The sequence below is a fragment of the Bos grunniens genome, chromosome 7 (genome assembly GCF_055505025.1).
Source record: "Bos grunniens cultivar Pamir isolate PY7600 chromosome 7, Bosgru_T2T1.0, whole genome shotgun sequence".
In the NCBI taxonomy this organism is placed as follows: Eukaryota; Metazoa; Chordata; class Mammalia; order Artiodactyla; family Bovidae; genus Bos; species Bos grunniens.
In genome coordinates, this window is record NC_141171.1 from 69,843,221 (window position 1) to 69,987,399 (window position 144,179).

Below are 144,179 nucleotides of genomic sequence, written 5' to 3' on the forward strand. Positions count from 1 at the left end.
CTAAAGTGAAGGATTTAAACAAGTTATAGGTGAAAGTTTTTATTTGTAGATTTTGTTTTTAAGCTTATACTTATGGAATATATGTTATATAAACAAGTACTGTATTAAGTGTTTTACATGCATTACTTTAATTACTACAACTACTATAATCTACTGTCATATAGATAATAATCTCATTTTGCATAAGAGGAGTCAGTGGCTCAGGGAGGTAAAGAGACCTGCCTAAAATCGCTTAGCAAAGGCTAGAACGGGGATTCAAATTAGCCATTTAGAGTCCAGAGGCCCTGCTTATCCCTTGTCTGCTATGCTCTCTCAACAACAGTATCATCCCATGTTGGTAAGCTTTGAGATATGCAGAAGGCATATATTTTTGTCTTTAATATTACTAAAAAGAGATAAACTTGGATTATCTTCAGAAATAGGAATTTATTGAGAAGTTTAGTGACCCTCATTGAGCAAGGATTCTGATACTTTTAATACTTGGATGTACAACAGGCCTCATGGAAAATTGACAGCTAGCTCAGGCTACATCATAGATGAGTCACACTTTTCAAGAGAGAATATCTAAATGAGCCAATTTGTCACCACCCAGCACGAGGCTTCTTTTGGATGAGGGCTCATGTCAAGCCAATTGGAGATGAATTTTTATTTATATTCAGTCCATAACATATATCCTTATTCAGGTCCAGAGGATCAGAATTGGTTTCTGTATTGACGTCTATACAGGCATCAGAGCAACTTCATGATGACAGTTGCAAAGTCAGTGTCTTGAAAGCCATGCTAACACATGTGTGTCAGGGAGGTCAGGTGGGGACCATGGCGACTGTAGGAAGAGGTAACTGCTGCTCAGCTGCAGCTGACTCTCTCCATGTAGAAACAAAGGATCAGATGATCTTCAAGAGATGAAAAATTCCGAAATATCCTGATTTTTAAATACTGACAACTATTTAAAAACAAAACACTATTTGGGTCAAAGAAAGCAAGCCAGTTTGCTAATGCTGACTTTAGTATGCCTCTTTAGTATTGAAAGATACCTGTTTTTTCCAGAAGTGGCTTCTCCAAAAGTCTTCTAAGTGAAAATTTGAAGAATGACTTAGAGATCAAGTTCGCTTGCCCTTGGTGATTAGATCTGATTCTTCCAAAGCTTTCTCATTTTTATAGGCCACAGTTCTCCTGTATTCTTCATCCCAGCTGAATTCCTGAATATCCTCCTGTGTCTGTGGAATTTGGGGGAGTCAGGAACCCATGACCCAGCAGTGTGCTTTAGGAGCACCACGTCTGGAATGAATAGCCCTTCATTTCCTTTAACAGATCAATCATCAGGGGAAGCTGATTGCTCCACTATCCATAGCATGCTTTGATTCATTTACACTTAAGTGATGAAAGTGGTCTTTTTTTTCTCTTTCTTTAAATGGATACTAACCCGGGAGGGGCTTAGGGAGTTGTAAAGGGGAGTGCTGACTCCTTGGACACGCTCTCGGTTGCATTCTTAAATGGCCCACTCAATTAAGGGTAATATTTCATTGACTTGTGTGTATGATGGCTCCCTAGCCAGCAGTGTTTTCTAAATGGTCCTGAGGCAAGACTTTGGGCTTTGAAAACAGCTCTTCATCACCTTTATGTCTGGGGCTGCATTGGCACAGCCTGGATTGAAGCAGTTTTTTCCATCAGAGGGAGCAGCCACAGTTTCTGGCTGGAATGTCTTGACTTGGCTGATTTCACTTGTCAAAAGAATGGGTGGTCTGACACTTTCTGGGGCTGGGTCATGCAGCTTTGTTATCTGCATGTTGAATCTGACTGTTCAGATACCTGTCTGGATTTTCTTAATAGCAAAAAAAAAAAAAAAAAAAGATTGGATTATAAAAGAATTAGCCTTTTTATATTTCTTCTTGGCCCTGCACAGATAGTATAGATGTGTTCAGATAATCACTGTTATTCCTACAGAAGTCTCCATGCTCCAAATTGGCCTGAGGTTCATGTGCAAAGCATGTTGTTGCTTTGTTTGATATTTACATGAATAGCACAACTTTCAATAAGAAAGTTTCCCACAATAGGAGGTGTGTGTGTGTGCCTGTGTGTGTGTGTCTGTGTGTGTGCATGTTTGCATGCTTTAGTATTTAAGTATAGCAGATGATGGTGGAAATTTTCCTAGTGACTGGGATAATACACACTACAGGTGACCTTTTCCAATTATAAAACTGGCTTCATCTGAATCTATATGAAGTAATTGGTTGAGCTCAGTGGCAAAATGTTCTCAGTAGATAAAGCTCAAACATTCTTACATGGCTACACCTTTGTTCCTTGAGTATAATTTGCGGCAAATGCAAAGTTTGGAAAGCAGCTGCCCATTTTAAGGAATGTGGAAGACTATATGATAGCCTTGTGAGGTTAAGCAACTACAACAATAAAAGCTAAAGCAAACGGACTGTATTATGTGTAGGTACATTTCTGATCATGTTGATATACTTTATACACCTAGACTCATTTAATCCTCACAACAACCTACAAAGGTGGTTATTATAATTATTCCTACTTTATCGATGAGAAAAACTGAAGCGTGGAAAGGTAAGTGACTTGCCTAAGGCCACACAAATAGAGGTAGCAAAGTTTGAACTTGATAATAGGCAACTTGATTCTAGAGTCTGTGTCTCTACCATGCCTACCCTGAAGTCATAAGTTTCTCATTCTAGGGTTGAATCCCTGAGTTTTACACAGTACTTGGCACCTAGGAGATGAGTTAGGGCTTCCCCGGTGGCTCAGACAGTAAAGTGTCTGCCTGCAATGTGGGGGACCTGGGTTCGTTTCCTGAGTCAGGAATGCTAATGGTTGGATAAAAGCCATTTAAAAGATATGAATTTCCATACAAATGTCAATTTTTATTGTTACTGTTGATGCTACTATTATTATTAAAATTAACAGCTACTATACATTGGGTTCTTTCTATGTGCCAGGCACCAAGCTAGTACTTTGCAAGTAATATTATTTTTTAAATATTTATTTATCTGGCTGCATTGAGTTTTAGTTGCAGCATGTGGGCTCTCTAGTTGTGGCACTCAGGCTTAGTTAGTTGTCCTGTGACATGTGGGATCTTAGGTTCTCCTATCAGGGATAGAACCCATGTCCCCTGCATAGGAAGGTGGATTCTTAACCACTGGACCACCAGGGAAGTCCCTCAAGCATGATTTAATTTCTTCTCATAGCACTTTAACTGAGGCACTGAGTACGTAATTATATACACTTAGAAGTTCAGCTAGAAAACAGTAGTGCCAGAACTTGAAGAGGTCTGCTCTTACTCCAGAGCTCATTGCCTTGACTATCAAAGCAATAAAATGTCATTGCTCTGAAAGCTTCTATTTCTTTATTCTTGAGATTTTTTTTTCAGGCTAAAAAATACTATGATAATAATACACAAAAAACAGTATTTGGGATACACTCAACTGACAAATTGGAGAAGGAAATGGCACCCCACTCCAGTACTCCTGCCTGGAAAATCCCATGGATGGAGGAGCCTGGTAGGCTGCAGTCCATAGGGTCACTGAGGGTCGGACTCGACTGAGCAACTTCACTTTCACTTTTCACTTTCATGCATTGGAGAAGGAAATGGCAACCCACTCCAGTGTACTTGCCTGGTGAATCCCAGGGACGGGGGAGCCTGGTGGGCTGTTGTCTGTGGGGTAGCACAGAGTCGGACACGACTGAAGTGACTTAGCAGCAGCAGCAGCAACTGACAAATAATTTTTAGACAATTAAAAAATAGTAAATGGCATAGGTCAATGTTTTCTAACACTTTAGCTTTGGTACATCAATCATCTTCATGATTTTTTTCCATATCTAAATTTTCATGTGAACTTTTGTTAATACAAAACTAATATATATTTATTATATTTCATAGTCATGATATTTTGAGAGTTTCTTAATATGAATATTTTTAGGATACCAAACAGTTTCATTGATACTAAATAGAAAATGCTTTCTATGTAGGCTATAGTAATGCTTACTATTTGTAATGTTTTCTCTTTAGAGAATATCTGTGTGCTACCCCCTGAAGTCATCTTTCACATTTCCTTTAGCAGTTACCACTCCGTGGAAACACAGAGGATATAAATATGCCTAAGTATTTGCTCCACCTACAATCAAGCCAACCTCAGGCTAATCTAGGAAGCAGGTAATAGTTTGGGTGCAGGGAAAGGGATCACACATGCTCCTAATGGTTGCCACCCCATTGCCCCTTAAGGAACTCTTGATATCTTTTTCATCCTTTCTTTTATTTTACCTTATTTACTTATTTAAATTAATTTTTATTGGAGTATAGCTGTTTTGCAATGTTGTGTTAGTTTCTACTGTAGAACAAAGTCAATCAGCTATATGTATACATATACCCCCTCTCTTTTGTATTTCCTTCCCATTTAGGTCACCACAGAGCACTGAGTAAGCAGGATCCATGACACAGGGTGTGGTCCTGTTAACAACAAAGTTCAGAGGAGGCAAAATTCACTGGACTGGGGAGTGGAGTTCTTACAGGGGCTTTCTCGGGAAGGAGGAGAGGTGAAGTTGGGAGGAGAGGTCAAGTGGGCACATCCAAGTGCCTGTGGGAGCCCAGCCCCCTGCTCCCTTGATTTCCAATTTACACCTCGCTCCTTCAGGGACTGCAGCTCCAACCAAGGTCACAAACCAGATCTGAATTCAGGTTTTAAGGTCAGAGGGGTCATATTTCAGGTCATCTTCCTTCCCTGTTTCCCTGCAGCTGAACTTTTCCACTTTCTCTCTTTTTTTAAGTCTACAGTCACACCATCTGTTTTCAATTTTGTGAAGAGTAGTGAAAAAAATCTAATCCAGTTTTTCCAAACACTTAATTTTTTAAGGAAAAACAGTCTCTTTTTTCATTTTAATACTTCAGTGCTTAACAAGTGGTATTTACTTACCAACAAAATCTATGCAATTTCCCACCAAGATAATGCATGTTTTCTCTCTTCCATTCTCACACTTACTGTCTTTCTTGTGCTAGCTATTAAAGACTGAGAGGCATTAAAGATGTAAGCCAAAGCAGGTAATTTCCTGAAGAGAAGAAATGTACCTTAAATGATTTCTCTTTGTTAGATCTTTTTATTCTCCTTTCGTTTGGCTCTTTACAGAAAACAAAAAAAGGAGAAAAAATGGGTGACAAATGTCTTTTGGCTCCAAAGAGGTGACAAGAAACCTCTGAAAGCAGAAATTTTTTTAAAAATTAATTTCTTTGAACCAGAGTTGGGGCTGGCCTTTTAGCACTGTTGCACATTAATGCTGCTTCCCCTCCCACTGGGAAGTTAAGGCCCGAGTGGCAGTCATTATTGCCAATAGCACAGCTACCCAGTGGATTCCTGGAAGGGCTCACTTCAAAGATTCAGCCAGGTCCTCTCCAGGGGCCTCCAGTTCCCATCATCCCAGGGATGAAATATTTAGTATCATCTTTCTGCACCTGAGGCTGCCATGGATTAAATTCTTGCTGCCTCCATTACTGGGGCAGCCAAGAACTCAGGCTGTAGTGATTGGATGTGAAGTGCTTAATGGCTGCACTTGGCTGAGAAAGGGAGGGGGAAAGAACAGGCCAGAACCACAATCACCAGTGGTGATCATAGCCTAGAGAACAGACTTTCCAGAGATGCTGTTGCTCAAGAAGAATCTACTTGGATTCCTCCCTAATACCACCAATAGACAGTATATTTTGAAATCACATTCCACATATATGTGTGTGTGCTAAGTCGCTTCAGTTGTGTCCGACTGCAATCCTATGGACCACAGCCTATCAGGCTCCTCTGTCCATGGGATTCTTCAGGCAAAAATACTAGAGTGGGTTTCCAGGCCCTCCTCTAGGGGATCTTCCTGCCACAGGGATGGAAGCCATGTCTTCTGTGTCTCCTACATTGTAGGCAGATAGATTCTTTACCACTGAGCCACTGGAAAAGCCTATATATATATATGATCACCTATAGTCACTCATATAATACAAACAAATCCCTATAAATGGTGCTGCATGTCTTAACCTGGACAAATTCACATTGGTTCTCCCTTTCCTGTCTGTTCCATAAATGTGTAGATTTCCCCAAAATGTTTTCTTCAGTTCTTTAATTTTCACTCTCTACATACCCATCACCTATGAGCTATGAGGATGAGTTCTGAATCAAGTTGTTGGGTGTGATTATCTTCTGGACACAGTATAAGCTGCTTAATAAATGATTATTGAATGAATTAATGTCTATTATTTCAACATCTCTTCCTGAATAATAGCAGTAGCAGGCGGAATAATGGCTTCCTGAAATATGTCCATGTCCCAGTCCCTGGAACCTATCAATGTTACCTTGTTGCTGCTGTTGTTCAGTCACTAAGTCATGTCTGACTCTTTGTGACCCCATGAACTATCTTCCGGAGTTTGCTCAAACTCATGTCCATTGAGTTGATGATGCCATCCAACCATCTCATCTTTTGTCACCCTCTTCTCCTCTTGCTGTCAATCTTTCACTCATCAGGGTCTCTTCCACTGAGTTGGCTTTTTGCATCACGTGGCCAAAGTATTTGAGTTTCAGCTTCAGCACCAGTGCTTCCAATGAATATTCAGGCTTGATTTCCTTTAGGTTTGACTGGTTTGGTCTCCTGGGTCTTCAAAGGACTCTCAAAGGTCTTTAGGTTTGACTGGTTTGGTCTCCTGGGTCTCCAAAGGACTCTCAAAGGTCTTCTCCAGCACTACAGATTGAAAGCATCAGTTCTTTGGTGCTCAGTCTTCTTTACAGTCCAACTCTCACATTTGTTCATGACTACTGGAAAAACCATAGCTTTGAGTATACACACCTTTGTCTAAAAAGTGATGTCTCTGTTTTTTAATACACTGTCTAGGTTTGTCATAGCTATTCTTCCAAGAAGAAAGCGTCTTTTAATTTCATGGCTGCAGTGATTTTTGAGCCCAAGAAAATGAAATCTGATACTCTTTTCACATTTCCCCCATTTATTTGCCATGAAGTTAGGACCGGATGCCATGATCTTCATTTTCGAATGTTGAGTTTTAAGCCAGCTTTTTCACTCCTCTTTCACCTTCATCAAGAGGCTCTTTAGTTCCTCTTCATTTTCTGCCATTAAAGTGATATCATTTGCATATCTGAAGTTGTTGATGTTTTTGCCAGCAATCTTGATTCCGGCTTGTGCTTCATCCTGCCTGGTAATTCACATAATATACTCTGCATATAAATTAAATAAGCAAGATGACAATAAATAGTCTTGACATATCCCTTTCCTAATTTTGAACCAGTCTGTGGTTCCATGTCCAGTTCTAATTGTTATTTCTTGTCCTGCATACAGGTTTCTCAAGAGGCAGGTAATTGGTCTGGTATTCCCATCTCATTAAGAATATTTCATGTGCTTTGCTCATGTGATTTAGTTAAGGCTCTTGAGATGGAAAAATTCTCCTGGATTATTCCATTTGGAATGATGTGATTACAGCAGTGGTTAGAATAGGGACACAGGAGGACAGAGAAGACCTATGTGTTGATGGAAGCAGAGATATGGCCAGGAGCCAGGAAATGCCAGCAGATTCTGAAATCTAGAAGAGGCAAGGAGTGGATTCTCCCCTGAACCCTCCAAAAGGAACCAGCCCTGTAAACACCTTGATTTTTGTTCTCTTGAGGCTCATCTTAGAGTTCTGATCTAAAAAGTTAAACTTGTGTTGTTTAAAGCCACTAAATTCATGGCAGTTTGTTACAGCAGCAATAGGAGACTAATACAATGTCTCATGGCAAATCTATCTTAACATACCTGGAAATAAAGTAACTTCTTCCCCAAATCCCACCTTCGAACCTCAGCTACTCTCTTTTGAATTTATTTTTTTTATTGAAGTATAATTGCTTTACAGAATTTGTTGTCTCTCTTGCTCTAAGTAAGCAGAGTCCTCTTTGCTTTCTCTCCATTTCTTACAGTAGCAGTGAAGACTGGCAAGTTGTTCTATACCTGCAAAGTTTCTCAAATCCATTGCTTTTACTTGTGGCCATGGCAATATCCCCCCATAGATAGAACACTGCATGGAGTATAGTTGAGGGTTAGTTGTTCAGCTGTGTCTGACTCTTTGCAACCCCATGGACTATAGCCTACCAGGCTCCTCTGTCCATGGGATTCTCCAAGCAAGAACACTAGAGTAAGTAGCCATTCCCCTATCCAGGGGGTCTTCCTGACCCGGGTCTCCTGTATTGCAGGCAGATTCTTTACCCTCTGAGTCACCAGGAAAGTCCCCTGGAGTACAGTAGCTTCTCACTAAATGTTTGTTGAATGATAGTTATGACTTTTCTTTCCTGAGTCCTTTAAAATGTTCTTTCCATTGTATATAATTTCCATTATGAAATCTCTGCGAGTAGGGGCACTGTCTTTTACCAGCACTTCACATATGTTTGGAATATGTCACCTAGTCTTGGTAAACTAATAAATGGACTTGCTCCCTGTGACCACCCTGTTATTGAAAGAAATGTTAAGTGGTGGTGAAGACCAGCAGTTTGGGAGTTATAGGGAATAAAGTTTATGTCCATGCTCTGTAATTATTTAGTTGTACAATTCTTTCAAGCAAGATACTAACCTTTCCAAACTACATTTTCCTTAACTGTGTGATGGGGCTAACGAGAGTGCTTTACCTTTTGAGTTGTTCTCAGGGATGCACTGGGCTCTGGCTCATGGTAATAAATGGTTAGTAAGCATGCACTCCTATCATCATTTCACTGTAGACAAGGGAGCACCCTCATTACATCTTTTTGTTAACCAGCGGCTGAAGTGCAAACTGCATATGCATGTGTGAGGATACAGGGGCACGGGCAGAAGAGGAGGGCAAAGCCTGGGGATAGGGAAGGCAGCGAGGCAGGCTTTTTGCATTCAACAATGGAGTGCAATTTGGAAACACTTGCCTTGTGTAGCCCTCAGCTGCCTGTGAAATTCATCTGAATCTTGTTCCGTTGGCCTATGGGGTATTTTCAAATACAAATTAGGTTGGCCAGAATTCCTTTTCTGCACCAACTCTCCTGGGTGCAACTTAGAGGTTATTAAGATGCCTAATAAAAGGAGAGAGCACATTTAATAACATTACCATCAGCTCGACGGAGCTGAGCTATGTGGGCCCACGGTGCCCCAGAGCCCACAGCCTCCTGCCACTGGTGCACTTGCTTAGAAGAGGGCCCATAATTATCCACATTTAAAAAGCACCATTAAATCCATTGAGGCAGTCATGTCCCATTTGCAGGGCCTTTCTGCCCACATTACTCTGGAGACCCATGGCCTAGCTTCTTAGGGTGAGGGGAGAGGAGGAGAGGGAATAGATGGAAATTCCTGGGCTAAAGTGATGGCTGGTTAAATTCACAAAATGGCAGATCTTCTCGGTGCCATTTTCATCCCTATAGGAGCTTTTCATCCCTTTGTTTTAGGTGTTTATTTAGCAAACGTTTATCGAGCACTGTGCCTCCACTTCTCACGCAGGATTCTATTTAATCCTCACAATGACTCATTCAGTGGATCAGTGGTTCGAAGTGGGCAGTGATTTTGCACCCCGGGAGACATTTGGTGATGTCTGGAGACATTCGTGGTTGTCACAGCCCGAGTGAGGGGTGCTCCTGGCATCTGATCAGTAAAGACTTGAGATGCTGCTCCTGCAGTGCACAAAGCAGACCCTCCCAACAGAGAATTGTCTGGCCTGCATGTCTGCAGTGTTGCAGCTGGGACATTCTATCATAGGTGCTGCTCCTTCCCTCATTTACCAATGAGGAAACTGAGACTCAGTGGTCATGTGATTGTCCGGCGTCACACAGTTGGTAAGTAGTGGAGCTGCCAGGGCCTGAGTGCTCACCACTGTGCTAGACGGCCTCCTAACATCCCCCTTTGTGCCCATCCTTTGCCTCTGAGCTCCTCTCCTGCCCCTGCACCCGACCACCTACCTGTCCTCACCACAGCCAATTGTCCTTACACTTATTGGGAGTAACATGATGTTTGCTTTGCTGTAAGCTGTCTCCTTAAAGAATATTCATTTGCACACATAAAAAATTGCTGCACATTTTGAATGAATCAGGAGCCTATGCGAGAGTAGAATCTATATTTAGCTTTAAGATACAGGAAATATGAACATAGTACTCTTTCCCAAGTCCTTAATATCTGTGGGTGGTTTCAGAGATGTTTCATACCAAATAAAGAATGTCTAGTGGTTTTATAAGCAGTGATCTATAGAATATTTGGCCTGGAGAAGAGAAGGTGCAGTGCACTGGAAATGATATTAATCTGGATCCAGGCGGTCTCTGGGCCTTTGAACAGCCATTCCCTCTGTTAACACTCTTCTTTCCTCTCTTTTCTTATCACATTTCTCCTCTTCCTTTAGGTTTCACATTAGAAATTGTCACTTAGGAAGCTTTCCCCAGATCTTGGTTAGGTATCCCTGCTTCCTGTGCACTCTAAATCTTTTGTTTTTTTAAACATTTTAATTTATCTAAAATTTTTTATTAATTTACTTTTGACTGTACTAGGTCTTTGTTGCTGTGTGCAAGCTGTCTTTACTTGCGGCAAGTTGGGGCTACTCTCTAGCTGCAGTGGGCAGGCTTCTCAATGTGGTGGCTTCTCTTGTGGAGCATGGGCTCTAGGGCATGTAGGTTTCAGTAGTTGCCACACGGGGACTCAGTAGTTGTGGCTCATGGGCTTCGTTGCCTTGTGGCATATGGAATTTCCCCAGACCAGGGATGGGATCTGGGACCCCTGCATTGGCCGGCAGATTCTTAACCACTAGACCACCAGGAAAGTCCTAAATCTTTTAGATCAGCTTTGTGCAAAAGGAATATAATGAACCATGTATGTATTTTCAAGTTTTCTAATAGCCATGTTAAAAAATTAGAGACAGATGATATTAATTTTAACATTTTTTCTTATTTAGCCACAAATATTAATATTGATATTTCAGCACATAGTCAATACAAAATTATTAATAAGATAGTCTACAGTTTTGGGAGCTGTCCTTGAAATCTTGTGTGCATTTTACACTCACAGAAGCTCAACTCAGTTTAGATGCTGAATTTTCACCAGTTAAGGTGAAATATAGTCCTGCCAGGTCCTCCGTGGTGGCTCAGATGGTAAAGAATCAGCCTGCAATGCAGGAGACCTGGATCGATCCCTGAGTTGGAAAAATCCCCTGGAGGAGGGCATGGCAACCCACTCCAGTATTCTTGTTTGGAGAATCTCCATGGACAGAGGAGCCTGGTGGGCTACAGTCCATGGGGTCCCGAAGAGTCGGACATGACTGAGCAACTAAGCACAGCACAGCGTAGTCTCGCCAAAACAACAGAGGTACAATTAATAGAAAAATATTTTACACTGCTTTAATTTTTTAATTTAGATTTATTAAAATTAAATTAAAAATTCAGTTTGTCAGTTTCAGAAGCCACACATTCCATAGCACAGGGTACGTGTTCAATATCCACATGTTCTAGATTATTACAAGTTGAAACTGCCTGTTGATTTCTTTTTTCCTCCCACTAGAGCATAACGACTTTGAGATCAAGGATTAGACCTTGGTCACCATATGCCAGTGCCTGGCATGCATTTTGGCCCACAGCAGGTTCTCAATAAACACCTGCTGAATGGCTTGAGATAATAGTTCTAATCCTGTATCACCTTTGTAATCTAGGTTCTTCTCTAAGAAAATGAGAGTTTCGGGCATTTTTGAAAGTCTGTCCCCCTGGATGGTTAATAAATGTTATATGATCAAAGAGATTTGTGGCCAAACGAGTGTGAGAGACATAGGGTTCAGTGAAGAAGCAGGTTTCTTTCCCACAAGACTTTTCAGAGCCTTGAAGGTTTCAGTGCACAATGGCTTGCCAGGAGAACTGAAAGTTTTACTTTTAATAAATTAAAAACTTTAAGATGTCCTATTTCCCCAACATATCTGACTATAAACCTTTTTCTTCTCAGACCGTTTGCAGGATTTGTGCTCCCTGGAACACAATCCAGGAATGGTTGGATTACTGTAAGGCTCTTTAGGGTTAGTCTCTGTTTAGAGACGTGGTCTCAAGAATGTATGACAATGCACACCAATTTCTTTTCAGTTTTACTGAAATTATCCTTCGACAAAAATGAGGTGGTAGAGGAACAATCCACTCTGCTCAAAATCAATGCCTTACCTTACTTAAGAACAGACTGTTTTCAGATTGGAAAATAGTTCTTCAAATAATTGCTCGTTTTCAGAGGAGCCATGGAAATAGTCTCCATTTATTCCATCCTCACGTCCTACCTAAAAAGGTGCACAAAGCAAATCTGTGAATTGCCCCTTTCTGAATGGTCAACACGGTGCTTAAAATGGAAAAGCAAAACCTGGTTCATGTTAGGGATGAATGATTAGATTGAACTATATGAATTTACCACTTTTCAAACACTTCTGATTTACAAATATGACAATTTTGTATGGTTCAACCAACTAGTTACAATAAATCACTCTACTCTTATACTTGTCCATAGGAATCTAAGGTTCCTAAGGAACTATCTTTCTGGAGAAAAAGTTTGAAAATATATAACACAGCTTTTATTTTTAAAATTAAAAGAAAATTTAGATGTGAATGTATTTTATTTAAACCCTTTCAAGGGTAAATGTTGAGAGTTGTGTGTAAGGTAACATATCAAGCCATGTACATATCATAGATTCAGAGGCAGTCTGAGAAAATAAATCTTCACATATTCATTATTGAGTTACTGTGGAGTCCTGTTTTCTTCATGCTATGAAAAGTCTAAGTTGTTCATCTCTTCACCATAGGTCTGATATCCATACTCCAGAGCTTTTTCAAGTTCTCAGTATCACACTGCCATGTTCCTCTGTTCAAACTTATACCTAGTTTCTTACAGGTTCTTGTTTGGTATATTTAGCCTGCTGGCTTCATCACTGCTAACAATGTTGCTGTAATCATGTCAGTTAAGAATCGTTCAGTCTTTGACTTGTTCAACTGGCCACAGTCTTCTCATTGTGCAGTTTCGTTCTCAACATGCCAAGTGCCAGAACCTGAATCTTAGACCAAACAAGTCATGAGCAAGCCCAGCAAGAGCAAAAAGAACGGGAGTTTTGGTGTCCAATAGACTTGTTTTTGGGAGAAGGCAATGGCACCCCACTCCAGTACTCTTGCCTGGAGAATCCTATGGACAGAGGAGCCTGGTAGGCTGCAGCCCATGGGGTTGCTAAGAGTCGGACCTGACTGGGCAACTTCACTTTCACTTTTCACTTTTCACTTTTATGCACTGGAGAAGGAAATGGCAACCGACTCCAGTGTTCTTGCCTGGAGAATCCCAGGGACGGCGGAGCCTGCTGGGCTGCCGTCTATGGGGTCGCACAGAGTCGGACATGACTGAAGCGATTTAGCAGCAGCAGCAGCAGCAGCACTTGATCAGTGGCAGATCTTACATTCTGTTTCTTAGCCCCTTGTTTACCAGGTTATTACAAAGGATATTATAAAGGGTACAGATCAATAGCCAGATGAAGAGTTACATGGGGCAGAGTCCAGAGAGGTCCTTAGAGGAAGAGTTTCTGTCCCAGCGGAACTGGGGTGCATCCCTCTCAGCGTCTGAATACATTTCCCAACCTGAAAACTCCAATAGCAAAGTCTTAAATGTGTGTATCTTTGACCTTGCAAATCCATATCTAGGAATTTATCCTAAGACATTAAAAGATAAGCACACAGAATTATATCACAGAGTTGTTTGTCTCAGTGTTGTTGATAATAGCAAAAATTGGAAGCCATTTAAATTTCCAATTGTTTGATTTTAGTATATCTATATAAGTAAAGTATTTAGAAGGCATTAAATGATGATGGGTATCTGTATTCATTGGTATAGAATGACATATTTTTAAGAAAAAAAGTTATTTCTATGTTAGCATGTATAATATAATCTCCTTAAAGTAAATATTTATTTATGAGTGTACATGTGTATATAGAAATACATCTAAAAGTATATCCATCAGCATTTTAAATAGAAATTCTTTCTGATGATAAGTATAAAAAACATTAGCTTCCTCATGGGTTAATACTCAAATTGCCTTCATATATAATGCCTTGACATATAATAGAGATTTCCTGTTGTAGGAATTTCAAGACTTTTGACCCATGGGTGGAAGATGGTTATGAATTTGTTGCTTATTTGTTTTAGCTTCTGTAGAGTTTTAACTCATGCTTTCTGTGAGTTCAACTTATGGAAGAAAACTCTGAGTTGACTTTATAATCTGGGAAGGAGCTCTATGTTATTCTAATATATAATGATACTTTATGTGAATGATAATATTTTACCTTTGTTGCCTTTGAGCATGTTGCCACACATTATATCACTTGCGTGTACTGAGTGCTTGCTATGTGGTGATGCATATATTGATATTTTTACATGCTGTCTCCAAGGTAGGGTTGCTTTCCTCCATTTTACTGATGGGAAGTATTTTCCCACTACTAGTGAGGACACACCTAGGTTGGGGTTCTTTCCATTGCACCATGTTATTATCTTGCATTTTTATCCTAAATCACCCTCTACATCTGATTCCTCCAATATACTATAGGAGCCCTCTCTCTACCTGACACATCAAACTTTTCAACCAGGTGTGGAGAATACTGTGAACATAGCAGTGCAATGAAATAGTTCAGTATCAGTTCAGTGGCTCAGTCATGTCCGACTCTGCAATCCCAGGGACTGCAGCACGTCAGGCCTCCCTGTCTATCACCAACTCCCGGAGTTTACTCAAACTCATGTCCATTGAGTCGATGATGCCATCCAACCATCTCATCCTCTGTTGTCCCCTTCTCCTCCCACCTTGAAATAGTTATGGGCCAAGAAATGGAGGCAGAGGTGACATGCTTTGTCTAAGGCCGCATAGCTGATAAAAGATAGAATAGTTATTTTTCTATCTTCCCATTCAGCAGAGGGCATATAAGGGTTGTTCTCGGTAAAGAACAAAAGATGTGGCAGGGGGCTCAGGGAAGAGTGGTGTTTCCCCTGGTGTTACATGCAGTAGGTAAGTGGAATGAAACAGCAACTAATCCAATCCAGCCCCAAACCACAAATGTCAACAGATATTCTATGGCAGGGAAGGTGCCAACGAACATGTCACATGCTCTTTTGAAAATAAATGAAGCCACATAGGGACTCTAAAGTAAAAAAAATAAGAACTGGGCTGTTTATGGATCTCCTCTGGCTTTAGTTTATGGTGTTTCAAATATCACGGCAGGAAGAGGCACCATAGGAAGAGCCTTCCAATATGACAGAGGTCACTGGGCTCTGCTGTCATCTAATTGCATCGCACTGGGCCAACCATTCAGGGCTTCACCTGCTGCATCATAACCAGTGGGGTAATCAACTCCTGTTCATGAATCTGTTAGGAAGATGATTTCAGGGTTGAAATCTTGCTTTTGTTTCTCTAAGCTCAAGTTCAAGTGAAAATAAATGCAGTGGTCAGTTCCCCAAAGGGTTAGACACCCGCTTCCCTTCGGAATCCATGCAGGAGTTGCCTCATGGGATCAGAACAGTCAGGTTTCTTGGAAATCATCTAGTGATCTTAGTTCAGTGACATCAATTATTTTTCTGTCAGTGGTAGATCCCTTTTCACAGAGGAAATTTAATGAAGAATCTGAATATATAAAACATAATAGAAGAGCTGCCTTAGTTGAAACAAGACGGCCACCTTCGTCATCTTTTCTTTCACTCAAAAGCTGTCACTGTGGGTCCTTCCCAGAACTGAGGATACTGGCGAGTATAATTTGAAAATGAGCTCTTAAATATTGATAGGCACCATGGCTGGTGGCCAAGTACATGTCTGCCCCACCCCAAAATGATGAAATCAGAATCTAAATTTTCAAAAAGATCCCCAGATGATTCGTACAGTTCCTAATTTTTAAGAACCATTGGCTTTTTTGAGTGCTTTCATTTTGCAGGTGAGGAAACTGACACCTGCGAGTAGGGAAATCACTTGTCCATGGTCACAAAGCTGATGATGAGACCAAGCCCTGGGCTCCTGGCCCCAGGGGTACATTTAGATTGGCTTCTTAGTTGCAAGCAACAAACACACTGGCTAATGTAAGCCAAAGTCATTGGAAGGCTAGATCATGGTTCATAAAATGGAAGAGAAAGCACAAGACCCAGGTGTGTGGGCAGCTCCACTGGAGTAGACGGTAGGAACTAACAGTCTCTTCAGGGCACCACTACCAGGAAGAGCTGGCTTCACCATTTCTCCCCCTTGTGGCACTTTATCAGTAGTTGAAATCTGAGGAAGATAGTCTGATTGGCTCAGCTTAGACAAGGAGGCCTCTGGCTGGGGACCACAGAGAACCTTGACCAAAAGTCTCAGGAAGACCTCACTCCGTGGGTGTAGCAGAGATGATGCTTCCAGTAGAAAGTGGAAATGTCGTTAGGAGGCAAACATGAACATATGCTCATACCCTCAGCCACCTTTCCCACCACATTGTGCTGTCTGCCTGTTAGGGTCAATGCTTCACAGAAAACAATCCAGTTTAAATGAAGGGGTTAAGATAAATTCTGTGGCTTAACTATCAGCCAAATGACATTTTAACAACCTTTTTAGCATATCCTGGCTGGGCTGAGACCTTCCCTGCAAAATGCCTTAATCCTTGGTCTCTAAATAGAGAGTTATTTTCAATTTCTCCAGTTCCTAATGTTTTAAATGGAACTACTGTTCCCCTTAGAGCACCCAGTGGCTGGCTGGAGACCTTTATTGATATATATATAAATTACCTCAATCCCCTCTGCTGCCTACAGATCCAATCATATTGAACTAATGCGCATATAAATAAAAACCTGGAAGTGTGGTTTATGGCAATAAGTAGTGCAGCTGAAGTTTATACCATTCTGCAAAGACACCTTGATACATTGCTGATAATCTTCATAATATGTTTAAGGAAGCAGTGTGTCAGCTCAGGCCAGAGCACCCTGGGAACCAAATGGGAAATCTGATTCCCCAGCTTCTGACTGACCAAGAGAAGAATCTGTCCTGCCAGGAGGAGACCCAGCCCAGGCTGTCAAGGGCCAGTGGCCGGAAATCTTTTCCTGAAGTCACCAGGCAGTAGAGATGGGTTGATGTACAAAATGTGCAGGGCTTGGAGTAGGAGATCTCCTGCCTTTTTTTATTTTTATTTTTGGCAGTCTGGGCTTTGTGGTTAATTCTGATGGAAGATGGGTTCCTGAGTAGCTGAGGAATAGGCTAGGCTAAGAACATTCTTCAGAGCAGTCTTTTACCCTGCCAGAATGTTCCAAGGGACACCTGGGGTGATGCACTCATTTCTAGAGGAAAGTGTTAGGGTGATGTGCCCTCCTTTACCTGCCTTCTGTCTACTCTGTACACTGCAGTGGGAGCAGCATTTCTTGAGGTAAATCTGATTTTGGCTGCTCTGCATACTTTGCCTTCAAGGAATTAACTCAGCCTGTGAGCCTTTTGGGGTTTGAGCCATGGCCATCGATCAGCTCCATCAAGTTCTGCACTCTCTAGATTGGTTGCTCTGGCCCCTCTGTTCTTTTCTTTCTGTTTGAACATTGTTGTCGTGCCATATATCATGGAATCAACTCTTGCCCACATCTTTTGTTTTGCTTAGAAAGTTACCCCACCTCTTTTCCATTCCTCCTCATTGGCTCCTGATCCTGAAGGGAACTTCCTACCATTTCTGAATCCCACCGACTCATGTTCACAGTCTCCTTATTCACACACATTCCATGGATCCTTTCATGAGAAGTCATTTTTCCCCTGTCTCTCTTAGTGAACTTACCACTTTCAACTTAGTATCATATCAAGTTATTTGTGTATACTAATTCCTATTCTGGTCCAGGTATGCCTGGAACTGGTTCAGCTTTGGATTTCCCAGGTTCTTACAGTGCTTGCCTATAACAGGTGATCAGTAAGTGTTTTAACGAATGAGTGTATAAATGTGTGGTTCACTCTTGATGAAAGTGCAAGAGGAGAGTGAAAAAGTTGGCTTAAAGCTCAACATTCAGAAAACGAAGATCATGGCATCTGGTCCCATCACTTCATGGGACATAGATGGGGAAACAGTGGAAACAGTGTCAGACTTTATTTTTGGGGGCTCCAAAATCACTGCAGAGGATGATTGCAGCTATGAAATTAAAAGATGCTTACTTCTTGGAAGGAAAGTTATTACCAACCTATACAGCATATTAAAAAGCAGAGACATTAATTTACCAACAAAGGTCTGTCTAGTCAAGGCTATGGTTTTTCCAGTGGTCATGTATGGATGTGAGAGTTGGACTGTGAAGAAAGCTGAGCGCTGAAGAATTGATGCTTTTGAACTGTGGTGTTGGAAAAGACTCTCGAGAGTCCCTTGGACTGCAAGGAGATCCAACCAGTCCATCCTAAAATAGATCAGTCCTGGGTGTTCATTGGAAGGAATGATGCTAAAGCTGAAACTCCAATATTTTGGCCACCTCATGCGAAGAGTTGATTCATTGGAAAAGACCCTGATGCTGGGAAAGATTGAAGGCAGGAGGAGAAGGGAACGACAGAGGATGAGATGGCTGGATGACATCACTGACTCGATGGACTGAGTCTCAGTGAACTCCGTGAGTTGGTGATGGACAGGGAGGCCTGGCGTGCTGCGATTCATGGAGTCACAAAGAGTCAGACACGACTGAGTGACTGAACTGAGCTGGCCATAGCAGGAGGTCCCAGCCCCGGACAAGGACTCAAAGGGGAGACTTTGAGCAGTGGATATGAAAAGCTTGAAGATGCTTGGGTGCCTGGGAACCTGGGAAAGAGTATGGGGATGAAGTGTGGGGATGGGGAGCAAAGGTAATTAAGGGAGGGTAGGGAGAGGAAGTGATCCTTTTTTGCCCAGGTCTAGCCCTGAACTTGAGCCCAAAGAGGAAACAAACAGAGGTATAATAAAGAAAACACGTCATTCTTGCTCTGTGTAACAGAAAGTGGCTGTGTGTACCCTGAGACTGGGCACACTAATCCCTTTGGGGTTTGGGTAGAAAATGTTAAAATTTGTATTTGTGTAGGCTTCTCAGTTTAAAATGTTCTATTTTTGATGTGTTTTAATATGTATTAATACATTAGCATTGTGATATATGCCTGCAATTTGAAAATAAATACCTTCATATATAAGTAGATATCTATGCTTAATTGGATGACACAATTTTTAACTAATGGAGTGTGCAATAAAAGAAGTTTACAGACTTCTGCTTCACTCCCTGTACTAATCCAGATTCTGCCAATAATCTCCCAACCTTGAGCTGATACTAGCAACTTCATCCATTATTCAGGAAAAGCATAAGGAAGCCTCTTTGGTTTAGCTCCTTGTATGCTGTCTTAAGATCCTAGCTAAAGTTCAGTGTGATGTTATAATAAAGTACATTGGCCTTGGGATTGCTCAGCCTAAGTTTCTAATTTTGGCTCATACCAGCAGTGTGGTCTTAGTCAGCTTTTTGGGTCTCAGTTTCCTCATTTGTAAAATGATTAACATTAGTACCTACTCCAAAAATGAAATCATTTTTGTAAAACCCTTAGTAAAATCCCAGGCACATAATTGATGCTTGTACATTCCAGCTACAAAAGGACCTAATCTAAGAATATCAATCAGCTGGAGACCACTTCTCCATCCCATGCCCATAGCAGACATCACTAATTGAGCACAGCCTTGTTCCTTCAGGACTTAGACTAGACCTCAGGATTAGGTCACCTGATAATTTCTGCCCCCCTCCTGTGGGCAGTTAGTCTCTGAAAAGCATTTGCTGTGAGAAGCTGCTAATGTACAGAAACAACCTTGTGGACTTCCCAGCAGCAGGAGCGATCTTGAGGAAGAGCTTTTCTTATTTAGGATCCCAGTGGGATGTTATCAAGCAGGTCTTTGAAAAGTTTTCTCTAGGGATTTTTGGGGCTATGGCAACAACAATGAGGATAATGCCTCACATTTTGATTCGTGCTTTATAGTTTTCAAAGCACTTTCATGCACATTTTCTAACTTCATCTTCATAGAAACCCTGCCTGGCAAAGCAGAGAAGGCATTAGAATCAGAAAAATAGCAATCTTTTTTTAAAATGAAAAGGACCCTAGAGACTTTGTCCAACCTTCTCATTTTATAGACTAAGACTAAGGAAGGAAATACCACCATTTAAAAAAAAAAGTGTAGGTAGAGAGTCCTAAAACTCCATAATGTTTTGAGTCCAGGATGGAAAAGGAGCATTTGTTGGCAATGATTTTGAAATGTTAGGTTCCTTAAGATTTAATAATACCACGATACATATTATTTGCTTTACAGAACTTTGTAGCAATACTGGGCCTTCCTGTATGAGGCTCAGGTCTTCTTCTACCTCTAGATCCAAGGAGACTCCACCCCATCATCTTGGGTGTTTTTGTTAGTCTTCCTTTGTGAGGAAGGGGACCAATATATGGCTGATCTTGCAGGAAAGTCTAATTTGGGTCAACTCTATGATATGAGAGGGTCACGTGGAAATAATGAGAATGTGGTTCCTTGGTGTTTGGGGAGACTAGACTAGCAGCATGAATTTTTTTTCCTAGGGGCTAATGTGAATTAATTACTTTTTTTATTCTTTTTTGAATTGAATGCTTACTCTTTCCTAGGTACTCTAAGGAAGTACAGAATTTAAAGACTGTCAGGAAACAACAATTGGGAGAAAAGATGAAATGTCTTCAGATGAGGTAATTCAGGGATAATTTGTAGCTCTGACCAGGGTTAAAACGGGTCACAATTACAACATTAGCAGTTTAGTGAAGGGGAGTTCACTATGGGCTATAGTATGGAAGTATAGACAGGCAATGCCAAAGAATGCTCAAACTACCGCACAATTGCACTCATCTCACACGCTAGTAAAGTAATGCTCAAAATTCTCCAAGCCAGGCTTCAGCAATATGTGAACCGTGAATTTCCTGATGTTCAAGTTGGTTTTAGAAAAGGCAGAGGAACCAGAGATCAAATTGCCAACGTCCGCTGGATCATGGAAAAAGCAAGAGAGTTCCAGAAAAACATCTATTTCTGCTTTATTGACTATGCCAAAGCCTTTGACTGTGTGGATCACAATAAACTGTGGAAAATTCTGAAAGAGATGGGAATACCAGACCACCTGATCTGCCTCTTGAGAAATCTGTATGCAGGTCAGGAAGCAACAGTTAGAACTGGACATGGAACAACAGACTGGTTCCAAATAGGAAAAGGAGTACGTCAAGGCTGTATATTGTCACCCTGTTTATTTAACTTATATGCAGAGTACATCATGAGAAACGCTGGACTGGAAGAAACACAAGCTGGAATCAAGATTGCCGGGAGAAATATCAATAACCTCAGATATGCAGATGACACCACTCTTATGGCAGAAAGTGAAAAGGAACTCAAAAGCCTCTTGATGAAAGTGCAAGTGGAGAGTGAAAAAGTTGGCTTAAAGCTCAACATTCAGAAAATGAAGATCATGGCATCTGGTCCCATCACTTCATGGGAAATAGATGGGGAAACAGTGGAAACAGTGTCTTTATTTTTCTGGGCTCCAAAATCACTGCAGATGTTGACTGCAGCCATGAAATTAAAAGACGCTTACTCCTTGGAAGGAAAGTTATGACCAACCTAGATAGCATGTTCAAAAGCAGAGACATTACTTTGCCAACAAAGGTTTGTTTAGTCAAGGCTATGGTTTTTCCAGTGGTCATGTATGGATGTGAGAGTTGGACTGTGAAGAAGGCTGAGTGCTGAAGAATTGATGCTTTTGACCTGTGGTGTTGGAGAAGACTCTTGAGAGTCCCTTGGACTGCAAGGAGATCCAACCAGTCCATTCTGAAGGAGATCAGCCCTGGGATTTCTTTGGAAGGAATGATGCTAAAGCTGAAACTCCAGTACTTTGGCCACCTCATGCAAAGAGTTGACTCATTGGAAAAGACTCTGATGCTGGGAGGGATTGGGGGCAGAAGGAGAAGGGGATGACAGAGGATGAGATGGCTGGATGGCATCACTGACTCAATGGACATGAGTCTGAGTGAACTCCGAGAGTTGGTGATGGATAGGGAGGCCTGGCATGCTGCGATTCATGGGGTCACAAAGAGTCAGACAAGACTGAGCGACTGATCTGATCTGATCTGATGGAAGTATAGAACTTGAACTTGAAGAAAAACAATATCTATATTATTTAACAGATCCTATAATAGAACTTATTACATGACAAGCACTCTTCTTAGTAATTTATAAATATTGATTCATTTCATTATCATGACAGCTTATATAGAGTAGATTATTTTATAGCTGAGGAAATCAAGGTAGGCAGAGCTAAAGTAACTTGCCAAAAGTAGAGGTGGAATTTGAATCCAGGATCTTAGTCACTATGCTTCCACCAATGCCATGTGAGTGAGCCTTCTTGGAAGTATATCCTCCAGCGTTGATTAGGCCTGCAGGTGACTGTTGTGGTTGTTCAGCTGCTAAGTCATGTCTGATTCTTTGAGACTCCATGAACTAGTAAGCTAGACTTCCCTGTCCTTCACTATCTCCTGGAGCTTGCTGAAACTCATGTCCATTGAGTCGGTAATGCCATCTAACCATCTGGTCCTTTGTCGCTTCCTTATCGTCCTGTCCTCAATCTTTCCCAGCATCAGGGTCTTTTCCAATGAGTCAGTACTTTGAATCAGTTGTCCAAAGTATTGAAGCTTCAACTTCAGCACCAGTCCTTCTAATGAACATTCAGGGTTGATTTCCTTCAGGATTGACTGGTTTGATATCCTTGCTATCCAAAGAACTTTCATGAGTCTTTTCCAGCAACAGAATTTGAAAACAGGACTGTAGCCCTGGCTGACAACTTGACTGTAATCTCAGTTTAATTGCTAAGCTTCTCCTGGCTACCTGACCCACATAAACTGGAAGATAATACTCAGTTGTTGTTTTAAGCATCCACGTTTCAGAGTAACTTGCTATATAGCAATAAATAACCAATATACCCCTCAGTGTGTGCTGGGGAGTACAGACTTTATCTTAGCCTTATGCCTAATACAGAGTACCTGATTGATAATTTTGAAGTTGCTCAGTCACGTCTGACTCTTTGCAACCCCATGGACTATACAGTCCATGGAATTCTCCAGACCAGAAACTGGAGAGGGTAGCCTTTCCCTTCTCCATGGGATCTTCCCAACTCAGGGATCGAACTCAGGTCTCCTGCATTGCAGGCAGATTCTTTACCGGCTGAGCCACAAGGGAAGCCCAAGGGAACCACGAGGGACGATTGATAACTGGATCTTACAGTGAATTATGGACTCTCCAGGTGGCTCAGTGGTAACAAATCTGCCTGCCAATGCAGGAAATGAAACAGATACAAGTTCAGTCTCTGGGTGGGGAAGATCCCCTGGAATAGGAAATGGCAACCCACTCCAGTATTCTTGCCTGGAAAATTTCATGAACTAGAGGAACCTGGCGTGCTGCAGTCCATGGGGTTGCAAAGAGTTGGACACAACTGAGCGACTGAGCGTGCAAAGTGAATCACAGATGATAGGGAACCACTGGAGATTTTGGAGTAGGTGAACAACATGATGACAATCTTTTAGAAAAATTAGATGGGAAAGATGAATTAGGGGTGGAGGACATTTGTGTTAGGGAAGCAATTCAGGCTGTTGAAATAGTTAATGCATGTCATGGTTTGGGCCAGGCTTAGGTTTAGGGCAAAGAGGAGGAACAAAGCAAATATAAGTTTCCTGAGAACTGGTCCCTTACTTGTCTTTATCACTAGTGTCTGAGAGCCTTACACAGTGCCTGACACATAATAGGCACTCAGTAACATTTATTGAAGGAGTATTGAATACATGAGTTTGTAGGTAAGTGAATACGAAAGATAGAAATGGGGTGCCCCAGAAACTTTGTTTCCACTTTTCTTTAAAAAGGAAAACTCTCCAAAGATTCTATAGGTAATGTCTGGAGTAGATCTCAGTGACCTCAAACTCCATTTTCTATTTCTGTGATCCTGATTGGGGCCAGCCTGTTTTCAAAGCCCATTCCCATTCTGAGGTTGATTTTAAAACGTTCCTTTTCTTTTCATATCATTCATGCCACAAACATTTATTGGGCATCTATAATATGCTTGGCATCATGATGGGCCCCGGGGGGAGAGGATGAGTGAAAGCTGGTCCTGCGGTGCTTCAGTCTTTCTTTCTCTGCTTTCATCTCTAGTCATCTCAGAAGTTTATTTTTGAAATAAAGATTCATTTTCTTAGTGGAATTCTTAAGTGGGGAGTGATGAGATGAATTCGGGCTTTTAGGAACTGCTTTTAGAACTTGTGGATGACTTCTACTGTTTGCTGCTCACCCTTGCTGATATGCCCTATTAATATTCAAAAGCTGTCACTTTATTTTATCTTTGTTCTTTCGTAGACTAGACTGCTGGCTGGGAGAACCTGGTTTGTCTGGTTTAGTCTTGTCACACTGTGGAGCAGGACAAAAAGAAACATGGCCCAAGGTTGTTAGTTTAAAACAGGAAGTTTCTGCATATTTCTCTTGGTATCACACTCTATTTAATTGACTTCTGTCCCTTTGCCTTGTAAATAAATTTCAACAATGTTAGGAGCAATCCCAGGCTATTGACATTTGCTAGAGGACACACAGTCTGGGATATAAGGCTAAGGAAAAGGCCTAGAGATGGCACTTGTATGTTAAGGGCATTGTCCTTTTAAACAGCAGTGGCTGTCAGCAAGCTGTGTTGAAAGGATTTTGATGCGCACTTGGACATATTATGGGAGTGATGACTGCCCAGGGGCTTGGAATGGGCAGCTATGTGTGGAGCAATTGCTAGAAGGCTTAGATGTTCAGGGTAAGAAACCAGATGAGCAGAAGTGAAGAAAATATATATTTCCTTGACTAATCTTTTCTCCACCTCTTCCGCATCTTCTCTTTCATCATTGCCTTCTTGCTCCCCTCTCTACTTGCCTGCTGCTTCTCCCCATGCTCTATTGTTTTTCGTTTCCTTTCTCCTCTGCCTCCATATACCTCTCTTTCAGGTGATTTAAAGGGTGCCTCTGCACACGCACCCTGGCTGCACACATGTGACATAACCAAGGCTCTTTCAGCTTGTCTGGATACAGTTCAGAACCCCCTAGAGGTTAGGGTGATGGAGGTCAATGGCTTTACAAAGCCCCAGACTCTACCGTACCTCTGATCCTTCTGGCCCTCTTGATATGCTGGCAGAGGCACTAAAGAGGCCGTAAGATCTGCAAGGTCACAGCTCAATGCATGGCCAAGAAGGAGCTCTCACCCTGAGGAGGATGCACGTACCCGTGGCCCCCTGCTTCTCCTCTCCACACTGCACAGACAGACGTGACTCCCAGAGCACTCTCTCTGATTCTTCTCATCAGAATTAAATTCACTTAACATTTTAAAAGAAAAAAAAAAAAAATCTGAGAATATTCACACAGTTGAGTCTAAAGGACTCAAAGAACTGGGGTTCATTTACATTTGCTCTCCATTTAAGTCAGTGCGGGCACTCTCAAAGCTGCTTTCTCTAGCAGACTCAACTATTACCATAATGCTTCCCTTTTCTCCCTGATCCCCATTTCATAATCACATTTTATTCTTAAATATTTAGTTTTCTTTTATTCAATCTTTTAGGTTACTATATTGATACAGAAGTGGGGTGGGGGGAGACAGTCTTTTTCTCATCCCAGTTAATATTCATCTGGCTGCCTAAAATTTTTTTTCCTGTTTTTTTCTTTTCTTTTCTTTCTTTTTTCTTTTTGTCATTTACTACCATTTTGGCTGGCGGGTATAGAGTTTGTTTTTTTTTTTTTTTAACCTCTAAGCACACCAAATGTCTTTAGACTTGCATGTTAGACAGGAGACTGATAGCATAATGATGATGGAATGTTAAATGCTATCTATGTAAATCAGCTCCATCAATGGGTACAAGATTCAGCTACTTTAGGCCTCTTTTTTTTTTAACATACATTTTCATTTTTTTAAAGGAGAATAATATTGGATTGTTATTAACCTACTTTAGAAGAATCTTTGCATTACTAGACACATTACTATTTTGCATAAAGCCACATTAGATTTTGGTATGATGTACAACATTATTTCTCCTAAATGCTGCTTTTAACGTCCAAGTAGTTTCTTTTGTATTTTTGGCAGAAGATTGGTTTCTGATAGCCAGATACCAAAGAAATAAGGATCTTTACATGCTCTCTTCAGGCAGAGGAAAGGAAATTATATTTTCTCCACTTATTTGAAGTGTGGATAGATTCTAAGAGTGATTATGCTTTGTGGTGATTGGTGAAACCTCCAGTTCATCTTGGAGTTCTAGAACAAAGCTGTGAGAGCGAGGCTTGTAAATAGGTTTGGATTTAATAAAGGGCATCAGAGTGGTTACCACTCTTGGTTGCAAGTGTTAGGATCAATTCAAACCTGGTTGTAAACTCATGTACACAAGGGTGCCAGGGGCCTCAAGGGTAGCCTGGAAGGAGGACTCCAAGCAAAGCCACTGGGTTTCTGTCTTCTCTCCTTTGTCTCTTATTTCTCCTTCACCTCTTCCCATCTCTCTTCCAATCTGCCTTTCCCTATATCTTTCTCTCTCATCCCAGTTTTTATTTCCCTCTCTCCTTCGTTTCTCTCCCTCCTCCACCCCTCTTCCCAACTTTCTCTTTCCCCCAGCATTCTATTATCTCATCTCTCTCCCCCATTTTCCCTCTCCCATCTCTCTCCATCTTTCTCTCACCCCCTTTCTACCCACGTTTGTACCATGTTGTCTCCAATTTTTGTCTTTCTTCTTTCTCCCCCCATCTTTCTCTGTTCTTCCATCTCTCTTCCCTCATTATCCTCCCCAACTTCTCTCCCATCTTTCTTTTGTCTCTTGTCAACTCATTCCCCTCTGTGCCATCTTTCTCTCTCCTACATATCCATCCCATTTACGGCCTCTTCATACAGACTGTGTCATGGCTTCCTCCACATAGTGGGGGATGTGGCATAGGCAGCTCCGGCTTTACCTAGTCCCAGCTTGGTGACGCCAGAGGAAAAAGAATGCTTTAGACTCCAGTTTTATGTAAATATCAGAGAAAGTTGTCATTGACCTAGTTTGGGTTACATGCCCACTTCTTGGGATTAATTCATTTATGCCAACAAAATGAAAAAGCTGCCTCACCTACTTGGATTGAATGCTTATCCCTGTGGCCAGTGGTGATGGGATGGGGGCGAGGTATTAAGCTTGGCACCTTCATCACAATTGGTAAGAGTAAGAAAGAAGTTTTCCATTAGGAGAACAGGAGGGTTATTAACAGAAGATACAGGAAATAGACTGTGGGTGAGCAGAAAGAGCAGATGTCTACTACAGCCACCAAGATGGGCATGGAAAGCAAAGAACAGTCCTCCCATTCACTGTGTTATTCTGACCAGACAGTATACTTCGGAAGCGGGTAGGAGGAGTATATTCCTTACTAGTGGATGTAGCTGGTCTTTTCTCTTTTGATCTTAGGGATCCTTCTCCTGCTGCTGCTGCTGCTGCTGCTAAGTCGCTTCAGTCATGTCCGACTCTGTGCAACCCCATAGACGGCAGCCCACCAGGCTCCCCCGTCCCTGGGATTTTCCAGGCAAGAGTGCTGGAGTGGGGTGCCATTGCCTTCTCCTAAGGATCCTTCTAGTTGGTTGAAAAAGACCTATTTTTAAATCCCTTCAGTGACCTGTCCTCCTTGCCACTAATATCTTCCACATCTCAGCTTGTTGTGAAGGGATGGCCCAGGTGAGCCAAAACAGCTATGCATCTGCCACTCAGGCTCTTTCCCTAGGCTGCTTCTCATTCTAACTGTACCAACTCCACCCAGTTCCTTAGGGTTTCTTAACTCCCTTCAGCAGACGTCAGCTACATACTCTGGACTCATGATTCAGCTTGAACTGGGTAGGTACATTTTTTTTTTTTTTAAAGCAAAAAAGAGGGATACCAATCAAAAGAAAAAAGAAATAATAAGAGTTTGGGGACATTCAGTATTGCAATGGGAAATTGGGGAACTGGGCTGTGGAGGGGCATATTCTCCCTCAGTGCATTTTGAATTGATTTTCAGAGATAGAGATGGGCTCTACAATAAGGGCTGAGTATTACCAAACAAGGACTCCCTGCCCTATGAACAGAGAAGCCCATACTATGGCAGTGGCTTTCAAGAAAAGAAAGAGCTTTACTGTGAGGTTGACAGGCAAAAAAGGCATGAGGCAAAGCTCTCAAATTTGTCTCCCTGATCCAGGGTTAAGGTGAAATTTAAAGGGCTAGAGGAATTTCAAATGTGGAAGCTGATTGGCTAGTCTTAGAATTAGTCCTTATAGGCTACTAGTCCTGCTGGAAGCCAAGTTTTCCTAATTGAAAATTTTCTTGCTTGGTAAAGAGCTCCAGTGGCAACATTTTCACTCTTTTGAGTTTTGTAGACTGAAGATTCTTGATTCCAGGGTCATCTTGGGGATGTGGGTTCCTGTTTTGCACATGTCTAGTGCTTTGTCTCTGTAAAGTAACTTAAGATCTGATTAATCAACAACCTGTGCAGCAAAACCCTTTTCAGCTGGTGCTGTTTCACTTAATTGACAAGCTATTTAAGGAGGCAAAACCGGTTCAAACTGGTGCACTTTCAAGAAAGAACAGAGAAGGGATGCAGAGCTGCTGCTGACTCTCCACTTTGCTTTTTTTGTCCTACATTGGAGGTGAATGTCCTTTACTAGGTACAGACAAGCCAGGATTTGGGAGCTGGGGGTGGGGGGTGGGGAAAATGATAAACACAAGTTTAATTGGGTTGGAAAGCATTTGTGTGGATTAATTTGCTTCAAAATGCCTTAAGAGAGCCAACCCTGAAGATGAGTTGAAACTATCTTAATTTCTTCCTAATAAATAGAGCCAGGGGTGTAGACAGATACATGTCAACAGAGAAACCAACCTTCATGGGTCCTTCTCAAGAGACTTACGGGAAAGTTGTGGGGCAGAAGGAGAAACGGGGCTCAGAGGTGGTGCTGAGAGCTCCATTTCCTCCTCCAGGCTGTTATAGTAGTTTCTGGCCGAGCCTGTGGCTCTTGCTGCCTATTTTGGATTTGGCCGAGACTCCTCCGGGCAGGCTTTGTGCTGCCTCTGCCTGTTTGTGTAAGAATGTGACACATGGACCCAGCAGTCAGCCAGGTGCCAACCATGTAATCCGACACCATATGTTCCCAAGTCAGGAGCGTATAGAGCAGATTTTTTTTTTTATACTTTTGCAAGTAGGTTAATTACATTCGTCTATATTTTAAGGTTTAAGGGTCACAGATTCGAAATTATTCCTGACATACTTAGGTGGCCATTTATGACCAAAATTACTAAATGTGAACTGTTGCATCTTGAAGATGGTGCAAAGAGCATATTCTCAGAATGAGACCACAGCTCAAAAAAAATGCTCTCTTAGTAAGACTGTTCTTCATTGGCAGTACTTATAAAAACTGATTTAAAGTGTTGTTTTGAGGCAAAATCAGTGTTGCTCATCTTTTAGGCATCCTTCTTTGCCCAGATGTTTGTTTGTGATATTTAACCAGTTTTCCAGGGGATATTGGTGGATGGAACCAGCTGTGTCTTTTTCTCGGCTGCTCTTTGTTCTTAAAGTTTAAAAATGATGCTAAGGCTGAAACTCCAGTACTTTGGCCACCTCATGCAAAGAGTTGACTCATTGGAAAAGACTGATGCTGGGAGGGATTGGGGGCAGAGGGAGAAGGGGACGACAGAGGATGAGATGGCTGGATGGCATCACTGACTCGATGGACGTGAGTCTCAGTGAACTCCGGGAGTTGGTGATGGATAGGGAGGCCTGGCGTGCTGCGATTCATGAGGTCGCAAAGAGTCGGACACGACTGAGTGACTGATCTGATCTGATAAAAGCTAAATTTTGAAAATGAAGTTTATATAATTCAGGTTATTTTACCAATACCAGTCAATCCAACCAGTCCATCCTGGAGGAAATCAGTCCTGAATATTCATTGGAAGGACTGATGCTGAAGCTGAAACTCCAATAATTTGGCTACCTGATGCGAAGAACTGACTCATTTGAAAAGACCCTGATGCTGGGAAAGATTGAAGGCAGGAGGAGAAGGGGACCACAGAGGATGAGACGGTTGGATGGCATCATTGACTCAATGGAGTTTCAGTAAACTCTGGGAGTTGGCAACGGACAGGGAGGCCTGGTGTGCTGCAGTCCATGGGGTCGCAAAGAGTCGAACACGACTGAGCAACTGGACTGAACTGAACCAATACACACTAATGACATAGCTAATATTTGTTGAGAGTTCTATCAGTGCCAAAAAGTTGCTGAGATATTTGCATGCAACGTCTTAATCTTTGAACAACTTATGTAGCAGGGACTCTCTTATTCTTAATGTTAACAATGGGATATGGCTGTTATCTTGCATTGGCCCCTCTGGGTGTGTACCTTACTCTTTCACTCTGTTCTGAGCCTAGGAGGCTGACAGATACCAGTCACATCCACCACTCCTTCCCCTGCCCTCTGGCTTACTTTTGGATTTGGCCAGTCAAGATCCCTGATGAGACAATTAAAGGGATGACTAAGTCTAAAAGAGTTTTAGAAACCCAGTCTCTGAGTACACTACTAAGCATATCTGCTCCTCGAATTTTTGTCTATGAAATAGAGATGAATCTACCTTTTTCTTGGGTGGTGGTGAGGAGGATTAAATTAGATGACTCACATAAAAAATACCTAGCTAGATTTCTCCATTCTAAAGGTCTGTTTTCTGTTGCATTTTGTAACGTAGTAGTCTGTGAAAGTGATGGTTTACAATCACAGTTTGTTCTCTAACATGGCAGGGGCAGGAGGCAGAGTGCCATATCCTGCCCAGACACCCTGGACCCACCTGGGAGTGGCCTACATGCAGTGCGTTGACTGCCACGGCTACTTCTGTCTGCCTGAGTCAGTGTGCTTTGTCCTCAAGCAATCAGAAATGCCAGTGTTTCTTCTGGCTCCTGGACTGATTCTTTTAATATTCACATTCTTACAAATTTCACAAAAATTTGAATTTTGTCAAATGCTTTCCCAGTGTACATGGTTTGTATGATCTCCTTTGATTTATTAGCACAGTGAATTATATTAATAAATCTCCATAGATTGAGCACTCCCTGCATGGCTGGAACATTATTCTAATTGGCTAATTGATTGTTTGCTAATATTATATTTATTTTTGCTTCCATGTTTATAAGTGAAATTGGTCTGTAGTTTTTTTGGCTTTCCTTGTAGCTCAGTCGGTAAAGAATCTGCCTGCAGTGCAGGAGACCTGGGTTCAATCCCTGGGTTGGGAAGATCCCCTGGAGAAAGAAATGGCAACCCACTCCAGTATCCTTGCCTGGAAAATCTCATGGACAGAGGAGCCTGGTGGGCTGCAGTCCGTGGGGTCGCAAAGGGTCGGGCATGACTGAGCAACTAACACTTATTTACTTACCAGATTCAGGTATCAGTGTTACACTTACAAAGGGAATTGGGAAGGTTTCCTTCTTTTTCTACTCTCTGGAACAGGTTGGGTAGCCCTGGGATTGTATCTTCTTTGAAGGTCTGGTTTCTGCATGAAATCCTTTAGGCCTGACACTTTGTTTGCTGTTTCGTAGTAGGTCTTTGATAACTTACTTTTTGTCTCGTAGGAAACTGGTGTGTTCAAACTTTGGTCTACTGGAATCAGTTTGGTGAGTGGTATTAAAATTATTCATTATTTAGGTTTTCAAATTTATTACACAGAATTATACCAAGTATTTTCTAATGGTGTATTTCAGTTTTCTGTTTACCTTTTCTTATTTTGGATGTTTGTGTTTTCTCCTCCTTTTTTTTTTTTTTTTAAATTAAATAAGCTAGTGGTTTGTCTGTTGATTTCTTCAAAGACCAGATTTTATTTGTTTATTGGTTTTACTTTTTCCTCTTTTCTAAAGCATTAGATTTTACTATTTACTTCTTTCCTTCTGGGAGTATATTTTTTATTTTAGGAAGAACAATTTCAAGTTACAATAGCTTTATGATACATAAGACAAATCATTCCTCGTTCATATTTTTCCCCAGATTTTTCTGGGATGTTTTCATTTGTTTGTGAATAGTCTCCCAGAGGTGACTTTTATAATTATTGGTCAAATTTCACTGGAATTACATTGATTATTTTTAGATTTTTGGAGGAGAATGGGTATTTCTATAATACTGAATCTTCTTATCCAGGAACAAGTTATGTCTCTTCATTATTTATTTGTACCTCTCAGTAATTTTATTTTTTATATATATTACACTCAATTTTTGTTAAATTTATTTAAAGTTTTAGCCTTAATTGTTTTTTACTTGTGTGAATGGAATTTTTTCCTTCTATAATCTGTAAGTTGTAAGAATAGTATTGATTTTTGTGTGTTTGTAACTGCCCATTTCATGAATGCTTGTTTCTACTTTTTTGTTCTTCCGTGTTTCCCAAGTGTATAATCATATCATATGCAAATAATTGCAAGTTCATTTTCTAATAGTTGTATCACTTATTGTTTTTTTATATGCACTAATTGGTACTTTCAGAACAGTGTTAAATAACAAATGTAAAAGAAAAACCTCAAGTCATATTGTTGACTTTAGTGAGGATGCTTCTAGTGTTTCAATAGTTAGCATAATTCTTAATTTTGAGGGAGGATACATATGTCCTTTTTCAAGAAGTAAATTTTTTTTAAAGCAAGAGATATATTTGAATATTATTAAAAACTTTTGACAGTTTTCTTGGTAATCATATTTTTCTCCTTTGACCTATTTATTTGATGAATTTCATTAATGGATTTTCTAAGATTGAAATACTTTTGAATTCCTGGAATGAATCAATTTGCATAATGTACTGCTGGATTCTCATTGTTAAGATTTTTAGGGTTTTTCATGCTACTATTTTTAAAGTTAGGTTGGTTTGCATGCTTCATCTTTTATCAAAAATTTAGTTCTTAATGGTTTCCAAGTAGTCTATCATGTGGCTATACCACAAATTAATGCCATTTTCACTTTCATGCATTGGAGAAGGAAATGGAAACCCACTCCAGTGTTCTTGCCTGGAGAATCCCAGGGACGGGGGAGCCGGGTGGGCTGCCGTCCCTGGGGTCGCACAGAGTCGGACACGACTGAAGCGACTTAGCAGCAGCATTGTTCCCTTATAGAGCCATTGATTTGTCATTTCCATTTTTCAACATTGTAAGTAACAATGAATATGCTTGTCCACCCCTTTTCCTTGTTTCTTAGCTTATTTACCACTTCTTAAGAGAGCCCCTTCCTGACCCTCTGACTACACTAAATCCTCTAATTACATGGAACTGTCTTATCTTCCCAGTGCTTTGTTAGGTCTGTAATTTACATTGACTATGTGTAGTTAATGTCATCTTCTTCTCTACTATTTGGTAAGTGGCATGAAGTCATGGACCATGTCTGATATTACACATCACTGCATCCTTCCAGGAGCTCAGTGCCTGACCTATAGTATGAGTTCAGTAAGTACTTTCTGAATAATGATTATCATCTATGTACATATATTTTCTTCTAAGGAGGGTAGGCCTGTTACATAAAAAGAAATTTTAAATTTTATTTTCTGTGTACATTGAGATAGTAAATTAATTGATTGGAACTGGAGGTGAACTACATTATTTTCATAAGAAAGGAGAGAGGAATTTGGGATGGTGGAGAAGGAGCAGGTGAACAGAAAGGTTGGAGTCTGAGACACAGACCCTAAAGCTAGTGGTAAAGGGACTAAGGAGCTTCAGAGAAAGGATTTTTAGTTACAGTAGAATCCTATTCAACTCAAGTGCTAAGTCTTGATAGATTCTTAGGAAAATCATTTTTGTGAAGCTAAGACAGTTATTCAACAAAGATGTCAATGTCATCTGAGTTTCACCAAGAAGGTAAATTAAGTTTAAAAAGGGCAACGGTAAAGTCCTGCATGTAGATTAAAAAATATATCTGTTGCCTGAAGTAGTAGAGGTTTGGAGGGGACCTGACTTTGATAGCTTTCTCTTTAAAAATGTGGGCAATTACCTGAGTACAACGTGTGACAATTTGTGTGATCAGTATTAAAACAGTGAATGCAGGAATTAATAGGAGAACAACATCCTATCCAAGGTAGACCATAGTTCTACTTCACCCTATTGGTCAGGTTACATTTAAAGTATTCATTTCAGTTTTTTTTTAACCTGAACCATTGGCAAACTTGATAGCACCCAGCATGCTACCTAGTAGGGAAGAGTTTGGAAGGCCATGGCCTAAGAATCATGTTTGAGGGGAAGAGAAACCGTTTAGTCTCAAAAAGAGGAAAAGTTCAGGCCACTTGATAACTGTCCTCAAATCTGTTGAAGGACTGATGTGTTGAAAAGGGTTAGATCCTGTTCTATGGGCTGCAGAAGACAGTATTTGGAACAACAGCGTATATTATGGGGCCTAAGATAGACTCAGTACAAAAACTTTAGGATTAAATTAGAATGTGCTGCTGTTGGAAGTGGGAGCTTTCTGGCGTTGAGTATTCTAGCAGAGGCTGTGTGACCATCTATAGAGGAGACTTCTGCTTTGAATGGGTCAGACTACATGACTTCTTCAGTCTTCTCCTATGGAGAATCTATGAAAAAGACTGGCTGCCTCATTGCTTTCACTCTTCATTGTTACTAGTTTAGTATCTGCTTTACTCTTCAGGCTGAAAGCTCTGTGAGGATGAGGACCGTGTCTATTTTGTTCACACTGAAGTAGGAGGGGCTGGCATAGAGCTTTGTGGTCAGTAATTACTTGGTGAAGTGAAATGAATGGTTGTCACCCACGATAAACAATGTCGATGGAGCAGTTTAGCCATTAGAATAGAGGAAATTAATTAAGGGGACTGGGTTCAGTTGATGTCTCTACTTTGGCCCCATCCTTAATATGTCAAGTCTTGAGCCAATAGGAGACCTGGTCTTATTGCCAACTTTATCTTTTAGAGGTAGACTTCCATTTCTCCACTCATGAAATAATAGGGAAAAACCGTATGGCAGAGTGTGTAAGAGCACAGTTCCTGGAGTCAGACTCCCTTGTATTACTTTCACAGGGTTACTGTGAGAATTGAATTTGTGTGTTTGTATGTATGTGTATTGGAGAAGGCAATGGCACCCCACTCCAGTACTCTTGCCTGGAAAATCCCATGGACAGAGGAGCCTGGTGGGCTGCAGTCTATGGGGTTGCTAAGAGTCGGACACGACTGAGCGACTTCACTTTCATGCATTGGAGAAGGAAATGGCAACCCACTCCAGTGTTCTTGCCTGGAGAATCCCAGGGACAGCGGAGCCTGGTAGGCTGCCATCTGTGGGGTCACACAGAGTCGGACACGACTGAAGCGACTTAGCAGCAGCATGTATGTGTATGTGAGCTACTATTATAAATTGGTATAAATTCTTTTTTAAAACTTAAGCATTTGGAAAAGACAGGACACATGGTAGGGCTTTGAATAATGTGCATAATGATGAATTCTCTCTATATATACAGAAGCTTACGAAGAAGCCTTCTAAAAGTTGTACATACACTAGAGAGATAGAAGGCTGAATTTGAATCCCAGTTTTGCCATAAGCCATTCTCCTCTCTGGAATATCAGTAACATGGAGCTGAAAATACCAGTATTGACTACCTTGAGAGTGAAGTGAGCTCAACTATGTGGTAGAATTTTGATAACTGTAGATTAAAATGCATAACTTGAGTTCTATTACTGCTTATGTCTTTATCACTACCACTGGTCTCCCTACCACACACTGTAGTGGGGCCCTGGCTCAGCTGCTACTTTGCAGGATTCTTCTCTTCTACCAGCTTTAGCTCCTTTCCTTCTCATCATCCCTTCCTGGGAGGAGGAAGGGAGGGAGTACTTCCTCTTTGCTTTTAGAGCTATCAGGATCTCAGGTTTAAGGGCTTAGATTAGAAAGAAAAATGGCTGTTTTGATTTCCACCCTGTTCTTCTATGCCATTTCTTTCTTGGTCCCTCTCAAAATTTTCCCAGCTCTCCTGTGGCATAAAGTGAGTCAGAATAGCAAATGAAACATGCAGAAGACATAAATTCCAGGCATAAAATATATATCAAATATACATCTATCAATTGGCTTTATGCTATCTGAGCTGCCCCCAGGGTGTCAGTGGATCAGGTGAATGGATTTCTGCCACTGTGGGTAATTCCGTAAGGTAATAGGGCCGGCCTTAATGCAGTGGAGAGGCAATATTCTCCCAGTTATAGATCAAGGTTTAAAGGGGGATTTGTATATTTTGATTTTGTGAGTCAATGAAGTTGAGTCCCTAAGGCACTCTCGGAACTCAGGCTTTCTGAGGCTGTGGAGAGGAACTGACTAAAAGCCAGGAATGCAGCTTGAAGGGGATGAAGCCACCCTTGGCTCCAAAGGACTGGTCCAGAAAGGTTCAGTCTTAGGATGTCTGAGGAAGCTCAAGAGTAAAGATAATTATTGTATAAATATTGCTTTATTTTTTTCATTTACTTGATCAAGTTAACTATTATACCAAATAGTGAATTTGTCTAATCAAATGGAGAAAAAATTCAAGCTATTTGATTGACTGACAACACCCAACCAGAAAGGTTCATCAGTTAGCTTTAATTGTGATGTTACACCTCTATGATGATGCACTAAGAGGGAAGACTTGGAGAAACACAAGGAACACTTATTAAGATGACATTTTATTTTACAGGTACTGTGCTTAGCATTTCCATGCACTGACTAATGCTTTCTGCACCCCTATGATTTTGGAACTATGGTTATCATTTACATTTTATGGTTGAGGAAATCAAGACATTGAGAAGTTAAGTAACTTGCTCAAGGACCACCTAGTTGGTGGATCAGGGATCTGAATCCATTCTTAACCACTACAAATACTGCCCCAAAGAGAGAAGCTCTTTCCAATTTGGGGAATGGTTTTCTAGGCTCCTGGAAGTCTGAGAACTTAGATTCAGAAAAATTTGATCAGAAATGAGAATATTAGAAATGTGCCTGGGAGTAAGTTAATATTCCTGATATACACCAGTGTGCTTAAGAATGGTTTCTACAGCTCCACACAACTAGTGGGAGGTAGGGAGAAACCTACTCCAACCTTTCTTTAGATGAAATCTGTTAGCAAATTCCACATTTGGACCTGAGCCCTAGCAGAGTTGTTAGAGATCTGATGACTTGGCTGAGATTTAAAAGATTTTCCAAACACAGGGGTCTCAAGAAAGATGCAGACTTTGATTACTGAAGTACAGCTGTGCTAAACATTTCCGATTATTGGGGAGTCCCAAGTCTAGTACATGTCATGCATATGGTAGTAAGCAGGATACTGAAGATTAATATCTATTAGCCGACCTCTTCTTCCCAACAGAACTCAGTTCTATTCCTGCAGTCACCCTGCCCCATGTGGCCAATTAAACACAGCTGATCCCAATTCCAGATCCCAAGGGTGGGCCTGATTAGGTTTAGCAATCCAATTTTTCTATCCTGGGATTGGTTCAACAGTGGGCATATGATCTGATACTGGCCAATTAGAATTGAGAGGATGTCGGGGGAGGAAGAGAAGTTAGGTATCTGCGTCAGTTTTCTTCTATTTTAAGGGAAATTCTCAGAGATTATCTTTTTCTTTCCTTTAGAAGTAGCTATGTTTGTGTTGTGATAACTATGCATGTCTCACAGTGTTTTATAACTTTCTCAAAGACCCAACTAAAATCAGCTTAAAGAATACATGTTTATTTTATAACCATTCACATAAGAGTTTCAGAGGTAGGATGGTTACAGGGTTGGTTAATCCCAGGGGTGCAAGATTCCTTGCACCATTCTCTACTGTGTGTTGGTAGCTTTCTTTGTGCTGACAAGATGATAGTAGCAGCTCTAGGAATCCTCACACGGGAGAGGCAAGAGTGTCCAGAGGCAGGAAAGGTGGCAAGTTCCTGACTTGTGTGGGAAACATTCCTAGAAGGGCCAAAGCTGACTTCCTCTTATGTTGCCAAGAATTGTTGCACGTACATTCTTCAAACAGTTGTGGGTAGATGAAAGAAATGACCATAATTGGCTTAGATAATTAACATCTACACTTCAGTTCAGTTCAGTCACTCAGTCGTGTCCAGCTCTTTGAGAACCCATGAATCGCAGCATGCCAGGCCTCCCTGTCCATCACCAACTCCTGGAGTTCACCCAGACTCACATCCATCGAGTCAGTGATGCCATCCAGCCATCTCATCCTCTGTCGTTCCCTTCTCCTCCTGCCCCCAATCCCTCCCAGCATCAGGGTCTTTTCCAGTGAGTCAACTCTTTGCATGAGGTGGCCAAAGTACTGGAGTTTCAGCTTCAGCATCATTCCTTCCAAAGAAATCCCAGGGCTGATCTCCTTCAAAATGGACTGGTTGGATCTCCTTGCAGTCCAAGGGACTCTCAAGAGTCTTCTCCAACACCACAGTGCAAAAGCATCAATTCTTCGGCACTTAGCCTTCTTCACAGTCCAACTCTCACATCCATACATGACCACAGGAAAAACGATAGCCTTGACTAGACGGACCTTTGTTGGCAAAGTAATATCTCTGCTTTTCAATATGCTATTTAGGTTGGTCATAAGGAAGATGAAATATACTATTTGATACTTGAATAAAACTGGGCTTCTCTTGGAGAGAGAAGTGGGAGAGAGTATGACTGTTGGATAGATAACCAGTAGGGTTGGCCATACCCTACAACAACTGTAGTTGTCAGACTACCAGTTTGAGTGAAGCCAGCATCAAAGATGACAAGGTAGACAGATGCAAGTATCTGGGTCCTTAATGACATAATGAGCCGCTGAATCAAACCAAATAAGAAACCTGCACAGCTTCCTGTGGACTTCTATTATGTGCCATAAGTTCCCTTCTTATTAAAGCTGTTTGAGTTTTCTATAATTTGCAACTGAGATTACTAAAGACAGATACAAGGTGCTTAATGTACACTTGGTGAATAAATCAATGAACAGATGAATGGATTTGAGGTTTATGTACTAAGGATGAAAGTCTCTTACTGTATCATATGAGGATGAGCAATTTTTGAAAAGCAGGCAGGGGTAAGTCAGATTTTGATATACTGAAAATACATAGTAAGTTCTTCTGAAAAGACATATTTATCTTATAAAATAGTTCCTTTTAAAAAACATTAGAGCATATCTGTGGTTATTACTGTTAACAGAAAATTACTGAAAACAACTGGCTCTCTTCTGGATGAGTACAAAGTGGGGAGATAAAGTAGGTATACTATGGAAGTATTTAATAAACCATTTATCAAATATTTCTGGGGTGCTTATGATATGCCAGGCATTGTGGTTGGTCTCAGGGATACAAAAGTGAGCAAGAACAATGTGATCTTACTTTCAAAAATTTGGAGTATTTCTTCTATATTTCAGGGATCTAGACTAAAATATCCCCAATAGATCCTAAACTAGTAGAGAAGCATTACTGTTAATTTGGTTTACTAAAAATTAGGCTAATTGAATATGTAATATTTGGTGGTTGTACAGCACTCCTGTAAAGTATATACATGTATATAATAAAATAAATATTAATAAATACCTGCCATTGATAACTTACTCTGTGCTATGCATGGTTGGTTCTAAATGTCATGTACTTCTCATAATGATCATGTGAAGTAGATACTATCAGCAATCTCATTTTCTAGATGAGAAACCTGAAGCAGAGAACAGTTAAATATTTTATTAAGGTTGCACACCTAGCAAGTTGCTCAGTTTGGTTTTCTACCCTGCGAAACTTTTTCCAGAACTTATTCTCATAACCACTCCTATATGGGCATTGTATTTTATTCCCAATTGTATAGATTAGAATCTGAGTTTCAGACAGTGAAAATGACTCACCCTGTCTATAGTAGAAGGGAATCTGTGCTGGTCTCAAAGAGGTTTTTTGAGTATTAAATGAAACAATATGTAAAAAGTACATAAACCAAGGGCCTGGTGTATAGGAGGCCTTCAGAAACTGGAGGGCTTTAAACAAATTTAGGGTTTAGTTTTCTGGTCTTATTCTAGGAATTGTCAGAAATTTCTGAATTTCCAAAACCCACAGCATTTCTTTACCATATCCATTTCTTCTACCCCCCCTTGACTTACAGGAGGCCCCTACTTGCTTTTCAAGTATTGCAGGAGGAAATTATAAGAGGTGATGCAGACTCCTGAATGTAAGTCAGAAAGAGTTCTCCTCTAACTGTCTCATTTCCCTCTTCTGAGAATGTCCAAGGTTAGCACAAGAAATCCATGGGCATTGAATTCTCCATCAATTTTCAAAAGGTTACTTATCATAGAACTTTAGGATTGGAAGGGACCCTGAAGAACTTGTAATTTTAATCCTGTATTTGAAACAATATCTCCTTCTTTGGAATCCCACCAAGAGATAGTTTCTGAAATTTGGATCTGGGCCTGGGGTATTCATGAAGATGTTTATCACTCTTCTATCACACAGAGAAAAAATTAACTTGTTTTTTAAAAATTAATTTTGGTTGAACTATCATCTGTTATAGGAAAGGACAGTAAATCATATAGCTCTATTTATTATCCCCAAGTGAGGCAACAGAAAAGGTTACGAATTTTCACAAAGTGAACTTACTGTGTAACCAGCACTCAGAGGCCTCCTTCATGCCGTTTCCCACATACTAAGCCTTCAAAGGCAATCATTGTCCTAACTTCTGATGCCACAAATCAGTTTTGCCTGGTTTTGAACTTCGTATAAATAGAATCATGCAGCATGTAGTTCCTTGTGTCTGGTTTCATTCTATCAGCATAGAGGTGTGAAATTTATCCATGTTGTTGAATAAGGCTGTAGTTTGTTCATCCTCACTGTTGTGTAGTTTTCACTGTATGACCAGACCGTGACTTATTTATTCATTTTCTGTTGATGAATAGTCGACTGTTTCTAGTTTAGGCTATTAATTACAGTGCTTCTGTGAACATTCCTGTACATGTCTTTTGAACATTTGTTCACATTTCTGTTGTACATACCCAGGATTAGAATTGCCGGGTTATAGGAATGCATGTTTTGTCTTTAGTCAATGCTGTCAAACAATTTTCCAGAGTGTTCTCCAGTCTAAAAAGATTGAGTTGAACTTTTTAAAGGATAGGACCCAAGGGGAACATAAGAAGCTCCATTATAAGTGATGCTACATCTGTACTCAAAGAATCAGAAGCATCTACTTAAAACTTCATTTGTTCATTGAGCACCTACTGTGTGCTACAGGCTCTTAAGTTTTGGGGATCTAAGAGATTAAAAGAGAATTTAAGCATATAATCCAATGATAACTATTTACCAACTGTGGTAAAAGCAATGAAGGAAAAGTACAGAATGCCATAAACCCAAAAGACTAATGCCTTCCCTTTTTTATTCCTTAAGGGAAGGGGAAAAAAAAATAAACAAACAACCAACCTCTAACTGTAATAGTGTTAATTGTAAACCAGCTTCCAGGCTGTCAGGTTGCAACCTAATTAATCACTGAGGGTGGTATGGAATTGACGAATTGCTTTGGTGCTCTTTTACTAGTATAAATCTTTGATTTAATGATTGCTGCTCTCTGATTCATACCGTACTACCTTGGTGATCAATATGCATGATGAATGGCTGATTTTCAAGAACCACCCACTTGGTAATGCTCCTTTACATACACAGCGTGTGTATATATAAATTAGCACGCAAGACAGATTTCTAACAAAGCAGCAGACGGTGAGGTAATATTATGGGTTGAGAAGGAGGGGCAGAAATGGAGGAGATGAATGGAATTTGCTGATAGAAGCTGGGAGGAAATTTTCAGGAAGGGCAAAATAAAACACTCATTGAGAGAATTCTCTTTTCTGTTTACTGTTTGATCAGTTTCCCTTGGCTTAAGTCCTTCAGTTCAAGGATCTGACACTGCTTTGAAGGAGACTTACTATTCACAGCTCCTTCAGAACATGAAATTCATTGTAAGATAAAAGCTATATGTAATTATCAGCTATGGATTCCTTTGCTTTATTTCACAGTTTCTATCACCAGGTGGGCATGAGGGTAGGAAGTTGACTATGGTTTGCAGTGGTCCTGGAAGACCTGTTTTGTGTTTTGTTCATTAAATCCAGAACTGTTTATTGAGTACCTACCGTATCTCAAGCTGCAAGCTAGGTTCTGGAAGTACACTGGTGAGTAAGACAGGATAATGTCCACCCTCAAGGATCCTTTATCTGGAAGGGTCTGTGAGGCTTCTAGAGCCTTCTTTGGTATATTGGACACACATGTGCTATACTTCACTCTGGTGTTGAGATACTTGGTTTCTAGTTTCAGAGAATTGTCTTTAGGTGTCTCTCACCCTCCTGTTCGCACACACATATATTTTGTGATTCAGTTTCCTCATCTGTCAAAACCTTACTCTCTCAGATTTATTAGGGAAAGCCAGAAGTATGTGATGTAACTGTGAAATAGTGAGACCAATTCTGATGTGAGTTTTACAGAAACCAGTCTCTTTATTGCCATGTTGTAAATATGACAGCAACTTGAGTAGTGAAGAATTATATGAATGTAAGCTGTTTTGAATTTTCAGGGAATTTTATTTTATCTGAAAGACAGAATCAAAGAAACACTGAAAGAATTCTTGTTGCATTATTTTTGATAGCAAGAAGTTGGAAAACCTTAAAGACCCATCCCTGGAATTTTGGTGAAACATGATGAAATGATTCAAAATGATTACACAGATCTCTATTGACATAAAAAATAAGTTCTCATCATATTATTGAATAATAAAAAAGGTTTAGAAAAGCACATGTAGTTATGATCCTGGGCACAGAGTGGGTATTTGGTAAATATCTTTTTAATAAACAAATAACTGGTTATTTGTAGCTCTTCCCTACCTCCCTATCAGCAAAAAGAAATGTATGGAATGATGCTCCCTAAATTGTTAAACGTTGCTGTCTTGGTAGTGGAGTTTCATGTAAATAGAAAAAATTTTTGAAAAATATGTTCTAAATAGTTTATTTTTTATAATGAATGTTATTTATTTATATACCTAGAAAATACGAGCTATTTTCATTTTTTTAAAGAACAGTACTCTGAATAAGAATACATTCCATCTGTTAAAAGGAGGCTTGAAGCCTCTCTTCTCTGGGATTTGATCTTCCTCAGTATGCAAGAGAATTAAGAAAAGCGACTCCTGGGCAAGTGGTAGTCTCTTTTTACAAGACCTGGAGGGCTGATTTCATCAAGTCCCCCCTGGAGAAATCTGAATGGTTCCGCATCTCTCCTCCTGGGAGCTGGTTTGCTCTCCCTCTCCTGAAGCCAGGGGATTCTCACTTTTATTACTATTGTGGCTTCTCTTCCCCTCTACCCATCTCAGCCGGGCAGATTTCTTGTTTCATCTAGCACCCAGTAGAGCTCTGCTGAGCTGGGGCCTGTCTTTCCCACCAATCCTCATCCAATTAATTGATAAAAAAATTAATAATTTAATTTTAGTGATGGGAATTATACACCATTCTCTGAGCTCCCTCTTCGTGAAGCATCCCAGAGATGCCTCATACAGACAAGCACCTGAAGCAAGAGGAAGGAACATTTTCTATATTTTAAGTGGATCTGGCCACTTGAGCATCTTTGATTGGAGGGCAGGCAAAAGAACAGGAGTCTGAGAGTAAAAACGGTCCCACTAGAAATCAGAAGGTTGAAAGGAAATTGGTAGGGAAAAAATCACACTTGTTCCCTCTGTGCTGGTGGATATTTCTGGGACTTGTGCCAACCTACTTACTTATTTTAACCCTGAATGGCATAGGTGTGACACAAGTTCATCGATTTTTGGATTCATTTAAAATTCCCTGATAGCTCAGTTGGTAAAGAATATGCCCACAATTCAGGAGACCCTAGTTCGATTCCTGGGTTGGGAAGATCCGCTGGAGAAGAGATAGGCTACCCACTCCAGTATTCTTAGGTTTCCCTGGTGGCTCAGCTGGTAAAGAATCTGCCTGCAATGCGGGAGACCTGGGTTCAATCCCTGGGTTGGGAAGATCCCCTGGAGAAGGGAATGGCTACCCACTCCAGTATTCTGGCCTGGAGAATTCCAGGGACTGTATAGAACATGGGGTCACAAAGAGTCAGATACGACTGAACGACTTTCACTTTCAAAAGTATGAACTCTGAATTCAGTCTTCACAAGCTGTGGGACCTTTGGCTTCAATGTTTTCATCTGTAAATAGAACGAATAAGACAACTTATCTAACAGGGTTGTTGTGACGGTCAGTGATACGATGTCCTTATAGCACTTATAGCCCAATATCTGAGACTTTCTGCAAGGGCTCAAAAGTTTTAGATATAATAGTGAATATTATTTCTGCAAGTCAGTATTAGGGATTATTTAACTAGAGGCCAAGCTAAAGTTTATTAAAGTATTGAAGGGGTTATTTCTTTGTAAATTTAATCTAGGAAGGAAGAGTTTCTTGAAACAATGTGCTGTTTAAGGCAGTGATGTAACATGATTGCAATGGTTAATCAACTCAGAACAGTTTTCAAGTCCCCTCAGGTGTCTTAGAAACCTTGAAATCACATTATTTCTAGTTAGTTATCCAAGTGTACCTTCTGCTAAACATTCTGCTAACAGTATTTTGAATTACTGCAAGTTTTAAAATACCAGTTTATTAAGTATTGTCTAAAGCAGATGTGTGCTTAAATGGACCTTTACATATTTTAAACAAATTGTGGTTTCAGTGTACAGTAGAATTGGTAGCTTAGACTGTATTAAAATGATGAAGATTTGAATTAAACTCTTCTGGGTTTTATTCATGTAAATGCCATAGTATGAAGAGCCATGGAATTATTTGTAAGTATCTTATATCTCTTTTATTCTACAGTAAACCCATAGAGATAAGTGATTGCTCACTTATCTTTTTGTCACGCACATACTATTTATAGCTTGGTTATAGTATAGAGTAAATGCTCAATAAATGTTGAATGAATTATGGCCCAGAGTTTGTGTGAACAAGTATTTGTTAGTCTGGTCAAGGGGAAGATGGTGAAACAGAGCATTTAACCTCAGCCTACTTTTATCTCCTGCAAAGATGAAAAGATCCTTGGGTTCACTGTGTGTTATGTATTTCTTTTGTGTTTTTCTGACAACACATAGGATGGTAAGTATTCAGTATACACTTAATTGGATCAAAGTAAATAGAAGGAGGGAAAAGTAAATAGAGGGAAAAGTAAAATGGGCTACTATTGTTCTTAAATGAGGAAAACAATTTCCCTGGTTTTAGCCTCTCAATAAAATTTTTTGAGCCTTCCCAACTTTGTAGCTCAGCTGCTAAAGAATCCGCCTGCCATGCAGGAGACCTGGGTTCGATCCCTGCGTTGGGAAGATCCCTTGGAGCAGGGAATTGATGCCCACTCCAATATTTTGGCCTGGAGAATTCCATGGTCTGCATAGTCTATGGGGTTGCAAAGAGTCGGACATGACTGAGTGACTTTCTATATATACTATAGATTTTGGTGCATGGCAACACAACTTGATTGCCCATGGAAAACTGGTCATGAAGGGTTTCATCTCTCTTTTTCCACAAAGAATATTTAATAAGGTCACCTTTTGACACACAGTTTTCTCAGTCCTTGCACTCAGCTAAGGAAGGACCCTAGAGCAGTTACCTGGGTAATCGTACCAAGCTTCTCCTCAAATGCAGATAGGGAAGAGCTTTGAGGGAAACATTTGCCACCCTTCTAAACACAGGTTCCTCTGCCTGTAAAGCATAATGAAGCTATAAGCTCAGCTTCAGAGGCCAGGCTGGCACTAACTCTGGAACACCTAACTTCATTGTCCATCTCTAGGTAATGTGTTGGTTTGCCCAGGCATCGCAAAGCTTTGTAGCTAGGGATCTGAGGAACTGATAGAAGAAGGACTTAAAGAAGAATTAATGAGAGAGAAGGGTGATTAATGGAGTGGAGTTGTTTTTGCTGATTAGAACGGTTGATTTTCAGTGGTTGTAAGGAGGGATACCAGACTATTTCCACAAGAAAAACCATAGTCTGTGTAAAAGACAGGCCATTTCGTTCATTAAAAAAAAAAAAAAAAACAGTAGAAGCAGAGAACCTTAGAAGTCAGGCTTTTAGGATGTTAGTGTCTCCCACCAACAATTAGGTGAGCATAAAGACGCTCCCAAATTGGGTACCAACAGCCGAGAGTATCCAGCCTCTTGAGCAGGACAAAGCTCACCAGCCAGTGTAGGCTTCATGACAGCTGCAAAAGCAATGGCTACATAAACTTTCTCAAGGGTGGGGGGGGCGGGGAGAAAGCGGAATGTGAGAGACGTTTTTGCAGTAAGAAAAACATAATAAATCCAAGAGCTACACATTGCCTGGGGATTTTTATGACCATAGCCAGGCATGAAGGAATGACTGAACTTAACTAAAGCTGTTAATTACCTGGGTGAGATCAAAAGCCCAAGTAAGGGAATATATTTATGATGCACCTTACAGGATATGCTTCAACTTTTTACTTTTTTTCATTAATTGGTTTGATTAAATAGATTTAAAGAGCCTGGGCAGAGCCCTTTAAATCATATTCCATATTGATCTAATGAAATAGTCAATAAATTTACTAACATAGCTCCTTTCCTTTACAGTCTGAAGGGAAATGCTTCACTGAATGGTTATAACTCAACTCCAAACCTCACTGCCATTCCCACAGTGACTCATCGAGAGCAGGAGGATGCTGGGAAAATCTTTTAGGCCATTTGGAGGAGTGCTTGAATAAGTGGTTTAACACCTGTTCACAGACTACTCACCACCCTCTGACCCTCATCCACCAAGCCCTTTGGTATTTCATGGAGGACTTTATTGGAGCTGGCCAGTGTTGGGTGCCTTGTGAATTCTGTGCATAATTTAGCAAATTTACCAATGTTTGCCACCATGTGTTCTAGCCCTGACTCTGGGCCTTCAAGACTCCAGCCATATTTTAGAGCCTTTGACTTTCATTTGTCCATCCAGTTCTGTAAATATTGACAAAATGAGGCTCTTAAATACAGTAAGATGTGCTCAGATGAATAACAAATCTATAGTGAAGATGCCTAAGTCTCTCAGTAAACCTCAAACAAATCCTGGGAAAGTTTCCTAAAGTAGTTTCTTTGTGTCCCTTTCCCACCTCCTAGGGCAGGGCAGAGAACCTGGATGAGAGACATGGATAAAGGGATATTTTATGAAATCTTTTAGACACTGACATTTCATGAATTTCTTCTTTTGAGTGAGGAATGGAGCAAGATTTTGCACTTGCCTTATTGTTATTAATCCCAAAGTTAGGCCTACAAGCAGTGTCCTTGGGGACACAGTTTCCCTGGGCTTGGGGTGTCAAGTCAGCACAGAGGTGACAAAATTAACTTTGGAAGTCCCTTAATGCACCCATACAGGACAGTGTTACTAGTTTTTGTGCCTAAAATCCTGCAAGTAATTTTTGTGTACCTTCAAGTATGAGAACCACTGTGAGGAGGAACAGAGTAGGTGTGCAGCTCTGAGGAATTCAAACCAACCTATCTTTAAAATCACCATCAAAACCTTAGTATGACTGGGGGATGAGCTGGCATTCCCAAAATGACCCTGACAGCCTACAGGCTTTAGTCAACCCTGTTTTTATATTGAGCCTTTCTAACCTTAATGCAGTGTTACAGATTGATTATGATTGCTAAGCTTAAACTAGGAAGCGGAGTCACATCTCGGAGGACGGGGGCAGGGGAGAGTGGGTGGGTTTAGTCTCCCAAACTTGCAAGCCTGCGCTAAATTAGACCTTGATGCAGCTTCACTGTACTCAAGAAAGCAATGGAATTCTTGGGCAAACCAGGGCAGTTTGTGGATATAAAATGACTTTAAAAATTAAATGCTGTAGTGAATTCAAATGTTCAAACTCAGAGTTCCTCAGAGTGGAGGAGAAATCCCTATAATAGAGGCCTTTCTCTCTCCTTTCACTTCTCCCCCTCCATCTTATTGTATCTTCAATTATCTGGGTAATTTGGTCCTGAGGGCATAAATTCCTTTATAACTCAAATCCATTATGCAGAGAAGAGTCATCAGGAAATTACTCAGATTGCATCCCTGATGGTGTGAAGGTTTTGGAGCAGATCCGGCATCCCATTAGCAAAGCACTGCTCTCGAATTTAGATTTGAGCCTGGAGGCTGGACATCCATGCTCTTCCCTTCGCCCCTCTTTGTTTCAGCAAGGGCCGCCTGTAGGGAAGTCCCGTGCTGGTGCTGGCTGGCGGCAGCTTCTCTCCATCCGAGGCCACGGCTGCTGCCAGCTTCCCTTGGCTGGCGTAGACACCTTCTCTCCAGGCCAGGGAGAGCCGCTGCCAGGCGGGCAGACGTATGCTTTCATCATGTCTCACCATCTCCTGGAGCCAGGCACCCAGGCCTTTTAATTCCTGTAAAACTCAGGTCTTTCTGGTGGAGAGCTGGTTTTCATATCTGTGGCCTGACGGGGATCGTCCTTGTGCTGCTGCTGGTGGTCTGTGAGCAGCCTGCCTTTGAGCTGACAGGCCCTCAACCAAAATGCAAACATATTCAAGTTCAATTTTGGAAGAGGACATTCTAAGTCTGGCAACCTCTCTCATCTGGCTTCATTCTTTCTAGATTTCTGGTTTACTAGGGATATTCAGTTTGGTTTTATTATTTGTGTATACAGGTTTTCCCTCTCCCCCCGCCCCCACCCCTGCTCACCCCTGCAAAGTGACGACTTTGAGGAAGGCAGCATGTAGAAGGATCTTAGATTATGGTTCAGGCAGACCTGTGTCTATTGCTCTTTGTGTCTTCCCTCACAATTAAGTAAATACTGTGAGAAGAGAGAATTTTGTGTATTTCAATCTCTGCTGTGTCCCCAGTGTCTGGCATTGTGCCAGGCACATAGTAGGTGATCCATGAGGAATTAAAGTGCATGAGGAAAAGAATGGGCTAGCATGCTGTGCTCTAATTAGCAGCTTTGTGATTTTAGGAAGAATTCTTTTAAATGCCATTTTTCATTTTGTCACCTGCAAAATGGTCATGAAATGTGTAAGACCATAGAGAAAGTACCTGGCTAGTGCTGTGTTCAACAAATGGTAGGGTCTCCCTCTTCCGCTTGTCAACCGTAGAGTGAACTCTTCAAGGACAAACACCTAGTTTGATTCTCCATTTCCCAGGCCTAGCACTGCTCCTGCACAGAGTGGGTGTTCCATAACGACTTGTTGAATGAACCTAGTCCTCCATGGGAAGCAGGTGCTTGGGGATCAGTGAAGTTGACTACTGAGGACAGGCCTAGAAAAGTTACCTTTCTATTGTGTCTCATTCTGGTATCTGTTTCTATGTGAGGGAAATGAATAGAGAATTCTCTCCAGATCATCTGGATCTATGGATTATGTGATGATTTGAAAAGGAATTTTTTACTGAAATTTCTTCTTTTCAGTCAAAAAAGACCACTCATAGGATAAAAGGCCAGGCCTTGCAGTGATTTGCTGACCACACTCTACATATTTTGGAAGTTTGATACTTTATGTGTAATTTCTTGCACATTTGTAATGTTAGGTCACGTGACCCATTCCGTGAGTTAACACACCTGCTACTGTTACACCCATTTGACAAGGAAGAAAAGTAGAGGCAGGACATGGAGATTTGCCAAAGTCAGACACTTATTTAGTGGTGCTAAGTTAGAAACTGCATTTCCTCACCCCAAACTCGCCTCACTAGAGCATGTAGCTTCTGTGAGTATTGAGCTGAAAGGAGGATACAGGTGTTTTGCATTCCAGTTCCCTTTGTCAATGTTACTTATTTGCAAAATCTTGCCTATTTTTCTGTTACTTGACCCAAGGTCTGTATCTGCCACACCACTTACAAATTGCTCCAATCTCTATTTTTGTTGTTATGCCTGACATATAGTCACTTTCTTAGCTTGCAACTCAATTAATCATGCTCGTGTAATTTTGAAGGGAACTTTTGTGTTCGTTTAAATTTGGAAGGTGTTGAAGAATCACTTACAGCTTTCAGCACTACTTTCTCCAGATATGACCCAGCTGAGAATGTCTATTTGATTTACTGTGTTAAGTTGTGTCTATTTCGTTTTTCAAGAGGGGCTAGCATTATTAATTTTATTCTATTTGGGGGAATAATTAATTTTATTCTATTTTATGGAATCTATATTATTTATAATTTATTTATATTTATAATTCATTTATTTATAATTTTATTCTATTTGGGGGAATAATTAATTTTACTCTATTTTGGGCTTCCCTTGTGGCTCAGCTGGTAAAGAATCCACTTGCAATGCAGGAGACCTGGGTTTGATCCCTGGGTTGGGAAGATCCCCTGGAGAAGAGAAAGGGTACTCACTCCTGTATTCTTACCTGGAGAATTCCATGGACTAACTCATGGGTTGCAAAGAGTTGGAAACAACTGAATGACTTTCATTTTCAATTTTGGGAAAAAAGAGAAGAATATATTTATTCCTATATCAGAAGATATTCCTATGCTGGTAATTCAAGGCCAAAATTTTTTTGTTAACCTCTGATAAAATAACATGTAAACTGAATGCAAATCAAGTGTGACCTAAGACTTATTATATTATTGACAATTCTGGTCCCATCCAAAGCCACAGAAGATAATAAATTAAGTACTTCTTCACGTAGTATTGGTGATGTTCAATGCAAACTCTTTTGAAGATGAAATGGAACATTTTTATGAAGAGGGATGAATGAAATACAATAAGCTACTGTGGAGATAATTACTAGAATGGAGGTAAAATAGGTACCTCGGTGATTCTTCTCTAGTGTTGCTATAGGTATGGTCATTTAGATGCAGCATGATGCCTCAAGCTATAGAATGCTAGCTCAAGGGTACCAAAGTGTAGACAATTCTATACTCAGTTCATATGTTTATTCTTCATTCCATTGGACTAACAACTTCCACATCAAGAATGTGTTTTCATGACTTAGTATAGACCCTACAGTGGTGTTTGAGGTCCTTGCTTTAACTAGTGCCCTCCCAACCTCATCTTGCTTTGCTCACTGCACTCTCTCTCCAGTGGCTTTCTTCTTACTTCAGCACATCAAGCTTGTTTTCATCATAGGGTTTGTCTGTGCCAATCCTTCTCTATGGAATAATTTTAATCCAGATCTTCACAAAGTTCAGTGGTTCTTGAACAGAGGTAGGGCTTATTTTGTTTCCTGGGGGAAATTTGGCAGTGTCTGGAGAGATATTTTATAGTTCTGACTTGGATGTAGGGTTGCTACTGGTATCTAGTGGACAGACACCAGGGATACTGATGAACATCTTACAATGCACAGGATAATCCCTCACAACAAAGAATTATCTAGTCCAAAATGTCACCAATGCTGAGGCTGAGAAACCCTGAGTTATAGCTAATCTTTCTCAACTTTCAAATGTCACTTCTGTCTCAGACAGGGGCCTTCCCCATCACCTTCTCTAAAGCAACCACACTCTCTCCCGTTACTTTTTTCCCCCCCTCAGCTCCAGGCTTTATCTGAAATTTTCTTTGTGTATTTTTTTACTTGATTCTTATCTGCTTTTTCTCTTTAAACTATTAATATACACTACTCTGGAGTGAGGCCCTTGTGCTTCTTGTATACCACTGTCTCCTCAAAGCTCAGAATAGTGTCTGTCATTTAGCTGATGCTCAGTACACATTCCTTGGAAAGAGGGAGGGAAGAAGGGAGGTAAGGTGAAGGAGGAAAGAGGAAGGAAGGGAGGTTGGTTGGATGGATGGAAGGATGGATGGATTATGATTATGAATAAATACTGAAAAAACTCAAGGACATAAAAATCACTCCCCATTGTAATGATATATACCAAAAATTCCTAATTGACACACTGACTGTCACATGTCATGAGTACTGGTGATAATAGTTCCTGGTGAATTGTGTAAGTATGTACTATTAATGGTCATTAGTGTAACACTTAATTTTCAGAAGAAGCTCACCAGGTCCATAACCCCAGTTTCCAGTCTGAAGGAATCATGGGCTTCATTAGTTTGTTAGCAGCACAGGTGGAATCTTGGGGACTGATTCTGGGATCTAACGTTAATATGAGTATTAATGTTTGTCACTGGGACAATCTGAGATTCTTTTCTGTGTATTTGTTCTGAGGATTTCAGGGCTTTTCTCCATTTATTTTTCTCAGTATGTTCTTAATTTTCACTGCTTTGTTTTCACTCTTGCTGGACTTTTCTTCCTGATCTCTTTTCATGATTACATGCTGACACTACACTTCTGACTCTGGCTATGTCATCTATAGGAACCTCCATGTTCTTTGGCATCATTTATGGGTAATTCAAGCATATTATATAATCATATGTGTAATTATTTTTAAGAGAAGTATCATAAAAAGTCACTTGGATTATCAATCGTGAAATAAAGTTAGTGCAATGAAATGCGTTTAGTGCTGATATTAGAATGAAGGTAACTGGTTGTAATTGAGTAAGAAGGCAACTCAGGATAACAACGGTGTCATAATCATCATGATGGATTTGCCATTTCCTACTGCAGAGGATCTTCCCAACCCAGGGATCAAGCCCATGTCTCCTGCATTGCAGGCAGGTTCTTTACCTCTGTGCCACCTGGGAAGGCCCCCATCATGATGAATTTGAGTTGTCCTTGTCCCAGAGGTAGGTGTGAGTGCCAAGTTGCAGAGAGATTCCCTGAGTAAAATGGAAAATACGTTTACTCTACCATGGAAAACACATGTTTCATAAAGACATGACTTTATCAGACTTTTCCTCTGGCTTCCTACTGAGACTTTAAACTCTGGAACTTTCATCATGCTTCCATCCCCCCTCACAGCCTCCGTCTTTATCCCCTAATTACATGAGCTTAACTTCCCCTGACCCACAGAGAGTCAAGAAAAATTGGCATATAAAGCCCTGTTGTGTTTTGGTCTGACCTTTGGGTCTTTTAAATGAAGCCAGGATACAGTGCAGGGGTTTGAACTGCTAATGTCTGGACGCCCTTAAGAAGCATAAATCTCTCCAAATCCAAGGGGGACTTGAATGTGGTGATTTCCAACCTTCTTGGATTTGTGACACCTAATGGTTTGATTTGCTAACACCTCTCCCCCAACCCTTTCAAAAGTAACAGGTGTGTCATATGTTTATTTTAAAAATTGAATTATTTATATACTATTATTATTTAGCTTATTTTTGAGGGGGGAGACAGGGAAATCCTTTGGAGAATTTTTAATGGCCATTATGGCTGGCTCCTAAAGGCTAGCTCAGATTTAATCCTCTCTTTATCACTGACCTCATTATCATGATTCTAGTTCATTTAACCTTGCCTGACTTGGTCTGTCATCTGTACTCTCCTGTGTGATACCTGACCACACACTGTCCTCTGTTCTTTAATTGCTCTGGTGTGTTCTGTGTTTCCATCAATATCATTCTCAGATCTGACCCAATTCTAAGCACAGAGTCAGATCAGATCAGTCGCTCAGTTGTGTCCGACTCTTTGCGACCCCATGAATCACAGCACGCCAGGTCTCCCTGTCCATCACCAAGTCCCGGAGTTCATTCAGACTCATGTCCATCGAGTCAGTGATGCCATCCAGCCATCTCATCCTCTGTCATCCCCTTCTCCTCTTGCCCCCAATACTTCCCAGCATCAGAATCTTTTCCAATGAGTCAACTCTTCGCATGAGGTGGCCAAAGTACTGGAGTTCCAGCTTTAGCATCATTCCTTCCAAAGAAATCCCAGGGCTAATCTCCTTCAGAATGGACTGGTTGGATCTCCTTGCAGTCCAAGGGACTCTCAGGAGTCTTCTCCAACACCACAGTTCAAAAGCATCAATTCTTCGGCGCTCAGCCTTCTTCACAGTCCAACTCTCACATCCATACATGACCACAGGAAAAACCATAGCCTTGACTAAACGAACCTTTGTTGGCAAAGTAATGTTTCTGCTTTTGAATATGCTTTCTAGGTTGGTCATAACTTTCCTTCCAAGGAGTAAGTGTCTTTTAATTTCATGGCTGCAGTCACCATCTGCAGTGATTTAGGAGCCCAAAAAGATAAAGTTTGACACTGTTTCCACTGTTTCCCCATCTATTTGCCATGAAGTGGTGGGACCGGATGCCATGATCTTTGTTTTCTGAATGTTGAGCATTAAGACAACTTTTTCACTCTCCACTTGCACTTTCATCAAGAGGGTTTTGAGTTTCTCTTCACTTTCTGCCATAAGGGTGGTGTCATCTGCATATCTGAGGTTATTGATATTTCTCCTGGCAATCTTGATTCCAGCTTGTGTTTCTTCCAGTCCAGCATTTCTCATGATGTACTCTGCATATAGATTAAATAAACAGGGTGACAATATACAGCCTTGACGTACTCCTTTTCCTATTTGGAACCAGTCTGTTGTTCCATGTCCAGTTTTAACTGTTGCTTCCTGAGCTGCATACAAATTTCTCAAGAGGCAGATCTGGTGGTCTGGTATTCCCATCTCTTTCAGAATTTTCCACAGTTTATTGTAACCCACACAGTCAAAGGCTTTGGCATAGTCAATAAAGCAGAAATAGATGTTTTTCTGGAACTCTCTTGCTTTTTTGATGATCCAGCGGATGTTGGCAATTTGATCTCTGGTTCCTCTGCCTTTTCTACAACCAGCTTGAACATCAGGAAATTCACGGTTCACATATTGCTGAAGCCTGGCTTGGAGAATTTTGAGCATTACTTTACTAGCGTGTGAGATGAGTGCAATTGTGTGGTAGTTTGAGCATTCTTTGGCATTGCCTTTCTTTGGGATTTGAATGAAAACTGACCTTTTCCAGTCCTATGGCCACTGCTGAGTTTTCCAAATTTGCTGGCATATTGAGTGCAGCACTTTCACAGCATCATCTTTCAGGATTTGAAAGAGCTCAACTGGAATTCCATCACCTCCACTAGCTTTGTAGTGATGCTTTCTAAGGCCCACTTGACTTCACATACCAGGATGTCTGGCTCTAGGTCAATGATCACACCATCGTGATTATCTGGGTCATGAAGCTCTTTTTTGTACAGTTCTTCTGGTATTCTTGCCATGTCTTCTTAGTATCTTCTGCTTCTGTTAGGTCCATACCATTTCTGTCCTTTATCGAGCCCATCTTTGCATGAAATGTTCCTTTGGTACCTCTGATTTTCTTGAAGGGATCTCTAGTCTTTCCCATTCTGTTGTTTTCCTCTATTTCTTTGCATTGATCACTGAAGAAGGCTTTCTTATCTCTTCTTGCTGTTCTTTGGAACTCTGCATTCAGATGTTTATATCTTTCCTTTTCTCCTTTGCTTTTCACTTCTCTTCTCTTCACAGCTATTTGTAAGGCCTCCCCAGACAGCCATTTTGCTTTTTTGCATTTCTTTTCCATGGGGATGGTCTTGATCCCTGTCTCCTATACAATGTCACGAACCTCTGTCCATAGTTCATCAGGCACTCTATCTATCAGATCTAGGCCCTTAAATCTATTTCTCACTTCCACTGTATAATCATAAGGGATTTGATTTAGGTCATACCTGAATGGTCTAGTGGTTTTCCCTACTTCTTCAATTTAAGTCTGAATTTGGCAATAAGGAGTTCATGGTCTGAGCCACAGTCAGCTCCTGGTCTTGTTTTTGCTGACTGTAGAGAGCTTCTCCATCTTTGGCTGCAATGCCGAGGCCAGGGGCGGCGGCCGGGAGGAGCAACCCCACGCCCGAGGCCGGGGTGGTGGCCGGGAGGACCAACCCCATGTCCAAGGAGCCGTGGCTGCGCGGGCGCAGGAGGGCCTAGAGAAGCTGTCCCATGTTGAAGGTCAGGAAGGGTGGCGGTGAGGAGATACCTCTCGTCCAAGGTAAGGAGCAATGGCTGTGCTTTGCTGGAGCAGCCGTGAAGAGATACCCCACGCCCAACATAAGAGAAACCCAAGTAAGACGGTAGGTGTTGCAAGAGGGCATCAGAGGGCAAACACACTGAAACCATACTCACAGAAAACTAGTCAATCTAATCACACTAGGACCACAGCCTTGTCTAACTCAGTGAAACTAAGCCATGCCCGTGGGGCAACCCAAGTACAGAGAAGATGCACAATAAAATAAATCAGTTGAGTGCTTGGAGACATCCTTGGCTGGTAGTTGGGCACAGTCCATGTTTGGAAGACAAACTCTCAGTGCTCATTGGACAACTCAGAAGAGAGAAGCAAATCTGCTCCAAGATTTACTAAAGATGCATGTTTTCTTTCCATGGAAAGAACAATGATAGCTGTACCATTAGGCACTCTTCTATTCTTTGTGTGCCTGGGTGGAAATAAAATCTCACAGAAATCAAAGGGCATCAGTTGATGCCTTTTAAGGAATGCCATGATATAACCAGGACCTCTTGGCTTATTATCCTGGGTGTTTGCTTCTACTCTTCGTTAGCGTAGGAAGGACAGTCATGGCCATCCTGGCTGTCTTGATCTTTCACCAGCCATTGTACATGGCCAGGCCGTCTGTCCCTCCTCTTTCTCTGCCAACATCTCATTCTTTTGATGAGGATTCCAAACAGCATGGCTTAGTTTTTCTAACTTCTCTTCTGATATTCAACTTATTTGTTTAGCTCTTATCTCCAGGGTCTTGGAACAAGTTCCTATAAAGGAAGTCGGATTGAGAGCTATATGAGAGACATTCCACTATATAATATGCTAAATCTCCTTTTACATCTAGGTCAGTAACCTAGGGTTTAGTCATAGTATTTCCAACCCTTCTTCCTTCCGGAAGAACTTTCTGCCTGGGTTGTTTCCAAATAGAGGGTGTGTGTGTATGCTAAGTCACTTCAGTCATGTCTGACTCTGTGCGACCCTGTGGCCTGTAGCCCACCATGCTCCTCTGTCCATGGGATTCTTCAATCAAGTGTACTGGTGTGGGTTGCTGTGTCCTCCTCCAGAGGATCTTCCTGACTCAGGAATTGAACCTGTCTCTTGTGTCTCCTGCACTGGCCAGTGGGTTCTTTACCACTAGCACCACTGGGGAAGCCCAAAATAGAGGGTAGGCATTCTATGTACCTATTTTATTCCTAACTCCAATGCTCTGGGAAACTCCTTGTACTTAAAAATTCAGCATGTACTTTCCTACCCACAATACTTGCTAAGGGAAACTCCCTTACTCTTTGTACCTCCCTGCAGCTGGTCACAAATAGTTAGATTAGGGATGACTCTGACTCAAGAGTGACCAATTAATAAGCTTTCAGTTTACACAGCCATAAAATTAAAAGACACTTGTTCCTTGGAAGAAAAGCTATGACAAACCTAGACAGCATACTAAAAAGCAGAGACATTACTTTGCCAATAAAGGTCCGTCTGTTCAAGGCTATGGTTTTTCCAGTGGTCATGTATGGATGTGAGAGTTGGACCATAAAGAAAACAGAGCACTGAAAAACTGATGCTTTTGAACTGTGGTGTTGGAAAAGACTCTTGAGAGTCCCTTGGACTGCAAGATCAAACCAGTCAATTCTAAAGGAGATCAGTCCTGAATATTCATTGGAGGGACTAATGCTGAAGCTGAAGCTCTAATACTTTGGCCACCTGATGTGAAGAACTGACTCATTGGAAAAAACCCTGATGCTGGGAAAGGTTGAGGGCAGGAGGAGAAGGAGTCGACAGTTGGATGGCATCACCAACTCGAGGGACATGAGTTTGAGCAAGCTCCGGGAGTTGGTGATGGACAGGGAAGCCTGGTGTGCTGCAGCCCATGGAGTCGCAGAGTCAGACATGACTGAGCTACTGAACTGAACTTAACACAGCTTAGGGTGAGAAGTGAGCTGAACAAATCTGAATCTCACCCTTAGGAGTTAGAACTGGGAAACTTGGAGAGCCCATGGCAGCTAGCAAAAGGGGCAGAAAAATGCCCGAAATTAAAGTCATGGCCAGTAGTTTTTATGATGGAGCAGAAACTAAGACAAGGCATGAAGGAAGTAGATAAGCCAACTGTGTCAAGAGGTAAGTGAGATAGGGAGAGGGAAAGAGTGGCCCGGGCAGAAGGAAATGCATGGGGCAGGGTCTGAAAGCAAGTGCTTGATGGACATAGAGAACCAGTCCAGATCAGATCAGATCAGATCAGTCACTCAGTTGTATCCAACTCTTTGCGACCTCATGAATCGCAGCACGCCAGGCCTCCCTGTCCATCACCAACTCCCGGAGTTGTCTCAGACTCACGTCCATCAAGTTAGTGATGCCATCCAGCCATCTCATCCTCTGTCGTCCCTTTCTCCTCCTGCCCCCAATCCCTCCCAGCATCAGAGTCTTTTCCAATGAGTCAACTCTTCACATGAGGTGGCCAAAGTACTGGAGTTTCAGCTTTAGCATCATTCCTTCCAAAGAAATCCCGGGGCTGATCTCCTTCAGAATAGCATAAAGATTAGTGGTGTTGACTGCAGCTGAGACCACACTGGGTCTTATCAGCTGGATGAAGAAGTTGGGACTCTATTAAAGCAGCAACTGACAGGGAACATTAAAATGTTGATTGAGCAAACTAAGCCCTATAATGACGCAGAAAAATATTTATTTTGGGGATTCTTAGAACAGACTTGATTATATCTTTAGGTTTGTAGTTTTTTTTTTTTTTTTTTAAGGTTCACAGTAAAATTATTCTAAAATGAATTTTTATTGACGCTCAGAGCACAAAGGTGAAAGAAACCTCCAGAGGTCATTGAGATTTTAGCCCTGTCTTTAGGCAGAAACATACATAAATCTTTCTAGACAGATGGGTGTTTGTTGGCAAAGGTATTCAGCCGCAAAGAAGTAATTGCTGCTTTTGTTGACAGATTTAGAGATGTTTCACCAAACACTATCTTAAAATACTATGATTAAATGTAATTTTGCAAAAATGAGTCTATAATGGAGGTGATTCACTTGCCGTATCAACTAAGGAGTATCTTCTATTTACAGTTTATTTAATTTACGTTTGATTAATTTACACTGAGTGCAAGCAGTTATTCTATAATTATCTCTCTGCCTGCATCAGATACATACAACATTATGTTTGGAAAATTGTGAAGTCAGATGTTAACATAGAAAACATGCATTAAGTAATCTCTTTCACCTATTTACCGTCAAAGCAAACCTTTTATGACTTTATATTCATGAGTTTTTAAAATCTGTATTTCCCACATATCGTAACACCAAATACTATTTACCTTCCATTTTTCACAATTTAATATCTAAGCTGTCACAAAACACAATTCTTTTGTTTGTTTAGTCCTAGTATCTCCACCATTAGTAGGAAAAGCAGTAATTTTAAACACATCTTTCAGGAAAACCATATACATGTATATTCTCTGAACTTCACTCAGACAAGAATTGTGTTCTCTGTGATTATTAATTTTTAAAATACTGATGATGCACTTTGGAAATTGTGGTAAATAGGACTTAAATGAACAATTGACTCCAAGTAATGTAAGCCAAGGGTTCATAAACTATAGCCCTTGGGCCAAACCTAACGTGCTACCTGTTTTCCTGTGGCCTTGGAACAAAGAATCGTTTCTACATTTTTTAAAGGATTGGACAACATTCAGAAGAAGAATATTTCATGATATGCAAATATTATATGGAATTTGAATTTTAGTGTCTGTAAATAGTTTTATTGGAAAATAACTGTTCTCATTCATGTACGCATTGTTTATGGGTGCCTTTGTGTTACAGAAGCACCTTGAGGAGTTGCAATGGACACGTATGATTTGCCAAATCTAAGATATTTACAATCTGGTTTTTTACAGAAAAAGTTTGCTGATTTCCTGTCCAGCAGTAATCATGGTAATCTCATTTCCCCTGTGGATGAATGGTTTGGGAATGAACATAAAACCTAATCCTGGGAAATGGAATATCAGAACTATGCCAAGGGCTTCTGGGAAAGGTTTCTAGCTCTTCTAAAAAAGGCACAGGACAGTATAATTCCTTTCTTCTTTTGTCATTGTTGCACCTGGATGAGGAGCGATGGCATCTATCTTATGCCCATGAGGACTCCCACTTGAAGGTAACACCTGCCTCACTGAGATGGCAGCAGGGAGATGGGAAGGGAAAGGGTGTGTTTTATTGTTTTTTTTTTTTTTTTTAGCTTATAAACAACAAAAATTTACTTCTCAAGTGCTTCTGGAGGCTAGAAGTCTGAGACTAGGGCAACAGTATGAGTGGATGAGGGGTGTGATATTGAATCATTGAATGAGCCCTCAACATCACCCTGTCTTTGTACTTCATGTTGTATTGGATAACACACTTGCTTAATGCTCAGTTTGAGATGAGGTTTTCTGGTCCTTGGAGCCAAAGCTTCCTACATAGGCCTCTACAATTTACTACCCTCTATACCAGTTGAATAAACTCCAGGAGTTGGTGATGGACAGGGAGGCCTGGTGTGCTGCGATTCATGGGGTCGCAAAGAGTCGGACACAACTGAGCGACTGAACTGAACTGAACCGATACGAGTTGTTGGGAATATAACACCAAAATAAAACATAGTACTTTTCTCTACCAGCTCAATCTAATAGGGAGATACTTCTATTAAAAATGGGATCAGATCAGATCAGTCGCTCAGTCGTGTCCGACTCTTTGCGACCCCATGAAGGAATGTTTAAGGCTATTTTGGAGAGTAAGAGTGAACTTCACAGAAGTGCTAGTATTTGATCTGAGAGCTGTATTTTATCAGGCCAATTTATAGGATCTTTTCTAGGGAAAGAGAAGAATATATAGAAAGGTGTTTGGGGGTAAACATAAGAAATTTGATATGGCTGAAGATACTGCTGAAGAGGGAAGGAATAGTCAGAATTTTTGTAGCACGGAACTTGGATATGTTCTTGCAGCAATCACTACAACCACTACTGCTAGTATTAAAACAACTATGAAAGAATTGGTATTAACAACAGGCATCATTTACTGAGTACATATGAGATTGGGCACTTGAAATGTATTATCTCATTTGATTCTCATCAGAATTCTACGTGGAAGGTCCTCTAAGTCTATTTATGTTTTAAAGGTAATTTACCAAGGCTCAGCCAAGTTAAAGACTTGTCCAAAGTCACTTAGCTAATAAGCAGAGAAGTGGGAATAAAACCTTGATATTTCTGATTCAAAGTTGGTGTCCTGACCAGGATGCCTAAAGCCTTTCAGGTCCTGTGGATCAGAGTTGGTTTGAATCTTGTTGCATTCTGCATACCAATGGATTTAATGACTCTTGCACATCTTGTAGAGCCATTGTTATAGCTTCAGGAACTGTAGCACAGTTGAATTTCAGAGGTTTTAAAAAAATCTTTTTACAAGTACAGTTTTAGAAATGAGTATGGACATTTCAGATATGAATTTGGACTCACAGCTTCAGGTGCTTTTCACAGCTGTGCCAGTGGGTACTCAGGAAAGCATAGTTTGTACAGTAGAGAATTTCTATTTTTGAAAGCAATGCCCATGTCTGTGTATTCTAATTCGGTTGCAGTATAAATACATACCATCTAGTTACATTTGGTGTATACATGTCCTTCCTAAAATGCAAGTTTCTAATACCCTGCTTGAAGAAGCAACACTTGAAGGTGTGAGCAGTAGAGGACCATTTCAGAATCCAGATGCAGTGATAACTAGCTGGAGCAAATGAAAAGCAGAGCAAAAGCTGAGTTGCCAAATGCCCGGGTGCCAGAGCCAATTAAGAGAAGTAGTTTCAAATGAGTAGAGCTGATGGGAAAGTGAAAAGGAAACATGAGGGCTCTGGGGTCACATGGGAGAAAGTGACAAAGAAAAGGTCAGGGAAAGAGGTGGTAGAAAATGCAGGAGGTCACTTGTGGCTGGATCGAAAAAGAATGGGAAAAGTTTCCAGATGGAATACAGTCCAAGTAGGAGTGAAGGCAAGTTTCTGCGGCTGTGTGGAGCCATTATGAGACAGCTGGGCCATGGGGTCAGGTGGCTGCATTCCAACCCCAGTACTGCCACTGTGCCACCTAGAGAGGTTAACTAAATCACTTAAGCCTTTGTTTCCTCATCTGTAAAATGGGGATAATCATAGTACTTGACTTGTAAGGTTGTTAGGATTAAATGAAATCATCTATGTTAAGTACTTAGTACAGTGCCAGACTCATAGTAAAATATTCAATAAATGTCAGCCACATTGATACTATCATAATATCTGGCACAGTAAATCTCATTGTTCTTCCAAACTCCAGGCAGAATCTTTCTCAGAAGGTGGAATGGCTGTCCAGGACAGGCATTTAAAGCCATCTGTTAAATGAATGAATGGCTCTTACCCCCTTGAATTGTTATCATTATTATTTTTTGGTTGGACCACTTCTGCAGTTGATTTACCCGTCCTCGCACAAGGGTATACAGTGGTGAGAATTTTAATGCATGAGTGGTTTGGGCAACAGCCTCAAAATGTCTTATTTTTACTACGTATTATTATAGCATTACATTCATAGTTAGGGGTCAGCTGCCATTTCCTGAGGTTTATAACATGCCTGTTTTAATTAACATCAAGCTAAATTTTGGCATACAGGTGGTCAGCCCAGATGTGAATGTTATTTTTAAAAGTGCCTTATGGCTGTTAAATCTCTTTCTTTAAAATAGCAAAACATATATGAGTGTGTGTGCATGGTTGGGGGGGTGTGTGGTGGAGAGCAGTAAAAATCTGAAATACTGATTATTTCAGGCCTTCTTTAGGCAAACTTCAATGATGAAAAGATTCCTTCAAAATTATTAAAATATGCTCACATAAGCCACAAACTAATATATTGAATAGAATCCAGAATAACAATAAAAATGAGGTGACCACACAGTGGAGAGATGAAAAAAAAAGTATATAGAGCGTTGCATATACACTCCAGTTTAGAAAAATAAGCACAGAGAATGAATAATATGTCAAAGGGATGCACTTAATAGAGGTGTGAGATGGGCACAAGGGTTCTAACTTTTATTTAGGAATATAAAACTATTGTATGTGAACACACAGTATATAGAAAAACATCCTTTCTCTCTCATACACATCATGTGCATGCATGTACACTATATATACATACACATGTCATGAGCTCAGTCATTAATAGATGTGGGTTGATTTCTAGAAAATTTATTTACTTTTCTGAGCCTAATTTCTAAACAAGGATACTGGACCTGATGATTCATGCAACTCATTGATACCTCCTTCTTCTTTATCCCCATATCCATATCGAATCTATTACCAAGTCTAATGAATTTCACCTCCTAGATATTTACCAAACCTTTCCATACTTTATCTACCTCTGCCTCATCTAAGCTACTGCCATCTTGATCTGGGCCACTGCAGTAGCTTCCAGCCTGGTCAGGCTGTAGCTACTCTTGCCCACTTCCAAATCTCATTTCCATACTACTTTCAGAGTTATTTCTTTGAAATAATCTAAATGTATTATGGTCCTGGTTGGGACACTTGGCCTTCCCTCATTGCTCTTCAGATAAAGACAAAACTCTTCACCATGGCCTTCTGAGGTCTGCAAAATCTTGACTCTGCCTATTATCTTACCATAATCTTCTGAATTTCTATGCTCAAGACAAGCTGGATTTCTTTCAGGCCTTGTACTTTCCATACTCCTCACTAACACAGAGCCTTTGCAAAGCTTTGCACATTTTTCCTAAAATGGCCTTCTTTCTTTTCTCTCATTACATTCTCAGTTGGACCTAAATTGGGGACAAAGTCTTTCCTCAGAGAAAAGGCATGGACTAATACAAAGATGATGCTGTGAAAGTGCTGCACTCAGTACGCCAGCAAATTTGGAAAACTCAGTAGTGGACAAGGACTGGAAAAGGTCAGTTTTCATTCCAATCCCAAAGAAAGGCAATGCCAAAGAATGTTCAAACTACTACACAATTGCACTCATCTCACACACTAGCAAAATAATGCTCAAAATTCTCCAAGCCAGGCTTCAACAGTATGTGAACCGTGAACTTCCAGATGTTCAAGCTGGATTTAGAAAAGGCAGAGGAACCAGAGATCAAATTGCCAACATCCGCTGGATCATCAAAAAAGCAAGAAAGTTCCAGAAAAACATCTACTTCTGCTTTATTGACTATGCCAATGCCTTTATCTGTGTGGATCACAAGAAACTGTGGAAAATTCTGAAAGAGATGGGCATACCAGACCACCTGACGAAATCTGTATACAGGTCAAGAAGCAACAGTTAGAACTGGACATGGAACAACAGACTGTTCCAAATATGGAAAGCATTACATCAAGGCTGTATATTGTCACCCTGCTTATTTAACTTATATGCAGAGTACGTCATAAGAAATGCTGGGCTGGATGAAGCACAAGCTGGAATCAAGATTGCCAGGAGAAATATCAATAAACTCAGATATGCAACTGACACCACACTTATGACAGAAAGCAAAGAAGAATTAAAGAGCCTCTTGATGAAAGTGAAAGAGAAGAGTGAAAAAGTTGGCTTAAAACTCAACATTCAGAAAACTAAGATCATGGCATCCGATCCCATCATTTCATGGCAAATAGATGGGAAAAAAATGGAAACAGTGAGAGATTTTATTTTTGGGGGCTGCAAAATCACTGCAGATGGTGACAGCAGCCATGAAATTTAGACATTTGCTCCTTGGAAGAAAAGCTAGGACCAACCTAGACTGAATATTCAAAAGCAGAGACATTACTTTGCCAACAAAGGTCCATGTAAGCAAAGCTATGGTTTTTCCAGTAGTCATGTGTGGATGTGAGAGTTGGACTATAAAGAAAGCAGAGCACTGAAGAATTGATGCTTTTGAACTGTGGAGGTGGAGAAGACTCTTGAGAGTCCCTTGGACTGCAAGGAGATCCAACCAGTCCATCCTAAAGGAAATCAGTCCTGAATACTCATTGAAGAAACTGATGCTGAAGCTGAAACTCCAATACTTTGGCCATCTGATGCAAAGAACTGACTCATTTGAAAAGACCCTGACGCTGGGAAAGATTGAAGGCAGGAGGAGAAAGGGACAACAGAAGATGAGATGGTTGGATGGCAACTTTGATAGACATGGGTTTGAGTAAGCTCCGGAAATTGGTGATGGAAAGGGAAGCCTGGCATGCTGCAGTCCATGGGGTCGCAAAGAGTCAGACATGACTGAGCAGCTGAACTGACTGTGAATGCAAATAGCTTTGGGAGAAGGAGTCTATTGAAGGGATGAAGGTGTAAATGACATATCCTGCTTTTCTTACAGATTGTATGTCTTGATGGAGGGGAAAAGCATCAGAATTAATGACTGAATTGCTAACCATTTTTCAAGGAAATTGACTTTATAAAAATTCTAAGTTATACATATCACTCCCTTTACAGAATCCCATATATAGTATGAGGTAAATACTAATAATATTCCTACTCTATGAATGAGGAAATTGAGGATAGGAGAAGTTGAATAACTAACCTAAAAGCACCTACTTAGTAACTAACTGGTCTGGGATTCCAACATAAGCTCTATTTAATTCTAGAATTATAGCTCTTTCTTTTATTACTTAGCTATCTCCATATGGAAGAATAAAAAGCCACAAGTGTAGGTTTTAGATGCTAATGGTAACAGCTATCAAAATTCAATACAACTTCTAGTGTTCAGCTGTGTAAGTTAATTGTTTATCCAGTGATAAAGAAAAGTGATCCAATAAAAAGAAAAATCTGACCCGGTGTCAGTGTATCACCATTAGTCTCAAGTCGTTTGTGTAACTGGGAATTGCTCATTTCCCAGTGTAACTTCCCAATGAGTTTCCCAATCCTTGGGTGATACCTTGGAAATAGCAGAATGAACAAATCCCACCCACAGAGAGGGCAGCAATGGCTTTCTTGCCATGTTTATGGCAAACATTCAATGAGCCTGCTAGAATTAAATGGCAAAATTCATCACAACTAATTTCTATTTGTCATCTATTAAGCTACATTGTTTTGTCTTCAACATCAAGTTAAATAATGAACCTCTCACAATGGAGTGAATTAACTTCCACTTTATGTTCATGTCATTGTCAAATGGAAACATCACTTGCACAAATGAAAAAGATTCATTAGTAACACGAATGCACAAGCTTCACTCTAGTAAAAGATAAGAGGGACTTAGACCTTGTCATAGTGTGTCGGTGCAGAACTCCCAGTTATTTATGATGCCGGCTATAATCTTCAGAGATTATTTTCAGCAATGGCAATTAGCCACAGTGTGTTGGGGCAATTATGGGCCAGAGTGTCTGCCTTTGACAGGTATGCCTCCATGGCTCTAAGAGCCATGATCCTTGAGAAATGTAATCCCATGGCATACTGCCAGGCGTTCATCTGGCTTTCCCATGGGTGAAGCCTGGGAAAGTAAGCTGTGCCCGGCCAGCTCCTTCTAAGTGCTCAGTTGGCTGGCATGAAGAAAACTTCTAGTTTACATTGCTGCCTGATTCTGGAAGGTCATAGCCCTTGCTCAGAGACAAGATCCAGCCTTCTTTTTCATTTTGCCTGATTTCATTCATACCTTGTCAGTATAAACAGCTCTTAGTTGTTCAGATTCTAATTGTCTAAGCAGTAATATATTTGGGTCCTTTTCTTTTCTGTTTCACCAGTTTCTTTGGACCATTTTACTGCATGTTCACCATTTCCTTAAAAAGTCGATAAGAGAATAGTGATAATGCATTTACATATTATATGGGCGTATAAATTTGTACCCCCTTTTTGAAAAGCAGATCAACAAAAAGGATCAATATCTTCAAAAAATGAGTACCATTTGACTTGGGTGTGCCACTTGTAAGAATTTACCCTAAGGAATCAAATGTGTACATACACAAAAACTTAGCTGCATGTCGTCTTCATATTCGGGCATCCCTACTGTCTCAGACAGTAAAGCACCCACCTGCCAATGCAGGAGACATAAGAGACCCGGGTAGAGTGCTTGAGGCAGGGAGAGGATAAGAGGTGTGTATTTTGCTGAGGTAGATTTCTTGAAGAACAATTTAAAGTGGTTGCAGTTCTCCTGCTGGTTATGTCTTGGTTAATTCTCCTTTTTGTGTAGTATTCCCTGTCCCCATCGGCCACAAGGTAACCCGTGTGATTTGCAGTATCCATCTCTGTGGTCCTCAGCAGTTGGTCCAGGTGTGGGTATGCAGATCCAAACCACTCAGTCAAAACTCTTCCTTGAGACTTTTAGAAAAATGAAGCTCTGATGAATGTACTTTCATTCCGCTTTTGTTTGTAGAATTTCAAGGATGGGAGCTATCAGTTGCTTGTGTCTCTCTTAGCTTGTGGTGAAGCATACTGGCCAGTGAAACTTACACCTTAAATTAGATATGTGCAACAGAAATATGCCTGATATGATGTCTCAGGCTGAGGCATTTACCAAGCCTTGGTCTGAATGGGCCACACTACTCCTTAATTCTTCTTAAGGTGGAAAATTGGAAGCAGTGACATTCTCATCTTTCTTCAGAAAGGCCTCGGTTTCTCCATATGGTAAGATGAGCTCAACAATACTGATCTATTCCCACTAAGGGGTGAGGCGAGGTTGTGTGAAACGAGCGTTCATCAAGTACTTTGAGATCCTGGACTGAAAAGCCCCTGAAGCTCTAAAGTGCAATTAGCACTTTCCTTTTTCTTTTTGGCATAGAGTTTTGAAAAAGTTACTTTAAAATGTTCTATTAAATCAGTTTTCAGGATCATGAATGCTGGAAGATTGACAGCTCTGGGAAGAGCGCCATCTCTCAAGTGCACATTTTAGGAGATGCAGTAGTTGAAATTGCACCTCTCCAGTACCTTATGAGGCCTCTGCTGACATGACGTGACATGCCCAGCACTCAGCACGGGTGGGAGAGATTTCCATGATTCTTTGAGTTCTCCCTAGTTTTGCCATTTCCTCCAATCTACTATGACTTTGTGGCATGTCTTTGTGGGTGTGAATCAAAGCACCTCTAAATTGTGCCATCTGGGTCATGCAATATAGTAACTGGGGAGAACTGGGAAGCAGGTACAGATTGTCTTCAACCCCCACTGTCTGACTTAGGGATGGATTGGCTCCAGAAACAAAGCCCAGTTTGCAAAAGTAAAGTTGCGAGTGGAGTTTTTATAATTGCAGTTGGCCATCACATGTTACACAGGAAGAAAAGCACAATTAGGCCCCTCAGAGAAAGGGAGGACCTGAGGGGCCTTTCTGTTTCTCAGGAGTCACAGAATCTCTCTCGTCCTTGCTTGTTGCTCTTCTCCAGCTCTCCCTGCTTGCAGACCCATTCACCTGTCCTCAGCCTCCACCTTCCTCTACCTCTGCAAGTCTGCTACACCCTACTCTACCTCTCAGATATCTACAGTCTGCGTGTGTGTGTCCTGGTGCAAACGAGAGAGGGGGAGAGGGAGAAAGGGGTGAGTTTTTAGTCCTATCATGTGTACCTAGAGATGACCATGGCCTTGTGGGGTTGAAGAGGGGAGCAGAGTAGAAGGGGTGCTGGTAAGTAGGCAAAAGCTGGCCTTACAAGTCTACCCTCTGGTTGATAGATGTGATGTGATATAATATCTAGGCTGAAGCCCACTTCCTGGTGTATTTCCAGTGAGGGTGGGCTGCAGAGAAAGTCCGTGTGTGAAATTTGGAGGCTGGAAGGGAAGTAGGAGTCATTTTGTAGTTCACACACAGTGTGCCTTATCTGAAGGCTCACCTCCTTGGCATCTGGCTGCAGCCAGGCAGATCTGCAACTATTTTTCCTTCCTCAGGACCCTCCTTCAGCTTCTCTCTGACTCTTGGGCAATGTGCATGCTCAGCTCCATGGTGAAAGGCTCTGACTTCCGCAGGAAATCCACACCATCGGGTCAGAGGTCATGAGAACTGACAGAGGCTCTAGTTGATGGGAACTCCAGCTCATACAGTGGCTTCCAGCTTGTCTTTGCTGTTTCTCACTTTTCATCCATCTTTCCTTTTTTTGCTGCCTGCCCTGCAGGCTTTAAGAACCAGCATAAGATGCAAAGACAACAGCCTTAAAGATACAGCTTTACTAGTTCCTACGGTTGTGCAAAGTCAGATCCCTGTAACAAATCCTGTAACATGCACATGTACACATACAGCTGCCTCCTAGGGGTCCTGCTTCTGACTGAATCCAGACTCGTGTAGTTTGTCAGTACCCTCGCAGAGTTGAGCTGACAGTGATTTCTTACTTTCTACCAAGATACCCAGTGTTTCTGTTTATTTTTTCGTATTTAGGTCCTCTACACAAAACTATTCCTTGGGGGTCGTCTTTGTCTTTTCCCCCTTACACCAATGTTTCTTTATTTAAGTTTGTTAGAGTGTAGTTGACTTACAATGTTGTGTTTCGGGTGTATGGCACAGTGATTCAGTTATACATATACATATATTCATTCTTTTTTAGACTTCTTTTCTTATATAGGTTATCGCAGAATATTGACTAGAATTCCCTGTACTATATTGTAGGTCCTTGTTGGTTATCTATATTTAATCTTATATATAGTAGTATGTATATGTTCATTCCAAGCTCCTGATTTATCCGTTCCCCCATGTTTCCCCTTTGGTAACCATAAGTTTGTTCTCCATATCTGTAAGTCTGTTTCAATCTTGTAAATAAGTTCATTTGTTTCATTTTAAAAAAAATTAGGTTTCACATATGAGTGATATTTGTTTTACTCTGGCTCACTTCACTTAGTGTGATAATCTCTAGGTCCATTCATGTTACTTCAAATGACTTTCTATTCTTTTTTATGGCTGAGTAATATTTCATTGTATCTATCACATTTTCTTCATCCATTCCGCTGTTGATGGACATTTAGGTCACTCCTGTGTCCTAGCTATTGTAAATAGTGCTGCAATGAACATTGGGATGCATGTATCCTTTCTGATTATGCTTTTCTCTGGATGTGTGCCCAGGAGTGAAATGGCTGCATCATATGGTATGTCTAGTTTTAGTTTTTAAAGGAACTTCCATACTGTTCTCCATAGATGGCTATACCAATTTACCTGCCCACCATAGTGTAGGAGGGTTTCCTTTTCTCCATACCCTCTGCAGCACTTATTGTTTGTAGATATTTTGATGATAGCCATTCTGGCTGGCATTTCTCTGATAATTAGTGATGTTGAGCGTCTTTGCATGTGCTTTTTGACCATCTGTGTGTATTCTTTGGAGAAATGTTTATTTAGATCTTCTGCCCATTTTTTGATTGGATTGTTTTTTTTTTTTTGACAGAGAACTGCATGAATTGTTTGTGTATTTTAGAGAATGAATCCCTTATTGGTTGCTTCATTTGCAAATGTTTTCACCCATTATGTGGGTGTCTTTTCATTTTGTTTATGGTTTCCTTTGCTGTGCAGAAACTTTGTGTTCTTGGTATTAACCTTACCTATCAAATTAAATCACACTAAATTAACACTCAGGTGTTAGGAGGCCATTGTGCTTTGGGGACAATCCCCTGAACTCCCACCTAACCCATCTTTATCTCCTGCTCCTCTTGGCTCACTGCAATGCAACCACAATTATCTCTTCCAGATCCTTGGATATGTCAATATCATTTCCTATCTGGCACTTTTCGTATGTTGTTCCCTTCCGCCTAGAATGCTCTTCCCCTGAATCTTTACATGTCTGTCTTCGTCTCATCCTTAAATCCCCTCTGAACTGGATCCTGCTTGAAGAGGCCTTTCTGAATCAGTACATGTTGAACTTGACGAGTAATAAATGTTTGGATTATCATCTTAAGAATTCTGAGACTGAATCCAAGTTTCCAATAAAAAGAGTGCTGTGCTTGATTAGTGTTGCCTGGCACTGACATCACAAAAATAAAGAGCTGAAAGATAATTTCTGTGTATTTTCCTTCTTTGGTTTAAATGATTTTGCCATTAACTAGAACCCTAAATTCTGGCCTTGCTGCTGACTTAATGTATGAGTTTCATTTAGTCATGTGACTACCTTACTTGAGCTTTCTCACCAACAAGGACCCTTAGTGAATTCACAGATCACTGACACATGTGAATGGTGGTGGGGAGGCAATGGGGGTGGGTGTTCAGTAGATAAATGTGAATATTCAGTGACATTTGGAGTTCTGGAGGATGCAAGAAAATTTTAATATCTTATTTTTTAGAAATAATGGCTTCTCAACTAAATTTATAAGCAGATATATGAAGAAACAATTAAACTTGTCTTTTAGAAAGCTAAAGAAAAAGAAAGCCTATGTGGGAACACCTTCTGGGTGCCTCATTCTCTGAGGATGCTAGAAAGAAGCAAAAACCTGGATCTCTGTCTTTGTTGTGCTGTATTAACCAGTATTATGACCTTTGAATATGTCTGTTAACCTCTCAGGACACTGGCTTTCTAATCGGTAGCAGACATATTGCACTTCTGCTAAGATTCAGTGTCAAACTTCCTATAATAAAAATGTTGGCAAGATGGAAGGACTCTAGAAAGTGGTGAAATTAAAGGGTAGGAGAGAGATTCTCTGGGGAAAACAATGGGTTTGCTGGCTGCTGATGCAAGGTTGTAGTGTTGCTTTAGGGAAGGCAGGGAATCTTCAAATCTCTTTTCCCTGGTGTGTCTATCCAGTTTTGATCTGTGACTTCAAATTAGTGTGTGAATGACAAGACACTGCAAAGAAGCATTAGGTGTTTTGTGGGCAGCCTTCATGTGTCCGGGGTGGGAGAGAGGGCAGAGCTGGGGGTCACTCTTGGTCCAGACAGATGCCGCTGCTGCCAACTGCCCCTTGCGGAGCCCAGTGGCAGCCTAGGGAGTTACATGACTCCAGGCTAGTCTGATCAATAAAGGGCATCCTTACTGTAGCAACGCAGCGTGATGGCAGGGCTGTCCATGGATCACGTGCCCCCCTCCCCAGACACTGTGGAGTTTGCAGCAGGCAATTAGAACTTGAGGGCAGCTTCTCTCAGAGGTCGATGAGCTGACAGATGAGCAAAGAGCTTTCCTGCTCTTCCGTCCCTGTATGGGCATGGAAGAGTTTTAGCCCACTCACCTTTGGTATTAGCCCTTCTTGGGTTGTAATGGGAAAATCACAGCAAGGCTTAGAAGTAGAAGCATGGGGAAATCCAGAGAAATCTCTTATTAATAATAACAATAGCTAATTTTTATTGTTCATGTGACTCTGATTAATATCTCCTCTCTAGATTGTAGCTCTCTGAGCACAGAAACAGTAAGTGTTTTCACAAACCTCTATGTCCATAGCATCTTGGGCTCGATAAATGTTTACTGAATGAATTAATCAATTGCTGATTGCAAAACAGGCACCATATTGAAGGTTTAACATAGATTGTCTTGTTGTATCCAGTTAAAATTCTATTATTACCCTCATTTTATTGACAAATCCAAAAGAGGCTGCTAGAGTCAAAGAAGCTTGCCTCGGGTCAGCCAGGAAATGTCTGTGCTATTATAGGAGGCACCTTAGTTTTCTAGTTACTAGAGCAGGGTTTCTTAACTATGACAATATTGGCATTTTGGGTCAGATAATTCTTTGTTGTAGGAGGCTGTCTTGTACATATTAGCAGCACCCTTAGCCTCTACCCACTAAAAGCCAGTAGCACACCCTCTCCTTGCCATTTGTAACAATCAAGAATGTCTCAAGATACTGCCAATGTCTCCTTGGAGGAAAATCACCCTAGTTGAGAGCTGTTGTACTAAAGGAAAGCCCAGGCTGAGCTGAACTCTGAAAGAGGGTTTATTTTGCCTTCCTTTCACAATGTGTATAAATGATGTGTATGTGTTACACTATTGAAGGTGAAAAGGTTGCAAAGCAAAGCTTTATTTTTTTTTTTAATAAGAAAAAAAACTTTATTTGAAGTGTTCACAAGAATTTTAACATAGTAAACCTCAACTCAAACATTGACACACAAACAATAAAAAATATTAAAGAGTATCATCATACATCATTTCGGCAAAACAAGATGGTCCAAGTTCTTGTCACAAAACATTGCATAGTGACATTTTTCCTGTCAAATGACTAACTAGATGAAAATACCACATTTCTTTTGTGTCCTTAAGAATATGTAGGTCATTTATCGATTATTGAGTTTTGAGAAGATTCATCTACAATATATTCCTCTGAAAGCTCATAACCTGACCAATTTTGCCATCATTAACAGAGTCTAAGAGTGCTGCTACCTGCCTCTTTCCATTTATCCTCTGATTCATCTAATAACTTGGAAACATCTTCCTCTATCAATTTCCTTTTATTTGCCACTATGAATGGAAAATGAAAAATTCTAAATTCTCAACTTGTATGAAATCTTGAAGCAAACCATAAAGATAGTCCCTTCAAGTCTTATTTTATTCCTTCTTGAAAATGAAAGCAGTACTTTGGGCACTATGATAGGAAAACTGCAGGATAATATATTTTTTAAAGACAGTGCATCATCTTTTAGGGGATTTCATCATTTTCCATGTTTTGTATATCTTAATTCTTTTTACTTTTTTTTTTTTAATTTTTTATTCCTTTATTTCTCATGTGTTCCCCATCCTGAACCCTCCTCCCTCCTCCCTCCCCATACCATCCCTCTGGGTCGTCCCAGTGCACCAGGCCCAAGCATCCAGCATCGTGCATTGAACCTGGACTGGTGACTGGTTTCATATATGATATTATACATATTTCAATGCCATTCTCCCAAATCTTCCCACCCTCTCCCTCTCCCACAGAGTCCATAAGCCTGTTCTATACATCAGTGTCTCTTTTGCTGTCTCGTATACAGGGTTATCGTTACCATCTTTCTAAATTCCATATATATGCGTTAGTATACTGTATTGGTGTTTTTCCTTCTGGCTTACTTCACTCTGTATAATAGGCTCCAGTTTCATCCACCTCATTAGAACTGATTCAAATGTATTCTTTTTAATGGCTGAGTAATACTCCATTGTGTATATGTACCACTGCTTTCTTATCCATTCATCTGCCGATGGACATCTAGGTTGCTTCCATGTCCTGGCTATTATAAACAGTGCTCTGATGAACATTGGGGTACACGTGTCTCTTTCCCTTCTGGTTTCCTCAGTGTGTATGCCCAGCAGTGGGATTGCTGGATCATAAGGCAGTTCTATTTCCAGTTTTTTAAGGAATCTCCACACTGTTCTCCATAGTGGCTGTACTAGTTTGCATTCCCACCAACAGTGTAAGAGGGTTCCCTTTTCTCCACAGCCTCTCCAGCATTTATTATTTGTAGACTTTTGGATCGCAGCCATTCTGACTGGTGTGAAATGGTATCTCATAGTGGTTTTGATTTGCATTTCTCTGATAATGAGTGATGTTGAGCATCTTTTCATGTGTTTGTTAGCCATCTGTATGTCTTCTTTGGAGAAATGTCTATTTAGATCTTTGGCCCATTTTTTGATTGGGTCATTTATTTTTCTGGAATTGAGCTGGAGGAGTTGCTTGTATATTTTTGAGATTAGTTGTTTGTCGGTTGCTTCATTTGCTATTATTTTCTCCCATTCTGAAGGCTGTCTTTTCACCTTGCTAATAGTTTCCTTTGATGTGCAGAAGCTTTTAAGTTTAATTAGGTCCCATTTGTTTATTTTTGCTTTTATTTCCAATATTCTGGGAGGTGGGTCATAGAGGATCCTGCTGTGATGTATGAAAAGAAAACTACAGGCCAATATCACTGATGAATATAGATGCAAAAATCCTAAACAAAATTCTAGCAATCAGAATCCAACAACACATTAAAAAGATCATACACCATGACCAAGTGGGCTTTATCCCAGGGATGCAAGGATTCTTCAATATCTGCAAATCAATCAATGTAATACACCACATTAACAAATTGAAAAACAAAAACCATATGATTATCTCAATAGATGCAGAGAAAGCCTTTGACAAAATTCAACACCCATTTATGATAAAAACTCTCCAGAAAGCAGGAATAGAAGGAACATACCTCAACATAATAAAAGCTATATATGACAAACCCACAGCAAACATTATTCTCAATGGTGAAAAATTGAAAGCATTTCCTCTAAAGTCAGGAACAAGACAAGGGTGCCCACTTTCACCATTACTATTCAACATAGTTTTGGAAGTTTTGGCCACAGCAATCAGAGCAGAAAAAGAAATAAAAGGAATCCAAATTGGAAAAGAAGAAGTAAAACTCTCACTATTTGCAGATGACATGATCCTCTACATAGAAAACCCTAAAGACTCCACCAGAAAATTACTAGAACTAATCAATGATTATAGTAAAGTTGCAGGATATAAAATCAACACACAGAAATCCCTTGCATTCCTATACACTAATAATGAGAAAACAGAAAGAGAAATTAAGGAAACAATTCCATTCACCATTGCAACGAAAAGAATAAAATACTTAGGAATATATCTACCTAAAGAAACTAAAGACCTATATATAGAAAACTATAAAACACTGGTGAAAGAAATCAAAGAGGACACTAATAGATGGAGAAATATACCATGTTCATGGATTGGAAGAATCATATAGTGAAAATGAGTATACTACCCAAAGCAATTTATAGATTCAATGCAATCCCTATCAAGCTACCAACAGTATTCTTCACAGAGCTAGAACAAATAATTTCACAATTTGTATGGAAATACAAAAAACCTCGAATAGCCAAAGCGATCTTGAGAAAGAAGAATGGAACTGGAGGAATCAACCTACCTGACTTCAGGCTCTACTACAAAGGCACAGTTATCAAGACAGTATGGTACTGGCACAAAGACAGAAATATAGATCAATGGAACAAAATAGAAAGCCCAGAGATAAATCCACGCACATATGGACACCTTATCTTTGACAAAGGAGGCAAGAATATACAATGGATTAAAGACAATCTCTTTAACAAGTGGTGCTGGGAAATCTGGTCAACCACTTGTAAAAGAATGAAACTAGAACACTTTCTAACACCATATACAAAAATAAACTCAAAATGGATTAAAGATTTCAATGTAAGACCAGAAACTATAAAACTCCTAGAGGAGAACATAGGCAAAACACTCTCTAACATACATCAAAGCAAAGCTTTAAAGGGCTTTTGAAAACCATGTGGGTTTATGTATGTGTGAGCAAGGGGACCTCAACCAGGAGTTACATCTTTGGGCTTCAGGCTTGTGACCCCTTTGGTTATAAACTGAGCAGTTCAGCTTAGACTCTAGAAGAAGGGAGAGGACCCCAAAGTGTCTGGGAAGTTCCTTCTAAGAACCACATTAGCTCTGAGAGAAAATTACATTGTCCTGGAATGATGGTTGAGGGCAGCCTAATATATGGAAAGAGCAAAGGCCTGTAAGTGTTCATTATTTCCTCTAAGCTTGTTTCTTCATCTGTAAAACTAGAGATTCTAGGAAGATGGACTTAGATGATCATCAGTTCTGAGGCACCAGGCTGACAATGACAGCAGCTCCTACCTGGAGCTACTGGTGTGTGCATGTGCAGAGACAAGAGGGATGGACACTTTTCTGAAAGTTTGATATGTATTAACCCACGTAATCTTCACAATTCCTCATAAACACAGCCATATAAGAATGCCTGGTCAGCTGATCACAGAACTGGATTCCAATATATTTCCATTGTCGACATTAAACCCAGTTAAAGTTCTTATTGATGAATTCCAAAAATACTTTTTTATTCATATTGGTTATATGTGGAATTTTGAGACTCAAGTTGTTTTTTTTTTCATTCCACAAAGCATATATGATAGGATTGTTTCACAGTTATTCTTATAGCAAATTGGGACCTACATGCTGATGAGAGAATTAAAGTAATTTTATGTGATACTCCCAGAATATAATACATATTGCATAATTTTCCTATTGAGAAGAATGATGTTTTCCAGATGCAATCATATATAAACCTAATAATGAAATGTCCACTAGGGTATAATTTAAATTAATCTATTCTGCTTTTTAAAAAATGCATTCCTTCCGTACTGAGATATTTTATTTCTTGTTTAGAAAACTATATAATTTGAACTTTTAACTATCATGCTTAATTTCTCAAAGGAAGGCAGTTAGTCTTTGGAACTTCTATTATTTGTTGTAGTAAATCTCCTGTTCATTTAAAACTTTTCCTCAATTCTTCCTTTTCTTTGGGTTTGGATGCTCTATAGTCCAGGTAGGGATATATATTCATAGATCTGTATTCTAATCTTGTACCTTCTACTATATTGCTTAGAGCAATTGCTTATAAACTTAATGTCATTAAACTTTTTAATGTCACATCACTATCAATAAAATATTTTTGAGTGTGCATCTCTGTGTGCACAGTTGTTATAAATTATATATATTACTTTCTTGCTGTATATTGGTAAGGTTCCACTTATTTGCTTTTTTAGGCAAAAGCATAAATACAACATGTGTATTAATGTATTTAAAGATAGGTGTATTAATGTATTTAAAGATAAAATAATATGTAATGTATTTAAAGATAAATAATATATAATGTTTTCACATCCATATTAATCATTTCACATGTCATGTTTGAGAGTTCATTGTGATAGAGAAGTAATATGGCCTATTTTCTTCCCTGATAAATGAGGGATATTATCCATCCTGCTTATCTCAAGGTTGGAAGAGACTCAAATGAAATGAAATAATAGTGATTATAATTGTATTAGTAAATTTAGCTATCACTATCTAACAATATTATTTTAATGATTATTTTATTATTTTAATGATTCCTCCAAATAAACTTAAATTATATTGGTATATTAAGATGTTCTCTGGATTGAAAGACTTCATTTGGAGGAATTACCATGAGTTTTCAGCTATGTTTTGCTGAAAGTTCCATTTTTCTTTATGCCACACTATTAAAAATTTTAAAACTGTAAATATCATTTGACCAATGATGAGACTGAAGCCTCAGGACATTTGTTATTATGATTATACCTCACATACTACCTCAAGGATCTGAGTATGCTTATAATAGAGAATACATATTAAAATAGAAATGAGTACATGGATATTAGCTTTTTGTTTTTTTAAAGGAAGGATGGAAATGATTTTTTAAGGATTTTTTAAGGAATGATTGAATCCAAAAAGTTAGGCTGAGAAAATCTGTTGCAGTTGGGCATAAATATAAGTTCCAAGTTTTTGAGCTATTAGGGCAAAAGGAAAATATCTGCATACTCTTGTTATCCAATAAAAGATAGCATTATATGAGACAACCTCTTTTATTCTCGAAATTTAAACTAAGGGAGAAATTTGCATTGAAGTTATTTATGTTAGTAGCATCATCAAGTCTTGATTGCTATTGTTATGAGATTTTTTCCTTTTAGGTGCTCTTTATACTGACCTTTCATGAGAGAATTATGCTCAGAGTAATAAATAAGAATCAATAAAACTCTTGGGCAGATTTAAAAAATACAGCATATAAAATTTAAAAAATAGTGTTATTGAGATAAATAGATGGATCATATTGCATATTCAGTTCGTTCAGTTGCTCAGTCGTGTCCAACTCTTTGAGACCCCAAGGACTGCAGTACACCAGGCTTGCCCGTCCATCACCAACTCCCAGAGCTTACTCAAACTCATGTCCATTGAGTCAGTGGACATATTGCAGATTATATACAATTAAAAAGGAAATTATTAGATTGGAAGATAAATCAGAGGAAATTACAGATTGCAACACAGAGAAACAAAGAAATAGAAAATGTTAGGAGCTAAGGAGGACAGAGTGAAGTGAAATGAAAGTTGCTCAGTTGTGTCTGACTCTTTGCAACACCATGGAACACAGTCCATGGAATTCTCCTGGCCAGAATACTGGAATGGGTAGCCTTTCCCTTCTCCAAGGGATCTTCCCAATCCCCTGGAGAAGGGAAGGGATAAAACCCAGGTCTCCCTCATTGCAGGTGGATTCTTTACCAACTGAGCCACAGGAGAAACCCAAGAATACTGGAATGGGTAGCCTATCCCTTCTCCAGCAGATCTTCCCAACCCAGGAGTCAAACTGGGGTCTCCTGCATTGCAGGTGGATTGTTTACCAAATGAGCTATCAGGGAAGCCTGGCAGATAGAGTAAAAGACTCTAAACTGTCTAAACAGTTGTAGAAGAAGAGAATAGAAGAGGAGGCAATATTTGAGGAGATAATGACTGAAAAATTTCTAGAGTTAATGAAAGACATAAATTCTCAGATTAAAATCATATCAAACAGGACAAAACAAATTTATGAACAAAGCCTCATAAATAGCAAACTGAAGAAATTTTCAAAACAAACAGAAAAATATCCTTCCCCCAGGTTACCTATACATTTAATTGCAAGCAGAAGATAATTAAACAATGAGAACTGAATTTCAGTAGCAGCAATGGAATCCAGAATGATTGCTTCAAAAATCAAAGGAAGGAATCAGTCAACCTAGAATAATATATCCAATTAATGCATCTTTCAAAAATAGTTGAAAAAAAGAAACTTGCAGACAAATAAAAACAGTGTTCGTAAGCTACCAACAATTCTTAACAAAATCACTTCTAAAGGATAGACTTCAGAAGGGAGTGAAATAATCTCAGAAAAAAAATAGAATGAAATAAACACGCACTTCAAAAGAAGGCAAGAAAGGAAACCCACACAAATGCAAATAGGACAAATAGACAGTACAAAGTAAGATGGTAGAAATAATATAAATGTAACTGTAGTTTATTATAAATAGGAAAAATGATATATTTAAAAGACAAATGTTTTAGGATTTGATTAAAGAAAAATAGCACTAAAAAGAAAGCAAAGCCCAGTTTTATGTTAAGAGACTGGTCTAAAATTATGAGGACACACAAACCTAAAGAACAGATCTGTGGTGGTCAATGTGGTGTAGGGTAGTGAGGGGGCAGGGATGGATTGGGAGTTTGGGATTAGCAAATGCAAACTAGTATATGTAGAATAAATGAAAAACAAGATCCTATTGTTTAGCACAAGGAAGTATATTCAGTATCCTGTAGTAAACCATAATGGAAAATAATAGGAAAAAATGTATATGAAATATATATATATATTTCTAAGAATATATATATATATAGTCTGAATTATTTTGCTGTATGCCAGAAACTAGCACAACATTGTAAATCAATTATACTTTAATTTAAAAACTTAAACTTTTCTGAGGGAAGCAAAATTAAAAATAAGTAGGATATAGGTTAAAAATAAAAGAATAGAAAAAGATATACCAGGCAACCAAAAGAAAGATTGTGTAGCTGTGCTAATTAATAACAAGCAAAGTAGATTTTAAAGGCAAAAGCATGACTGAAGATAAAGAGGGTTCCCATTTGGATGAAAATATTTCAACTCCTCAGAGGTAATATTTTAAAATTTGTGTACACCTTCAAATTATATAAAATAAAAACTGCAAGAATTGCAAAGAGAAACTGACAAATGAACATTGTAAACTTTAACATAACCTCTCTTTCTCAAAAACTGACTGCTCAAACAGATAAAATGTTAGTAAGAATAAGGAATATTTAAGTGAAACAACATTAATCTAAGTATCATATATAATAACAATCGCCTGACAGTGAGAAGACCCTCAGTTTTAAGGATTATATAACAGTTAACAAAAATTGACTCTTTACTTGGCTATAAAGCAACTCTGAACAAATTTTAAAAATCAGCATTAAAAAAAGTCAGCATCATATGAATACTGAACACACTATTCTCTTCCCATAGTAAGAGATTACAAACTGAATCCCCTACAAAGTACCTTATTTTTAGATAAACTAAAAGAAATGATAATAATTCTAAATAACTCACGCATCCAATGCAAATTATAGTGGAAATTAGGAAATTCTTGAATCTGAAGAATAAATAAAACAGGACATATTAAAATTTGTGAGATATAAGAAAGGAAGTGCTAGAGGAAAATTCAAAGCTGTATAATAGAAAAGAAGAAAGGCTAAATTAATAAGCAAACACTCTAAGTTGGAAAAGCAATACCAATAAAAATAAAAAGCAAGAAACTAGTAAAGATAAAAAAATTAATGGAGGAGGAAACTGAACTTTTTCAAATGCTAACTGGGGTTGTCCTTAATCTGTTCACGAAATATTTCTACTTACAAGCAAATGGAATGGCATTTCTCTGATCCTTACGGTTGTGTATGGTCGTTGTGATTTGCTTTGGCTGATGAACTGTGAGTGAAAGGAAGTATGCATCATCTTTGGATGGATGTTATGTTTGTCAGTACATGGCTTACAAAAGTCTGTGTTTTTGTGTCATGTTTAACAGCAGTGCTTCAGATGGTGGCTCCTCAATTAGTCTGATCCTGGAGCTGAGTCGTCAGCCTAACTAAGCTGTTCCACAACAGCTTGTAGTGGAAGCAAGAAATAAAGATCACTGGTTGTGATTCGGTGATTTTCCTAACAGTATAATCTAGTGCAGTGATTCTCAACCTGTTGGTGATTTTGCCCTTGAGGAAACATTTGACAATGTCTGGAGACATCTTGGTTGTCACAACTGGGGCAAGGTGTAGGGGTTCCACTGGCATGTCAGCAGAGATCAGGGATGTTGCTAAACTTCCTACAATGGACAGGACAGCCCCACACAACAAAGAACCCAGAGCAAAATATCTAGTACAAAATATCAATAGTGCCAACATTGAGAAACTCTGATTTTGTGTATGTGGCTTGAAAAAGTTAAGAAGCAAATGTGAAGTGGAATCACACCGATTTTTTTTCTTTTGCTTCTATTCCAGTGAATTCTTTATTCAGTCTCCCTGACACTGAATATGTTCAGTCCCATTTTTTTTAATCTTCCCTCTGATAAGGCTTGGTGAAGCTCAAGCACTCAAGCACAATGATTGGACCGAAAATGTGAGTGTGGAGTCGAGTCATTATGTATGTGCTGATGTAGGCAAGGTCACGTACTAGTGGAGGAATTCTCTGTCTCTAGATTTCTGGATAATTCTCTTCCTGGGATCATAAGTACATCGTCAAATGGTTGGTGTCTGTATTTGCTTCTCTCTGTCTCTCCCATTTACCTTTCCTCTTTTCTGTTTCTTCCTTCCATGCAGCCTAAGTAGTGGCATGGGCAGGATCCTTACTTCAGGAGCAAGCTGAGCTATCTCTTTGCTCTTTCTTTTCTCATGTGGCAGTTAGGTCTACAGCTACTGCATGGACCACAGCCGGGGCAGTTTGATGCCAAGTGCTGCAGCATGCTCATTTGTAGTCTGTGGATGTTTGGGTTTATTCATTTTGGAGCTGGCAGGTGTGATCGATTGATTGTCTACCTAGGCAAAAACAGTATTCCATATGGTTCTGTCCAGTCCACTAAAACTCTTTGCACTGAGGTTTAGAGCCAACACCTGTGCTAAAAATGTTACTTTGATTTCCACCTAACATTATTACTTGCTCACATATAACCCCTGAGCTCTTACCTGAAAGAATGGCTGTCGTCTGTATTTTCATACTCCTGGCCATTGTTGTTGTCTAGTTGCTAAGTTGTGTCTGACTCTTTTGCAATCCCAGGGACTGTAGCCTGCCAGGCTCTTCTGTCCATGGGATTTCCCAGGCAGAAGACTGAAGTAGGTTGCCATTTGCTTCTCCAGGAGATCTTCTGACCAAGGATTGAATCCATGTCTCCTGCATTGGCACACTAATTCTTTACCAGTGAGCCACTAGGGAAGCCCACCATCTGGTCCTAATATTATATAATTGCAGGGCAAATAAACCTCACTGCTACTTCTTCTGCAATTCAATTCTCTCCATTTAGCTAGACTAAGCTCATGATTCATCTCAATAGAGAACTTTTAACCTCTTGCTGAATGATGAGTTACTTATCAGCCAACATATTTTAAACACTCAGTATTTACTAGGCAATCATATAAACATTTTAATGAATTACATCATTCAAGTCTCAGTAACCCAATTTTAAGCAGACATTATCATTATATCCTTACTTAGCATATGAGGACAGTGGACAGTAGAGAGTTTAAGGAACTTGTTGGTAGTGTAACACGCCACTCTTGGACTTCAGAGACTATGCTGTGAACCCCTATGCCATCTTGCTTGCCCTGTGACTTAGACTGTAATCATCCCATTTTTCTTTCAGTTCAGAAGGCGGTGGTCTTGGTCGAGTAGGACAGTTGGCAAAGTAGAGACCCATCATAGGTAGAACTTGGTGTTCTCCGTTCATCCTAGCTTGTGCTGCCTGGGTCTTAGGAACATTAATTTGAAGCATTTGGTCTCAGTATGTACTGTCCACCCTTGGAAATCAAATGAAAAGCTGCCCTGGTGCCATTGCAGGGCTTGCTTCTCTTACATTGACTAGAAAGCCTTTGGTAGAACCTCAGGGGACATCAGCTAGAAAAGCGAGTATGTCAAGTTGATTTGGAAAATTGGTACTGTAAGCTCCTCAGAATCACAAACCTAGTGTTCCCTTAATTAGAGAGGTGGCCCTCCAATCAATATTCTTGCTATTCCTTGCTGAGCCATTTTCCTTGCTTCCCAGCCAGCCACTCTGGGGATTTTCAGCTGACGATGGTACAATCCTCCTGGGGCTGTACAAAGCACAGAAGGAGAGAAGGAGCATAATTTGTTGGCCTGTTACATGGGGTTGGTAAAGCACAGGACTGCATTCATCAAAGCCAGCATAGTTCTTCCCGGTTTTATATTCGGAATGCATGTCCCATGGTTCACAAGTGATGGCAGGATGCAGCAGGTACACTAAAGCATAGTCTGGAAGTGTTTAAGCATTTTAATATTTTTGTTGAAAAAAGAAAATACCCAAAGCTCCATATAAGAAATCACACTGTCCCAAGAACTGAACTCTGCCCAGATGTCTATTATAGCTAGTTTGAACTTTGCATGAGTATCTTCTCATGTAATAAAAGAAACTGAGGTGATAAGAGAGAAAACAAACACAGTCATCAATTCTCATTGTTACTGATTCAGCATCATATCAGGCACTAAATGACTGATTCATTATCTCATTCAATGTTCACAACCATCCTACAAGGTAGAGCTCTAACGTCCATATCATACATATGAAGAACTGGGGATTAGAGTGCCAGAGTAAATTGTCTACAATCCCACAGGATTTGAATTCTGGTCTCACTCACTCTGAAGCCCCTTATCTGAACCACTGGTTTGAATTTGATTTATTTGTTCAAATGAAATTAGAAATTCCCACTCCAGATTTGATTAATCAGGATTCTCTCATAATCCTTGGTGACGGTATGAAATAAACTGATTAGTCTTAAAGCATGGCTGAAACAGGTCACCTCGGCTATGTTTATAGGGATAATATAATTACAGCAGTTTTCAGGAGTTTTCAGACTCCCCCAAAATAAACATTAGTGAAGAAAGATAAGTTAGGGACCCCAATTAGCCAGTTTGGATCAATTTCACTAGCTGGATGTATAACTTCCCAGTTCACTTTCCTTGTATAAACACAGCTGTGATGTACCAACACATGCCTTGGCATGCTGGGATCCAGAGGTAAGATGGAAGTTCTTAAAGAGAATTCTGAAAACTGTTTATCATCTTGTCCTGTGCTGTCTTGCCTTAGGGCCAGATATTTATTTGGCATAAAACTGAGAAAGAAAACACAAGCTCATCTAAATGGTTCCTTTATAACCTGAGGAAAAGACCTTGAGTTATGACCTCAAAAGAGTTATATCAATAAAAGAGTCCCTTAAAACACTTATTCTTCTGTAATTTGAGCTAGTTTGCTATTGTTATTGTTAAAGAACAATTGGCATATTATTTCACTTACTCCTCAGGTTGGGATAGTGAATAGTCTAAGTGTCAGCTTGTTCTCAAACGGGCTTTGTCCAACATTAGAAGACATACACAATTCCTGAAACTTAGACTTCATTTGGGAAGTTAGCTAATGACAATCAAAGAGGATGTCTAGAGAAACAGTGAAGAGAAAGGAAAACAAAGGGAATTACATGTTAACAGGGATAAATTTATGCATTTCAGTTTTAGGGTTTGAAACAGTGTGAAATCCAACGTTTATTCATTGAGGATTCTCTTCAGTGTAGGGGATTAAAGCTCTTCATTGAGGATAAAAACATGAGTTTGTTAGCTCTGCGTTGGTACTCAGTGACTTTATACCCTAAGATTAAATAGAGGCTTATAACTGAGTAGTTTAGCCTGATGCCTTACTTTAAAGAAATTTTTATGCAACTGTTTAATTAAAGAGTGTTCTTTTTTGGACTGATGTTAGCACAGGCAAAGGAGGGAGCCAACTAAGTATGGAGTGGCAAGTAGATTTTCTTTCCTGTGACAATACTGATGGATAGAGTCAGCTTTGAGATGACTGAGGTCAAATCTGGGTTTGATTAGTGATGTCTGTCATAGACATTGCAGGGGTGGGGGAGGGGAAGAATGTTGGTAGGATGTGTATAGTTAATATTGGTGATAGAAATTCTGCAGTTTGAACTGTAGCAAATGCTGTGTCCGTTCCCTAAGAAGCTTCTCCACTACTATAATACTGAAAACATGGTCTCTAATTTGCTGCTTTGGCTTACATTATTATTAAAAAATAAAAGCTAACATGTATTGGGTTCTTATTACATGTCAGGCAGTACTTGCACTTTGCACATATTATCTTATACTCCTATTTCACAGATGAGGACCATGAGATTCACTCTCTAGAAATTGAATCAACGTCTTTTGGGCATCAGAGTTTATGCCTCTAACCATTGCAATTTTGGAAAAACTTTTTATTTTATATTGGAGTGTAGCTAATTAACAATGTTGTGATAGTTTCAGGTGGACAGCAAAGGAATTCAGCCATACATATATGTATATCCGTTCTCCCCCAAACTCCTATTCCATCCAGTCTGCCACATAACATTGAGCAGTGTTCCCTGTGCTATATAGTAGGTCCTTGTCTGTTATCCATTTTAAATATAGCATTGAACACTGCACTTTTAAGGCACATTCTTTTGAGGCTTCTGGTGAGGCTTTTTATCCCCCTCTCTATTTTGGGAGAACATCTCTCCTGAGAAACCAGAGGAATATTGAACAAGAGCATAAAGAACAGAAAACAGAAAGCACAGATGTGGAACAACTTTGTAACACACGACTAGCCCTGATTTCTCAGGTCACGTAAGCCATTGGTTCTTTAACAGGCATTGGCCTATTTTGTGAAGGGCCTTCTTTGGGATCCAATGTGTTTCCTAAGATGAGGAAGTTGTAAGTTTTGCTTCTATTGGGCAATAACTTAAAATTGCAGGGGGTACAGAATGGGGATATACTGATAAAAAGGAATGCTTTGGTGGGTCCAGGGCATGAGATACTGCAGTGGAGACAAGTTGGAAAGGTCCTTGCATAGGAACACAGCATTCATTCACTTATTTATTCAATTGTTCATTTATCCAACAGACTTACTGAGTACCTGCTTTCTCTGGGCATTGTGCCAAATGCTAGAGATAAGGGTTCCTGTTAACAAGGAGTTTCAGAAGAGAGGAGACTAGCTCTGGAAATAAATGATACACTTACAGAGTTTGTCTAAGTTTGCACTGGCTTCCCATCTTTTCCACTTGGAGAGCCTGTTTACTCCAGGTTGGATATCACTATTATTACAACACTCAACAATCTAATTCTAAACAACATAGATGAGATGTGAAAATTCACATGCATCATGTTAAGTAAAGAAAGGTCAAATATAATATTTTATCCACAATATGATCATAGCCATGTCAAAATTATATGAGTGCAACAAGATGACCTAACTGAAAATGTGTCTGAAGATTTTGAAACATTTACAAGAAGCTGAAAAAAATCCTGTCTTTTAAGAGCTGCAAAGATTTTCTGTCTCGTAAGAAAATCAGCCTTCTTTACTTCTCTGGGTCAGACTAGTTCTTTGTTCTAGAAAAATGACTGAATTGTCTTTATGTTACTGAAATGTAAAGCAAGAAGCTGGCTGTTATTTGGGAGGCTTGTGAACTCATCGAGACACCTTTGACTGAGAAACCAAATGCTCTGTGTGGTCGTGTTCTTTTGTTGCCTGCGTATGAGCAGGGCATCCTGTGTTTCTTTTATCTGTGTGGGCTGAGACTGCACTGTGCCCTAACTATGGTCACCTGTGTCTGGGGTGGTCTGTAGATTATTATTTGAGCTTTTGTCTTCCAGGGAAGTGATTTCCAGAAGGATAAGTAGACACAGTTTTTATCTCATGTGGGGAGTATCAGGCTGACCTAGGGTTTGGGGTTGGACTGGGCTTTCAATGACCTATTTGATCTGGTCATCCAGATTTTGAGAAGTGCCCTGATTCTGGATTATTATTTTCTTAAGTATAAACTTATATTATTAAATTTATACTGGGACCAAAGAGTGGGGCCGCATTCTTGTGAGTGAGGGTAGGGCTTGCTCTGGGAAGGAATGGTATTGCCTTTCCTTAAGATTGGTATTGCCTTAAGATTCCATAACATCTTATGGAAAAACCCAAAGAAATTTTTGGCTGACTCAAAAGTTTCCTTCTGTTCTTCTTGAATTGTAAGTAAAGTCTTATTAGAAGTTGGAGCCCCGTCTCACTACTGCTGTGGAAAATCAATAGAAAATCTTCTTTCACTTTGGGGGTTCCAAACAAGAGGAGGTTCAATTTGCTCTCCCTCTGAGGCCTGGGTGATGGACCCCAGACTTTGGTCCTCAGAACTGCATCAGAGGCAGGCTGCAGCAAAAGTAATGTAACTGCCACCTTCCCTTTCCAGCCTCTGTCCATCCCCTATTCTCCTAGATGACAAATGGGATGGGATTTTGCAAGGACAGTATCCCCTAAGATCTAGCAGTCAAGTTGATAAGGCTTGGAGACCTGGGCAGGCAAACACATTTGGTAAACAACAGAAAAGAAAGGATGGTAAATGGGAGGGGAAAAAAGAGAAAAGAGGAAATTCTAGAGAATTATTTCCATTATTTAATTTCTATAGTTATATTTTTTGTAATAAATCAAGACTCATAGTGATATGATTATTGTGACCACCATTGACAAACCAAGTCCCTGTTCAACAAAGGATTAATACCTGACATTAACTCCATTAACTAACATCCAATGTAAAAATTGGAGATGTGTCATCTGCAAAGATATCTTTCACATAAACCTGCTAATTGATTTTTGTTTTCATGTCCCAGGTGGGGTTTCTCGTGTTTTAATTTACACTAGGTCCATTTGTGCAGTGTTGTTGGTTTCAGCAGGAGAGCATGTTGGTTGGTGAAGGCAGCCAGTCCTGAGAGCTAAAATCACCTAATTCTTATTTTTGTAAAATGATGTAAGTCCTACTTATGTTTTTAGTGTACGAAAGACATGTTCATGTATCTAAATTAAAGGCAGTAGCCCACCAGGCTCCGCCATCCCTGGGATTCTCCAGGCAAGAACACTGGAGTGGCTTGCCATTTCCTTCTCCAATGCATGAAAGTGAAAAGTGAAAGTCAAGTCACTCAGTCGTGTCCAACTCTTAGCGACCCCATGGACTACAGCCTACCAGGCTCCTCCATCCATGGGATTTTCCAGGCAAGAGTACTGGAGTGGGGTGCCATTGCCTTCTCCGAAATTAAAAGGTACCAAAGTTAAAAAAAAAAAAAAAAGTATCAAAGTAAACATCAAAATGTTCCTTCCTGTTGCTCTTCAGAGATGATTATTTACCAATTCCTTGAGTAATTTTTCCAGAGATAATTTATGCATATATGAGCAAATACTTGTGTCTGTGATGTTTTTAAATGCACATTTAAATGCTCATCTTGAGCCTGACACTCTGTTGAGTGTTTTACATGCATTGATCCTTCAACTGTCACAATATACCTATGAATAGGGACTTGGGTTTTTTGGGAGGGGCAGGGGGACTCAAGTATTGTTAACATCCCCATTCTGTAGAGGAGGAAACTGAGGCTCAGAGACCAGGGTGTGCTGAGCTGTCTTATTATACCAGTGTGGGAGAACCCTTTGTTAAATAGTTAGAAATTTTGTGATCTGGTTGACCACAGATTGAGCTTGAAATTGAAACCATTGGGAGTGTTTGCATTTGTAGAAATTGACAGATGCTGAAAATCACATTCCTTCTAGCCAGAGCTGGCTGGGCAATGTTTACCAGCACACCATTTCTCAGAGATGTCCAATGACTTGTTCAAGATCACAAGCTAATGGTGGCTGAGTCAAAATTTGACCTCAGGCCTCTCTGACTCTGGACCCTGTGTTCTGAGCCAGGATCACACTGAGAAGCAGGAGAAAATGAACTTGAGCTTCCCAGTGCCTGTTCTGGTGACCTCCCAGCCCTTGGACTCTCCAGATTTAGGCTGCGTTATGCTATCTCTCTTTCTCTTGTGATTTTCATTAGTGTCTTAATAGTTTGTTTCCTTCTCATCATAAAACTGACCTATGCTTCTTGCAGACAAGTTGTAAAATGAAGAAATATATTAAGAAGTAAATAGCCATCCCTGAAATAACTGGTGCTAGCATTTTGTCACCTTTTACTGACTTTGACCTTTGTGTTTTTGGTTGCTTGAACTAAGCTTGATTCTTATTTGGTATCTCTGTTTTTTGCCTTTGGACATTCTTCTCTTTGATTTGTTATTTGATGTTTCTTTGTACTTTTCACTCTGCTTGTTCACACAGGATTCCTAGCTGTGACATGGGCTGCAATTAACCCTGTTCTATGTAGCATCAGCATGTATGGTGAAAAAAAAAATAAACCATGTAGTCAGCTTTATCCTTGAATCAGGCCCTGTGCCTCAAGAGGCTCATGATGTGAGAAGCAAGAGGGAAACAAAACCACCAATTCAGGTTGCCTGATTCACACTCCCTGTGATATGTGTGTCTTGAGTGAATGAAGGCAAAATTACACACACAGTTTACACTGCTCTTTCTCTTCCTCTCACTATTTTTTCCACTGAGCTAGGGCACAGTAGTTGAATTTATGTAATTTGAATGTGCAAATTACATACTTTCTTGGTAAAAGAGAGCAGCAAGAGGAGCTAAGTAAAACACTTAGCCTTCTAAAGCATAGAAAATCAGTTGCTCAATGTTAGCGCATTGTTAACTTTAGCTATAACAGCTAACAATATTATATTTCACTTCTAGAGTATACCTTTAAGACAATATTTATGTGTTTGTATGTGTGCTAGCATGTGAGTCTCACTATATATATGTGTGTATGTATATTTATATATACACACATATATGTATATATAAACCATAATAACTAATTCTGCATCAGGTAATTGATTGGGAGTGTTAAAGAGGAGCCATTTTCTTCACAACATTTCAATAGTGAGTAAGTGGCATAGAGAAATAGAGGCTGTCCCAAGAGACAAACCCTGTCCTTGGCTTTGGGCTATGCAAACCCTGTAGGTTCTGAGCATCAGTGATACAAATTGTGCCAATCTGTTAGAACAGACCCAGCTTCCCAGTGGTTTTGTGACTGTCGCCTGCCTCTGCATCTCTTATAATGAAATGGTTCTTGGACAGCTGGGTTATCAGCAAAGAGCTATGTAGGAAGTGCCCTGCCCAATTAATCAGATGTCATTCTGACCAGATTTCTTCAGCACACTGCTTCATGGTAAACAGCAGAGTATTAATAAATGAAAATCAAAAAGAGACAAAGGAGAAAGACATCATTTTTATGTATACTTGTCTTAAGGCATATTTTTCCATTTCTGAAACTTGAAAAATAACCATCTGGAAAGAATCATATTATAGACAAGGCATGTCATGACATTTACAGCAAATATTTTTTCCTGTGAGGATCAGTATTCTCTCATTGCCCCATCAACTGCCATATAATCAGATACCCATAAAGTATTCAATAAATAGAGGGTTCCTGCAATAAATCAATAGTGCAGGAATAATATGTTTTAAGTGTTCACATTTTCCTTTGTTTATCCTTCTTTTTAAACACAGTTTTGCGTCACAAACCTCCTTAAACGTTTGTCTTTGTTTCTTTGCCTCTCAGCCACCCAGTCTCGGGCAAATGACATTAAACTGCACCACTGCAGAGAGATCTCTGGCATAAATAAATGTATCAGGAGGTCAAGAGGTCAAGAGCATAAATGAGGCAAAGATTTCAAAGAAATCACCGACCAAATGATTTATAAATCATGGAAAATACTGCTCCAGCCGTAAAAGAGAAATTAAATTTATACATCATGAGCTTCAAGATGCTTTGGGTTCTGGTAGGTAACTGGGTTAGAAATGGAAGAGCTTATGTCATCCTGTTGTTGGTTTGGAGCCTTGTTACAGCGGCATTTACCCCAGGACTCTAAATCAGGAGGACAGAGACTAAACTCCCCCGCCCTTCTCCTGTGTCTCCAGAAACATTTGCTTTTACCTCTGACCTAGAATTTCCACCCCACCAGCCTCAACTCTGGAGTCGGGTAAAAATCACTTCATTGTTGGGCAGGATGATTGTACCCGAGAGTGAATATGAGCCTCCCATCTGTTGGTGAAAGGCTGAGAGTCCTACCTTTGTCTACAGAAAAGCAACAGAGAATTATAGCATCTGCCCTGGCTGGCCAAGGAAGCTGTGGAACTGAGGCCTTCTGGAGCATAACAGCCAAAACATCTATAGGAGAGAGTAAAATGAGCCAGTCTCTGTAAAAAGAACAAAAATACCTTATGCTATAATCATCTGTAAAGAGAATCTGTCCAGAACTTTTACAGCTTAAAAATAATCCTTTCTACTTTTTGATGCATTTTCTTCAAAAACATGATGTTTAATCATTTCTCTCTTCTTCCCCCCTCCCCAATCTCTTTCTTTTTTCCTGCATTTGGGAAAATATCAGATTGGAAACTGCTTGAAAGTATCTATTTCATCTCTGTATGAAATGTACACAGTGATCTGTACATAAAACTGAAGTAATTTCATGGGGAACTTGCCGAAAATATAGTCAGTTGGGAATGTCACTTCCGAGTTAAACAGATGTGAAGCGGCAAATGACACCATGAACAGCCATCAAGCTTTGGAATTGATTGCTGCTCTTTATGACCTATCCGATGGGGACTTAAACTTGGGGCTGGTTTTAAAGTTTTCCTGGAAACAAATTTTGGTAATCCTATTCAATGGAAACAATATGTTGGTTCCTAGCTTGAAATACAGATCTGTGGTGATAACAGAGAAAAACAATATGCTGTGTCAAGATTCCTTTGCTCTCACAATCCCAGGTAGGATTTCAGTGGAGTTCTGAGTTTTCTTCCTTCTCTTTTCCTTCCTCTCTCCCTCCTCACTTTCCCTCTCTTCTTTCCTTCTCTCTTTTCCATTTCTATTTTTTCTTCTCAGGCTTCTCTTCTTAGCTTCAGGTATTTGCAGGAAGAAAATCTGTTAGAAAATTTTCGGCTATGTGTTTTGCTTTTTAAATATCTAAGACACATTTTATTCAAACATTTGGGATTAAAGAAATGTTAAGGTACATTCTCCCCACCACCCCCCATATACTTTTGCTAGTTTTTCTAAGCCTAGGTTATATGTTAAAGGGCATTTAATCCACAGCTTGATACTGCCTTTATTCTTACATTATCGAAATTGGGTTTTGAATCACCTTGCTTAATGATGTCTTTCCAATTCTCTTTTCCTTGATAATTGGAAAGTTGAGTCTTATGGGTTGGGCCACAAATCTATGCTGTGTTTGGAATTCTGGCTCCTAAGAACAGGTTAGTACTGTTTTCTTTCTTTATTCATTTTAGAAGGATGCTTTATCTTCCTTATCTTAGAATCTCTACAAATACCCCAGTGGGGCATCTACCTAAGAATCATCACTTTCCCCAAATAGATTTAATATAGAAAGTTGAATAGGTTAAAAAACAAACAAGCTCACATAAGCTGCCTTACTTTTCTCTGCCTTTAGCTTTTTTCACATTGAAGAAGAAAAAGAAACAGAGATTTTTGCAAAGATCTGAACATAACACTGTAAACGTTTTCAATGGTTTTCCCCAATATTCTCATAGTAGTTTTGCTTGGATTATGTCTCATTACTCAATAAAGGACAAAAAAGGATATTAATTCACATCTTAGAAAAAACATGTAAACAATATATCTGGAGAGAACCTGTTAATAATGATTAGTTTGTTTGCATTTTTCTGTGACTTGTTAGAAATTTTGAATAGTGTTTTGTTGAGGCAATTTGGTTGCTCACTTAGCCTCTTCCTTACACTGTGGCTCTGGTGTTCTCAGTTATAACTGCCTGTCTCAGTCGGGCTTTCATGTAGTTGGGTCTGTTGGGCCAAGAAAGAGAAGAGAGAATCTCTGCTGCCACTAAATCTCTAACTTTGTTAAAGATTTATTCATTTTTAAGGAAGTGAGCAATGAATATTACCATATTTGCCTTTTCTGGTCCATTGCCTTTTATTTTTCCCCAAAAGAATTCCTACTTGTATTGCAATAACTTTTTGTAAGGGTTCCATATTTTCAGTACAGTGTTTGTCTGGATATTACAACATAGGGCAGGTTGCCCTGTAGGGGGTCATATGTTTCCACAAGAATAATATTATAATGAGGAGGAGGATATTCCATCTAACAAATCATTGTAATAACATTTATAATAATAAAAAATGAAAAATACTATTAAGTTTTCAAAGGAAATGCAATGTAAAAATTCATACCTTTGGAACAGATATTGCTTGAGATGATTTATAAGTTATCCAAATTATATCTCTGGTCCATTGGCTGTTGATCACATCTCATGGCTTTGTTTTTTTTAGCACATGATATTTTGTTTGTGCTGAGAAATAAAGTCATAATCTTGAACATGCAGATGAAGAGAGGGCTGAGGTATTCTGTATACAGGCTGTGTGATGAGGTCTATTACATGGCTCCTATACAGTATATAATAGTGGATGACAAGCAGTGTGACAGTCTGAGTAGAGAGTAAGTGAGACAGTAATTCAGAAATACTAGTCTCATAAGGCAAAAAAATAAAAATACAAAAACAAATATTTCTTACTGGTTTCAGCATGGAATTTCTTTAATAATACTCTCTGATTTAAGTGAAATCAGATATAATTCCCCAGGGTCTATTTTAAAGAATAAAGAAGAATCTTGCATTTAGTTCATGGACAGAAGACTATAATATAAGAATTCTTGACATTTTTTTCATTTGTCGTCTGAATATCTGCTTCCTCAATTTCCCTTTGTAGTAAAAGCAATTAGGAGCATGGTCTCTGCAGTTAACAGTTCAAATCTTGCTTCAAAGACAGACTGATCTTATGCAGGCTACCTGACTTCTCCTTGCCTCAGTTCTGTTCTCTGTAAAATAGTGAAGACAGTACTACCCATCATGTAGAGTCACTGTGCGATTTAAGTACACGAAAAGCAGAAGAGTTCTTGGCACATGGTGAATTAACAATTACTAAATATTCGCTGCTGCTATTATTAGTGTTGCTATTGAGCACCTACCTTTTGCATAGACAGGTTAAGGCAAACTGGGCTAGCCTACGCTCACATGATTCTAACCTGGCTAGATGTTAATTGCTAAGAGTACTAAAATAAGCCTCTGAGACCTCCAAAGGCAAACTGAAAATTAAGCCCTTGGCTGTTAAGGGATAGTACCTGTGTTTGCACGATAATTTTATAGTTAAGAAAAGTGGAAATATACAGTGAAAATCTGATAATGAGGAAAGAACATTGGATTATGAGTTGGAAAATGTGCCATTAAAAACAGACAAACAAAAATGCATGACCTTGGGCAGGTCACATGTCCTTCTTGAATCTCATCAGCCAAATGAGAATGGGAGTGATGATACCCAATCTGTGTGTTTCCCAGGATTACTATGGAATCCGATTAGAAGAAACTTGGGCACAGGAAAGCTCTCTGGAAAGATGAATGTGCTGTTCAGGCAGGAGGTGATGCAAGTTGAATGACAGAGCAGGCTTTTGCCCATCAATCCTGCACTTCCGCTGTTGTTGTTACTGCTCCAGTATGGGATGCTGGAGGATGGCCCGATTGCAAATTCCAGGGCACGCACATGGCCTGCTGATTGCACTGGCACCTGCTGTGCAAAAGGAACCAGGGTGCATTTTTATGTGTCAATTCCGGACAGACAGATAATTTTGCTTTGGAATAAAGAGGCTTTCCTGGGTGAAACGGGACAAATGCTTAGACCCCCATATCCTCCGAAACAGCATCCGAGTGGCTGAAGCTTTGTGCCCTTTGAGGTCTGAATGATACCTAGTAATTTTGTGACAGTCTATTCCTTAGGCAGAGTCGCAGAGTTCAGCAGCCACCCCCTACAGCCCTGGCAAAAGCAGTTTCTGAAAATGCCAGAATAGAGAGGAGTTAATATACAGTGCGGAAGAGGAAAGGCCCAGGGAGTCCAGATCCAAGCCAGGAGACGGTTTTCAACAATGAGGGAGAAAGAGCGCATGGACGCACACACACGCGTGTAAGGCACAGAATTAAGAGGACCAGAAATCTCCCCTACACCACCAATCCAGATGCAGAAATAAGAGGAGGGGGCCCGGTTGGGGCCCTAATCTATCACTCAGCCTGGCACGAGCAGGGAAGTCACGAGCCTGGCACCAGCCGCTGTGCTCTGGGGCCGCCTCCCCGCCTTGGGCGGCAGAAGGGCTGCAGGCTGAGCCGTGACATCCTGGGCCTGTGCTCCTCAACAGATGGCACTGTAAATCTGAAATATTCCACAGGAGAAAGACAAATGGGAATCAGCCGAGGAGGCTTGGAGCCTGGCATACGGAGCGAAATAAATAGAGGCCCGGCATCCTTATGGGGCCGTTCCTTCCTCCTGCTCTTAAATATCACACTTCTGAAGTCATCTCCCATTGGAACTCCCGGCAACTGAATAGGTTCATAAACACAGTTCTCTCTGGGCAGAGGGAAACTGAGAACATCAGGAAACTTTGTACTGATGCTTCCAGCCCAAAGTTAGGTGTGGAGATTGAACTTGTGAATGATTTCACACGAGACTCCACTCTGGCTGATGACTCTGCCCTTATCCCCCACCTTCGGCCCCATTATTGAGCAGGAAACAATCCCTTCCCTGATCTTCTTAAATATTTGCTGACCCTGTACTATGTACAATCTCTATCATTCATTCATTCACTAGTCATTTATTCTCCTTTATTGAGCATCTCCTTTTTCTCCTACGCTATGCTTGTGACTGAGGCCACAAAGATAATTGATGGTAACTTGCCCTCAAGAAGTTCTAGTTCAGTGTCATGGATAGATATTAATCAGGCTTACAAAACCAAATACAATGGTTAAAAGGCTCGTTCTGCCCTTTAACAGAGAGAGAAGCTCTCGATGTACTGATAAAATTTGGATTCCAGTTATTATCTTACCTGTGTTTCAGTGAGTCCATTTATGACAAATTTCAACTGAGGTGTTTCAAAATCTCTTGTTTGAGGCTGATGTATATAGTTGTAAAATATTTAAAATGTCTTTATAGTACACATACAGAGCATAAAATCCATCTCTCACTATGCTGGAGTGGGCATGGCAACCCACTCCATACTGTTATTCTGCAGCTCTGCCTGCCTTCTTGAATGTCAACTGCTTTGTTGTCTCTGATCTTCAGTCACACTGTTCCAGTTTCAGTGAGTGCTCTGCCCAGGTCCCTTGTATGAGTGCCTCGTTGCAAGCTCTCAGGCATCAGCATAAATAGCATTTCTCCATAGAGGCAGGATGTTGTGGTGGCTGAGTGGACTCTGCAGCAGTCCTGCCAGGATCAAAATCTGAACCAGCTAATTGCTAGCTATTTGATGGTGAAGGAGATGGTGGAAGACAAGAGAAGCCTGGTGTGCTGCAGTCCATGGGGTCACGAAGAGTCAGACACGACTGAGTAACTGAACAACAACAATGTGATCTTAGGCAGATTCCTTACTCTGCTAATGTTTCCCCATTTAAACAATGTGGGTTGTTATGATACCTATCTCATTAGATTGCTAGGAGGTTTAAGTTAGAAAATATATGGGAAGTATTTACAGTAGCACTCAATAAATATTAGCTTTTTTGTTTCCTATGATATCTAATGGCTTCCCAAGTGGTGCTAGTGGTAAAGAACCCACCTGCCAATGCAGGAGACATAAGAGACACGGGTTTGATCCCTGGGTCAGGAAGGTCCCCTGGGGGAGGGCATGGCAACCCACTCCAGTTTCTTGCCTGGAGAATCCCATGGACGGAGGCAGCTGGGGAGCTACAATCCATAGGATCACAAAGTCTGACATGACTGAAGCGACTTAGTACACATGTGCTTCATATCTAAGTCGACTCACTCCTATTACTGTGTTACTCTCTGCCCTCTTTTGGTATGACACAAGTAGGTATGACAATCATGTAAGGTAATTCTGTGCTTATTTATCTATTATCGATCTTTTCCAGTACAGTGTGAGCTCCACAAGGCTCTTTTACTTAACAAAGTATCCCCAGCACTTAGCATAGTGCTTGCTTATGGGTTGATCTTGGAAATATGCTGCTTGGAAATCATTCTGTCTTGCTTTCCTAACAATGGAGAGTTCTGGATGCCAAACAAATGCACAAAAATTTTCCATATTGTAATGGGCGTCTGTAGATATTCTTCTGAGACAATTATGAAATATAATATGCCTCCATGATATGATATATGATATCTGGATCTTTTTCAGATACAGGTAGGGAGGTTTCATTGAATCTTCTTAATGAAAATCAATCATCTAAAAATTAAGTTGATGCAACTAACTATTCAGTCCCACTTGCTTCTTAGCAAAAGCACCCAACCCACCACTGGGATCCCTGTTGCTAAGTTTTCTCAAGAAACAAACTGATTAATAGACTTTTTTTTTTTTTTCCTAAAGGCCTTTCAAGTAAGCAGGTCAAGTAGCTACGATTTCATTAGGGCCTCTCTAGTCAGTGATAGCTATGCAATTTGGTTCCAAACATCCAACTTATAGATTGGCCTAAGCCCCACAGAATTGATTGTGTTGCAGGGATTTTAGAAGTCTGTGGATTGTCATTAACTATGATTAAGGAATTTTGGAAGGGAAGTAGGAAGCTTTGCTGAGAAGCAAATATTTGCACATTTCATTCAATGAAATGATGCACTAGGGCCAATGCACTCCCCCTTTCATCCTATGCTCCCAAAATCACAAAATATATTAAAGTTGTTTATTAATGACACTGTTTTTTATAAGGGACTTCCCTGGTGGCTCAGACAGTAAAGCGTCTGTCTACAATGTGAGAGACCTGGGTTGGATCCCTGGGTTGGGAAGATTCCCTGGAGAAGGAAATGGCAACCCACTCCAGGACTCTTGCCTTGAAAATGAACTTCTAAAATGAAGAATTAGGAACCAGCAAGATACGGTCATACATTAATGAGAGATTTGGAAATAACAAAGAAGATGATGGCAAAGCCCAAAGGAGAAGTTTGATATGTTTAATAGGTTTGATAAGTTTGTTATTTTTGATAACTGGTCAAGTCTTCAACTCACTTCTTCATTTTGGTACCAGTAGAACTTTAAGGGGATACAACATTAGGACGGTAAAAGTAAACATTTATCCATGTACATATGTCTATCTCTATGTCTGTTATCTATGTTGATATCCATGACTGTGTATACCTAAATCACCTATCTATATATAATTGTGGCTCCTATTGTGAACCACTATAGTAGGTATATATAAAATGCACTTATTTTGTACATAGTAGCAGAGGAATTGGGAAGACAGCTCAAAGACCAATGGTGGAAAATGAGGATCATGGAAGTAATGGTGAGTGAAGAAATCCGAGTTTCCACAATGAAAGATGCCCAGTGTAGGTAACACCTGGAGGATCCAGAGGAACTTAATTAGATAACCCAATATCTGAAACAGTTTCAGAAATTATCATTTTTCTCTGAACTTCCAGGTATAGTTGAAAGTCTGCTGCTACTACTGCTAAGTCATGTCAGTCATGTCTGACTCTGTGTGACCCCACAGATGGCAGCCCACCAGGCTCCCGTCCCTGGGATTCCCCAGGCAAGAATACTGGAGTGGGTTGCCATTTCCCTCTCTAGTGCATGAAAGTGAAAAGTGAAAGTGATGTCGCTCAGTCATGTCTGACTCTTCGAGACCCCATGGACTGCAGCCTACCAGGCTCCTCCGTCCATGGGATTTCCCAGGCAAAAGTACTGGAGTGGGGTGCCATTGCCTTCTCTAAGTTGAAAGTCAATAAATGATAATTAATAAGGTAGCTTTTTAAAAAGGATAATGTCAAGCACATTTTTTTAAAGTTGAAATAGACTTTAGAAATTCCATTTTTTACAACTTAAAAATTAAAAATTTTTAATAGTTTTAGATTTATAGAGAAGTTGCCAGAATCATACAGAGTTCCTGTGTAGTCTGGGCTTCCCTTGTGGCTCAGCTGGTAAAGAATCTGCCCGTGATGCAGGAGACCTGGGTTCAATCCCTGGGTTGGGAAGATCCCCTGGAGAAGGGAAAGGCTACCCACTCCAGTATTCTGGCCTGGAGAATTCCATGGACTCTATAGTCCATGAGGTCTCAAAGAGTTGGACACGACTGAGCAACTTTCACTTTTAATACAAAATCACCTCATTTTGCAGACAAGAAAATTGTCCTAGAAAACTAAATGATTTGCTCCTGGCAATGTCAAGGGGAGAACCAGGATGCAATTTCCTCAGCTGGCAGCTGAGGGCTCTTCCTAGTAAACTGTGCCTTTTTCCATCTTGTGATTTTGTACTTCCTCTATGTTTTTGCTAATTAGAAACAAATTTGGTTCAGAAATTCTTGGTGTGAAATAGATCCAGGCAGAGCTGGCCTGGATGACGTGTACTTCATCCCTGGGGCACCTGAAACATCTTTGAGTAACTCTCAGGGCTCCAAGGAGGGTAGTTTGGCAGCAGCTCTGGGGTTCAATGACAGAACTTGTTAAAAGTTAACCATTGGGCACCATCTGCCCTGTGAGGCTTGAGGTGGGGCTGCAAGTGTCTGAATCAAGAGCCACTATGAGCAGGGAGGTGAGTCAAGTACACAGGTTACAGATGGGATGTGCTATTCTGTAAGAGCATTCTCTTAACCCTTAGAGATTAAACTTAAGAAAGAAAGAGTCAAATAACTACATTTGAGTTCATACAAATCCCCTAACCGTACCTTTCATGTTATGTGTTCTCGGAATAAAGGCGAGATTGGCTCAAAATGTACCTTTGGGTCCTCTGTTTTCCTCATCCCTAGAAAAAGAAATTCTTCACCTTCCTTAATTTTTCCTTTTACCAATGTGGGGTAGGGAAAAAAGAGGAGCAAATAAGCAGTAAAAAAAAAAAAAAAAAAAGAGAGAGATAGAGAGACAGAAAAGAAAAAGACATTATGACATAAGGACCTAAAGTTACAGCCCAGAATCAGAAAAATTTGGATTTAATGCCCAGTGTTGCAATATATTAACTGTGTGATTTTTGAGGGAGTTACTCAGTCTCTCTGTGGCTCAGTTTCCTTATTGGTAAACAAGAATGGTATTTATGGCAGGTATTCAAATTTGTCACTGAGGGAACAGAATGAGATAATGCATCTAAATAGTTTTGCCTCAGGCATGGGAAACTGTCAGGACTTAATTAACAGTGGTGGTTATTTTTTTCACTAGTACTACAATAATAATCAGAGAGGGCAATGGCATCCCACTCCAGTACTCTTGCCTGGAAAATCCCATAGATGGAGGAGCCTGGTAGACTGCAGTCCATGGGGTCACTAAGTGTCGGACATGACTGAGTGACTTCACTTTCACTTTCACAATAACAATACTGTCAAGAAGGGAATAAACACAAAAGAATGAATAAGCAACTTTCTGGGCCAACCTATCAGTCTTTTACTTTTAGTAGCACTCTTTAGAAAAAGTTACCTTTCCCAAAGTACTTGTTTTTTTCTTTGAATTTTTGATGATTATTTATTTAATGATAATACATTCTCTCATTCATATAGCATGGTGGAATTGTCGAATTGACTTATTTTATAGAGTTTTTTTTTTTTTTCTTAAATAGTCTCATGCTCTAAAACTGAAGAATCTGAGCTATAGGATTTTTTTAAAGATGAAAGTATTGGGCTGGTTAAAAAGTTTGTTTGGGCAAATGAACTTTATGGCCAATCCAATACTTGAATTTTCACAATTTTCTTCGATCAGTTGTTTATTCAACAAGTATTTGTTAAGTGCCTGCTATGCACGAGCACTATTCTAGTCATCTGAGATACACAAAACAAAGATCCATGATATAAGAGCTAGCTAAACCCAACATAAGATGACAATAAATTATATTGTATGTTAGATGGTTGTTAAGTGCTATAGAAAAAGAGAAAATCAGGACAAGGCAAGGAGTGTTGGAAGCCCAGAGGCTTGGGTTTGTTTTATTTTATTTTATTTTTTAATTTAATTTTATTTTTAAACTTTACATCATTGTATTAGTTCTGCCAGATATCAAAATGAATCCGCCACAGGTATACATGTATTCCCCGTCCTGAACCCTCCTCCCTCTTCCCTCCCCATACCATCCCTCTGGGTCGTCCCAGTGCACTAGCCCCGAGCATCCAGTATCGTGCATCGAACCTGGACTGGCAGCTCGTTTCTTACATGATATTTTATATGTTTCGATGTCATTCTCCCAAATCTTCCCACCCTCTCTCTCCCCCATAGAGTCGGTTTGTTTTATTTTTAATGAAATGTGACCCTTGTGGGGACAGGCCCTCGTGTCTGGGTAAAGAGAATAGATGCTAAAAGAACTGATCTTTCAACCACTCTTGATTTTCTGTTCTACTGCCTTCCAATGAGTCAGCTTTCCCTGCTGCAGCAGCCTGATTTCTAGCTGCTACCAATCCTAGCAGATCCACTTTTCTGACAGGCCAGAAACAGGCCCATTCAATTACTGTGACCCAAAGCCCAGCCAGAGGTAGATGAAAAGTGACGTTCCAGAGCATGAACAGTTTTCTCCTCCTTGTAGTTTTCTAGGATTACGGGCAAACGAGGGAACTGCATCTAGATGTTAGGTGGAAGCTCTTGGGTTTTCTAGCCCCTCTTGTAGGGATTCCAGCTTTCGTTCACAGGTGAGAGCTGCCAGGACACTCAAGTGCAAGGTAGCATTATCATTAATCTCCCAACCAGGGCTCCTATTAATGTGTCACTGAAACAGCCTATTTTCTTATACCAGTTCTCACCCCTTTGATATACTGGACATGTGTCAAAGAAATCAGAGGCCATCCATATCTTATCTTACATTAGGAAGAGGCATGTAGAAATGTCCCTTCATTACCAGGACAGTCATGTCAAAAAGAATCGACTTATTGTCAACGTTTCTAACCTAACAATGTTAATGGAGCCTTTAGACATCCTTTCTCCTCATTTGTTTCTTAGATGCCTATCAAGGAGACAGTTGCATGACTTTCCAAGCTCTGGGGAGCCCTGTGTATGTGTATTAAATGACAGCACTCTAGGCTGCTTATTATAAAGGACACGGGGTAGGTGGGAGGATTGAGATCCTGGAAGGAAAGCATGCTGTTGGCGGAGTGCCAAGATGGTGAGAGACTCCAAGAAAGACTCCAGGCTCCAAAGTTAGATATTGTTTCTCCCCTCTCGTGTCCTCCCCTCCAAAATTTTCCAGCATTGCATGATAAATATATACATTGAGTGAAGACAGTTTCCAGTAATGTTTTAGATACCTTTCTCCCTTAATTCATACACGTAGTTCAATTATTTTTTTCCTGAGACAGAGGAGGAATTAAGGAAAGAAATCATTGGCTAGAGAATTTTCTAGGCCCTTCTGAAAGTACCTGGTGCTGGGGAGGGATATCCAGGTTGAAGCTGATCTTGGAGGAACCAGCTCCCCGATAACGCGTTGTTTGCCATCCAGTGCCGATCAATGGTAACAAGATGACGGGTTGATATTAATGAATAAATCAATAAGCCATTTCCCCCTGTGGAAGTTACACAAATGCCTTGTCCTAATAGTATGAAACCATTGGAATTTTTCTTGGAAATGCCCATAGGCTCTTACAGTAAATCTCTTTCACAAATGGATAATTCACCCTTCTTTCTTTTAAGACACAATGAATATGCTCCTTAGATCTGCAGTCTTAATCAAACCCACTCAGATGCAGTTGAACTTTGTCCAGTCAGCATGGTTCAGCAAGATACAGCTGTCACCTGTGTGCACAGTACTTTCATAGATTTCAGGGGGCTATTTGCCATTTGGGGAAATGCTCAGCACCAGACACCCCTTTTCTGTGGGAATCCCTTATGTATAACTCACAGAGGAAGGTTGTACTTTGCCTTCCATTTCCACGTTGGAAGCTGATTGAACCTAGATTTTCCTCTCACCAACCCCTGGCTCAGCCAACTAGATGTTCTTGCCCGGCTGTTTGGGCTGTGAGCTGTGATGTGAACTTGGAGGGGATTAATCATGGTGGTGGCGCCTTGCGGCAGTGGCTGCAGCTCTCGGTGGTGAAGGCACAGGTGTCTAGCAGTGAGTTGTTCTCCCCGGTCTTTCTGAACTCAGTCTTTCTTTTGTTCTCCCTGGTCTTTCTTTTGTGAGCAGCTGTGTATCTCTTGGATATGGCTTGTGTTTCTGGTTTTTGAGTTTGGGGGCTAATACTCTGAGTCACCTGACAACATTTTAAAAGTACCTTTCCACTTAAGTTAGCTAGAGTTGGTTTCTGACCATTAAAGAAGCTTTATCATGTTTCAGCACTGAGATGAAATGCCAGATGTCACTTGCTGCATTGTGTGGAGGAGAAGGCTGAGCCTGGGCAAGATGAGTAACTTGCCAATGTTTTCACTGGTGAGTGGCAGAGTTGAGACTTGCAGTGAGCCTATGAGACCTGTGGAAGCAAGCTTTATGTCTTATTTAATGTGTTATGTTTAGGACCTGGCAAAGGACCAGACTCTCAAGATTTGGACTCCACATTCAGCCTACAGGTTACATTATTGTCTCTATTTGAGAGAGAAACTAGTTATCTACAGTATATTAGGACCTTTCCAGTACAAAAATGTTTGTTGTTTTTCAGGAGAATAGGCTCAGGAAACCTGGAGCACAACCACATCTATCTTCCTGTTCAAATGAATCCCGTTATTTGCCATTCTTGAGGGTGAACATAGTATGGAAGGGCTTTGTGGGAAATAGAGACTACAAAGTGGCGAGGCTGGAATGTCATTTATTCAACTATGTTTTGGGAAACATGCATAGACTGTCACTCTGTGCTGGGTAGGCATCTGAGGTATAGCTTTCTCATTTCATCCTAATAATTGTTGACAATATGATGTTGGTGCTATTATTGTTCTTGCTTTATAGATAAGGAACCTGAGACTTAGAAAGTCTAAGTTCTTGCCCCAGACTTAACAGCCAGTAAGCTATAACACCAAGTATGACTGACGTCATGACCCAAGCTCCTGACCAATATACTATACCAGTGGGGCCTGTTGACATTTGGATCTGGGGTTTGTTGATGATGGTTGACTGCTTTTGAGCACGTTTCATTAAAAAAATGTATAGAATGGCTTATGTTATTCCAAGGTCATGGTCTTTGAGAGAGATACCCTTCCTCCACTATTTTTATTTTTCTGTGGGAGAAAGCTGAAATTTGGAAGACTTGGCAAAGAGAGTGTTAATGTGCTAACATCAAATGAATTCCATGGATTTTCTATTCATTAAGGCCCATTTCCCTGCACATAACTCACCTCTGCTTGGTTATACTACTCCAGGGTATGCTAGTAAAAAGGGGGAAAAAATGGGGAAGCCAGCCAAAAAGAGGTGTTTTTGGCTGCAAAAATCAACTTACACCTACCAACAAAGAAAAACAGAAAGGCTTTGCCAAACAGTAAATATCAAGTTCATTGCCTAAACCCCAGAAGAAAACGTATTAAGCAATTTATGGTACCTTTTTGAGTCTGTGGTCACCTGATACTACTTGGCTGTGAATCTGGGGAATTGCAATTCAGCAGTTCGGAGGCAGATCAGAGCAAAGACTCTGCTCATTTCATAGGTTGGCTGAAGTACTGGGGAGATGGCAAAATGAGAGTCCCCTTTGTCTTAGATGATGAATGAACATTTATTTATTCATTTACTGAATCAATTTACTAAGCACCTAACCAGGTACCAGGCAATCTTTTACCCCTAGGGATAAAGCAGTTGACTAGACTTGCAATATCCTTCTCACAGAACTTACAGTCTAGCCAAGGGAGATGGATAAATTAAGACAACAAATAAATGAATAATTTCAAAGAGTGATAAGCGACTTGAAGAACACAAATCAAGTGCTGCAATAGAAGATGACCCGTGGAGAGAGAGTAATTGAGATTGAGTGGCCTGGAAGGTCTCCCTGAGGCCCAGATGTTAAGAAAAAGCCCAGCCAAAGATTTTTGAGCAAACATTCTGGACAGTAGGTGCAAAGGACACAATGGTAACTGAACAGATCAGCAGAGCAGATCACAAAGGAACTTCATTCATACTCAACAGCAACGAGAAGCACTTGAGAGCATTTGAGCAAAAGCATTGATGTGTCTGATTGACATTGATTGAAGGCTCATTGGGCAGTCTCAGTAGAAGGTGGTTTCGAGAGGCCTAGGAATAAACATGGCTTCCCCAGTGGCTCAGCAGTAAAAGAATGGGCCTGCAGTGCAGGAGACACAGAAGAAGCGGGTTCGATCCCTCAGTTGGGAACATCCCCTGGAGGAGGGCATGACAACCCACTCCAGTATTCTCTCTGGGAAAATCCCATGGACAGAGGAGCCTGATGAGTTATAGTACATGGCATTGCAAAGAGTTGGACATAAATGAAGCAACTGAGCTCATACACACACACGCACACACACAGAAATAAATGCAGGAAGAAGAGGTAGAGGATGTAGCCAGACTGCAGAAGTATCACTGTTGCTGAACAGGAGTGTGTATATCTAAAGTATACTCAGAGTGATTTTCAACTCTGACTGCACATTTGAGTCACATTTGAAACTTCTTAGGAATATAGCTACCTGGGATTCATCCTTGAATATAGTGATTCAGCAGGTTAGGAAACACATCTGTCTTTTAAGAAAGAAACAATAGGAGATTTTAAAGTCTAAACAGGGTTGAGAACCACTGGTTTAAAAGTATTTTCACATTCATTACTACTTTTGGTTGTCCCATAATCTGTGAGTTAGCTGCTGTTGCTTTCCCCATTTCGTGGATAAGAGCACTGAGGCTTGCAGAAAGAAAGTGATTTATTTAAGATTACATAGTGAGCCGAAGCCAGAATCTAGTTCTCTATATGCAAACCCAATGTTCTTCCTCTTACCCCACCACATATCCCTGAATGTAACCAGTAGGTGGATTACTGTCTTTGAAAATCCAAGATAGAGAAGGGTGCTTACCATCAATAAGTAGCAACATAATGAGGATTTGGAGAGAAAGTGGGAGCCCCTGGGCTGGAGGTGAAGTATGGAGGTATTCCTACATGGTGCCAGTAGGAAGATGGATCAGATAACATGGAATCTAAAGAGGTGATGAAAACAGCTTTGAGGGAATAAATGGTGGAAAGTTTGGAGGAAAGAAGGCATAATTAGCTGTGGGAAGATGAAGATACTTTCATAAAGATGCTTCCATGAACCAGTACTATAGTGTCTTTTATTTTTTTTATTTTGATGTTTAGCATTGATTCCAGTTTCTTTTTAGAGAGGGAGAGGTGAAGATTTCTTCTCCATTGGCTTTTCTACCAAGATGCTTTGTGTTGCCTTGACCATGTTAATTTTAAGGATTTTCAACTTTCCCTTTGATCCTGAGGTACTTCTTTATCTTCTTACAAGATCCCCTTTAGCTGTGGGTGTGCAAAACCAATTTCCATTGCTGTCAACAAAGCAGTCCTTAAGCTGTTTGATACAGTGAACACTTAGAGAAGGAAGACTGAATGTGCAATTCTCTAAATTAGCAAGCAGACTAATTTGGCATCCTCCTGCCCCATTCTCTATACCCAACCTCTCTACACCTCTCTCTGGTTTCAGCTCTTGTGAAAATCGTTGACTTCTTTTCTGGGATGCATGCCTTGCGTTTATTTGCAACCAAGTGACTGTCATCAAGGAGAAATATTGGATACTCAGGAAAGATCATTCCTTCAATCCATTCTTCATTTAATAGCCAGAGTGATTTTTTTCAAAGTGGAAATCTGATTGTGGCACTTCCTACTTTAAACTCTTCAGTGACTTCTTATGCAACTAAGATAATGCTGAGCCCATAAAGTGCTTGCAAGACCCCAGGGATGTGTCGTTTACCAAGATTCAACCTCATTTTCCCTTGCCTTTGATATCTATACCCCAACCACACACACATTTTTGTAGTTCCCTGTAGGTAGAGTGCTCCAGCTACCACAGGACATTTGTACATTCTTTTCTTCACTTTAAAGACCCTTCCTTTCCCATTTTACTAAAGTTAATTTTTTATTTGCACTTCAGAACTCTGTCATTTCATCAGATAGGCCTTGTCTGGTCATCCTAAATTAATCCCAGTTCTGGCTCCCTCTTCTTCCTCAATGTCCATCCCCCCCACCCCAACTTTTCCCCATCAAGGCATCACACACATCTCATCTGAAGCACCAATCATAGTGGCAATCTCACATTTGTTTTTGTGATTCCTCAAATTTGATTAAAGTTTAAGCCCCCTCTAATCTGTAAATTTTGTGAAACTAGGCCCCTGATTGTTTGTATCAACATTGGGGATTGTGTGGATTCTGTTCCATGTCTATACACAATGCTTGGTACATAATGATAAGAGTGAAAATAAGAGAATAACAATAGTAGCTACCATTTATATACTATGGACTGTTCTAGCTCCTCTTGTATATTAAATCCTTTTGTCCTTTAACAACCGTATGAGGTAGGTTCTACCATTATTCCCATTTAAATACAGGGAAGCAGAGCTACAGGGAGGCTATACGACTATAAAGGTCACACAGCTAAAAAGTAGTAAAGCTGAGATGAAAACCACTCAATGTGGTTACAAACTTAGCATTTTAAATTATAATGCTATCTTTCTTTTGTATAAAATAGATGTTCTGTAACTCTTTGTTGAATGACGAGTTGAATGAAGATATGAATAAAAAAGCACATGACTCCAAAAATCTGGAATAAAATTCCAGAGACCTGAGCTCAGTCTCAACTCTGTGCCTGACACCTATGTGTAATTTCAGCTTTGAAGACCTCCATTCCCTCCCTTTGTGTGAACAGGGGAAGTGAGACAGACAAGCATTAAGCATAAACAATCTGACTCCAAGCTGGCATGACTTAAAAGGCTACATCTGGATTCAGCTCTTGGGCTTTGAAACCTTAAAACAAAAATGACCAAGGTAGAGAGCTTGTTTCCTAGATCATAAGGGAAGTTAGAGCCCCTGAGAGATGGCACAATAAACGGAAAGACCATCTGAATGGAGCATGCATCGTGCTTCCAGACCAAGCAAACAGGAAGTTGTAGGCCTTTCTCTGCCTATCATTTTAGGTATTGCACGAGGGGGGATTTAGGGGATAATTATCAACAATCACTTCCTTCTTGAGATATTTGTTATTAGCAGTTGTGAATGCCTGCTGGAGAAACCACTGAGTTAATTTTCCCCTTTCCTAATGTAGTTATAAAAAGTCTCATTGCGTTAATACTTTTGCAATTGTGCTGTAACTGAAGCCTCAGAAAACAGCTCACCAGAGAGCCCAAGCCTTGCAAACAAGTCTCGGGAAGCCTGCATGGAAAATGCAGACGTGCTCCTCTGTTGCTAGTTAAGCTGGCTGGGACATTAATGCATGCCTCCTCCAGCATTTTAGACCCAGGCCCCAGGCTCAGGCCCCCATCCCCACCCCCAAAGCTGCCATCAGGGTCCTATGTGCCTCCTAAACACTTGGCTGCGGCACTTGGGACATTTTATTGAGGCAGCTTTACTGGAAGGATCCAATTACAGGGAATGGCATGTTAGATTCAGTGCCCCGGTTAACAATGCTATGGAGAACACTGAGGTTCCTTTAGTCCTTCCTGGGATGAAAAAAAGACGAATAGAGGTAATGGCAAACAGCCCCTTGAGATGGCTGCTACTTCTGGACATGAACACTCCACTGGTTTTTTTTTTTAACTTTATATTTTTATTCATGTATAAAAAGCAATACATCATAGTTGCAGAACAAAAATGTCCAACAATAGGAAGTAGAAAGAGTAAAAAGTAAAGTTCTCCCTTCCTGCCCTTAAAATCCCACATACTTCCCCTGAGGTAAGCACTGTTTTCAGATCGTTGCGTATCCTTCCAGATCTTTCTTTATTGCATTTAAAACAAAATTATATTATGCTTTAAAAATTTCTGTCTACATTTTTCTGCAACTTTGTTTTTTGCCTTAGCAATACATCTTGGATATTTTCCACATCAATGCATACAAGTCTACTTTATTCTTTCTAACTGATGCTTTGCAATTCCTAGTATGTCTATATTACAATTTTCTTAAGCAGTTCTTCTTGTTGATCCATTTTTAGATGCTTCCCAAATTTTGGCCACTACATATAATTCTGTGATGAATATCTATAGTTTCTTTAAAAGCAGTGTGCACACAGAGAGTTTTTGTAAATTCCAGAGTGATTATTCAGAGGATTAGATGAAAATATTACTTCTAGGATGGTCAAGTTCAGGTTTCCTCTTGAGCTTGAATAAACCTTTGGAGGTTTTCTTTTTTTTAAATATAAATTTAAAAAATAAAATAGTTCTGCAGTCACGTGACAGATCCACATATTTACTTTCCTGTTGTAATCCCTCATCCAGCCAGTTCAACTTCAAGCCCTACAGGTAACCACTGCTATTACTTTCTTAGGTTTTCTTCCAAATCTTTTAATGCATAAACAAGCAAATGTGTGTATATTTTCTTATTTCTTCCCCCATTTTTACATAAAAGCAATATATTTTATGTACTCTTTGCTCTTGCTGTTTTCTCTTACCCATACATCTGATAGGCTTTTCCATATAAATACACAGAAAGCTTTCTCATTACTTAAAAAAAATTATGTTTTTAGTACAATTTTAGGTTTACAGAAAACTTGAGTAGAAATGGCTGAGGTACAGAGAGTTTCTATATACCACTCTGTGCCTTCCCACCAGTTTTCCATGTTATCCAATCTTGCATCAGTATGGTAACTTTGTTACAACTGATGAACCAATACTGATACGTTATTACTAACAAAAGTCCATAGTTACATTAGGGTTCACTTTTTGTGTCTTACATATCTGAGTTTTGAAAAATGTCATATATTCATCCTTCAGTATCATGCAGAACAGTTTGTGTCCTAAAAATCCCGTTTTCACCTAGTTGGCTCTCCCTCCCTGGCAATTACTGATCATTTTACTGTCTCTATGGTTTTGCCTTTTTCAGAATGTCATATAGTTGGACTCATAGAGTGTATAGCCTTTGCAGACTGGCTTCTTTATGTAATGTGTATTTCATTCTTCCAAATTTTTTTCATGACTTGATAGCTTTTTTTTTTTTAATTGCTGAATAATTCCAATGGGTGCACCACCATTTATTCACTTGTTGAAGGACATCTTGGTTGCTTCCAAGTTTTGGCAACTATGAATAAAACTTCTGTTAGCCTTTTTGTGCAAGTGTTTGTGTGGACTGAATTTCATACCAAGGAGTACAATTGCTGAATCATATGGTGAGACTTGTTTAGATTTATAAGAAATTGCGAAACTGTTTTACAAAGTGTCTGTAACATTTTGCATCCCCATTAGCAGTGAATGGGAATTCCTTGTCAGCAGCTGGTGTTTAGTTTTGAATATTAGCCATTCGAATAGATGTGTAGCGGTCTCTCGTTGTTGTTTTAACTTGCAGTTCCCTAATGATATATAATGTTGAACATCTTTTCATATGCTTATTTGCCATCTCTATAACTGCTTTGGTTAGGTGTCTCTTCAGATCTTTCACCTGTTTTTAAATTTGGATGTTTTCTTATTATTGAGGTGTAGGAGTTCTGTATATTTTGGATATAATTCCATTATCAGGTATGCTTTGCAAGTACTTTTTCTCAGTCTGTGACTTGCCTTTTCATTTTAATAAATGTCTTTTGCAGAGCAGAAGTTTTAAACTTAAAGTATAGCATCATTTATTTTCTTTTATAAATTGTGCTTTTGATGTTGTATCTAAAAAATCCTCACCAAACCCAATGTCACCTAGATTTTCTCCTATATTTTCATCTACAAGTTTACATTTAGATTTATGATCCATTTTGTGTTAATTCTTGTGAAAGCTGTAAGGTATGAGTTTAGGTTCATTTCTTTGTATTTGGATGTCTAGTTTATTTCAATATCATTTGTAGAAAAAAAATATCATTTAATTATTAAAGTATCTTTGCTTCTTTGTCAAAGATCAATTGACTATACTTGTGTGAGGTTATTTTTTGGCTCTTTATTCTGTTCCATGATCTATAATTCTATTCTTTTGCCAATCCTACTCTGTAGCTTTGTATTTAAGTCTTAAATTTGCGTAGTATCAATCCTCTCAGTTTCCTTTTCTTTACTGTGGGTTGGCTATTCTGGGTCTCCTTGCCTTTTTACATAAACTTTAGAAATCACTTTGTTGATATCCAGAAAGTAATGTGCTTGAATTTTACTATTATTTCATTAAATCTTTAGATAAAAATAAGAAGAATTGATATCTTAACAACTTTCAGTCTTTCTATACATGAACATGCACTATTTCACCGTTTATTTAGATATTTTATGTCTTTCATTAGAGTTTTGGAATTTTCCTTAGATAGTTCTTGTACATATTTTGTTATATTTATACCTAAATATTTAATTTTAATGGAGGGCTAATGTAAATGGTGCTATGTTTTACATTTTAAATTCCTGTTGTCATTGCTGGTATTTGAGAAAGTAATTGACTTTTGTATATTAACTTTGTGTCCTGAAACCTTGTTGTAATCACTTACTAGTTCCTGGAGTTTTTCTGTTGATTCTTCGGAATTTTCTACATAAACAATCATGTCATCTGTGAACAAAGACAATTTTATTTCTTCCGTCCCAATCTGTGAAACATTTGTTTCCTTTTCTTGTCATATTACATTGGCTAGGACTTCTAGTCGTATGTTGAAAAGCTGTAGTGAGAGGGGACGTTATTGCCTTGTTCCCATTTAAGAGAAAGGTATCTAGAAACTCACATTATGTGTTATGTTAACTGTAGATTTTTTTGTAGATGTCTTCTACTTAAGTTGAAGAACTTTCACTCTATTCCTGGTTTGCAGAGCATTTTTACTGTGAATTGCCTAATGCTTTCTGTTTTAGAAGGTTCTTATTGTTGATTCAATTTATTTATATACATAGACACTTCAGATTACTTACCCATTTCATCTTTTATGAGTTTTTATAGAATCTGACTTTCAAGTAATTGGTCCATTTCATCTAAAGTTATCAAATTTGTCAGCACAGAATTACAAAATTCTCCATTATTGTCGGTTTAATTTCCATCAATAGTGATGGTCCAGCTTTCATTTCTAATATTGGTAATTTTTGTTTTCCTTTTTTTTCTTGGTTTGCCTGGCTAGCATTTTTTTAATCTTATTGATTTAAATTGTTCTTATTTTATTGTTTTCTATTTTATCAATTTCTGCTCTTATTTTCTGTTTTATTTGAATTTAATTTGCTTCTCTTTTTGTAGTTTCCTACCATGGGGTTGCTAAGAGTCGGACACGACTGAGTGACTTCACTTTCACTTTTCACTTTCATGCATTGGAGAAGGAAATGGCAACCCACTCCAGTGTTCTTGCCTGGAGAATCCCAGGGACGGGGGAGCCAAGGGGCTGCCGTCTCTGGGGTCGCACAGAGTCGGACACAACTGAAGCAACTTAGCAGCAGCAGCAGCAGCTGCAAGATGGAAGCTTAGATCGCTTATTGTAGATCTTTTCCTTTCTAGCATATGCATTCATGTAATACATTTCCCTCTAAACGTTGTTTTCACTACATCCACAAATTTTGATAAGTTGTATTTTCATTTAATTCCAAATATTTTAAAATTTCTTTGATACTTCCTCTTTGAGCCACGTGTTACTTAGAAGTGTGCTGTTTAATCTTCAAATATCTTTTCCAGTATCTTTCTGTTATTGATTTATAATTTAATTCCATTGTGGTCTGAGAGTGTACTTTGTTTGATTTATATTCTTTTAAATTTGTTAAGGTGTGTTTTATGACCCATAATGTGGTCTGTCTTAGTGAATGCTGCATGTGAGCTTGAGTAGAATGTGTATTCTGCTGTTGTTGGGTGAAGTATTCTATAAATGTCAATTAGGTCTACTTGATTGATGGTCCTGTTCAGTTCAACTGTATACTTATAGATATTCTGCCTGCTGGATCTGTCAGTTACTGAGAGGAGTGTTGAAGTTTCTAAATACAATAGTGGAAATGTCTGTTTCTCTTTGCAGTTCTATCAGTTTTCACTTTACACATTTGACACTCTGTTGTTAGGCACATACACATTAAGGATTATTATATCCTTTTGGGGTATTGACCCCTTTATCATTATTTGATACCCCTTTTGTCTCTGATAATAATCCTTGCTCTGAAGTCCACTTAGTCTGAAATTAGTATAGCTACTCCAGCTTTCCTTTGATTTGTTATCACGGTTTGTCTTTCTCTAGCTCTTTACTCTTGTTAGTCTATGTCTTTATGTTTTAAGTAGATATCTTTTAGATATCCAAAAAATAAGATAATTGGGTCTTGCTTTGTTTTAATCTACTCCAACAGTCTCCGTCTTTTCTTTCGTGTATTTAGACCATTCACACTTAAAATGAGTATTGATGTAGTAGGTGTAATATCATTATATGTGTAACTGGTTTGTGCTCATTGCCCTTGGTCTTTGTATCTTTTTTGACTTTCACTTTTCTGCCTCCAGCGGTTTTCAGTGAGCATTTTTTCTGTTCCCATTTTCTTCTCGTAGTATATACATTATATTTGCTTTTTAAGTTCTTTTAGTGGTTTCTCTGGAGTTTGAAATATATAATTTACCCAAGTTCACTCAATATGGACACTATACCATGGAAATGTATACCGTTTATATATATACGTTACGTGTGTAAGAATTAACTATATTGCTTCATGGGTAATGTGGTTTATCTTGTAACACAGTACCTCTACTTCCTCCTTTTTATATTTTATAACATTGTCACTTATTTATCCATAAACTGCAATCATCTAACACATATTATTAGCGTTATTATTTTGAACAAACTATTACCTGTTAGATGAATAAGAAAAGATTTTACTTCACCTCCATTTCTTCTATAATCCTCCTTTCTTTATGTAAGTCAGTGTTTCATATTGTTCTTTTCTTTTTGAAGAACTTCTTTTAACATTTCTTGCAAAGCATGTATAATGGTGACAAATTCTCTCAATTTTGTTTGATAAAGTTTTTATTTCTTCACTATTAAAGGATGATTTTGCTGGATACAGAATTCTAAGTTGGTGGTTTTCTCCTTCCAACACTTAAATAACATTATACTGTCATAAATATTGAGTGCATATACTTTAATATTTGACAAGTATAGCTTTCTCTCAGTGCTCTTAAAAGATTCCTCCCTATGTCCACCTTTAAAGTTTTCCTGGCTGTCATTTATTTTATATATATAGGAAGATCAAATAAGAATGTCTAATTTCAGACTATCCCCACAAAATCTTGTATTTTTATTGAGATTACCCTGTTCTTCAAATTAATAAGGAAGAATTGTTATGCCAATAGAACCCTTGTTGAGCAAAAAGAGTTGTAGTGTTTTCCAGTAACCATTGGTTTGATATAAAATATAGCTTATTCCTATCTTATTAAGAGTTTTTCTTAACAATAATGAAAGTTTTAATGCATTTTTAGCAACTATGGAGATTAGCATCACATTTTTGTGCTTAGATCTGCATTAATGTGGTAGATCATATTAACAGATTTCTTAATACTGTAAATCCTTTTATTCTTAGAATAAACCCCACTTTGTCAGATGTATAATTTTTTAATGTGCTGTTGGATTATGTTTGACATTTATTTTAAAATCTTGCTTCAATATTCATAAGCAAGATTGGCCTATACTTTTCTTATTTGTGTAGGTGTGTGCATGTCTGTAAGTACACACACTCAATCTTTGCCAGGTTATTGTTTCACTTTAGGTACTATTGGAATTAATTTGCTTTATGAGGTTGGAAAATGTTCCATATGAAATCATTTGGATATGTAGATGTGGAGGAGAGGGGGAAATGGGTATAATCAAACTATGTTTGCTATGTCTTCTTTGGAAATCAGACTATTATATTTTCTGTTCCTTCTGGAGGCTGTTTGGTAAAATACAAACAACCAGTGGTTTTGGTAAAATATTTGGTAAAATACAAACATTGATGAGGTCTTTACCTCTAGTGCCACCTGGAAAGCCCTATGCCTTTTATAGTTTTATTTGTAAAAAAAAAACTTATTTTTATTTTTTCTTGATTAGATTAGGTCATTTATCTTTTACTTTAAAAATTAACCAGCTTTTCAAAGGTCAAACACATATTTATACTCTTCAAGTAAGAAAAAAAGGGTATGAAAAATGTACATACATATATATTCATTTGAGTAAAAGAAAGGCAGGAAGCATAAGATAGAAACTAATGAGACTGGTTAGTTGCAGGGTGGTAATGGAATGGAAATAATGAAGTGATGAGAACAGAGTGGGAGGAATGAATGGGAGGCACACTACTCCATATCTATGTGTTTGTATAGAGCTCACGCTTAGAACCATGACAAAGTTCACATACTGGAAAATAATTAATATCCACCAGGATATGAGTGCAATCCAAAATAGAATATAAAAATCATGAATGAACCCAACTACAGGTGAATAAAGTAACTGCACTGAAGGAGATAGAGAAGAAAAAACTAACCTAAGCAAACCTTAAAACAGTATTTTGACTGTACCCTTAGTAAAGACAAAAACATTTATACACAAAAATTGCCCTAGCTACTGAATTTGAGTTTATGGGGCTATGGTGAACAATGCTGAAACCATGTATATACTAGAATTAAACAAATCAATATATCTATTATAGATAATAAAAGCAAGGTTCTTAACTTTCAGAGAAACAAGTTACAGATAAAGGAAAGGAGAGACTAGAATGGGCTCTGTGGTGTTAGATTAGAATAAGAGATAGCAAAATGAACTCTTAGTTTTTAATGAATACAAATAGATATAGAAATAAATATAGATGTGTGTGTGTATGCAGGAGTTGGTATACATGTGTATGCTTCCTAGCTGTGTCCACAGAGAGGGGCTAGACACTCCAGTAGCAATGAACACCCTGGCACTCAGGTTATGGTTTCTATAGGTCATTTTCCAATAGCAGAAATCAGGGTTCCTTTAAAAAAAAACTGTGGATTCCAGGGAAGTAGCAGATGAACCTGGAAAATATTCCAGCTGCAGAAATAAAGAAATATTTTTTAAATGACAGGGATATGTTCAAAAGAACACTGAAGACAACTTGAAGAAGCTCCAGAATCTCCAAAATTAAAGACAATTTGGGCAAGAAAATTATTAGTATATTGCATTATAACATGTAGAATAAAGCAAATAATATTTTGCTGTATTTGCTTTATCACATACCTATCCATCCATCCATCACTCCATCCATTCTTCAATCCATCTCATTTTTTGATCCATTAAAAATTAGTAGACATCAGATAGCCTGTCCCTCAAATACTTCAGCATGCATATTATTAACTAGAGCTTAATATTTTTTTACAATTCCTTTTGAGGTAAGGTTTACATTTTATACATATAAACATACAGTTATATTTTGCTGGTATTGCTCAATGTCTCCTGCTGCTGAATATTGAAGTGGAAAAATCTGGGATCATTTTCCTTCATCTTATGAGTGACTTAATCTTTTTTATTGACTCCAGAGGATTCTTTATTTGTCTTTAAAATTCAAGAGTTTCCCAGATACAATTACTATTTACCTTCCTATATCAATTTTTTTTTTCTTAGAACATGGTGTCATCTTTCAGTGGGCAAATTCAAATCTTCTTTTTAAAAATAAATTATTTCTTAAATTGTATTTTCCATTATGTGTTTTGATCCATTATTTTTTGTTTTATTTAGCACAGACTCCAATTACATGATTGCTGCATCTTCTATATATATCTTTTAGTCATTGATCCTTTTAAACTCTTTATTCCGTATTTTTTGCCTTTTTAAATTGCTGTCTACTATTTGTCTTACTGAATTTTCAACAGTGTCTATTATCTCATATGTTCATTCAATATTGGATGATTTGGATTTAAATTGTTTTTGTATTTCTTAGTGAGTTCTGCCATTTTTTATCACCTGTGTTTTTCATCTCACCATCCATTATTTGAGACTCTGTATCTCTGCTTTATAATACTCCTTCATAGGCATGGTTGCTTCACTATTGTTTTTAACTTTATGATACGATATCTGACCAGTTTTCTAGAAAGTGTTCTTTATCTCTTGGTGAATGTTGCCAGTCTTCTCTACATTTTTCCCTTTTTAATTATTCCATTGCTCCTTCCATTTTTATTATTCAACATTACATCATTTGCATTGCCCTTGGCTAGATATTTGAAGAGGTTCAGAGTTGGGGTATTAGACAGTCCTCAAAGTCTGGGACTATGCTTTGTATCTCTCTCAGTCTGTAAGTCTCCACGAATAGGAGCAAACCCTTAAACAGTAGTGTTAAAGATGATTAGGCATGATGGAAAAAAGAAAAAGATGTTTTTCCTGACCGTATTTACACAGGGTGGATTTGATAACTGTGCTGCTTTTTCTGCTGATAATATGTCTTCAGTTAACATAAGGAGTGGAGGACAGTTTTATTACTTTAAGGTGCCTGGGGTCTTTTTGTGTATATCCAACACTGTCATTTGCCCTTAGTAGGTACACAATAATTGTTTGCATATTTGAATTCTTGGGTAGGATGGATTATAATAGGAGGAAAAAGTCAAATCAAAGCTCTTTGCTTAAACCATGTAGATCATCCTCATGAGCATGTGAGCAAAAAACTCTTGCATATTAAGATCCTATGGTAGGCACTTGTATAATTTAATGAAAAAGACAGAAATCCTGTCCTCTAGCTAGTGCCAGAGAACTCAAAATAATGTTAGAGAGTTTCTCAGCTTCAGACTTTAGGTTATTTTTTTCTGTATCTTAGAATCTCCTCTTATGACCTAGAATCTACTTATTTGATTGGGTGAAATATATACTCTTGGGTCCCTGAACTGTTACTATTGTTTATTATACTTTTAATTAATTAACTGTGTGTTTATACTAAAGGACTCATTCTGCAAGCGCGTTTAGTTTTTAATGATAAAAATTCAATTGAGGTGGGTAAATTTCTGGATCTTTTTGTTCTGCCTCCTCACTCAATTATCATTTACTCCTGTAATAATCATCATGTGTCTCAGTGTTTGATGTGGCATCTTACTTTGTGATTTTTTTTCAATACAGAAGTAAATTCTCTTATTTAAATAAGTCATATCTTTGCAGTGTATCTTCCTTTTCTTTATTCAAAGATAAAGAACACAAATGAATAACCAGACACCAGCTGTTTTTAGCTTTCCCCCAAGATTCAAAATCTTACCTGGGGTGTGAAGAAACAGAAGTATCTTGGTCTGTAGCTGAGATTATTACTGAAGCTATCATGTGCTGACACGGTAAACATCCCTAGTTACAGTATTTGTTGATGCAAAGAATAAAGAAACATATTAGGAGTGCTAGGATAATCAAAAATCTCTCTGATTCATGCACTGGGGGTGTCGGATATCTCTTTCTTAAGGGAACGGATGTTTATGGACTGAGGGAGTGTGCCTTTTTATTTATATGATGGATTTGGGGTTCTGAGATGTGTGTATACTTAATTTTATGATAAGCAGGGTTCTGATAAGTCAAAGACTTCTTATATTAAAGGCAACACCGGTTTTGCTGGAGAAGGGCAGGGTGACTAATTTGGTTAAGTGTCTGTGTCAATACTCAATGGCATATTTGCAGGCAGCTGGTTTAAAAGTAGAAACTGACTTGTCCATTTAAAATGGGTGCTGGTGGTGAGAAAATAGATCTTTAGAAATTAAACCTGCTTAATATGGCTTAACAGAATGAAAAATAATAGCAGTGCAGTTTCACAGACTGACTTTCTTGCTAAACAAACACCAAAGCGTCTTTCAATTTTCCACATGCAGGGACTAGTTTCAAAAGATGGATTCATGTTACCCTGGAAAGCTCCCAACCAAATAATGTCTCTTTATTGGAAGCAAATGAAGAAAAAATAGGATCTGTGGGGGAGTGGGAGCTACATAATTATATTAAAGCATAAACTCAGGAGTTCAGATAGGGATACATGGGAGGAATAGTTGTCCTGGCTTTGGGTGGAGAGAAACTGTGATCAAAAATATTTATTTGATAGGGTAGCCTTATTAGTGAGTTAGACGATGATAGAGAAAAGCTTGAGAATTCAGCCAGGATCGAATTTAAACAAGTTTTCCTGCTCTCTAGGGAGCTGAGATGGAGAAGGCGATGGCACCCCACTCCAGTACTCTTGCCTGGAAAATCCCATGGACAAAGAAGCCTGGTAGGCTGCAGTCCATGGAGTTGCGAAGAGTCGGACACGACTGAGCGATTTCACTTTCACTTTTCACTTTCATGCATTGGAGAAGGAAATGGCAACCCACTCCAGTGTTCTTGCCTGGAGAATCCCAGGGACAGGGGAGCCTGGTGGGCTGCCGTCTATGGGGTCGCACAGAGTCGGACATGACTGAAGCGACTTAACAGCAGCAGCAGCAGCCCAGAGCTGGAAGACCTTGGAGTTTAGTTGTCCAGCAGGGGAGGCAGGAGTGGGATTTGGTGAAGAAGCAGAATGCAGTTTCTAACAATTTAGGTTCCAGAAGCCTGAAGCCTTAGGTATTAGTGGTGACTCTGCTCTTTAGCACAGGTGTGACTTTGGACAAGCTACCCAGTCCCTGATTTATTTTCTTATCTCTAAACAGGGATAAAATCAGTATTTATTTTATAAAGTTTTGGGGGAGATAAGCAGTGCTAGTACATACAAAGCATTTAGCAAATTGCTGAACATTCAGGTAGGATACATAAATGTAAGCTGCTTTGATATTATATTGCAATAATAATAATGACAAAAACAATAATAAACAGCAGCAGCTGCCATCCAGGATTTAAGTCTGAGTCTTCCTTGTTTAAAATAACTAATGCAACTAACAGTTTTCTCTTGCATATTCACTAATTGTTCCACCAGTCTATTCTTTGAAATACTTTCCCCACTTCTCAGTCCCCCAAATGGGGCTCATAGCAAGACACTTGTACTGAAAGCATCCATCCATTCATCTGTCAGTTACTTATTCATTCAACAAGCATTTATTGAGAAGCCACTGTTTGGCAGACCCTGTTGGGAGCCAGGGATATACATGATGGTTAAAAAGGCAGATTCTTCCATTCTGGAAATTTAAGACCTAGTACTAGTCCATTCTAAAGGAGATCAGTCCTGGGTGTTCATTGGAAGGAATGATGCTAAAGCTGAAACTCCAATACTTTGGCCACCTCATGAGAAGAGTTGACTCGTTGGAAAAGACCCTGATTCTGCGAGGGATTGGGGGCAGGTGGAGAAGGGAATGACAGAGGATGAGATGGCTGGATGGCATCACCGACTTGATGGACATGAGTTTGAGTGAACTCTGGGAGTTGGTGATGGACAGGGAGGCCTGGCATGCTGCGATTCATGGGGTAGCAAAGAGTCGGGGGCTATACATGGGTGTTTGAGAGGAAACTAGGGTTTGGGCAATGGCTTTCTGGAAGAAGTATTTAAGTTGAAACTTAAATACTTAAGCAGGAATCACTCAGTTGAAGGGGATCAGGAATGGATAAGAACAGGGGAAACTATTCCAAAAAGGAAGAGCCTGTGCAGAGGCAAGAATTTGTGAAAGAGAATAGAATGCTATCCAGTGTGCCTGGATAAGGGATGTGAAGAGAAGGGTGTCCAGAGATAAGAGATGGGTTGACATTGGTTATGAAGGGCTTTGTTAAATCACCTTCAGAGAGTATTTATTTTATCCTGAGGGCAATGAGATTGGAAAATCAAAAAATCTTAACATGTCCACGAAAACACTGGTATGCAATTTTTTTTCCTGCCATTTTCATTTCAGTTATTCCATTTCATCCTCACAACAAGTCTAAGAGGTAGAGGAGGGCAGGCATCTCTCCCCCTTCTGTAGCCAAGGAAACAGTGTCAGACTCGTGTCCTTCCAGGTCACTGCCAAGTTCCATTTTGTAAGACCGCCTGACGATAAAAAGCACCTTTTGCTTTACCTCCTGATACACTCTTTCTCTAAATTTAATTGATGGGATGTTGATGCTGAGATATTGTTCAAGGAGAACACTTTATAGAGTAAGGCAAGCCCTTTAGGAAGGAAGGTGACCTGATACAGGCCCCTACAGCTCCCAAATCACTTGATTCCATGGAGCTCCACATGCCTTGGCCTGCCTTCTCCATTTGGAAGCTCTGGCTGGGGCTGTTCTTGAAACCCATTGAGGAAACTGTGTGAGGTTATCTCCATTATTCCCTCACATCTTCCTCCCTTGGCACAAGGAAGCTGTTAAAATGAATTGGAATTTGAAAAAGGTCCAAGTGTAGCCACGCATCAATCACAGATATTTGAGCAGGTCCAAAAGCACAGAAAACAAGCAATATTTAATCAGAGATTCATGGGTCCCCACAGGCCCAGGTTACCATACATTCATACATATATACACAAATGAACAAAAACCAACAAATATTAAAAATAGGGCTCTGCCCAGCTTGAAATTTTTCCAGCCAAGAAAATACTCTTCATTTTTCTCACCATCTTAGTGATTTCTTTCTCCCTTGATTTTTTTTATCCTTATGAGAAGCCAGTGGATTCATGAACAAGGGTGAAATCCTGACAAGCAAGAGGGAGAGAGAATGAATAGGACATAATTGTTATATGAGGCAACTGTTTATTTTTCTTCTTTAAATGACAAGCTTTTAGGAAGGAGGATACTATACTAGTTACCTAGAAGAGAACAAGGACTTAGCTTTCAAATGCAATAAATCAGTGGGGTAACTATATAAGCTGTTGTTTACTTTTGTAAAATTATTTGTATTTTGAAATGATTTTAGACTTGCAGAAGAGCTGCAAAAAAAAAAAAAAGTACCTATAGGCTTCACACAGTATACACTTATGCTAACAGCTTATGTAACTAACAAATTAATTTTAGTACAATGTTATTAAACTAAAGAACTTAATTGGATTTCACTAATTTTTCCACTAATGTCCCATTTCGGTCCCAGGATTATATTTAGTTTTATGTTCGCATTTTATGCTTCCTTAGTCATTTCTAATCTGTGACAGTTCCTCTGTCTTTCCTAGTCTTTCATGACCTTGACACATTTGAAGAGTACTTGCTAATTATTTTGTAGAATGTTGTGCAATTTAAATTTGTCTGTTGTTTTCTCTTGGTTATGCTACAGTTATATATTGGGAAGAACGCAACAGAGGTGCTGTGCCCTTCTCCGGGCACATGTTAAGGGGTACGTGGTGTTGACAAATGTTCCTTAACCTTGACCACTTGTCTAACATCCAGCACCTGGCTGGCCTCCTAGACTTTCCACGAAAAGTTCAATTTTCCTGTTTGAAATGACTATTTTTGAGAAGATAATTTGGGATTGTGTATGTACTCTGTTTCTGCCTAATCTTTCTCTCACCAACTTAAGCATCCTTTAGTGGAGTTCACCGGCAGCAATTCTTGCTATAATATGATAGTCTAATAATGATACTGTTTCTTTGATTCTTTTTATGTGCATTCTTGGAATTCTTCTGTAAGGAGGAATTGTCACTTCACTTATTCAGTATTAACTTGTGGACTTTTTTGCTCTTTGGATTATAATTCAATATTATGGCTCTTTATTTTGTTGCTTGATTGCTCAAATTTGGGCCATTGGCAGCATTTCCATATTGGCTGCCTGTCATTTCCGTATGCTGTCTTTTTTCTGTCCTTTTTTTCCCCCAAGATTTTCTTACTTCCTGGCACCAGAAGATACTCCAGACTCATGGTACATATGCTCAGTGCCCCAGCCTGGAAAACTACCATTTGTCCAGAAGCTAGTTCCTTTTATTGGAGAAAGTAATTATAGACATGAAGTTCTGATTGTTAATTGTGGTTATTGCTACTAAAGTCTCTGCTACTACTGTTTCTAGGCCCTTTCAGTGGCTAGATATAGGAAATATATGTATGTGTACTGACTAATTCACGCATGCACATCTCTCTCTAGTGATCTATATCTATTTCATGTTGATACCCCTCACTTCAGCACCATAGTCTCCCTCCTTCCTTGTTGTTAGCTACTTCCTCTGATAGTAGAAAAAAAACTTGACCCTTATTAGGAACACAATACACTTATTCATTCAACATTTTACTCAAATATATTAATAGTTTCTCAGAATCCCTATCCCATATTCCTGTAAAAAACAAATTTGTCAGCTAGAATGTACTATTTGTGTATAGTTCTTTCTGTTCTTAGCCCAATAGTATCCTCTGAAAACGTTTTTTTCAGAAATATGTAGGCTAGGTACATTCTTATACAACATCTTCACTGTGGTGATGTGATTCATTTGTAGTTTGGTTAAATTTGTTTGCCACAGGTTGTGTTCCTTCTTTTTCACCACATTTTGGTTTGTTTATTATTTTTACATTTGCATAAAGTATGGTAGTTTTGTTTAACTTTATAAGAAACCTCCAAAGTGTTTCCAGAATAACTCCTGTCTTACATTCCCATCACAATGTATGAGTTTTAGTTGCTGAATATCATTGCCTGAACTTGGTGTTTCTATTGCAGTTGTTATTTTTCTTTAGTTTTACCCATTCTAATAGAGACATAGTGATATCTCATTGTGGGCTTTAAGTTGTACTTCCTTTATGATTAGTAATGTGGGGCATCTTTGAACATGTGTATCGTCTATATATCTCCTTTGTTGAAGTGTCTGCTCTGATCTATTGCTCATATTTTAAGTTAGCTTGTTTGCTTTTTATTGAGTTTTAAAAGTTCTTTACATATTCTGGGTGCATGTCCTTTGTCTGTAACCTGATTTTCAGACAAACCTAGTCTGTGGCTTGTCTTTTCATTCTTTTGATAGTTTCTGTCACAAAGCAAACATTTTTAATTTTAATTCAGTCCAACTTATTTTTCTCTTTTATGGATCATGCTTTTCTTGCCATATCTGAAAACTTTTGCCTAACCAAAGGTCACCTGTATTTTTTCCTATGTTTTCTAAAAGAGTTTTATAACTTTATTGTTTTTGTGGGCATGACCCATTTTATTTAATTTTTGTGTAAGGTGTGAGGAATAGGTCAAAGCACTTTTGGCATATGGATATCCACTTATTTAAGCACTATTGTTGAAACTACTATCCTTACTCTGTTTTAGTGCCTTTGTGACTTTGTCAGTAATCACTTGATTCTACATGTATGTGTTTATTCCTGGACTCTCTTGTTTGTTCTTTGATCTACCTATTGATCTATCATTTCTTTAATATTACATGGTCTTGATTTATAATACTTTTATGTCTTCAAAATGGGTAATATGAGTCCTCCAACATCATTCATCTTTTTCAAAAATATTTTGTGTTCTAGTTTTTTTACTTCTTAAATTTTAGAATTATAGAATCACCTACCATTTTTAGCTGATTAGATAATTTAGGAATTATCTAAATTTAGAAATTATTTTAAATAATTTAGGAATTATCTAAAATTAACTAAAAATTTAGGATTAGATAACTTAGGAATTATCTAAAACTGTTGAACAACACCATAGCATTTTTAGATAATTCCTAAAAGTCTGCTTGGATTTGGATAGGGATTGCAGTGAATCTGTAAATCAAATGGGAGAGAATTGACATCAGTTAACAATATTTTCTTTTTCTAATTAGTTCACAATTTATATTATTTTTACTTAAATGTTTGGTAAGTTGCCAGTGCAATAATTTGAGCCAAGAGTTGCTTTTTGAAAGGTTTTAGACTATAAATTCATTTTCTTTAATAGGTATAGGATTTTCAGGTTATGTGTTTCTTTCTGAGTTAATTTTGATAATTTATGACTTTAAGAAATTGATCCATTTTAAATTTATGGGTGTGGAAGTTTTTTTTGGTTTCTTTTGCAGTATTCTCTTGTTAATATTATAATGTTGGTAAGTTACATTGTGATAATCCCTCTTTTGTTCCTGATGTTGATATTTTGGGGTTTTCTTTTGGTTAGTAAGGCTAGAGATTTATGATTTTTTAAAATCTTTTCAAAGAATCAACTTTTTATTTCACTGATATTCTCTATCATTTTTCTGTTTGCAATTTCAATAAGTTTTGTTCTCATTTTTATTTCCTTCTTTGGCTCACTTTGATACAGTTTACTCTTTTTCTAACTTCTTGAAGTGGAGACTTAGATTAATAATTTGAGGTTTTCTTTTCTTATATAAGCATTCAATGCTATTAATTGCCATTTAAATACTGCTTTAGCTACCCATGTTTTGTAGTTTGATATAGTTCAAAATATTTAAAAGTTTGAGACTTCCACTTTGATCTGTGGGTTATTTAAAAGTGTATTTTCTAATTTCCAAAAATTGGAGCATTTTCCAGATATTCTTTTTTTTTAATGATTTTTTAGTTTAGTTTTGTTATCTGAGAACATAAGTAGTATTATTTCTATTCTTTAATTTGTTAAGATTTATTTTATGGTTCCAAATTGGTCTATGTTAGTGAGTGTTCCAGTTGCAACTGAAAAAAAATTGTATTTTGTTTCTTTTGAATATTCTATATAAATGTTAGTTAAATCTTCTGTTCTTGTTTATAATTCCACTTTATTCCTTAGATTAATTTATTAATGTAGCTACTTCAGATTCTTTTTTGTAGTATTTGTGTGGTACTGTATTTCTCCATCTTTTATTTTTAATCCATTTAGGCCTTTATGTTCAAAGTAGGTTTTTTTGTAGAAATAATGATTTGGGTCTTATTTTTTTTAATCCAGTATGGCAATCTCTATCTTTTAATTGCTGTGTTTAGACTATGGACATTTAATGTTATCATTTATATGACTGGGTTAAAATCTATCATTACTAGCTGTTTTCTATTCTTTCCTTCAGTTCTTTTTTCCCCCCTCCCTTTTAATGCCTTTTCTGCTGTTAATTTAGCATCTTTTAATGATTTCATTTTACCTCCTATGTTGATTGATTTGTTATACTACCTTTTAAAAATAATTTTAGTGGCTACCTGATAGTTTAAACTATACATCTTTCCTTAGAGTCTAGCTTCAAATAATTTCATGAATGACACGAATAACATCATTTCATGCCTTCTGCAAGGAACTTATAACAATATATTCCTTAAATCATTTGTGATTTACATATAGTATAAACCCACAATGTAGTCCTACTATTTTTACTTGAAAAATTATCTTTTAGAGCAATTATTAGTAAAAATGATAAAAATGAATTCAATTTTACCTTTGTTCCATTTCTAGCAGTCATCATTTCTTTGTTTAGATCCAAGTTTCAGTCTAATATCATACTTTTTCTGTCTAAGTGAAAGTGTTAGTCACTCAGTAGTGTCTGACTCCTGATGACTACATGTACTATAACCCACCAGGCCCCTCTGTCTATGTAATTCTTCAGGCAAGAATACTGGAATGGGTAGCTATTCCCTTCTCCAGGTGATCTTTCTGACCCAGGGGTCGAACCTCGGTCTCTTGCATTGCAGGCAGATTCTTTACCATCTGAGCCACCTTTTCTGCTAAACAATGCAATTATTCTTATTTATTGTGGTATAATTGATGATCAGAATTTTACATATTTGAAATTTCACAAGGTGAAACATCAGCAAGATGACAGATTAAGAAGTTCAAACACTTGTCTCTTCCATGGAAATAGTTAAAACAACAGATAACTGCAGATTGATTAAAAAAAAAAGCTTTGGGAGATCTGAGAACTACAATAAAGAAGAGCAGAAACCTTGGGGATTATGATAATGGAGGATTGCAGCATAGGAATAGGAAGCATTTTACCTGCTTCACCCCAACCCACAGTCTAGAGCAGTTCAGTGACAAGAGAGATCCCCTCAGAGGGATTTCATCCTATGGGGAAATGAGAACAGAAGGACCTGCAGAAATCCTTGTCACCTTCATGAACATTTACAGCCTTTGCTACTGAGGATTCCTGCAGTCTTCACTGATGCTGAACTCAACTGATGGAGCTACCTAGAGTCTCTGCCACTGCATCTCCTCCCTGGGGCTAGAGCTGTTGCTATGGTGAAACCTTAGAAGCCTGAGTTGCTGCTTCTCCTTGCTCTCCTTGACTGGCACCACAGTGCCTTGCTACCTAGTGAACTGGAGCTGCCACTAGGCTGTGCCCTACTTCCTGGATCCCAAGTCATGCTTTGACCTTCCATCATTAGGGCTATGCAGTTGGAACTCTTTATCTGCCCTGAAGGTCTTGAGTTTAAGATCTGGAACATGCCTTCATCAGGGCTTTAGTATTGCTGCTCAACACCCTGCTCCTGGGGCCTGAGTCTGGACTTTGACCTGCCATTCTCTGGGCATGTACCATTGCTGTATCCTGCACTACTCTCTAAGTCACCTTGATGAGCACCAGAAACCCAGGTCCCAGTTCCATGGGTGATATGCATATGCTTACAGCTCAAACACTGGTACCACTAATGTCTTCTGCATCTGTGCTGCAGGCTCCCGATGCCATGGTAAATCCATGTGCCCCTGAGCCCAGGATCCTGGGTCCACTGCCTTTTATTTCATTTTTGAAATTCATCTATATCTCCCATCCCTCCCTACCCCACACATATACACATACCTCATTCTTGGTTAAGGTACTTTCCTCTGATAGATCCTTAGTCCTACCCCTTTCTATTAGTGCTAAAACTCACATACTGTCTCTCTGTCTCTGGATTTCTTGCCTTGAGTCTCACACAGGTGGCCTGACTTCTTCTAAATGTGGAATAACTCTATTGTTTTATCCCTTGCAATACTCAAAGGGATCCAAAGGTGTAATTGTATTATTCTAGTGCCCTAAGGCACAGACACTTAGCCTTAGCACTGCTGCTGCTGCTGCTGCTGCTAAGTCGCTTCAGTCGTGTCCGACTCTGCGTGACCCCATAGACGGCAGCCCACCAGGCTCCCTCGTCCCTGGGATTCTCCAGGCAAGAACACTTGAGTGGGTTGCCATTTCCTTCTCCAATGCATGAAGTGAAAAGGGAAAGTGAAGTCACTCAGTCGTGTCTGACTCGTCACGACCCCATGGACTGCAGCCTACCGAGCTCCTCCATCTATGGGATTTTCCAGGCAAGAGTACTGGAGTGGGGTGCCATCGCCTTCTCCAGCCTTAGCACTGGAACCAGTTAATTGGGCCCTCAAACAACCCAGTTGAGATCTGAGGCTGGAACACTTCTGCTCTGTGCTCTTGTTTCTCTATCCTTTAGAATCGTCATGTTTCAGGCTTGGAGGAAATCATAAAGACCAAGCATTCAATAGTTATCAACTTTCATTCTTTTGCAACAAAAGGAATAATGTAGACAAGGATAAGAATCTCCCATTGACGCAGGTCAGTCGAGTTTACTCACTACAAAGATAATTTGCTTTGTGGGTATGTGCAGTTATCTTCTTTCAGTTCTCTTATTCTTTAGGTAAGAATACTGGCATGAGTTATCATTTCCTTCTCCAGGAGATCTTCCTGACCCAGGGATTGAACCTGGCTCTCTTGCTTTGCAGGTGGATTCTTTACCATCTGAGCCACCAGGGAAGCCCTAGCTATTCTATACCTGTCCAGTAGGTTTTTATTGTAATCAATGAACTGATATAATTTATATATTAAAAAAATAGTTGCAGATATTGTTCTACATTTGTAGTAACAAATTACCTGTGGTGACCACAGCTGTGAATCGGAAAGTAAAGTTGAAAACTTCTGTACCAGGTCTAACCCTTCAATTGACTTTTGAGATCCTGTGTTTCTGTCAAATTTATTCATCTTGCACTTGCACACCTCTAGTGGCAGAGGATCTGATTTGCTTCTTCCTGAGGGAACTCCAATTATTAGTAAGCTCAGTCTGGATGGCGCTGAAATATCTCTCTGAAATGTTTCCCCACCAGTTTTATTGTATATTCTTAGGCCATGTAGGAGGTGTCTGTGAAGAGGTCACGACAGATGGCAGACCTTTGGCTTCTTCCTTGTGGTGTTGGCCAAACCTATGATGGTACCACTAGACTTGATGTAGTCATTCTGGATAATAGGGAATTCTGCTTGACGATTAGGGCTGGTTAGCATTCTTGAAGCAGAGATAAACACATTTTGAAGAATGTCCAACCAGGAGAAGCATGTGGAGAAATTGGAGGTGAGGAAAACTCAGAGAAGATGCTCTTTGCCCTCTCTAAACGTCAGTGAATACCAGTCTTACCCAAAGGAGCAGTAGAGTCTAAGAAAGGGAATTTATCTCTGTAGAAATGAATCCTGATCTGCAGTATGAGGGCCAATAGAATTATTTTCTGGACACAGCAAGAGTTTATAAATGAAATAAGTGTTCAAGAATCTGTATTTCAGAAAGAGAATGACTGGGTTTGAATCAAAGCTCTGCCATGCCATTTTGGACGGACTGTTCGAGCTTTAAACATTAGCTTCTTCATCTGCATATTTTGGATAATAATAACACTAAGTCATTATGAGATTAAATGTGATAAGTTATGTTATAGATCACTAAAGGGCATTATTATTTATACTTAAAAATTTACATTCAAGTTAAAAGAGGTAATATTGGTAAAAATTTCAGAGTTAAGTTGGCACACTTATTTTTTGGATTAATTTAAAATTTATACAAATTGAAAATCAAACTCATTAAATGGCCTCCCCTACTCTTTTTGTTCCCCTCCTAACTGATGTTTAGAAGCAGAGGATAGCTTTGCTAATCTCATCTTGGCAACTCTTTTCAAAGACTGTAGATTACTATGGAAATATTGCATTTAAAACTATGAGCTTAATGATAAGTGCCATCATGACTCTGCTGGTTGTACCTTTCTATTCATGGGCATTCAGATGTATAAGACATTTCTTCTCTGATGGTACATACACAATCTCTGAAATATCTTGATTCAACTACTTGGATTAGGGATTCTGTACAGACATAGCCAACATTGTTGCTGGATGGAAAATAAGAAAAGGCCAATGTGAGAATAATCATAGGTGGCTCAGATGGTAAAGAATCTGCGTGCAATGTGGGAGACCCAGGTTCAATATCTAGGTCAGGAAGATCCCCTGGAGAAGGGCATGGCAACCCACTCCAGTATGGCAACTTGCCCAGAGAATTCCATAGACAGAGACACCTGGTGGGCTACAGTCCATGGAGTCACAAAGAGTCAGACATGACTGAGCGACTAACACATAAAATAAACATATGTTCCAATAAAATACCTGTTCCATGATATTGTCTTTCAAACTTTAACTGGATGGGCCAAAATGGTGTCTTATTGCTTGATTTAACTGAAGTTGAACATTTTGTCATATATTAATAAGCAAAAGTATTTTTTTTATTGTGAAATCTCTGTTCATGTCTTCTGCCCATTTTCTATTGGATTGTATATGTCCTACTTAAATTAGGTTGCCTTATTGTTATTGTGTTATTTTTTAACATTATTTGTATTGGTTTGTAGAAAATATCTTTACATGTCAAGGAAATGATCACTTTTACATGATGAATTTTTTCTATTTTATATAATTTAAGTAGTGATGGTATCTAAAATATAAATCAGGGAATTATCAATATATCTTTAAGTTCTGGAAAATGATTTCTGTGTGTGTGTGTTCATAATATGTGCTTTATTTGCAGTACTCCCAGATCAGTACTAATTTCTAATTAAAAGAAAAAAGAAAAAACATAAGTTCAGTTTTTATTATTGCTTCTTTTAAAAAAAGCATCTCTTTCTTAAACTTCATTAACAAAGATGCTTGATACAAGTGCACCACTTTTGTTCTGAGATTCCGTAAGCTTTATTTATTCATTTTAGTCTTAAATATATGTCAAAATGGGTAAGAATTTAGTTAAGAATACCACAGTTTTTATTCTCTGTTTTTTCTTCTAGATAGAGCATCGAGCAGCAATCATATTTTGCTTAAGGAAGTTCGCTGCATACACTTGTTCCCAAGGTACTGTACTATGCCCTTATACTGTTTGGATATATCTGAATGTAATTTCTTGTTTCTCTTAGTTTTACCAATAATATCTAGCAATATTTTAAGCTTGGGGTGTTCAATAATGCTTAGTAGTTAGTTAAGTAGGAATTGATGCATTATTAACATTCATCATAGCAGCAATAGTAGTAGAAGTAGTATTTAGAGTTGTTGTTTTTAACATTTCTTCTGTTGGATATAAGAAAAGAGGAAAATATGGTCAGTTTCTTCATCTGGAAAATAGGAACACTAATGGCCTTTCCCCATGAGTTTTTTTTAAGTTTTAAAGAATTAATACATGAAAAAGTTGGCTTAAAGCTCAACATTCAGAAAACTAAGATCATGGCATCCGGTCCCATCACTTCATGGGAAATCGATGGGGAAACAGTGGAAACAGTGTCAGACTTTATTTTTTGGGGCTCCAGAATCACTGCAGATGGTGATTGTAGCCATGAAATTAAAAGATGCTTACTCCTTGGAGGGAAAGTTATGACCAACCTAGATAGCATATTGAAAAGCAGAGATATTACTTTGCCAACAAAGGTCCGTCTAGTCAAGGCTATGGTTTTTCCAGTGGTAATGTATGGATGTGAGAGCTGGACTGTGAAGAAAGCTGAGTGCCAAAGAATTGATGCTTTTGAACTGTGGTGTTGGAGAAGACTCTTGAGAGTCCCTTGGAATGCAAAGAGATCCAACCAGTCCATTCTAAAGGAGATCAGCCCTAGGTGTTCTTTGGAAGGACTGATGCTAAAGCTGAAACTCCAGTACTTTGGCCACCTCATGTGAAGAGTTGACTCATTGGAAAAGACTCTGATGCTGGGAGGGATTGGGGGCAGGAGGAGAAGGGGATGACAGAGGATGAGATGGCTGGATGGCATCACTGACTCGATGGACGTGAGTCTCAGTGAACTCTGGGAGTTGGTGATGGACAGGGAGGCCTGGCGTGCTGGGATTCGTGGGGTCGCAAAGAGTTGCACATGACTGAGCGACTGAACTGAACCAAACTGAACTAAAAGCACATGGACTCACGTCTAACATACAACAGCTTCTCAACAAAAAATACCTTTTATTATCATCTGTCAATATTAAATCCTAATTCAAGAGAAAGCATTTCCACTCAAGTTTTCCTGAGCCACTGAGGCACACTAATAGTTCTTTTCTGGAGGCAGTTCTGCTCCCAGAGGTAAGTGTTAGGACTTGAGAGAAGCCCATAGATGTCAGTTGTTTGCTCCAGGGTCAAATTTGTCCATGAAAAGGGTATTCTTTCTTCATTCTCAGTAAAACACAGAGTGCTCAGCAATGCTCAAATCACTCCCTAAATCTACTAAATTAAGTCCTTTTCTAGGAAAATTACCAAGTAGAGGAAGGAAAACAACTGCATGTCATCCAGTATTGTGTGCACACTTAGGTCTTTAATTACATAGAGTTTGATTCTGTGCTTGACCAAGAAAGAAATGTGGTTCTTGCTAATGAGTTGAGCACATAGGAATTTGGAGATGTTCATCGTCAACAGTGCTTCCAGGAAGAGTTTCCCCTCCATTGTCGTGGTTCATTATTGGATTATATGATTTTCATTTTTTCTGTCTCCAGCTTTACCGCTTTAAATGTTCCATCCTTTGCAATCAAATGCAACTCTTAAGCTTCATTTAGAAGTAACAATAGTGGTGTTCTATGGAATGGAAAAAGAAAAGAAAGAAAAAAAAATAGAGATGAGATCTAATTTACCAGAACACATCTTAAGAAATGAGAAGAAGATAAACTTGTCCCTGGGAACCCACAACACTCCAGTATAGGGCCTAGTGTGGGGAATTCACAGTGGATTGGGGTTTTACAGGCAGATTTCTGGGAAACAGGGTTTTGTTGGAATGGGGAGCCATAGAGCCATGGGCCTGTTGCAAAAATATTTGGGAACCTGGTCTGTTTAACAGCCTCCAAAATACTTCCAAAGGTCACAAATGCTAAAAATAAAAGAAACAACTTCCCTGGGTTGGGAGCAAGCTCTGCAAAGTGAAGATGGTATAGGAGTAAGCCTCTGGATATAGGGGGAAAAAAATCAACTTCTCTATAAATCTTGGTTTACTACTGTGTTCACCTCTTGCTTTCTGTCTCTGGTCATGCAGACAGGAGACCACCTGGTTAGGAGTCCAAAGAACTAAGGACTTATTATTACACCACGACCTCATGTATCATCTCTATGAATCTACATCCTTGAAAGTAAAAGTGTTAGTTGCTCGGTTGTATTTGACTCTCTGTGACCCCAGTGGACTGTAGCCTGCCAGGCTCTGCAGTCCATGGAATTTTCCAGGCAAGAATACTGGAGTAGGTTGCCAATTGACATCCTTGAATGTCCTCTTTTGATGCTAATAGCCTATGATCCTACTTTTCAAGTGCAAGGGCTGAAATCATAGGGTTAAATGTAAGCAAGATCCTTTCTAAGCAAGCCAGGCTGTTTTGATGAATACATTTTTGTGTAAAGTCGTGGACTTTTTGAACACAAAATCATTAATCTTATCATTCTTCCAGCTGCCTCTACCTCCCACACCCACCCGTTTCCCATGCATTTTTAGATTGTTTTAAAATCAGCCTCAGACAAACCAACACAGATTTCTAAAATATGATTATTAGACTATATCTTGCATTTTAGGAATTTAGAGCTGCTTAGGCACTCGGGAAATTTCAGGTCCAATTTCTGTATTTTCAGGCAGAGCAGCAAATGATTTCTACTTGAAGATGAGATATTGCAACTGTCCTGCCCATAACCCTCGGGCTCTGCCTTCCAGTATGCTTTTCCTGACTACTAGACCCGCATCTGCATATCTTTGCCTAAGGACTTTCCCTGGCCTTTTTGGAGGTGACTCTGCCCACACACATAGCAGTCCAGAGATGCCTGGGGAATTACTGCCTTATACTCCAGCATCCTTTTGTCAGTGATAGAAAGTATGTATGATATACTTATTATATATAAGTATCCCAGTTTCATCCCCATCAATTCTCACCTTTGCCTGTTTAAAGTAACTCTGAAGCACATGTTCTGCACTGGCTCCCAGAGTTACCAACATTGGTAACCTGACTAGTTATCACTTATAATGTATGTAGTGTAATAGTTTCCCCTATACTGACATCCTTTCCTTCCCTGACTTATCTTCCCTATTACCTGGGTTCCCTAGATTACCTTCCAAATATCTGCCATTTGTACACAAATCCTAACCTCAGGTTCTACTCCTGGGGGAATTCAAAGATGCCTCTGCACCTTGCACATACGTCTACCACGTTTTCCTAGCAGAAGGATTCCTAATGGGTTGCTTTTATTGCTGTGACCCCTGCCAGCTGATAGATTTGTTGATTATTGTTAGTAAGTTTGCATCGTTGCTTGCTCAGGCTTTAGTACAGTCCTAGTCAGACATGACTGAGCGACTTCCCTTTCACTTTTCACTTTCATGCATTGGAGAAGGAAATGGCAACCCACTCCAGTGTTCTTGCCTGGAGAATCCCAGGGACGGGGGAGCCTGGTGGGCTGCCGTCTATGGGGTCACACAGAGTTGGACACGACTGAAGCGACTTAGCAGCAGCAGCAGCATGTTGTAAGATGTGGTACATCTTTGTGGCAATGAATTAAATTGAATTTCCAAGACTTTTTCACTGGTTACGCCAAAGCTGGAAAGAAGTGCCCAGGGCTCTTGAATCCTATGTTTCTCTTCATGCAACAGCATCATCCATACCTTCTGTGATGGACCTCTACTGCTTGTGACCACCCAGCATGCATTCCACCCTAGACAGTTGCAGTCCCCATAGCTAGCGTGTGCCTTCCAGTTCATGTAGTCCTTCCCTCTGACCACAGCAAACTGCTCAGAGATCCAAACTTTTGGAACTGCTGAACTGAGAAGCCTATTCTTTCTCTCTTCTTACTTTCCTTTCTCCCTTCCTCCTTCCCTTTCTCTCTCTCTCTATTTCCTTCTTTTATTCATTCTTTCATTATTACTAGAGTTACTGAACTTATAGGAATGTGAGCCTAGAGCTTGCTGGTGGACTACTTTCTACCCAAAGGAGAGAGCCTGCTCAAAGTAAAATCAATAGAATAAAAGATGGAATGAATAGGGCAGGGGGAGAGAGAGTAGAGAGAGATTGAATCCTAAAGACACTGTCTTAGTTCTTGCATACAGATGTGCTTAAAAGATCTTGGACTTTTCAACTATGTAAGTCAACATATTACCATTTTTGCTTAAGTCAAACTGAGTTTCTTAGAGTTCTTGAGTTTCTTAGAGTTAAATACAAACTTTAGTTAAATTATTGTACCCACTTAGCACCAGACCCTGTTCAGGTACTAGAGATTCAGAGATACAGGTACTTTCACTGTCCACAGAGAATTTGCATACAAATGAATAATTTAAGGAGTGATATTACAACACTTCCCTGGTGGCTCATCTGGTAAAGAGTCTGCCTGCAATGCGGGAGACCTGAGTTTGATCCCTGGGTTGGGAAGATCCCCTGGAGAAGACTATCTGCTCCAGTATTCTGGTCTGGAAAATTCCATGGACTGTATAGTCCATGGGGTCCCAAAGAGTTGGGCACAACTGAGTGACTTTCACACACATTATAACACTAGGTTTTTCATTTTCTTGCTTTCCTTTTTTTGGAGCCACTGTGTTTCTTCTTCTCGTGGCTTTCTCAAGAGACAAAGAAGCTAGGTTATTTTCCTTTCAGTTTCCCCAGTCACAGAGAATTCCTTTCTAGTACTTTTTTTTTTTTTTTTAAGAGGCTAGCATATCCTGGTTGTTTGTGCCATGTGATAAATGTCCCCATTGCTTATTAACCTTCAAAATAGGCAGCCCCCACTATTAGGGCTTATGGTCTGTATGAGACAACATAAAAACAAGACACATTCTCCCCCATGCACATTTCAAATGAAATGTAACAGAAGAGAAATAAATAAAAATGGAAAAAAATGCCTTAAATGGTTTATGTTGGAAAATGTTATATGGGCAATAATGGTACTTATATGGGCTTTGGGCAGAGACTTTGATAATGAAGGTTAAATGAGGGAATGTTATAAAAAATGTTCACTGTTCATAAAAATAAATCTCTGGTATGAACCAGAATGAAATCAGCAGAGTTGCAGGCACTGAGAGCAGCTGGGGTGACCTCAGCCTCAGGTTGGTAATAGCCAGACTCGCTGGAACCACACACTCTCACCTCAGCAGGATTCACTTAACTCTCCATCACAAGGACATTGAGTTCCATGGGCCTCAGAGGTGGCTCTTCAGCTGTCACTGAAAAACAAGGACATTGTCCTTTCTAGCATTCTTCCTTTTTAGGTCCTGGCAGGGTTTCCAGGGACCCTGTCTTTCTAGGTTAAGTATCTGTCCAGAGGTTTCAAATGCAAATGTCCAGCAGCAGGTTGTGAATGAATAAAATGGACTTGAAAGCTGCTGCTGCTGCTAAGTCACTTCAGTCGTGTCCGACCCTGTGCGACCCCATAGATGGCAGCCCACCAGGCTCCCCCATCCCTGGGATTCTCCAGGCAAGAACACTGGAGTGGGTTGCCATTTCCTTCTCCAGTGCATGAAAGTGAAAAGTGAAAGTGAAGTCGTTCAGTCGTTTCCGACTCTTAGCGACCCCATGGACTGCAGCTACCAGGCTCCTCCGTCCATGGGATTTTCCAGGCAAGAGTACTTGAGTGGGTTGCCATTGCCTTTTCCGGACTTGAAAGGGATAATAGCAAATTGGAGAAACATGTGCCATATGAAAGGGTCACTATTTAGTTCAGACAGTGGGAATGCCAACTTAGTGGGGTTAAGTCTTTCTTTTTTTCAAGGGGAAAGCTGGAGTTCTCAATTTTATGAATTTTAAAAAATAATTTTCAATATTTGTAACTGATTTTGGTTATATACATATAATATATGAATATATTTATATGCATATATATTAATATATGTATGTAGATATTTATGGGTGTAGGGGAAGAATATGTGTCTAAGGGGCAAACTTGGCCTACAGCAGCCAGTTTGGAATCTATTATAAGTGAATGCTGAGATTGTAATTATCATTGTTTACTTTCATTGATTTAATAATTCATTGATTATTGCTGTCGAGCTGTCAGATAAAGGTCCTCCATAATGTCTAGTCCTGGAGGCAAGAGCTTGTATTTGAAACAGTCAGTCATTAGCATGTACTGTGTGCTGGGCATTTGTCTATGAGCTTCACATGGATTATTTCATTATAATCGCCTTACTGTCCAAAAAGAAAGCACCAATGTTGGCCCGTTTATAATAAAGGAAACTGAGGTTTCCAGAAATGAAGTATTTGATTGACCACAGTTATTGTACAGGACACCTTTTGTATAGCACCTCTCGTCATCTTGGCCTTGCCACTGTTTCCAGCCAAGGCTACCACTCCACCTCGTGTGCTCTGGCTTCCTTTGGCTGCACAAAGATATTCATACATCATGGGGAAGCCCTCTGCCTATGGAGGCAGGAGCTGATGGATAAAGGCTTTTGACCGTGGCTGACAGTTCTGACACACATTCCATAAGACTCCTCAGAAGGCCTTGTGTGAAGTAAGCAGTCACCTGTAGCAGTTAACACTCTTGTACTGGTGTTTCCTCCCTTCCTGTTCACCTCCCTGCCCCTTATTTAGGGAATCACATTCCCCCAGTAAACCACCTATACATGCCACATCTTCATCGCAGGCTCTGCTGTTGGGGAAGTCAAGCTAAGATAGTAAGTGGTAAAGCTGGAATTAAAATCTAATTTTGACTTGTCTCCAAATGAATACTGTATTAAATCAGTCTTTATGTGATTCCTTTACCAGGTCCTTTCCAGTCTGGTTGTGAAATAAAGGTTTTGAGTTAAAAAAGGCTCTGAAATGGAGTATTACTCAGCCATTAAAAAGAATATATTTGAATCAGTTCTAATGAGGTAGATGAAACTGGAGCCTATTATACAGAGTGAAGTAAGCCAGAAAGAAAAACACCAATACAGTATACTAATGCATATATATGGAATTTAGAAAGATGGTAACAATAAACCTGTGTACGAGACAGCAAAAGAGACACTGATGTATAGAACAGTCTTATGGACTCTGTGGGAGAGGGGGAGGGTGGGGAGATTTGGGAGAATGGCATTGAAACATGTATAATATCATGTATGAAACGAGTCGCCAGTCCAGGTTCGATGCACGGTACTGGATGCTTGGGGCTGGTGCACTGGGACAACCCAGAGGGAGGGTGTGGGGAGGGAGGAGGGAGGAGGGTTCAGGATGGGGAGCACAGGTATACCTGTGGCGGATTCATTTCGATGTTTGGCAAAACTAATACAATATTGTAAAGTTTAAAAATAAAAAAAATAAAAAAAAAAAAAAGGCTCCGAAAGGACTCTTGACCAGCAGAAAGGGAGGATGGTAGTGTGAGGTAGTTGGTACACAGAAAATAAATAGGAGAAACAAGGCAAAATGTAGTTTTAGTTTATAATACAGTTAATTTTTTGGCACTGCTTATGTGTTTGTCACTGTGCCAAGTACTAAAAAAGGAACGCAGAACTCTGGAAATGAAAACTATGGTGGAAAAGACTTATTTCCAAAGATCTTCAGTGACTTTAGGCAAGAATGTCAATTTCAAATGCCTGCAGGGGCCAAGTGAGACCCTGGAGTTAAACTAGCCTGGTTTTTGTTTGCATATCAAACACAACTGTGTGGTTTTCACTGCTACACAAAATTAGGCTTTAGGTTTTCTCCCATTTTTCTTCCAACACATGGCTGTCCCAGTCTGCTCATTTTCCCATTTTGGATAGACATGAAGGTACAAAAATAGTTTGCTTTCATTAATTAATAAAAATTGAGATACAATTGGTATATAATATTAAGTATATATAAGGTGAACAGCATTTTGGTTTGATACATTTGTGTATTGCAACATGATTATAATAATGTTAGCTTTAGCTGACACTTCTGTCTCATCACATAACTGTCCCTTTTTTATTATAACAACAATTAAGACTTAGTCTCTTAGCAGTTCTGAAGTTTATAATACAGTATTGTTGACTATACTCACTATTCTGTGCATTAGATCTCCCAAAACTATTTATCTGCTAGTTTCAAGTTTGCACCTGTAGTTTGTATCCTTTAACACCATCTCCCATTCCCCTACCACCTAGCTCCTGGTAACCACTATGAAAAATGAAAGTGTAGTCACTCAGTTGTTTCTGACACTGTGACCCCACGGACTATAGCCTACCAGGAATACTGGACACCCATTCCAGTATTCTTGCCTGAAGAATACTGGAATGGGTGTCCATTCCCTTCCCCAGGAGATCTTCCAGACCCAGGGATCAAACTCGGGTCTTTGCATTGCAGGCAGATTCTTTACTATCTGAGCCACCAAGGAAGTCCCAGTAACCACTATACAATTCTTCACTTTAACTAGTTCAGCTTTTTTTTTTTTTTAAGTTGCAAATATAAAAGATATCATGCAATATTTGTCTTTCTATCTGACATCTCACTTAGCATTATACTCTCATGATCCATCCATATTGTTGGCAATGGCAAGGTTTTCTTCTTCCTCATGGCTTTATAATATTCTATATCTCTACCACATCATTTTATCCTTTTCTCTCTTGACACTTAGGTTGTTTCCAAAGCATGTCTATTATATTATAAATAATGCTGTAATGAACATAGATGTGTATGTATCTCTTTGAGATATTGATTTCAGTTCCTTCAGATGTACACCCAGAAATGGAATTGCTGTATCATATGGTAGTTAATTTTTTTTTTTTTTAGCAACTTCCATCCTCTTTTCTACAATGGCTATACCATTTTACTACCCCAATGAAAGATTCCCTTTTCTCCATATTCTTGTCAACATTTGTTATGTCTTATCTTTTTGATGATAGGCATTCTGACAGGTGTGAGATGATAATCTCATTTTGGTTTTGATTTGCCTTTTCCTGATGGTTAGTGATGTCAAGCACCTTACATCAATATACACCTATTGGCCATTTGTATGTCTTCTTTGGTAAAATGTCTTTTCATGTTTTTTGCCCATTTAAAAATTGGATTATTTCCTTTTTTAGCCTTTGAGTTGTATGAGTTCTTTATATGTTTCTGGTATTAATACCTTTATCACATACATGGATATTTTCTCCCATTTCATAGGCTACCTTTTCAGTTTATTACCAGGTGGGACAGTGGTAAAGAATCTGCCTGCCAAAGCATTCTGCTGTGCAGAATCCCATTAGTTTAATGTGGTCTTACTTGTTTCTTTTCCTTTTTTGTTGCCTTTGATATTGTGTCTTAGGCAAGAAATCATTGACAAGACCAGTGTTAAGGATCTTTTTCTCTATGTTTTCTCAGACTTTTATGGTTTGGGATCTGACATTTAAGTCTTTGATCCATTTTGAGTTAATTTTGTCAGTAGTGTAAGACAGCAGTCTAGTTTCATGATGCATGTGGATATCCAGTTTTCCCAATGCTATTTACTGAAAAGACTGTCCTTTCTCCATTGCATGTTCTTGGCACACTTTTCATTCGGTTGACATATATGTAAGGTTTACGTCCGGACTCTCTATTGTGTTCCACTAGTCTTTGTGCCTGTGCTTTCCTTACAACTGTACAGAAAGCAGCCCCTTAAGGTGAATGACAAACGGCAACCAATTCTGCCATCTTGTTAAGGGAATATGATAGAGTCTAGGAACTGGGGAGGCTGGCCCGTCTATCAGCTAGCTATAGGTCGACTCCAGCTGGCTGTCACTGTGTGGGAATGTTAGTTTCCTCATGCCAGATCTCCTAATTGTTCAAGAGTAGTTGGAAACCCAGAAATATTTGTGAAAATCTCTACATTTTTAAATGCTAACAGCGATTTCAAATTTCTTAAACAACAGGCAAGTCAACCCTGACGGAGCAAACAGAACACATGTGCAAGTTGTATTTTCCACACAGGCCACTGGTTTGCACTCAGTGATACAGGCTCAGCCCTCTTTTCCTCCAAAGCCCTTGAGCTGTGCCCTGTTTTCCTGGGAGAGATGCAAGACTGGGAAAAGTGGCATAGGATGTGGGCTGCCATTGAATTTGTCTCTTAGGATTCTCTTCACTTTCTGTTTTTAGAGAAAGTAGGTTAAGACTTCTTTATTTGTGTGTGTGTGTGTGTATGCACATGTGTTTTCTAAGGGTTCAGAAATAGACCTAATTTAAGAAAAACACACAGTCAAATATGTACGTTGATGTTCTTTAGAAACTATGAAGAGGGCAAGGAAAAACTAATTAACCAAATAAGTGGCTTTTGCTGGTGGATGGTGGTATTTGAACATGTAGGTAGAGGTGTTTTTTTTTTTTTTTTTTTTTTAAGGGATTCTTAAATCAGGAAGAAAGGAGTGTAGAACTTTCCTTTTTTTTTTTAATTTGCGTAAAATTACCATGTCCCCTGGCCAGATTTCTATTGGCCTTGATGATTAGTTGGCTATTTTAGTAGTTCATTGTCTCATCCTTTAGAAAAAGCTCCTCCTAAATGCGACTCACTATGTCATAACTGTATAAAATATTCATTGAGATGGTGCTTTTAATGGATTTGTTTGGAATGAACTCGAGCAGAGGGAGCCATCGCTGATTTGTGAAGCAGCAGGACAGTTTCAGGGCTGTGTCTGCCCCAAGCATTGCTTTGTTCAACAAGGCTCTCCACCTGCCCTCTTTGCCTGCAGGCTATAATCTGAGAGAAGGCACTAAAACCATACTTTTGGGGCTTTTCAAGACTAGGATTTGTATCCATTTTTCATAAAGGTGTTCCGATGTGGAGTTTTTCATATTGTGTTCAATAGAGATCTACTACAGCTTATCTGAATTATACTGGAGTGTTCATGCCACATAGGATTCATTGCCTAGAGTGAGTTCTTGAACTCCAGAATTAGACAAATTTAGCTTTGAATCCTGACTCTGTCACCTACTAGTTATGTGACCCTCAGGCAAATATTTTAACATTTCTGAGCTTTAGCTTCCTTATCTTTTTAATCTAGAAAATGCTAGTACATACTTCACACAGAATTTGAAGCTTGAATGGGGATAGTTTGCAAAGTACATAGTCTAGTGCCTAGGACATATTAGAAACTTACTAACATTGGCCATTATTCTCTAAGTAGTACTATAAATCCAACCGCTGCAGCATATCTGGGACCACTAGAGGTTTGTATGGAGTTTTCTGCTAAGCATGCCATATGGTTCTTTTCTTTTACCAAACTTGACAGTAGAGCAGGGATAACTGAGCACCTTGAAACAAACAGAAGAATTGTGGACCAGAAAGGATAAGGGAAATGATCAAGACTGTCCTGCGAATTAGTGATAAGTCAGACCAGGGAATATAATTGAGTACTTTGACCCCTTTCTCAGCATTAATTACAAACCTTTTAAAAAATCAGATTAGGGGCTTTTCTTTTTTCTTTATTTTTTGCAACCAGAGTACATCTGAATCTGAAACCATGCCATCATGACCTCTACTATTTAATTTCTGTGTGTGTACCTCTTTACTTTTTGGTTCTAAGTAGTTACCTTCTTGCCAACCTTTTGTAATATGAAATAAAAAGTCACAAAAATCTTCCCTATCTTAACACAACCAGCCTCAAAACCTGGAGTCTCTAGGCCCAGCCCCAGCACCCAGCAAGCATGCTCTCATTTTATCCCACCCCTTTCCATTCCCTCCTGATTCTGAACACTGTGTATCTGTTAGAAGGAGCTGTAATCCATTTGGGGAATGACCTTGGGCAAATTACTTCACTTTTTGGGTCACAGTTTCTCCATCCTTAAAGTGGAAAAGATGATTAATTTCTTAATAAGGGAATAATAGTTCCCCATAAAGGTATGGAAGGCATTTGACAATGATCCACTTTGCCTGTTGCCTTCTGGGACTGGGTGGGGCTGGGGTTTTATTTTTATAATCTTCAAATTGAAGACACAAATAATTTTCATAAGCTTGCTGAAATAATGAAATGGCTATTTCTCAGGGCAAGGTCCAGTGAAGTGGTAAGGACGGAGCAAACATGGGGGAAATGGGCCAGAGGCAGCCTCAGATATGCTCTTCCTTGGTGTCTCAGTCCTGGGAGGGAAAAGAGGCTCATCAAAATCCTGATTAAGCAGGGATTGCCAATAGCACTCTATCCAGGCAAATAAGAGCTACCCCTCCCCCTTCCCTTTTACTCTTAAAACAAAAATCTATGAAGATTTAATCACATTGCTATATCTCCAGGACCTAACCTCTGAGTGTTCCTGAGAACATTTCAGTTTGTCTCCAGGCTCTCAAGCTTGTGCCTCAATGGGAATGTGATCCCTTTAGGCTTTTTACTTGAGTGGAAGAAGCAAAGATTGCTTTTTGTTCCCCTTTGACTCTTCTGAATTAACATGAAATTGAAGATGACTGTAGTTAGGGGAAGAGAGAGAGAGAACAATCAGAAGGGAAGTGAGGAAGGAGGCTCAGAAAGCCAGTGCAAAGAGTATGTCTTGGAACCCGAGGGAAGCTCTGTGTTCATCAAGGTGATAGTTTCCTTCTAGGCCATCAGCAGAATGAAAACGGCTCACCCAGCCTCATTTAAACCCTTTCATCTAGGTCTCTGAGGCCCTTCTCTGGGGAATGCTCTTTGGAGTGTGAATTCCTCCAAGCTCATTATCTCAGTGTAAGTGCAGATGCTACCCCCACCTGCCTTTGGTCCTTCTTCCACTGCAACCGCCCTTTCTGGGCTCTAGGACCAAACTGATGCTGGCAATAAGGGTGACTGCATCTTAATTGTGTAATTGACAAACAACGTGGATACTGATGTCTCAGTATTATTTAATGGAATCTGATGTTTGTGGCTGTCATATCAACCAGTGACTTTTTTTTTTTCAGAAAAGTAATTAAACCATGGGTAGGAGTTTGGACCACAGGTAGTGGTTTGGAGGACTTCCCTGGAGGCTCAGTGATAAAGAATCTGCTTGCTGATGCAGGAGATGTGGGTTTGATCCCCGGGTCGGGAAGATTCCTGGAGTAGGAAATGGCAGTCCACTCCAGGGTTCTTGCCTGGGAAATCCCATGAACAGAGGAGTCTGGAGGGTTACAGTTCACGGGGTCACAAACGAGTTGGACATGACTTAGCAACTAAACAACAAGGGGTTTGGAAATTCTCTATACAAGTCTAAGGGTTGATTGGGATTGGTGAAAGGACCTGCCTCTTTGGTTTAAGTCATGTGTGAGCTTTGTCTAAAACCACAGACTTAGATTCCAGTGCTGAGAGAGTGGGGAGGCCTGAGCGGAAGGGCTTTCTGCTGCCTT

General features: G+C 39.4%; 1 long non-coding RNA gene across 10 annotated transcripts; it reads left to right on the forward strand.

Moving 5' to 3' along the window:
* The first annotated feature begins 4,075 nt into the window (after positions 1-4,075).
* On the forward strand, positions 4,076-47,998 carry LOC147369788 (uncharacterized). 10 transcript variants are annotated; one of them, XR_015167886.1, is made up of 5 exons: positions 4,076-4,165; positions 31,621-31,662; positions 33,378-33,462; positions 40,081-40,146; positions 46,571-47,998. It is a non-coding gene; the product is annotated as an uncharacterized LOC147369788 (long non-coding RNA). The 10 variants fall into 10 exon arrangements; XR_015167883.1 differs by lacking the exon at positions 4,076-4,165 and adding an exon at positions 27,888-28,679; XR_015167885.1 differs by lacking the exon at positions 4,076-4,165 and adding an exon at positions 27,888-28,661.
* Positions 47,999-144,179: the final 96,181 nt, after the last annotated feature.